The sequence below is a fragment of the Sinohyriopsis cumingii genome, unplaced genomic scaffold (genome assembly GCF_028554795.1).
Source record: "Sinohyriopsis cumingii isolate HCF-2022 unplaced genomic scaffold, ASM2855479v2 utg000309l, whole genome shotgun sequence".
NCBI lineage: Eukaryota > Metazoa > Mollusca > Bivalvia > Unionida > Unionidae > Sinohyriopsis > Sinohyriopsis cumingii.
This window is the reverse complement of record NW_028315887.1, coordinates 287,256-415,511: the sequence shown is the minus strand read 5'-3', so window position 1 is coordinate 415,511 and position 128,256 is coordinate 287,256. Positions and strand designations below refer to the sequence as shown.

Below are 128,256 nucleotides of genomic sequence, written 5' to 3'. Positions count from 1 at the left end.
GTCTTCAATTTAAAAACAAATATTCAGAGTTGCCTTTTGTGTGAAAAAGATTCATTCAGGAATTTTGTTTCCCTCGAAAATGTATGACCATTCAATGGCCAGCAAAGCAATGAAAGTTTATCATCTCAGTGTTATTTCTTTGACTCTTTAAAATAGAAAAAGAAATATTTGATCCTGCATATAAAGAAAGTAGCATGCATTTTGAGTGTACTGGAACATCATTATATTTCGAAACAAACCTCTTCATATTTCTAGCACACATGTGTAATGCACCAGCCCACAAGGGATATACCAATACTAAAATGAACAGTTTATATCAACTAGCACAGCAAAGATTAGGAGCTGTTATTTTACAGACTGTATAGCATTGAGTGTAGTCGCACTGAAACTGCAAAAGTTGTTGCGGAGCTCAGATAATAGTATTACATAGTTTCCTTATCATGAGCAATGTCAAATAGCTTTATCCTAAACAGTCTTCATTTTTGGCTTACGTAGAATACGTTTCAAATAGTTTTGCAATATAGTTTTTCTTGGTGCATCGGTCTTTCTATATATCTCCTGTTTTGCCTTTTTTCATATAGATTCTAATTCTGCATTTTACTTAGCATTCTCATCCTCTTTCCACTTAAGTCGTGTCCGGTCGTGTCCGGTCGTGTCCGTGCAGGTGTTGGCTCTCCACTTTGAATTCTTCCACTTAAGTGGTGACTTGTCGTGTCCGGTCGTGTCCGGTCGTGTCAGTGAAGGTGTTGGCTCTCCACTTTGAATTCTTCCATGTGTATCATACTTCCTGCTTTTTGTGACTGGTTTATTAGTGCGCTTAGGGTTATTTGTGTTGGGATATCTGTTTCTTCAGGTGCTTAGATTAGTTATGTTGTAGAACAGTGGATTAAATTGGATATTTTGGTTACGCAGGCCTATTAGCCACAAAGTCTTTAATTTACATTCAAAATATTTGCAACGATAGAGATATAAATAACCTGTATGTTTCTAACTCCTAAATATAGAATTATGTTCTGTCTTTGCTTACTTTTAGAAAAGAAAAATGGATTATTTTAATTGCTTCTGCATCGAACTCGAAGCTAAAATTCTGAATCCAATTTTGGTTATTTCTAGATAGGCATACATTTCTATAAAAAAAATGTTAATACCTACAAATTTAAGGATGTTCAAAATAATACAATCTTATAGTACAGTATAGAACAAGCGAATTTATAGAGCTGATATTTGATTAATTTGTTCCCATATAAACTTAAAACAGTTATGTATATCACAGTCTCATATCACTTTGTCATATATGTCCAAAATATTAATGGAAATAGCTCTTTCTGTCCTTATCCACCCTCTATACCAATGCCATCAATAATTTGCATTTGCATTGAATCTCAAATGTCTATTGTTAAACCTGATCTACCAATAAAGTTTTGTTATATTTTATTATCTCATAAGTGTTTAGTTGCGTCTGTAGTTTCACTGTTTTGGTTTTGTAATTGACATTATATTAGAAAGAATTCAAAGAGAGAGAAACCATCATTTAGAGTACATAAACGTTATTCGTACGTTCATTCTTCTATTTGTATTTTCACCAAATATATTTATAATATTTTGTTTTATCTGCGGTAAATTGGACTGCATAGTAAAGGTGCTTGTATTATTTTCTCAATACATATCTTTTCTACGAGACACAAGTATCTGAAATTTCAAAATGGTTTTTGTGGTTAAAGTTCACAACCTTGTATACATTAAAGCTATAAGAATAGAATGGTTACATTTGCTGACAGACCAACTGTATTTTTTAAGACCGAAATATTTACACGTGTAAGCATGCAAAGGATCTTACATATGGTGCATGGAGTGTTAACCGTTGCGCATGTCCGAGCATATTTCCGGTTGTATTACCAATATGTCTATGATGCATCTATATATAGCTGTATGAAGCAATGTCACTTTAGCCTCAATGGGAAATTTAACATTACGAAAACACCTGGGTCACTTTAGCCTCAAGAGGAATTTAACATGGGAAAAAGTCTCGGGCCACTCTAGCCTCAAGAAAAGTTTAACATGGGGAAAAAGTCTTGGGCCACTCTAGCCTCAAGGGAAATTTAACATGGGGAATTTTAACATGGATGGAACTGTAGAGCGTCAAGGGGAATTGAACATGGTGGGATTGTTTAGGGACGAATGATGGTAGAGGGTCAAACACAACAGAGACAGAGACATACATACACTAGTACAAGCGTGAGATTTATATATAAAGCATTACCAAGACCTGAAATCTTGCTGGGGTGTTCAAAAATTTGCATAATTTTAATGATGCTATAAATAGCTATAATCAAGAAAATGCTCAACGACAAAATGGGTGTGACTAAAAGTAACGCTAAAATGACGAAATTGTCCCAGAATTTAAAGGAAAATAAACATATCCCCGAAAAGTAAGTTACAATGGTTTAGACTAAAATGTATAAAATTAGTAACTACTTACAATATCAACTTGTGTGACGATCGTGGATAAACACCCAAATATTTATTTATAGCTATAATCATCTGAAATTCCTATGAAATCTCACTATCTATTTATACTACAACTTGTGGGTTATTCCTTTGGAAAATCCCACTATCTTTTTATAGCCTCAGCTTGAGTGACGTTCCTGTTTATGAACTCTAGTACATATGTACAGCTACAACCTGTGGAAATCCGCAAGTCCATATTTATAGTCTCGAAATTTCCAGCGTCAGTGACGTCACTGTACTGAACACTACGGGATAAATGTCAGCAGTGTTGCAAGTGGCTGACCTGAATACACGCTACTGCAGGTAGGTAGGTAGAGTATATCTGATAGGGATAAAGTGAGTTTTATAGGGACAAACAGAGACCAATACACACACACACACACACAACGTACGCGCGCAGACACACACACACACACACACACACACACACACACACACACACACACACACACAGAGGGAAGAGGGAAAAACAAACCCCAAATATACTATCAACACAGAAGGGAGATAATACAAACCCCAAATATACTATCCACACAAACGTACGCGAACGCATACAAACCCCAAAATATACTATCCACACAAACGTACGCAAACGCATACAAACCCCAAATATACTATCCACACAACGTCCCTAACGCGTATAAACCCCAAATATACTATCCACACAACGTCGCTAACGCAGAAAAACCCCAAATATACTATCCACACAACGTCGCTAAAGCAGCAGGGAAGTCGTACAGACCAGGTGGCTCAGATAAATTTAACCCTCCCACCAAACATTTCTCCGTAGAAGCCTCAGATTTCAAAAATAAACCTTCCTACGTAAATTAATCCGCAAAATTTCAACCCAAAGTGCATTTTCAGACATAAAAAAAAACAGCATTTTTTGGGGGGGGGGGGTGTTGTAAAATTTATTTGTGATTGCAAATTCCGACTGCAATTTTATGAGTAAATCTGATCAAGACCGACTCGATATCTACTACGCGGATCATGAAGATTAATCGTGACAAATCCGTGCGGAGTTGCCTGAGCGTGACTAAAGAAATTTTTAAACTTATTTATATCCATATCGCCATTGCACCAAGTTTGATGAATATTCCTCAGCGTGTGAGTATCAACGCCATTAAATACCGATAAAATATTACAATTATCTCTAATTACCTTTGGAATTTGCGTATATCGCTGCGTCACGTAAATCACATCGGTGTTCTTGTGTCGGCCACGCGAGAATATCCTGGCCGGGTTAGTTTGTTTATCCAGCATCACATCATCAAATACGACAAGATTATTAGCATCACCGTTTAAACTTTCCACTGATGGAGCTTCATTGATATCCGTTATAAATTCTATCGTGCCATCCTCAGTATTATCGCTAAATTCTTTTAATACCTGATAACATCGCTGATCATCAACGGACGGCGCAACCAAATACAATTTATCCCATTTTAGCCATCTCATTATCAAATTTAGCAACAATTGCGTTTTTCCAGATCCCGACGGTCCAATGATTATCATTCTAATCGAATTTGGTAATGCCTCGGTGTGCTTTACTTGCTCGCGTTTTTTTGTGGCTGAAAAATCAATTACATTCATGTTATTAGAATATTATGGATTCATATTGTGTTAAGTGTCGCACTCGAACTGCTACGATAAATCCAATCGAAGTCGTTACACGCAACAACAGAAATGCAATCAAGGGAGAATGTGAAGTTTGCAAGACAATTAAGTTTAGATTTGTAAAAAAAAAAGTAGAACCGGAGGAGACATCGCAACCTCCTTAACAAATCTGCCTGGAGCTCCCTGGGCGAAATATCCCGGAGAGAAACATTTACCAGGATATAATTACTGCGGACCTGGTACAAGGCTAGATATAAGACTTAACGATAATAATCAACCAAATCCTGGCGAGGATCCAGTAAACGCTATCGATAACGCATGCTACTATCACGATCTTGCATATCGCAGCGGAGATTTACAACAAAGACATCTCGCTGATATTAAATTAATTCACGCAATAGATGCTATTCCTGATAAAAATTTCAAAGAGAAATTGGCAACTTGGTTGATAAAAGGAGCAATGAAAGGTAAATTAGTACTAGGTGCTGGTAATTTATAATGGAGCAAATATATTATTCTCCGCGAGGATTTTGGCGAGGAAAATCAGCAATAGCCAAACTTGCTAAGGCAGCAAAAGTAAAGCAATCTGTCGCTGAATCGTGGCTATCGAGGCAAGCGGCCTGGCAAATTTATCTTCCTCCGCCTAAGAAAATATCATATGCGAGTTTCTCTGTCAGCGTCCCTAATGAAGTCCATCAGGCTGATCTTATGTTTCTTCCTTACGATACCGTCGACGGAGTCACATATAAATACGTGTTGACGGTTGTTGATATTGCAAGTAGGTACAAGGAAGCGGAACCGTTATCGAATAAAACAGCAACAGATATTGCTAAGGCGTTTAGCGAAATTTATTCACGATCTCCATTAACATGGCCGAAGCTTCTCCAGGTTGATCCAGGTCGAGAATTTCTTGGCGCGGTTACTTCACTGATGAAAAAGAATAATGTTAAAATCCGTCGCGGTATTGTAGGTGTTCATCACAATCAAGCTATCGTTGAGAGATTCAATAAAACTCTTGCAGAACGATTATTCGGATATCAGTACGCGAGAGAATTTATCCAAGATAAACGATCTCACGATTGGGTAACAAGATTACCTCACGTGATTAACGCACTAAATAACGAAGTAACACGAACAATATCAATGAAACCCGCAACTGCAATTACAAAGACAAAAATACCACTAAAGCGAGATTCTACTATTCCACCTGTGCTAGGTAGCGTCACGGTCAGATATTTATATAAGGAGGGAGAAGCCGAGGGTGGCAGAAAAAGAGCAACTGATCCAAACTGGAGTGTTACGACACATAAAATATCAGCTGTAACAAGATCATCAGGAAGGCCAGCGATTTATTTTCTAGATTCACTAGCGCCACAACGCGGATTTACCAAAGAAGAATTACAAATAATACCAAAGGATACTCAATTACCACCATCGTCGTTAATGTGAAATTTAATTCTACCTAACTGAGATAATTTTCTTACTCGAGAAACTGCCAGATAAACTAAATTTGACCAGGAAATTCTATCATCGACAATCCAAACTTGGCCATCTACTGTTAATCCCTGTGACGAATGAATCGTTGTTGCGTACCCGAGTTTCCACGGTGATCTTTCTGCGCTTATCGCATCATTGACAAGATTAATATCAACGAAAATAATATCGTTTAAAACCATTATTTTTTCTTCTCCGCACGGCAAAGTAACATTAATATTTTGTTTTCTAGTATCAGCTGGCCTATAGCATAACGGAACCTGCAACGTTGGAAATTTCTCACAATGAAGTTTAAATAATATTTTCTGAATAGCATCGCGAATAATTTTCCTACTAGCAACAATCAAATGATCAGGACGCCACAAAGTTAGAAAATTATCCATCGAAGTCTCATCAATTATTTTTCTCATCACATCACATTGAATTTTATTAGGTTGCAACCGAATCAGTTTTTTAAACTCAGTCAGTAAATTATCGTTAGATCTATAATCAGCATCAATCTCTTCATAATAATCTACAAAATTTCTAAGCCATCTATGAGGGGATTCACCATCAATAGGATCAGGTTGTCCATGATCGCCGCACATTATTACTGCAGTATTTTTTTCTTCTAGCCAATTTAAGAATGATTTTAACACAACTAAATTTACCGTGCAAATTTCATCAAATATTATAATTTTATTGATATATTTATTTCCCATTCGAGCTGGATCCCACAATCCGCCGCTGTACTTGAAATAGCTGTGATAAGTACAAGAACTAACGCCACGCTGTTTTATTTCTCGTGCTAATCTGTGAGTTGGAGTCAACACGATCATATCAGATTTTGAAAATAAGTTTATTGCTCGTGTTGTTTTACCACTACCACCAGGACCATTTAGGTAAACGAATTTGTTTCGTGAAATTGGATCAAACACTGATACTGCTGTTGATACTTCATCGCATTTATCTTTATGAAACTTATCGCAATCTTCTACATCCGCGTCCTCACAATAATCTAGAATATCCTCGTTTTTTATTCTCCAAGTTCCCCAGGAACCATCGGTGATTAAATTTTCCAATCTACATTGAAATTTCTTATTGATATAAAATGAATCCGTTGCAACCCTTACCGCGATATCAGAAAATTTATTTATCATTGACAGCAAATTAATACTCACATAGGCGAGCATTGATGATCTTAAATGAGTATACTGCGCGGATTCTCCATCGAGATAAGTGATCACTGTACCTAACTTCGTTCCATCAATAATAATATTTTCTCTGTTGCAAAATATTCCACGAGACACTGTATCGGCAATAATAAAATCCATCTCAGCATCATTGATAAATAACCTAGCGTGGCGATGTTTATGATCAACTGATCCTCCTTGAGTAAATTTACCAATTATTTTTCTTCCAATATCTTTCGCGTTCTCACAATCCGTGGGTAACCACACCTCGGTCTGCTTTCTATACGATATAATCGCTTCACTTACCGTCAATGATATCAACATCGACGAATCCAACATATACCTCAATAATACCGTAGGGACCCATCTTCGCTGAGATAAATGCCGACCAAACCAAATATAACAAATTTTATGCAAATTTTCAGCAAGTTCGAATGAAGTAACATGAGCGAATCCTGTCATTACAAAATCGGGTAACGGTCCGTTAATTGCCACTCTCGTCATCTCGTTGGTGGGATGACCGAATTTAACAAAGTAATTTGCACAATCGCCATACCCAAGGAAACTTCCAGGATAGCATGCGCTCATATCAACGGAAATCATATCTTCGAAATAATACTTGGTATTCCATAATCCTCCATGGCCGTATTCGATACAGCTAAGTTGAATATCATTGAGAAATTCATTTCTTGTAGGTTTCCACGAATTTCTTTCTCTAGCAGCGTGAGCAGCAACAGACGGAACAGTAAAGCAATTTGTCAGTAACTGATCTGGATTTGACGAATACTTCTCCGCGATATTTTTCATCGATTCATGTAATATTTCATCTCGGTAAATATCTCCGCGTGGCAAGATAAATTGATCGTATCTTTCTTCGCTAGAAAATAACCAAATCGATATTGGATCGGACTTGGCTAATAGTTTGATATATCTAAACATTGCATCGGAACTATCTTTCCCAGATTCCACGGGATAAAACTTAACAACACGATCTCGCGGAAATATCATTACCGACTGACTCCACGCATGTGAATTATGATCAACAATTTCGATTGGTGTTCCTCGAGAATTATACGGCGATGAATATAATATTTCTCCCGATAGTGTTTTAACCGTAATAGGAAATTTAAGTTTCTTACTTAACGCAGCAACATCATCGATTGATGCGCCATCAACAACTGTCTTTGCCCATGAATTAATTTTATCCAATCTCAATTGAGTCAGACCAGATCCGCGACGGGCATTCCTCATATGTTCGATAACTCGCTCAGCAACGCAATTTATCATCGGCGATTCCCTCATCGTAGGTAGGTTTTTCACATCAGGATTATTATTCAGCCGATAAATTCCATAAACAACAGCACTAGAAGGATACGCCCTAGCATAATAAGGACCATCAATCCCTAATAACAATCCTGGTTTCGAATTTTTATCAAGAACAACATTTTTTTTACCGCCACGTACTGGATCTCGTTTGTCGCGAATAATCCAAATATCATCGGGCATTTGTGCAATAAATTTTATTCCGAAAATAAATCTCTCTTCTTTGTGTGAGTTTTTTATATGTTCGATTATCTTCTTCGCTCGCTCCAAATTCATCGTAGCATCAACAAAGTTAGTTTTCCAAGTTGACCAGGTATGAATCGCTCCATCATCAAAAAATTCCTTCTTCGCACTATCAACTTCAGGAATGATATATTCTGCCTCATCAAGATCAAATAAATCCATTATTATATTTTAGACAAATATCTAAATATAATGAAGCAATGCGCGTGGATAACAGTTGGATCAACAAAATCATGCGATAAATCCTGTAGAGGTGAATATTGCGGTGCTCATATATACGAAGTTCGACGAGGTAACAAAGGACCACAGCGATGTTTAGTTTGCCAAGTTGGTATTCGAGGAAAGACAAGATTATGTTTCTTCTGTGGAGGGAAAAAATATCGTGAGTTACGGAGATATTATGAGAAAAGATCCTCCTCGGTAATAAAATGCGAAGAAGATTATATTAATCGTTTCAAAGCAAATTTCGATTTAAACAAAGAGAATATCATATATGGAAATGAAATCAACGATTCCCATGAGTGAATATAAATCGCATCCCATCATCGAAGGTTACGAAGCATCTGAGGATGGTAATGTCAGAAACATCAAAACAAAGAAACGTGTTGGTAGTATTTGTAATTCGGGATATCTCAAATTTACAGTCCATAAAAGAAATGAAAGAACAGAATGTTATTCGAATCATAGATTTGTGTTCGAATGCTACAAAGGACCAATAGAGATCGGACTTGTTATCGACCACATTGACGGTAATAAACTTAACAATAAACTTTCCAATCTGCGCGCGGTAACCCAGAGTGAAAATTCAAGATTTGGTAATAACCGTGGATTTCCTAATTATTCGAGGACTGTTAAATCAGTGAATCAAGCAACAGGTGAGGAAATCGCGTTTACATCGATGTCTGCAGCAGCAAAATATTTCGTTATTGACTCGCATTCAGTAAAACGAGTGGCAGAAGGAAAATACAACGCAACATTTTCTTATGATGCTGATTCGTGGATCAAATTCTCCTATGTACCAATAATATTTGATTCGGAGAGTGACGAAGAATAATTGAATATCTCCGCAAAACAAAAAAAAAAGATTAATTTTGAAAATTTCCCTGGATTTTATTTATTTTTTTCGCCCATTTTTCCCACGGAGACAGATTTGGAAAATCTCACTTGCGATTTAAAAATCAAGAATCAGAGATTCTCACGATTTCACCAAAAGATTGATACTCACAGTTTCTCCTCGTATATCAAGTAAATTTCCTTTCTGATCCGTTAATTTGAAATTTATTCTTGACAAAAATCGATTATGACATCGCAGGTAAAACGGATTCATTGGTTCCTTGATTATCAAATAACCGGGAGATGCGCTAGGTGAAAATGAATACAATACAAATCCCTGATTCGCTTGATTCGACACTGACGAATCAACATTATAGCTACCCTCGACAACATCCGCGTGAAGATAAATCGCGATAACATCCGTTATATTAACGATACCCGGCGAGATATGTCGTCCAAGTTTGGAAGGATCATTGTTGTGTTTAAGAATCAATTCTGAATATATTTTTTTGGTCCATGAAGCATGTAATTTCGGAAATAAATCATCAATGGTATCAGTGACGGATTTTCTCATCGCATCAAAATCAGAATTGGGAAATTTGAAATTTGGCAGTGTTTCCTCGGTTAATTCAAATACTCTCATGAATTTTTGTTTTTCACCCGAGTTCTTGATCAACTCGAATTTGCTAATAGGAAGAACATAGTCGGCAATTGATATATCGTCGACTATCGCCTGAATAAACATATCATGATAATATTCAATATCATTCGCGAGTTGATTTAAAATTTTCACGTGCTTTATAATTTCGCTACATGAACTAGATTTATTTAGGATGCATTCATGAAATGATCCTCGCAATAAATTTAATTGTAATTCGTGTTCTTGAATAAACTCGTCTAGAGTTCTTCTTACCAAGATACCGTCTATGGGGGCTATTATCCTGTTAATGTGGGTAGCGTCGAAGATTTTCACATCTGGGGGGATTTTAGGAAGAGGCAACCATGAGAGAATTCTTTCGTTAATAAAAGTGAAATCGAACATTACTAGGTTAAATTTGTGATTATTCATGAGATTGATGGCGCTGTGGATCAAAGGTTTGTGTTTGATATCTCCATACCATCCTTCGTCGGTTGTAAAATCTTCCTTTTTTGGTTCCGGTATTTCTGGAAGGGTTTCATCATACCAACCTGGAATAATAACATCCGATTTCTTTGGTTCTGCTAGAGGTGCAACCTCGGGCCAACCTAATACGGTTCTAATCGACGATTGGTAAATATCAACAATATACGGCGATTTTACTTCGATGATCGATGACAATGTTGGATCATGTGAAGATATCTTTATTCCCGGAGTAGCATCGCCGGTTATATTTGATATTCTAGTGGTAAACTCATTATTCAGCTGATCAATTTCGTAACTACCGGTTGGTATACCAACAACGATCCAATCCGGTGTTCCATCGGGTTTATTCTTATTTGCAAAAACTAGTGAATTATTTGACATCAAATTACCGAATGATTTTGATCTAACATTTGGCCAGCTGTTGTAGACACGCAACTGTGTTAATGCAATTTCGCTAACGTTAATTGGTGTTGAGAAATTAATGCTAAACTCTGGTTTCGTTGAACTTAGCGATATTAACGTTGTTGTTGGCGGTGTCGTGTTTGTCACGATCTGGGCTAACTCGGACATTATTAATATTCATTTGTTCAATCTCCGAGTAAATACTAATCATTGAAGAAAATTCTAGATCGGATATAATACCGTCATTAAGACTCTCCGAAAGTAACGATGATAATTTTGAGTACGCGTCACTAACTTTAGTTAGTTTACTTTTGTACGAAGATAACTTTTCACTTGTGCACGATGATATTTTTTTCGCGATGATATTAAGAACACCCGCGATTGCTGTTGTTGACGATATTATTATTGTTGCTGCAATTGGCGCTATCATTGTTACCGCGGATAGAATTATTCCTGCACCAGCGACTACCGCAGATACCGCGTAAACAGCAACGTCAATGATAACTAATTTGCGCTGGTATTTATTTATTTTTATCTGATAATCGTCTAGTTGTTTTCGTAACGAATCCTGCCATGATCGCGCTTGATTGTAACGGTAATCAGATGCGGTCATTATTAGTTATTTATCATTCCAAATCAACAGGGAAAAATAACCTTTCATAATCTGAGGGTATTATTTCGGCTAAATATTCGAAAACTATACTATAACCAATTGGTCCCATATTGGTTCTATCTGGTGGTTCCAACACAAATAAATTATTATAACCTGTGTACATAATATAATTAAAATTTTCACCAAAAATTTTACCACCTGCGGCTATTATTTTAAAATTTGCCATAGATTGAATAAATATTCGATAATATCCACTAATTGGCGGATTAAATTTAAATTTGTTATTCACGGGTGTCCACCATGCCTCTTTTCGTACCTCTACCACAAGTGGCACACTACAGGTAAGATTTTTTGTTTCTACTTCCTCTGGTATCGAAATTCGCGATAATCTTCCAAGGTTCATTGACGATATTTTTGTGTTGATATCGATAATTTCCCTACCTAATTGCTTTACGTCAGTGGCGTGACCAGTTTTATCGTCGGATTGGTCAATCTTTGCTGTTGCAGCAAGAAGTTTCGTGTTTAAATCTCGAATTTCTCCGTCGTACGTTGATGTATCGACCTTTTGACGCGCTAATTCACGTACCACGTTAATTTCATCGTTGATGGATTTTATTTGTCCTTGCATCGCGTTAATCCCTCTGGTAAATTCAGGAACAACAACATTACCGAGTTTAATAATTTCCTCGTTGATTTTTTTGTTGAGATCGTCGATCGATGGTTTCTGACCCATCGAGATATTTACTTCGTTAATTTCGGCAAGAATATTAGTAATTTCCTCGTTGATTTTTTTTATTTTTTTGTTGAGATCGTCGATTGATGTTTTATCGATTTTCTGACTCATCGAGATATTTACTTCGTTAATTTCGGCAAGAATATTAGTAATTTCCTCGTTGATTTTTTTTATTTTCTCGCTGAGATCGTCATGTGATGCTTGATCGGCTTTCTTATTTGCTAGTTCGTTTGCGGCGGAGGAAGTATCACTGGATGTTTTTATATTCTCGTCAAATTTTTTGCTAAATTTATCTAAAGCATCGTCAAGTTTTTTAAGGTCGTTATTTAGCCTATTAAGTCTTTTTGTCATTCTATCCTGAAGATCGTCGTGTAATGCTTTATCGGCCTTCAGGGGTAACTTTGCTATAATATCGGCGATATCAGCAATAGATTTTAATACCATCTCCGATTGGCGAGTAAACTGACTAATGTGATCGCGGTATTCGTCTCGCTTGATTATATCAGTTATTTTGACGTTGCTAGTTTGTAATCGCCCTTCTGCATTTTGAAATACAGCAACTTCGCCAGGATCCACCTCTGACAACGATAAAAGATTGTTAATATCGCTCTTGGTTGCAAACTTTGATGTATCGATGTCGACTGCATCTTTTTTTTCTTTCCTAAAGAGAGACCTACCGTAAATGTCAACCATGATATTTATCTACGGTATATTCAAATAAAATTTTGCGAAAAGGACGAGATGATTTTGAAATTGCATCAAGGACGTTAATTGACTCCGGGCCGCATATTGGTGGATCTGCTAATGTTTGTGTTGGAAGCGTTGAATACCAAACCGGAAGTTTTAGTTTTGACACGTATTTGATAAATTCATTTGGCGGTGCTAATCCATATGAGTCGAAGTAAATAACTTCGCGAGGATTAATCGCATACGCAACCCAGTGAGTGCCAGGGCCGGAATTTTTATCAAGATTTATTATTCCTGTCTCGGTGGGATTTGGTTTATCTGGTAGTTGATCTCGCATAAATACGCCTCTGAAAAATTTTATTTTCTTTTTTTTTGCTTCACTTATTAAATCTAAATTTGAGGCTGGTAGGCTCGACTTAGACCGGATCCGTACGGGGGTCGTCTTAGGTAAAGGCCGGATCCTTGTTGCGGTTGCATCAATTTTGCGAGAAGAGAGAAGGGGGAGATAAATCCTCCCTTTTTTTTGCGATATCCTCTTCCAACAACTTTTCCTGCTATTGCGGAACCTATCCCACCAAGTGCACCTAATCCTACTGCCTTTGCGCCTGCTATTAACGCGGGTATAAGCGCAGCCAATGGAAAAATACCACCTACTTTGATCATATCTCTGATTGCTCCTATTGAGAGATTCAAGCGAATACCAGTATTTGCTGATCTGGCTCTGGTGAAATGTCCGTGTTGATTTTTAGTTAACGATAGTTTGTTAGGTCCACCGTGAAGTTGATTACTTTTTAAGGTTAAACTTAAACCTCGTCGCGCTGTTGTTGCTGCATGAAGTTTTTTCACCTGACCGGGGGTCAGAGTTACGCTGACGTGATCGTATGGCATATTAATAATCACTTAATCTAAATTTAGAATTTATTACATATTCTCTACGGGAGCGTCAATAACTCTCATTCTACCGCTGATGCCTTCCAGGAACATTGTTCTATCACTGAGAATTACTGCGAATACCTTATATAAATTATTTCCTGTTCGAATTCTAGCTTTGAAATGAATATCGACGACGGATTGCTTTATCAAATCGAGATGTTCCAAGGAAAAGTAATAAATAGGATAAAGTTTATTAAAATCTAGTTGTGATATTTGCAATCCAGTATCGATATTTTGATCGCGACCCATGAAACTTAACAATCGATGATATGCGCGAGCTGTCGAATAATTTTCAAAATTGATGGATATTTCCTCGGATGGCTCCTGTTGGCCATTTACTCTCAGTGACACGTTTGTTGCGTGAATATTATCGAATATCATGTGGCTATATAATTGATGATATCTTCGTGTATGCAAAAAAGCGACAAAGATATGACGTGGCGCAGAGGTACCTTGCTGCGATGCAATACGCCAAGTAAAATCACCATCAATATCAGTAGTTGTGGAATCTGTTGTTGTTGTTAGCCATGACATGATAGATTTACCACCTTGATTCATAAATGATAATAATTTTTCTTCCACGATTAATGATGGAGTTATCGCTGGCATCCACAAGGTAAATTTTAGTAATCTTACCCTACCTCCATGATTCGTGGTATCATTTGCACCTACCACGTTCGTTTGGTAATTGATATCACCTTCTCGCCAAATAGCATCATTACTATCTGCTTTTCTAATAAATGTTACGGTATGCTTTGCTCCGTAAATAACTTTTCTAAAATGCCTGCAAAATCCAAATATATGAGATAACGGAATAGCACAAGAGAATTTTCTACGTATATCCCACAACATGGATTTTCTCGTGGCAAATTCAAGATTATAATCAGGATTAGTGCCAACTGGAATATCCTGAATAGCTGCGAGACCTGGATTGGGAGCGACGCGATCGTTGGGTTGTCTAATATCAAGCGGTCTACTATCGGGACGATCAGAATTATCTTTGGCAAACATCATACCCGGACCAGCTGATCTGGTAAAATCATCCGAATATCTCGCTAGACCTATTATCGTTGTTGCTAAATCAACATCATTGGTAATTGACTCAATCTCTTTTCCATCAATCATGTAAGTGGCGCTCTTGAATAATGCCATAATACCGTTATTAACAAATCCGACTCTAAAATCTGCTCCATAGAGAGTAACGCCGTCATCTCTAGTAATTTCACCGGTAACTTCGATATATGCCTCAGATGGAAGAAAATATCTTGTTGTATCGTGAACTTGAATTTCCAGGCGATTATCAGTATTTGGTGTAACTGTGTCGTACGAGAAATACTGGAAATCTCGCACTGATGTATCCCTACCTACTGGTTCATCCATGTCAAATACTTCATTTGACACTTGTGAGAACATTTATTATTAATAATATCGTCTAAAACGAAGACCATCGCCTGAAACAAAACTTGTATTTGCTAGATTTGTCCTAGCAACATCCTGCGCTAGATTTGTCTTAGCAACTTCCTGCGCTAGATTTGTAATAGCAGCTTCCTGTGCTAGATCATTTATTTTTTTATTTGCCGCATCATTTATGGCCTTACTGACTTCGGGTGGCATTTCGCTGGTAATGGGTAATTTGACGGGTTGCTTTTTACGTACTAAACTTAATATTTTATCTTTGATAGCGTTGAAGCCTTTACTGGCCAAATTACCGATACCAGAAACAGCAGTCTCACCTATCTTTCCTATTGCTTTTAATCCTAGTTGTTTTACCATTGGTCCAATTTTAGGTATTACTCGCGTGACAAGACTTCCAATGATATCGCCAAATCCATTACCGTGAATATATTTGTATACTGGCAATCGAGAGTTTACTATGCGGACCTGATTAGGTCTGCGTTGATGTTTATGAATAATCATGTTATTTCAATTGTATTGATTTAATCGATGAGTTCATCGACAAACTCTTTATAAATGTGAGAATCGATGATACCACCACGGAATAATCGCTGACAAATATCTGATGCTTCGTTGACTATCTCACGGGAGTTATTTCCTGCTCGCTTTCCTCCGATTAATACTTCGAGGCGAGATACATCGTTGACAACACTATCGGGACAAACTGAATATCCACTTCCTGTTTTTTTTGTTTCTGGAGATTGTAATGGCGTTACGTAAAATAAATCGTCTGACGGCGTTGAAGATGTCCCTGACGACGATGACTTCGGTGGCAAATCCCTTGTAGGACTATCTTGTTTAGGATATTTTTCCCTTATAGTAAGAAGATTACCCAGTTGAGCCTTTTCAGGAGTACCACTTCTCTCAGGTGGCGAACTTTCCTTACCTGTAGGTAATGAAAGAGGAGTGGGACGAGGAGGAAGAGGTTGTAATAAAGTAGAAACATCTGTAGGTAATGGATCGAGGTAGGAGTATGCTGATGCAGGAATATCCTTTTTAGATGTTGCTAAAAATTCTTTTGCTATTGCTTTTGCTATTGCTTTTCCCTCTGATAACTCTGTTCTGTAATTACCAACATCCGATATAAATTTCCCAAAATCTTCATCGGAATATCTTACTGATTTTCCTAAACTACCAAAATACATTATCGCATACCAATCAACAGTTTTAATTTTATCAGCATCAAATTCTTTTCGCAAAAAGTATCTTTTATTTTCCGTAGAATCATCCGCAGCATTTTGAACTACTGAATCATAGTGGCTAAGTAAATACAACCTGTTTGTTTTCAAATAATGATCCGCTGTTACACTAGGATCAATTTTAAACGAACTAACAGCCGGTGATGATTTATATTCGGGTACAATTATCGGTTCATCACTCTGATCTTTTTTCTTTTTTGGTTTTCTTTCCTTTTTCTGAGGTGGAGTTTTTTCTTTTGGTCTAGCTCCTAATTCCTCTGGTTGAAATATTGGCTCCTGTGGTTGAATATCTTCCTGTGATGTTTCTTTTCTTCCTCGTGTTTTAGTTTTTTCCTTCTTCTCCTGTTGTTTTCTTTCTTTTTCCAGTTGTTTTCTTTCTTCTTTTTCCTGTTGTTTTCTTTCTTTCTCTAGTTGTTTTCTTTCTTCCGCCTCTTGCTTATTAAATCTTTGTGTATCTCTTGCTGTTTCTAAAAATCTTCTGTAACGCGGATCCGCTGTCTTACTTATTGATGTTGTTTGTGTGTAAATTTTATATACCATATCATACCAATTATCGCGAGTTGCATATCTTTTTTTCCCCACTGCAGTCAAAAATTCAGTTCGACTACTAAAATATTCCTCCGCAAATTGGCCAATCTCATCTATATTATACAATGTCGAGAGGGGCTGCGATATTATTTCCCATCCCTCATCGGTGAAATTTTCTCTTAAATTATCGATATTAAACTTCCCTTTTATCATTGAGATTTTTCTTCCTCCCGGTTTTCCACCTCCAGGTTTTCCTCCATCAGCAATTGCAAGTTGTTGCGCCGCTGCTGCTATTGCTAATCGCTCGGGTAATGTTCGTGATTGATCCTCAATACCTTTCAACATAGGAAAGATTCCACGTTTTCTAGCATCTGGATCTTTTTCGTCGCCATATACAACCTGCTCAATTGTTCCGGTCACTGGCTTCAACCATTTTGCCGAAGTTTCTGAAATTCCATGTTGCATATCTTCGTAACCACGAACATTTCTCTTAAATAATCGTTTTGTCGGAATTAGCTTCTTTAATGCCGCTAATTGATCTCGCGCTAATCTAGCAGATTGAGGCTCTCCAACTGTGCTAACTTTTCGACTCATCTTATTTTCAACTATATTGTTTTATTGTGAAATAAAATTAGTATCCGCAACCCAATCTTGCAATCACAAACAAATTTTACAATACCCCCCCCAAAAAATGCTGTTTTTTTTTATGTCTGAAAATGCACTTTGGGTTGAAATTTTGCGGATTAATTTACGTAGGAAGGTTTATTTTTGAAATCTGAGGCTTCTACGGAGAAATGTTTGGTGGGAGGGTTAAATTTATCTGAGCCACCTGGTCTGTACGACTTCCCTGCTGCTTCGCTAACGCATTCAAACACCAAATATACTATCCACACTCGGGAGGAAGAAGAAAAAAAAGCAACCACATATACGGTCTACACAACGTACGCGAACACACACAGACACACAGACACACACACACACACACACACACACACACACACACACACACACACACACACACACACACAAACACACACACACACACACACACAGGGAAGAGGAAAAAAAAAAACCCAAATATACTATCAACATAGAAGGGAGATAATACAAATCCCAAATAAACTATCCACACAAACGTACGCGAACGCATACAAACCCCAAATATACTATCCACACAAACGTACGCAAACGCATTCAAACCCCAAAATATACTATCCATACAAACGTACGCGAACGCATACAAACCCCAAATATACTATCCATACAAACGTACGCGAACGCATACAAACCCCAAATATACTTTCTATACAAAAGTACCCGAACGCATACAATTCCCAAATATACTATCCACACAACGTCGCTAACGCATACAAACACCAAATATACTATCCACACTCGGGAGGAAGAAGAAAAAAAACCAACCAAATATACGTTCTTCACAACGTACGCGAATACACAGATACACACACACACACACACACACACACACACACACACACACACACACACAAACACACACAGGAAAGAGGACAAAGCAAACCACAAATATACTATCAACACATAAGGGAGATAATGCAAACCCCAAATAAACTATCCACACAGACGTACGCGAACGCATACAAACCCCAAATATAATATCCACACAGACGTACGCGAACGCATACAAACCCCAAAATATACTATCCATACAAACGTACGCGAACGCATACAAACCCCAAATATACTTTCCATACAAACGTACCCGAACGCAAACAATTCCCAAATATACTATCCACACAACGTCACTAACGCATACAAACACCAAATATACTATCCACACTCGGGAGGAAGAAGAAAAAAAAACAACCAAATATACGATCTTCACAACGTACGCGAACACACACACACGCACACACACACACACACACAGGGAAGAGAGAAAAAGAAACCCCAAATATACTATCAACACAGAAGGGAGATAATACAAACCCCAAATAAGCTATCCACACAAGCGTACGCGAACGCATACAAACCCCAAATATATTATCCACACTCGGGAGGAAGAAGAAAAAAAGAACCAAATATACGATCTACACACACACACACACACACACACACGCACACCACAGAGGGAAGAAAAAGAAAACATTATACACTATCCACACGGAGTGAAGAAATAACCCTTTATATATGCTATCAACAGAGAGTGAAGAAAATAACCCATTATATTCCATCAACACAGAGTGAAGAAGAAAACGTTTTTTGAAAGCACCTAAGCCCTCACCTGCAATGACCAACTCTGCCAAACACCTACACCACCCCCACCCCAACACTACAAAACCCATTTAACCCGTTATCTTATGGCATCAGTGTGTGATTTAGGAAACATCAAGACACAAAATGATGGATGTATAGACTGACTATTGTTTACCGACTTGCATGCCTAAAGAGCGTGCGTGAAGGAAAACATCCTTCCATTTCAATTCTAACTAAAACATGATCCAGAGGGATAGAGAGAGGTGAAAGAGCACAATTTCATAAAGTGTGAGTAAAAACAAAACACGCCATCCTTATTATACAATGTCAAGACCAAGAGATACTTACGTTTTCTTTCTGGTCTATTCTCTTTTAGAAGGTAGTATGAAATTTCACATCAGGGCCAACGCATCGGCTCACATTGTCAATTTTTCCATTTCCATGTCTTCACTGGCACAAGTTTTTCCTCATCTTCAATTTCTTCTTCTTCTGAATCCCTCTTCTCTTTTTCGTCTTGTTTCTGTTTTTTCTCTTTTCTCTTAGGGCACTCTGAATCCCAGTGTCCTTTCTCCTGACAACGATATTAGGTATCTTGACTTTTGTCTCTCTTTCTTAGACGAAGCAGGTATTCTGGAGACAAATACCCATTTACCTTTGCAGATATAGCAAACTTCATCAGCACTTACACACTTTCGTATGAGTCTCATCAAATCAACGACCAAAAGAGTAAGTTTGTTTGCCACTTTCGCCTGTGAATTATTCTTTCGTATGACTTTTAGCATATATTTGACCAGCAGGTCGATCTGTGCTGACTCTTCCATCTTCTTGATCGTTTGAGAGTGGAATGAATACTCTGACGCTAAGACACTCTCCTTACATACAGGGACCTGCTGCGTATGAAACCTAGTCAAATGTAATTTTGTAATAAGATGAAACGATTTCATTGAGAAAGTAAAAGGCAATGACGTGCCGTGTCGCCTCACACATGACCTGAAGTGTTAGCTCAGATCCGTGTCAGCGATTTCGAAGACGACATAACTGAGCTTTAATCAATGCTCTCCAATCATGCCACAAAACCACGAGTCCTGATTCACGCCAAAAGAAATTTCGTTCGGTCCATAAAAAATAGTATCACATCTGAGAAATGCAAAAACGAACTTCCAGAAAACTGAGAACAACTGCTTACACCTACAACGTGAAATGTATGAGTTCAAGTAGTGCGTAAAACTTTGTCAAATTAAATTTTTATAGTCAAGACGAAACGATCTCTTTTCGAAGAAGAAAGCAGACACCAAGCGACAATGGCGATCAGTGTCACACAACACTTTTCAAAATGTGCATTATTAGAGGTTTGTTCTAGCGATCTGCACGGTTAAATTAAATGTTGATGTATTTTGCAATAAGACGGACACAATTTCCATGGGATCGCCCATGGTACCATTGTTCTTGCATTAGTTTAATTTGTTTAAATATTTTTTTTATATAAATCGCCTATAGGATAGACCCAGTAAAGCATGGCCATTCTCGTCACTGTGTGAATAGCTACTCAAGTCAATTCGAAGTGAAGGCGGTAAGAAAATAAGTATAGCCAATGAAACGGCTTACAACGGGTGATGCATTGTTTTGTTCTAGGACTTTGTGGCATAATAATCCTTACGCTCTTGCGTTGTTACCATTACAGTGCAGACAGACTGGAATGTGAACTTACAAGCCCTCTTTGTGTATTGTACCATTTCTTCTTACCACATCAAAATACTGAGCGTCACAGTATTGGTTCGCGTTTTCAAGCCAACCATTTTTTTATATCTTACTTAAACATTTTAACATAAACACTCACACTCACATCGGTAGAGTCAGAACAGACGTGTTACAGTATTGAGGGGCATGTTATCTTTTTTTTTTCAAACTAATAAATTTGGGGTTTGTATGAAGTAAAGAACCGAAAGTACGATGAACCTCAAGGATGATGACGCAATCTGTCTGTCTATTGATGCGTGTATTTACTTAAGAAGAAATATGACCTCTAAAACACAAAGAGATACGGCAAGCATGATTAGAATGAACACAACGATGTTTTCCTTCACGCCAGTGTAATTTAAAGTTTCAATCCTCTTTCAAGACAAACTTGGTCTCCTTTTGTAGGACTTGAAACAAAAAAAACTGAAAAATCTTAAGCACTTTGCTATAGATAATTTCATCAACAGACTAAACAACATAAATACCGTTACAACACTAGAAAGACTTAAATCTTCTATCAAAAAGAAATGCATCAAAAAATTAAAGATTAACGATAACTAACCAATGAAACCGAATTTAACAAAGGCATTGACATGTGAAGAAATGTCTCTCACTTTGGAAAGGTAGGCGAATGTAATCTGTCATGTACCATCAACTTGAAAAGTTATAAACAGAGAGATATCTAAATTCAAAATTCAGTTGTTTTTTTTTCAAAATTGTTTCGTTTCTTTTTTCTTTTTTGGAACAAATCTAAGCACTAATATAGAGTGGAAAAGGGAAAATACACATAAAAGCTTTGATATTTCTGAAAAAAATGAGGGGATATTCCTAATGTTCATAATCACCTATATATGCTTGGATTTGTCTGTGACTTATCCACAAAACATGATGTACATATTTCTGGTCAAGCTGCAAGTGTCTGCGTGTTTTGGAAAATGGTAAAAACTTGGATATACAATTTTCTCGTGACACTTATAAAGTAAAGAGTCTGTGCAAGTGTCAAAAGCCAAAGTTATATAAGTTTTGCATTTTGTACGGCTTGTAAAGATTTCCACTTTAGAAAATGTGAAGTATCACAAGTTATTATCACAAACAGAAGTGGAACATAGGGGCTTGCAAGAAAGAAAATAACCGGTTCTTTACTTCATACAAACCCCACATTTATTAGTTTGAAAAGAAAAAAAGATAACATGCCCCTCAATACTGTAACACGTCTGTTCTGACTCTACCGATGTGAGTGTTCTAGGTGTAAGCCGTCGTTCTCAGTTTTCTGGAAGTTCGTTTTTGCGTTTCTCAGATGTGATACTATTTTTTATGGACCGAACGAAATTTCTTTTGGCGTGAATCAGGACTCGTGGTTTTGTGGCATGATTGGAGAGCATTGATTAAAGCTCAGTTATGTCGTCTTCGAAATCGCTGACACGGATCTGAGCTAACACTTCAGGTCTTGTGTGAGGCGACACGGCACGTCATTGCCTTTTACTTTCTCAATGAAATCGTTTCATCTTATTGCAAAATTACATTTGACTAGGTTTCATACGCAGCAGGTCCCTGTATATAAGGAGAGTGTCTTAGCGTCAGAGTATTCATTCCACTCTCAAACGATCAAGAAGATGGAAGAGTCAGCACAGATCGACCTGCTGGTCAAATATATGCTAAAAGTCATACGAAAGCATAATTCACAGGCGAAAGTGGCAAACAAACTTACTCTTTTGGTCGTTGATTTGATGAGAGTCATACGAAAGTGTGTAAGTGCTGATGAAGTTTGCTATATCTGCAAAGGTAAATGGGTATTTGTCTCCAGAATACCTGCTTCGTCTAAGAAAGAGAGACAAAAGTCAAGATACCTAATATCGTTGTCAGGAGAAAGGACACTGGGATTCAGAGTGCCCTAAGAGAAAAGAGAAGAAACAGAAACAAGACGAAAAAGAGAAGAGGGATTCAGAAGAAGAAGAAATTGAAGATGAGGAAAAACTTGTGCCAGTGAAGACATGGAAATGGAAAAATTGACAATGTGAGCCGATGCGTTGGCCCTGATGTGAAATTTCATACTACCTTCTAAAAGAGAATAGACCAGAAAGAAAACGTAAGTATCTCTTGGTCTTGACATTGTATAATAAGGATGGCGTGTTTTGTTTTTACTCACACTTTATGAAATTGTGCTCTTTCACCTCTCTCTATCCCTCTGGATCATGTTTTAGTTAGAATTGAAATGGAAGGATGTTTTCCTTCACGCACGCTCTTTAGGCATGCAAGCTGGTAAACAACAGTCATTCTATTCATCCATCATTTTGTGTCTTGATGTTTCCTAAATCACACACTGATGCCATAAGATAACGGGTTAAATGTATTTTGTAGTGTTGGGGTGGGGGGTGGTGTAGGTGTTTGGCAGAGTTGGTCATTGCAAGTGAGGGCTTAGGTGCTTTCAAAAATCTTTTTCTTCTTCACTCTGTGTTGATGGAATATAACGGGTTATTTTCTTCACTCTCTGTTGATAGCATATATAAAGGGTTATTTCTTCACTCCGTGTGGATAGTTTATAATGGTTTTCTTTTTCTTCCCTCTGTGGTGTGCGTGTGTGTGTGTGTGTGTGTGTGTAGATCGTATATTTGGTTGTTTTTTTCTTCTTCCTCCCGAGTGTGGATAGTATATTTGGGGTTTGTATGCGTTAGCGACGTTGTGTGGATATTATATTTGGGGTTTGTATGCGTTCGCGTACGTTTGTGTGGATAGTTTATTTTGGGTTTGTATTATCTCCCCTCTGTGTTGATAGTATATTTGGGGTTTGTTTTTCCCTCTTCCCTGTGTGTGTGTGTGTGTGTGCGTGTGTGTGTGTGTGTTCGCGTACGTTGTGTAGATCGTATAATTGGTTGTTTTTTCCTTCTTCCTCCCGAGTGTGGATAGTATATTTGGTGTTTGTATGCGTTAGCGACGTTGTGTGGATAGTATATTTGGGAATTATATGCGTTCGGGTACGTTTGTATGGAAAGTATATTTGGGGTTTGTATGCGTTCGCGTACGTTTGTATGGATATTATATTTTGGGGTTTGTATGCGTTCGCGTACGTTTGTGTGGATAGTATATGTGGGGATTGTATTATCTCCCTTCTGTGTGGATAGTATATTTGGGGTTTGTTTTATCCTCTTCCCTGTGTGTGTGTGTGTGTGTTCGCGTACGTTGTGTAGATCGTATATTTGGTTGTTTTTTTCTTCCTCCCGAGCGTGGATAGTATATTTGGTGTTTGTATGCGTTAGCGACGTTGTGTGGATAGTATATTTGGGGTTTTTCTGCGTTAGCGACGTTGTATGGATAGTATATTTGGGGTTTATACGCGTTAGACACGTTGTGTGGATAGTATATTTGGGGTTTGTATGCGTTCGGGTACGTTTGTATGGATAGTATATTTGGGGTTTGTATGCGTTCGCGTACGTTTGTGTGGATAGTATATTTGGGGTTTGTTTTATCTCCCTTCTGTGTTGATAGTATATTTTGCGTTTGTATTGCGTTCGCGTACCTTTGTATGGATAGTATATTTGGGGTTTGTATGAGTTCGCGTACGTTTTTGTCGATAGTATATTTGGGGTTTGTATGCGTTCGCGTATGTTTGTGTGGATAGTATATTTGGGGTTTGTATTATCTCCCTTCTGTGTGGATAGTATATTTGGGGTTTGTTTTTTTCCTCTTTCCTGTGTGTGTGTATGTGTGTGTGTGTCTGTGTGTGTGTGTGTATTCGCGTACGTTGCGTAGATCGTATATTTGGTTGTTTTTTTTCTTCTTCCCCAGTGTAGATCGTATATCTGGGGTTTGTCCGCGTTAGCGACGTTGTGTGGATAGTATATTTGGGAATTGTATGCGTTTGGGTACTTTTGTATGGAAAGTATATTTGGGGTTTGTATGCGTTCGCGTACATTTGTATTGATAGTATATTTGGGGTTTGTATGCGTTCGTGTACGTTTGTGTGGATAGTATATTTGTGGTTTGTATGCGTTCGCGTACGTTTGTATGGATAGTATATTTTGGGGTTTGTATGCGTTTGCGTACGTTTGTACGTTTGTGTGGATAGTATATTTGGGGTTTGTATGCGTTCGCGTACGTTTGTGTGGATAGTATATTTGGGGTTTGTATTATCTCCCTTCTGTGTGGATAGTATATTTGGGGTTTGTTTTTTTCCTCTTCCCTGTGTGTGTGTGTGTGTCTGTGTGTGTGTGTGTGTGTGTGTGTGTGTAATCGCGTACGTTGCGTAGATCGTATATTTGGTTTTTTTTTCTTCTTCCTCCCGAGTGTAGATGGTATATTTGGGGTTTGTCCGCGTTAGCGTCGTTGTGTGGATAGTATATTTGGGAATTGTATGCGTTCGTGTACGTTTGTATGGAAAGTATATTTGGGGCTTGTATGCGTTCGGTACGTTTGTATGGATAGTATATTTGGGGTTTGTATGCGTTCGCGTACGTTTGTGCGGATAGTATATTTGGGATTTGTATGCGTTCGCGTACGTTTGTATGGATAATATATTTTGGGGTTTGTATGCGTTCGCGTACATTTGTGTGGATAGTTTATTTGGGGTTTGTATTATCTCCCTTCTGTGTTGATAGTATATTTGGGGTTTGTTTTTTCCTCTTCCCTCTGTGTGTGTGTGTGTGTGTGTGTGTGCGTATGTCTGCGCGCGGACGTTGTGTGTTTGTGTGTGTGTGTGTATTGGTCTCTGTTTGTCCCTATAAAACTCACTCTATCCCTATCAGATACACTCTACCTACCTACCTGCAATAGCGTGTATTCAGGTCAGCCACTTGCAACACTGTTGACATTTATCCCGTAGTGTTCAGTACAGTGACGTCACTGACGCTGGAAATTTCGAGACTATAAATATGGACTTGCGGATTTCCACAGGTTGTAGCTGTACATATGTACTAGAGTTCATAAACAGGAACGTCACTCAAGCTGAGGCTATAAAAAGATAGTGGGAGTTTCCAAAGGAATAACCCACAAGTTGTAGTATAAATAGATAGTGAGATTTCATAGGAATTTCAGCTGATTATAGCTATAAATAGATACATGGGTGTTTATCCACGATCGTCACACAAGTTGATATTGTAAGTAGTTACTAATTTTATCCATTTTAGTCTAAACCATTCTAACTTACTTTCAGGGATATGTTTATTTTCCTTTAAATTCTGGGACAATTTCGTCATTTTAGCGTTACTTTTAGTCACACCCATTTTGTCGTTGAGCATTTTCTTGATTATAGCTATTTATAGCATCATTACAATTACGCAAATTTTTGAACACCCCAGCAAGATTTCAAGGCTTGGTAATGCTTTATATATAAATCTCTCGCTTGTACTAGTGTATGTATGTCTCTGTCTCTGTTGTGTTTGACCCTCTACCATCATTGGTCCCTAAACAATCCGACCATGTTCAATTCCACTTGACGCTCTACAGTTCCATCCATGTTAAAATTCCCCATGTTAAATTTCCCTTGAGGCTAGAGTGGCCCAAGACTTTTTCCCCATGTTAAATTCCCCTTTAGGCTAGAGTTGCCCAAGACTTTTCCCATGTTAAATTCCCCTTGAGGCTAAAGTGACCCAGGTGTTTTCGTAATGTTAAATTTCCCACTGAGGTTAAAGTGTCCTAGGGGTGTTTTTAATGCTAATTCCCATTGAGGCTAAAGTGACCCCATTCACTACTGTCATATAGATTCAACTACGAACTTTCTTTGAAATTGAATCATTTCATAATTTTCCAAAAACATGTTTGTTTCTTTTATGCTCGGTGCTTTAACGAAATTTTCAACACTTTACTCTCTATATCATGTAGCAATGGCCGCAGAATTAACTTGAATTCAGACCGTAAACATATATAATTTGTCAATAAAGTATATGAAAGGAATCATGGACGGTCAGTGTAGCTTTCGTTAAATATTGTAAAGACGGGAATCTAAATCGATAAAGCGTCTTGCCCAATCTCTCTCTGTTCAGTAAACTATTTCGTATTAGTATTACAGTCCATAGTACGTGGTCAGATTATAAATGCAACGTAACTGTTCCCTTATTTAAATAAGCTGATAGGTAAATTCAATGCTCTTTATGATGATATTTGCACATACATTGCAATCGATCATATTTGGTGAACTATGGTGTCACTTTGAAGTGCTTTCACACCTCAGACAAACACATTTCTGAACATACCCTGGCCTCCTTGGAAGTCTGAACACAGGATTAATTATCATCCTGTGGAGGAAAAAGTGCTCATAGAACTCATATCAATCGTAATTATTTTGTAAGTGAAATATCACAGATGGTGTAATTGTCACCTGTCAAATAAACTTACAATCTATATTGACACCTTGAAGGGTGGAAAAATAATATATTAATTTGCTAGTCAAGCCAAGAGTTTAAGCATTGGCATTCTGAGTCTGTTTATGATACACCATTATATAAATAAATTACTGAAGTGAGAATTATGTGCTACTAGACTGCGGTTCATTTATCTCAGGTACATTAATTATCATTTAAGTTTCTCCATCGTACCTAAATATAACTGTATTATAAATCAATACGGTTTGTCTTAATACGTCAACCAAATTTAGCATTTGTGATAAGAAAAAAGAACTTCTACTATTAAGATCTTAACCTACAATGTCATATTATATTGGAAAATAAGAGACATTTTATTGAAGAAAGGAAAGCTGTTTCAACTTTGTGAAAGCTAACTTGAATGTATTATGAGTTTATGTTGAATCACTAATAGAATCATTGTGTTTAACATGGCACGCATGTAAATGAAATATATAATGTATAAACAGAGCTGAGTGGCTAAAACACTGTGCACAACCCATCCCTTTTTCCGTTTGTGTAGTGAATAATCATGGCAGTGCTGTTAATTACCACTTTAAATACGTCCGTGGTAATCATGATTAACTTGTTTCGCTTCTCATGCCTGTTCGTCAAGCAGTTTATTTGTACTTCGCGTACCTGTGTTGGTTGTTTCTTTTACAGTTGGTTCAAATAGATATTTCGGTTGTTTTAGGCCTGCTATTGTATTTATTTACAATGCTGGAGGTCGAAACAGCCTTTATTGTTTCTAAATACTCAAAATTGACCTATTTCGCAAACCTAGATATTTTGTATTGTTACTGTAGATATAGTCAGTTTCATCTGTATATTAATTTCATTATACATAATTAAAATTACTCACTCCTTTCTCAGAAAATTACTTATGAATAATTTACCGACTTTAGGTACGTTTTGTTCTAAAGCTTGAAGCTCAGAATATAAATTCATGATGATTAATCATTAACACATCCAAATCTCCGCTCTGAAAAATCACTATGAAGATTTTCCGTATTAACTGTTACTGGTTCAGTGTATAAAATATAATCATTCTCATCCTTCTGTATTGAATGGATCTTTACATTCTTTCATTTCAAAATCTTTTTTTTGTAATTTAAGCAACAACGATTTTGTTGTACGCGCGCGATACCAATACATATGCAAATAGTCATTTTGTTTTACGATTCTAGGTTGAAGAGACCTTGAGAAATAAAATAAAAATATGTAAAGTTCAGCCAAAGTTATCAAGCGTGAAATAAATATGACTAATCAGACGGACATATGTTTGTGACATGGGTATGGAAATTGCCAATGTGAATCTCCATACCTACCAATGTGAATCTCCATACCAACCAATGTGAATCTCCATACCTACCAATGTGAATCTCCATACCAACCAATGTGAATCTCCATACCAACCAATGTGAATCTCCATACCTACCAATGTGAATTTCCATACCAACCAATGTGAATTTCCATACTAACCAATGTGAATCTCCACACCAACCAATGTGAATCTCCAAACCAACCAATGTGAATCTCCATACCAACCAATGTGAATCTCCATACCAACTTACACGAGTCCAGGTGCATAATCTGAGCAAAACGGAAAACCCAGACTTTGACCCATTAGATCTGGGAATAGTGGCAATAAAGGAATCGAATATATAATTTTCATTTCATTGCAGCCAGAAATATTTATTTGTAAAACAGTACAATATTCAATTCCAAATATACTTTTTTATACCTAAGTTAATAATCAAAAATTTTCACAGCTCTGAGTCCATCTAAAGACACGTTAACACAATGGATTGGTTCGATACTATGGATATGTAAGTCAACTAGCTTCTGCCTGCTTATAGTCGTTCTCAATACACATTAGGATGGACAAGAGTGATATGTAAAATAATTGGTCTACAGTTACGACGACAGGGAACCTTTTTACCTACTTGCTTTGGGATGGTAACAGAGGATGGTTAAGTGGGCATGGATAATTAATTAGCTGTAGAACGCGACCAGTTGGTCCAAGAAGGATTGGTTACCTTTAGTACTTGTAGGACACTGGTATTCCGGGGAATTTGCCTTTTGTGGTTTGTGTGCGTGTATGTGTGTGTGTGTGTGTGTGTGTTTGTATGTTTGCACGTGTGTCTGCTGGTTGAGGTCTACTACGAATTATAAATAGAAACTATTTCGTCCCTGTTCGTAAAACGTTATATCTGTTACAAAATCTTGTTTATGTACGTTCGTTTTATATTCATGGTATTCTAATGATGTTCTATGTTTTTACTTCCATGGCAGTTTGCCTTCGTCTTAACTTTCATGCCATTGTGGCTTTGATTTTACTATCTATTAGAGGATTAACACAATAATAGAACTGTAAACTGCCACGATTTCTTTACTTAAAATGACGATACAAAGATGAGGCAATATGGCACAAATGATTTTTGATTTCCTTTTGTATGAAGGATAAAAACAATTCAACAATATAAATGTATTCGTCAGAACTGTGTAAAATTACCATGATATTACTTTCAGAACAAAAATTAGAAACTCACGAAACAATGAAAAATCTGTGGGCAAACTTAGCTATTTCCAGAATTATGAAAATTTTAGGGCTGATTAAATATGTAATTTTAATGGTGAAATAAACCACACTGAGTGTATGCATATAATTAATGCGTTTTGAGCATGTTTTAATTCTGAGACAGGCCACAAAGCCAAAAGTTCACTAGTCGAATAGGGCAGAGGAATTGATGCCGTTACTATGCTTCTTTTAATTTTACAAATAATTTCACCTCCGAGTTTGTATATATATATCTACATGCAGGTAATTAAAAAAAATATTAGAATTCATGTTTCAAAATCGGTTTAACTGATACTTTTGCAATATTTCTTATAATATTATATTAAAACAATGTAGGAGAAAAGAACGGTCATACTTCCATCCATACAGATCTTGTGTAAATTTAAATCCTGATAAATAATAATCCGATGGGATTTAGAGGTAATACCATCGGATAGTATCAACATTTAGGATGATACTGATCATATTTTCAGCATTTGTCAGATATGATTTTGGAGGCTCTCAATAAACCTGCACATTCCAAAAACACAGAGTGAAATTTAGATACTACGACAAGACGAGATCACTATAAATATGTAAGTAATACAGATGAATGCAGAATTTGAGAAATATAGTATGCGATAATAATAATAATGAAAGGTTTTCAAGGAAAGGTATTTCTTTTTTGTAATTAAGACTCTCTTAATTTTGTAATTTTGTCTCTCTCAAAATAAAGTAATTCTTCTTCTTCTTTTTATTATTATTATTATTATTATTATTATTATTATTATCAAACGCCAGAATTCGTATTGTTATAAATCACCTATTTCGAAATACAAATGTATTCGTTTTCCGTTAATTGATGTTCAAGTTCCAGGTATTGCAATACTTCTTTATTGTATTAAGCAATCGTGATACCAGAACTGCATTTTCAGCGATTAGCACAAAATTATATGCATACAATTGTTATGTATATTTGATTTAATTATATCTGATTTAGTATATATTTATGTCAATTTAATTGTTTGTCAGTTTTAATTTTTTATTTTTTATTACATGCTATTTCAATGTAAAGTTATTCTCTAGAGATGATACTTTTTTCAGAAAATAGTTTGACCCCGACTGTTTGTTTTATAAACACCAGGTGTTCATCTAAATTCTGACCTTGTTTTAAAATTTGTAGCAACCATGTAAACAAGTTCTATTTTATTTTAAAGTGATTGGTTGTTGTCGTGGTCATGATGGGACTTCTTCTTTAAGATGTAAACACTTTTTTTTTATTGTTTATTTCTTAGAGTAAAATGATTGGGTTTCGTCAGGGTCACACAGGGTAGACGTGATCTTTAACAAGTACTAATTTCTATAAACTTCCAGAACATGATCACGTGACCCCCTTGTTTACGTTTAGAAGACATATGACCTATGTTTTAGAAAATTATTCTCAGTAGAAGCTGGGTTGTTAAACTGGAAGTCTGATAACCAGTCTGATGTCTATCGCTAGCCTAAATCCGAAACATTGTATCAAGAAAGATAACGATTTTAATCAACCAAAACGTATAGTGTCTATTACATGAGTGTACATGATTTGTTTACAAAGTAGTTCCTAATACACTACTGGGCACGTGAGTGCAATACGAATGTGTGCAATATCATACAATATTGCACGATTCTGACAATGTAATGTTAACGGAGACAAAAAAGAGCATATATATATATATATATATATATATATATATATATATATATATATATATATATATATTGTAAGATACTATCCTATTTAGTTTTCCTAGAGATTTAGACCCTTGAAGAGATATATTATTCTAAGTTTTTCTTAAACGAATAAAATTTAGAAGAAAATATGCAAGAAAAAATATATTCTTAAATACGTTGTACAGTTTCCATATACTAGATTCACTTTGACTTTGAGGTTTTTTTTTCCAATACCGAACATCATCTCTCTACTGCCTATAGTTTTGTGTGTTTACAATAACCATACATGTAAGACTGTTTATCATAGAACGAAATAAAACCGGTATTTTCATTTAAACAAATTGCAAGATAGTGCAGAGAAATGACTCTAAAGTGCGGTCGGATTCCTCGGATATTATTTATTTGCTCGTATGTAGTTATTTGCAAGGGCATTAGGCCTTACTGGATGATGTAATATTGCAATGTATCACATGCGCCCTATGCTAAACAGTTGTGGCGTGATGAATACTCCTATCTCATTTCTCCTATCACTCTATTTTTCTAACAGAACACGTCAGCCTCAAGAAGTATATCCATGATTCGGAAAGAAAACGAGACCCTCCAAATGTATTATCACAGGAAAGACGAGCATAAATTGTATGCATTTTCAACTGAGCACAGTCTCTCTCTATATATAGTTATGGCGTTTTGTATATCTATTTCTTGCAACTCTTCGTTCATGACTGCATCTATATTATGTGTAAAATTATATTTTAAGATATTACCAACAGAGGCGGCGTTAGGAGTACGCGGAGCCTAGGGCCGACGATGACCGCGCGGGGCCAGCTATCGGTGTCTCGACTGGTATGCTACTGCAAACACTGATTATGTCTAGACTAGATCAACTTTCGCGATTTGTGTGCATTGCGTGCGACTGTATCAGCGTTTCCAATTTTCCGGAGAATATAGCTTGACAAACTCATAAGGACGACCTTAGGCCTGAAGCGCAGGGCCCCCTCAAGAGCGGAGCCTGTGACGGTCGCCCCACATGCCACCCAAAAAACGCCGTTCATGATTACGAGTGTAGATTGCTAGGATCTAAAAATAGATGTCAGATTTCTAATAATAAAACCCGTTGACAACTTTAGGTGCGAGTTATTCTTGGATCTGAAATGTATACGGAAAAAGTTCCTTCTTTTGGACTTTAATATAACTTTTTCAGGATTATTTTGGATCCAATTCATATATCTGTAAGTTGCTCTTAAATTTTCGTTTTATGACATTGATAATTAAATTGTTAAGTTTTATTCAACTTGGTTGATTTCTTCTTTCTGTTACTTAGTTATGACCATAAAGTCGTAACAATCTCTGTGTGTGTGTGTGTATGTGTGTGTGTGTGTGTGTGTGTGTGTGTGTGTGTATATATATATATATATATATATATATATATATATATATATATATATATATATGAAATAAACTGACAAAATATACTCGAAAACTGAAAGTCAAAATAGAAAATCCTAAAATTCTTGTGTAGCACAGGATAAATATTTTTCCACTGATCCACTTATAATGAATGATATTCAACAAAAAAATGCATTCGTAGCAGAGCGTTATAATGTTGCGTTATTTACAGTCAATATATAGTAGGCTTTACAATGGCAGTTTTGAAAAATGATGGGAATTCCCCGGATGAGAGAGAGGTATTAATAACATCAGTTAGTGAAGGCAATACTGGATCTAAGCACTCAAGCAGCAGTGATGTTGGAATTGGATCAAGTTCATATGACTTTGGTGCACTCTTCATCACGATTGTACGTACAAAATCCATAGAGACCGGTTCAAATGCTGCTAATGGTTGCCGCTCAAATTCTGTATTCCAATTGTATGATGACGACCAGTCAATTGAAATTATGGTGTCAAGCTTATCTCTAATGGTTTGTACTTTGTCACGGAAGAAATTTGCAAACATGTCCGGAAGGACGACTGGAGAGAAGGTAGTTGGAAGTGGTGTTGATCTGTGCCTTGACTTAGCTTGTTAGTAATCTCGAAGAGCTCTTTGCAGCTGGAACTTTCCATGATCTTAGTAGTGTAGTGGGCTGATTTCGCTGTGAGTCTGGTGGAAAACCAAAGCCTCTCAGCTTTACGGCGGTCTCTTTTAGCAGTGCGAAGCTGGTGCCTAACACTGCTATACCATGGAGAACACTTTTGAATTGATGCTCTGCACTCGGTAGTTGGAGCATGTTTGTCAAGCAATGAACGCAGACAGTTATCGAGTTGTTCTGTGGTAGGAGGTAAGCAAGTTGTTAGGTTAGCTTGGATGTCGTGCACTAGTTTGGTTCTATTTATCATACGGAGGTTTCTCCTAGTAGCAGATGAAGGTAGACGGTTAGGGACTGATACGTCCAGATGGCATATAATGCAGAACTAATTAGGTCCAGTAATTTCCTGTATAGTAGATCCTGTTTTTGTTGTTTTTATGGTATACAATCTGCTTTCTCTCAGAATTCAGAGATTTATTTCTTGACTCTTGGGATCCATGGATTATTGGTGTTAAGACCTGCAGCTCCTAGATCACTAATGTTATGTTGCTTTTCCTTTTTTAATTAACAAGTACATTGTCATCATTTTCATTTTTAGGAGCTCACAATTATTGTTTAAATATTTAGATAGCTTAATGGCTCTTTTATAGTTCGTAATGATCCCTAAAATATAGTTCGAGTGGTTACAAGCTGGACGTTCTTCCAGCCAGTTGAAATGTTATTTGTATCCTATTTCCCTTGACTCTTTTCTATGTCAATCGAAAAGTGACCAGACTTTTCCTCCCATTATTCTGTGTCAAGCCGTTCTTGCTACAAATTAAATTCACTGGTATTTCGGTGCATGTCTGATTCTCAGATATATCAGTCTTACTAAAGTATCCCAACAAATTAGATTTGTGCTACAGTCACGAGAGTGACACGCCCTAAAAATTTCCACTGCATCGTGGAATATTTAATATTTTAATACCTTTAAATGATTCATTATTTTTAGACACCCATTTAGTAAACTCAAGTACATTTCATCTTTGCCACCTCTGATAATGAAATGACGCTGATAAAAAGTCATGTTGGTTATTTGGCAATAAATACAAGTTTTAATACAAATATGGGTCATCACGTAAGTAAAGCTGACTTTCTGAGCAACATCTATTCTTATTATATGCTCATTTTTTCCCCCGTTAACTTTACATTGTGAGAATCGTTCAGTATTCCCCGATACTGAACGCGCGCGACAATGCACATATAGCATTTACGTGCATACAGAACTACTTTCTATTGTGAACAAACAATGACGCAGACGCCAGCACTTTTGATTTGTACACAAATCATGTACACTCGCGTAAGAGGCTCTTTACATTGTGGTTGTTTAAATTTGTTTCTGAATGAACTAAAACATGTTTCGTGGACTGCTAAAAACTGTTTTGGCACATTCAGCGTTGATACCATGTTACGGATTTAGGCTAGCTACATTATATAAAAGACGGAAAATAAGGTCCTTACAAATAACATGCAAGTGACAAGGCATATATTGTCTTCTTTAGCTGGTGATAAGAATGGCTAAATAAAATATACTTAAAGTTTTACATCCTGAATTTCCTCAAAATGTATTTTCTTAATTCTGCAAATCCGAATTACATGAGCCATGTCATCGGTTTTCAATCTGGATTACACATTTCGAAATTGTGCTGTAATTTCGATGATAAGTGCAATTGCATCCTCCTTACTGCACTCAAAATGAAATAAGCATTAAATTCCATAGCGTATTTTTAATAATTGCAATTGACATACTTCATATTTTTCCCACATTATGATTTCAAACATTCAGTGACAGAAACAGAAACACATTTGCAGACGTAAACACGCTTCTCCCGCGTCACTTCAATCCGATGTATTTCATGTATAATTTGCACAGATGAATCCAGTCCAAGATCACAAACTTTCGTCAAATCGAAACAAAATACCAAAATATATTCATTCCAGATCAAATGGAACAGTTGTTGCAATGCACGTTCATTCACAATATGACTGCAAATTTCAATTTTAACTAGACACCCCATTTTCTTTCGAAAGTTAAGTCGTGCGCGCGCTAAGTTCAAATTTATCTGGCGGAGTTATGTGCGCATTAATAATTATATCATTGTGTAATGACAAATCTGCGCTTGTGTATTTAGTTAGGAATACGGCATTCATTAATTTACGTTGTTTCTTGTAGTGTAATTTGTTTATATAATTAAACCTTGGGTAGAATTAAAAAAATGAGTATATAATAAAAAGGTTACTGCATTTGTATGGGAAAATATGAACTCGTTTTGTCGGAAGGATATACTGCACTCACAAGATCGTGCAGTATTCCATCCCAAAAGTCGTTCATATTTTCCCATACAAATGCAGTAACCTATAAATATAATCTGTGCTTGAATTATATACAGTTTTCAACAGACACATTATCTTTTTGTCAAATAAATAATAAAGAACAAATTTGCATTTACAAACCGGAATACACATTCCGCTAGATTCCGAAGAAAGTTTGCCAAACTTAATTGCAGATGTGAATTTATGTCTTATTCAAGATCACTTGATAATGAATTACCATTTAAACTGAATTATTATTGACTTACAATGTATGAACACTCAAGTTTACAATGAAAATATTGAGAATTAGCGTGACAATTGCGAGCCGGCATTAAGATGGTAGATATATCTGATGTTCCTCTTCTTGTGATTTTTTTCTTTAAATACAACAAATGTAACATTTTATAATCTCCATTTAAGTTAGTAGTAAAATTCCAGATATCTTCAAATTTTGCTGTGTTAGTAATTCACATTGATATTTCTTGTTCGCCCCGCCGTTGGCAACAAGACGTGTCCCTTGCTGCAATCGCAGTACCGTTCAGTAATAAATGTTTGACATGTTTACGATAGTGTTGCCGTATTTCCTACGCGATTGATTTGTTGACCAAGAAAAACAGATCAGACCTTTAGAGCTTTAAAATACCATTGTGCTCAAATTAAAATTTTATTGATTTTGCATCGATTGTACAAAATGTTATTAAGGGCTCTCTCTGGTTTATATGTTGTTGTGTGGAGGAAACCAGAAAATCACACACATTATCTTGAATAGACGATCGCATTATTGTCACACATCTTCGATCCGCGGAAATTTTTTTCCCCATTTAGCCTTCTATCTGTTCTTATGCATCATTGTTGTTTGAAAACAAGAACTGATTGACTATCTGTGATTATTTAATCCCCTCCCAACAATGAATGTTCACTCAATCAATCCACTCACGAAATGTGTTAAGCAAAAAAATATTTTAATGTCGTATTAAATGCAATCATTAATTACAGGTTACTGCATTTGAGTGGGAAAATATAAACGAGGTTTTCTGAACTGTACTTCACGACGATAGGAATAATATATAGCTCAGAAATATTTCTTATTTTCCGACACAAGCGTTTTAACCTTTTTATTAGATACTCACATTGTATTCTGTCTAAGGCTGAAAAACTAAAGAACACATTTTAAGAAAGAATGTAATGAAATGTCTGCTAGATTCCAAAGTAAATGCACAGCCGTAGTTAAACGAGTACACAATAACATTATTAATGCGCACATAACGTATCTCAGCGACCATTGAACTAGGTAAGCACCGCACGCTTTTAGTTATTCTTTAAAATGAGAAGTCGTTTTTTGCTCTAATTAAAATTAAGAGTAATTTTGCTGGAGTGTTTGCGTACTGTACACGTGTTTCTGTTCTACAACTGATATGCCGTCAAAAATATGAAATTATTTTAGTTGAAATTCTCAAGAAGATGCGGGATTAAATGTGTAAATTTGGGAAGAAAAAAATATTTAGTTTTCAAGTGCAGTAAATTCTTCTCTGGAATGTGATTTCTGCTTTCAGTGAACTCTAAATTGCAGCACTATGTTACACTGTGATTACTTTTTGGAACCAATGAATATTCTAATTAGCAGAAATAACGACAAAAATACATTTAGGATAAAATTTAAAATGCAGAAAGGTAAGTACATATATTGTCATTGCTGTTACCACCAATATATTGCATACTTTGATACCGTGTTACTTGCATAATCATTGTCATGGGTAACCCGGATTTTCATTGGAGTTGTCATTACTGAATGTTTAGGGGGCCCCGAGTGGCTGAGTGGTAGAAAGCGCTCACCGTTCCGGATCACTGTCATCTCACCTCTGTCTTCGTGGGTTCGAGTCTCAGGCTTGGCTAATGTGGATTTGTGAGAAAGGTTGCCAGTAGCTTCTCGTGGGTTGGTGGTTCTTCCCGGGGTTTCCCAGGGTTGTTCCTCCACCAGTTATACTGGCCGCCATGTATCTTGTACTGAAAAATGGCGTTAAACCCTACAACAAGAACTGAATTCTTAGTGATTCTTTTTCATCAGGGATCCAAGTTGATTAATCCCCATGGGTCGATATCTGCAAATGATGAATATTTTCCTCCGTAAAAGCTGTTTGTATTTATATTACTTTTTAAGAGTTCACTTTTAATTGTCGGATTTTTTATGCTTAACTCATTTATTTTGCCAATCTCGTTGCTTTAAATTATCTTTGAATGTTCATTGACCCCCTTTGATTCTGGAAACTGCTTGGTATGTACAGGGTACCCATTTGTTTCTAAAGATTTCTTTATTTATTGTTTACTTCCATCTCTATTTTCGTACAATTCAATAATTTATACTTTCAGTACATTGTCTGAAATTTTTGAATTTGTTTCTTTGTTTAGATGAAATAAATTTATTAATTGAATCTGGAACAATTATAATTAACATATTTGGAACGTTTGTTAGCTTGAGTACTGGAATTAGTGTCAAATGAAAGGTGATGTTGTTATCCATCTTTTCTTATGGTCTCCTTTTCAAATTAAGTGCTGTTTCGGTGGAAAAATGCGAGGCATTCTGGACCTGTAGTCACGGTCTCAGTAGTGTCAAAGGTTTGGTATCTCTCGGAGCATGTTGAAGATTTGGGTTCCGGTGGAATATCTAAATAATGAAACGTCCCCAAACTTGTCTCACAGAGAGAGAGAGAGAGAGAGAGAGAGAGAGAGACAGAGAGAGAGAGAGAGCGAGACAAAGAGTAGGAAAGAGAGACAGAGACAGAGAGATAGAGACAGAGAGAGACAGAGACAGATACAGAGACAGATACAGAATCAGAGAGAGAGAGAGACAGAGACAGACAGAGAGAGACAGAGACATACACAGTAAGAGACAGAAACAGAGAGAGAGACAGAGAGAGAGACAGACAGAGAGAGAGACAGAGGGAGACATACAGAGAGAGACAGAGAGAGACAGAGAGAAAGACAGAGAGAGAGACAGGGGCAGACAGAGAGAGAGACATACAGAGAGAGACAGAGAGAGAGAGAGAGACAGAGAGACATACAGGGGCAGACAGAGATAAAGAGACAGACACAGAGAGAGAGAGAGAGCCAGAGACAGACAGGGACAGACAGAGAGATACAGACAGACAGGGACAGAGAGAGAGAGACAGACAGAGACAGACAGACATAGACAGACAGCGAGACAGATAGACAAACATACAGAAAGACAGATATACAGACAGAGAGACAGACATACTGACATACAGGCAGATAGAGAGACAGACATACAGACAGAGAGAGAGTGAGACAGACAGACAGACAAACAGAGAAAGAGAGAGAGAGAGATGATTATATTCTTTTATTCTTCCATTTTCTGAAGATTTTAAGACGAAGTATAGAAATACAATGAATACATAGAATTACAAAAATAGTGGATTCGTTACTTATGAAGTCCTCTGAATTATTTCCAATAGCAAACGAATAAATAAATTACTATCATTACTAAACTAGATAGATATATATACGATAGAACATTTGAAAATGTATCCTCTCAACAAAAATAGTTAGCTTCCTAATAGCTTTGCAATCCAGTACAAGTATTTCTTTCCTTATATTCTGAGTGAGTTCTCTATTGAATCGAATATATAATATCCTTTATCTTAATGAAATACTTGGTAGATAGTCTGATCATATTTATCCATGCCTCAAATTCTAAACGTTCTGATATGTCATTTAAACCACCAAGCAGTATATTCAGTATATTATCGATCTGATCACAGAAATCACGGTAAATCACTGGAGGCATATACGATCAAGTGATTTCTGTCGTCTAAGGTTAAGGCACAATTCGTCTAAATATGCAAAATACGGTCATGACTCATTTTGCCACATAGGGGACACAGTCCAGGTCTTGTTTGCATTCCTCCAATACGAATTAATGTCCCATATTCCATTTTTCTGCTTGAGTCAGTGTAAGCTATCTTCCATAGATGATGCATTTTTTCCTGGATTAATTTTTTAAAAAAATCTACCGAATCCCTCTGATGGATTTTTGATACTCATTTCATGTTTTCTCTCCTCAAATATCTGTATTCTTGTCCCAATTAAGTTTTTCCATGTTATTTTGTCTGGAAATCTTCCAGTGAAAATAAAGTCGTTGAGATAAGTCTTCTAAATCATACTTTTTGAGTACAGTATTTATATCATATATAATAGAGTTGTAGCTATGTTGGGGGTCAAAAATCAAATTTCCAATAGCCCAGAGGAAAACCTTTTTAGCAGTTAAGTTTGCTGATGTTCTGAGAGAGAGAGAGAGAGAGAGAAAGACAGACAGACAGAGACAGACAGACAGAGAGAGAAAGACAGAGACAGAGAGAGCGAGAGAGAGAGAGAGAGAGAGAGAGACAGAGACAGCGAGAGAGAGAAACAGCGAGAGAGAAACAGAGCGAGAGAGACAGAGACAGAGAGAGACAGAGAGACAGAGAGAGAGAGACAGAGATCGAGTGAGAGAGAGACAGACAGAGAGACAGACAGAGAGACAGACAGAGACAGGGACAGAGAGACAGATACAGAGCGGTCAAATAAGTGATAGTGAAGGAGAGATGAATAGCAAGACACATTGATGGCGACTTCGGTGTCAAGGAGATGATGCTCTGTGGCTAACCAACATACATAGTTCTTGAGATTTTCCAGACATGATATAAAAAGTATATTGATATCGTTTGAGAGACAGACACAGAAGATATTACAAGCATAGTTTTGAGAGGAATCGCTGAAAATTGCTTTGCAGTAGCTGAGACCAACATTAGGATGCGCAGAATTCAGTTACTAACTTAAAATGATACGGTTATTGGTTTATGCATTCCTATGTGTATGTTTGTGTGAATTTGTGGTATAGAGAAACATAATGTAATGACATAATTTGATGTGTGTAATGAAGAGAAATAAATACGTTCTTTTTCAAACAACGACACGGATAAGTATATTAATGGGTAGTTCATTATTCAACTACTGAAAAAAGCATTCGATATGAATTTTATGCAATTAAAATACATGCAACTAAATATTGACAAGTGATATTGAAGGGTAATAAGTAATAACGGATGGCAAAGTTAGCTACATGAAGACGGTTCTCAGCCAGACACGAGATGTAAAGAATTTTGACCTCGTTTGGGACAAACAAATAGAAATAAACATGATGTAATTATATTTTGAACGCGATCCTTGAACATAACTATGTATTAACCAAAAGACAAGATAAAGTGGGCATAATCCAGTCAATAACTTACAATTCTATGATTGTTGGTGCTTGCATCTGTGTGTATACGTGCTATTGTATGCTATAATGATAAACCATTTGTGTGTGACGAATAAAAAGGTATGAAAGGTTCCTTCTAAGGGCAGAAAAAGAATCTGCAGTTTAACATTCACGCATTTAGACTGGTAAAAGCATGAAATATTCATGCACTAAAAGCCACTAAACAGAGTTTATTTCGCATTTACTCAAATATATTGAACAATATAAATGTAATTCAGCCACAACTTTTATCTGAACATCTGTGAATAAATTCATCAATGTTTAATATCATTTTGAGCTGACGAATTAAAATTTGTATGCACACATGGAAGTTTGAAATCTTGTTTAGTTCATAATGCAGTGCAAGAGAGAGAGAGAGAGAGAGAGAGAGAGTCGTTCATGTTTAATGGCATTTTGTTAAGATTGTATTCGGATATATCATGACAAGGAAACTAATTGCCCTTCATATGAACACATGGAGGATAACTGATTGATATAATTTATTTCCTCTTAAGGATGCACTTTGGTCGATCGTCTCTTTGCGGGGAGATTACTTATGACAAAAACTCTTCAGCTGTATTTGTGTGGATATCTTCTTCCATGATGCTGTTGGAAAGGTCGGTCAATCATCCTAGAGTGTTTTCATTGTATGATACAGCTAAAAGTGGGAAAGAACACAGTGAAAACATATATGACAAATACGACAAGAAGAAACAGCTCACATTTAACTTTGTTCAGGAAGCGCTATAAATTCAAAACTATATTTTAGGCAAAAGGCTTGAAGAAAATCAGGAATACAAATTTTGTAAGCAGATGCGACAGAATGCTATCGTTTTATTTTATATGTCTCTGCTCAGTGGATAATAACTAATATCCATCCGTGGACGTTCTCAGAGAGATCATTTTCTATAAACTGAGTCTTAGGACATGTATGAAAAAAGTACAATGTCTTTAAGTATCTTTCATTGTAGTCCACATAGATTTAAAGTTATGTAATTATGAATTTATCTTTCCGAGACCGCGTTGGCAGTAGATAAAACATAGCTGTGACTTATAGAGTTCGTTTGCATGTCTGTCTGTCCGTCCACACCCAAACTTAATCTCAGGTTAAAGGCTTTTATATGTAATCATTTTCTCGAGTACAGTTGGCTACTAGGCCAAGTTACTTGGTGTGTGTATACATCTTGTTGTGTATACCACCAATTTATGTAAAGGTTTGGATGGGATCAACATGCAGGAAATGGCTAGCTTCTTGTAATAATAACTACAACCTCACCATAAATCTCATAGAGGTCCCAAAACCTCAAACTTATTAAAATTGCATACTCACAAAAACTATCCGGTCATTATTTTAGAGCGTATGTATCAAAATAATAATAATAATAATAATAACAATACCATTTCTTCTTGTAACATCGACCAACGCGCCGAGGAAGATAGGTTTGACAAGCTTTAGAAGTGGTACGTATTTATTTTATGCATCGGTGTAACCGAACTGAAACAGAGTGGGCTTTGGACTAATTGAATAACACAAACAATGTGTGAGAATGACGAGACTTGTGTATTGTACGATAAGCTGGTACAACAATAATAAACGAAACAATCTATGCAATACGTTTAGTGGTACTGCAAGCTTGATGGACGTGTGTGTTCGTAGTTCTACAGCAACGGGTGGTTTTATAATGCTCTGAAGAAGCTTTTGTAGCGACTAATTCTTTGAAGCAAGTGCTGGTGATCATAAATGAATCCTTTGCCGGCACCTCCGTATACTTTTTCAGTTCGTCTTGGCGGTGGAAACTTTGCTGCGGTCATCGATGACGACTGCGTTGTCTTTGTGATCTTATCGGATTGCTGCTGAATGGCCTGTTTATCGATTCTTGGTATTTTTCTATCGATGTGAGTTTGCCTAGATCGACTCATGATCTTGTGCTGAAGTCGAAGGAGTTTTTAGGGTGTAACAGTTTTTCCAGAGACCGCTTTGTACTTGTCTCGCAGTTGCTTCACGTTCTGCTATGTAGCAATGGCTTCTCGTCCGACAGCGAATTGTACTCACTCACGAGCTTACAACGTGCAGAACTTTGCTCATCTGACTCGTTCGATCAGCTAAATGCGGAGATGCATTTGATGTTGGATATGGAAACTTTGTTTTCCAGAACCCTGCCTCACGCAGCGACCGAACAATCCCCATGAGACGACGAACAATATTTTGTCGCAGGACGAAATCTTCTCCTGGATCTGCCACTACATTGTGTAGAATCGTATGCTCCACTGATTAGAATTTGTTTTATCTGTATGTACACACACACACACACACACACACACACACACACACACACACATATATATATATATAGTTCGTCTATTATTTCTTTAAATGCTTGTTATTTTGTCAGATTTTTTAAAAATATCATATCTATATAGTCTACTGACTGTTTCTTTAATTGCTTGTTATACAGAATTTTTTTAAATATCATATCTATATAGTCTACTGACTGTTTCTTAAATTGCTTGTTATACAATGTCTCTGCGTGGAGTAAACAGGTGTAAGTGGTTACATCAGCGCAGCACTGAAAAGTGTATTTGAGCCTGTATTGGAGATTATTGCGAAAAGCATTAAGCTCTCATTAAAAATGGAAGTCAAGGACTTAAAACATGCCTCTCTTGTCAAGAAGATGTTCGAGGTCAGCTACAGATGTCAAAATTGCGGTGGTCGGAACTACGAGAATATGAGGACCACACACCGAATAAAAACAAATGCAGCTATGTTTTCGACGAGTTTTTGGCTAGGATTAAACATGAAGGAAACGTGCGAGAAAACTCCGCTGCATTCATCACCGGAAACACAGTTTCCTGCGACCACAACATCGTTGTCGTGGAAAGTTCATCCAGTGTTAAGTCGTTACGAAGCTAACGCACATGGAGAAGTTTGTAACGTGCGTAATAAAAAGTAACTCGCGTTAAGGTTTAGCACCACCGGATAATCCTTCTTTCATTTGAACATGAGCGGGATCAGAGCCACGTTTTGTGTTTGAAGCTCACCAAGAAGTTGTTCCCATTGGATACTCCGTCGTTCATCTGAACGGTAATAAATCCAATAATCGATTAGACAATTGACAGATAAGACCCGATTGATAGCAAAAACAAGAGAAGCGATAGAAAAGTGGAGACGATAGAGACAAATGTTTTTTTAATTTTTTTATTTAAATATTAAAATGATACTTTGTTGTCCATGTATCAGTTTTATGAGTTCTTCTCGAGGCATGTAAGAGATGCAGTGTTTGAAAGTGAGATTTTTATCGTAGACGATGCTGAGCATGCCATTGTCGTAGAGCTCTTTCTGCTGGGCCGACGTAAGCAGCACGAGATCGTTTCCTATCCCGACCACCTTAATGAACGCGAATATCACGCTGATGTCTATGTTGAGATGGGACGCGTTCACGATGGCGTCCTGGAGATCTTTCCGATTTTCAATGATGACGTAAGTGAGATATCGGGTGTGATCAACTGGGCCATGGTTAACTCTGTTGACTGAGTCAGCCATTGCTCTATTATAAGACTAAGATAATTTTAAGAGCTTTTTAAGGTATGTTTTACTAATACATCTCATGCAGTGCTGTCTAATCAGATCATATTCATTAAAGATCTTAAAGATGCTGTTTCTGGTTAATATGGCTCGACGTTGGTCTCGCGTGAGTAAAACCTGTTTGAATGTTGCACCCTGTGTTTGCGGCAACGTCAGTTCGAGCTTCGCAGGAAATTTTATTTCGAACTACCGACGCGATGGCTTCATTGAACGCTTTGGATTGTGCAAGATCACGTCGGTGAAAAATACCTCGTCGGTGTCCACAACATAGTTGGTGTAGTCAGATATTTTCTGTGTATCACAAAAAATGATGATAATCCGTGACGTACGTTTTATCGTAATATTTCTCGAATCGGCTCAGCGAGGCCAGCCCGCACTTGTTTCCAACCATGTCCACAATCAGATCGCCGACTGTTGTCATCTTGCCAATGAGCAATTGCATGTGAAATGGAACCCCAGGAAGATACGAGCATATTTTATTGAACATTTTCTGATAAGACAGCATAGCCTGCTTGGTGGTATTTTTTGGGCCTGCAGTCGTGAGTTGATGCGTTTCATCATTGTTTCTAAGGCCAGTCAAGCTCTGGACAAAACCAGCATCATCGGATTGGCCATCGCACCCGCGGACACTACACCGGCGGTGGTCACGAGGATCGGTGTCATCGATATAACTCTCAGTACGCACTTGTATCTCTTGTACGCGTGCTTGTACACGTAGAGTTTTCCATGATAATATCGATAATACGATTCTAGCTAGTGAAGCTCTTCCTTCAACAAATTCAGTCGCTGTGATTGAAGTCGATGATGTGCTTCATCCGATGCTTCTGCATCAACTAAACTTTGCATCAGCAGTTCGAGCTGTGATAAATGCTCTTTCACATGCACGTTCGTTCATTGTATCCTCGCTGACTTTATTTCACCCAATGTCTCTCCAACAACCCAAAGTAAAATCTATTTAAACCTTTTGTGAGTTTCGTCAGCTGATTTAATATTACAAGATCTGGCAGCGTATCAGGAGTTGCTATCAGTTCAAGATGGTCCACATATCGCTGTGCTTCTACTACATTCAACAACCTGAAGTCATCAGAGGAATTTAGGTACTTTTCGATGATACTTGTAAATCTAATAATAAGACAGAACAATTTTGTTCACGTTGAGATGTACTTTTTCAAAGACTTTTATCGCTCTAAACATAAAATCTCTGTCCCTGGAAGCACACTGACTCCAGTATTTTCTTCGATATTTTTCTCGATCATTAATTTTATCAAGCAGTTCCTGAAATATCTTTGGAGCATTAACAAAGTTTCCTTGTAGAAGCACACATTCTCTTTTAAAGATATTGCTAAGTTTTTGTTCAATTTCATCGGGCGTGAAATTTTCCAAATACGTATGTGATGCTGCAGCGATATCTGAATCGATTTTTCCATGCACGTTTACATGATTACGTTAAAAAGTGCTTCCATGGCCCTGTTGTTTTCAAAAACTGGTTGTTCTGCCACTGGTTGTGGAACCGATGGTTCAGGAACAACTTCATCGCCGAGCGCCATTACTTTTACGATCACCTCGACGTCTTCGTACTCTATTCCGGCGTATTGAAAACATTTTCTATTGTCGATGGCATTGCGCAGTTTTCGGTTTCCGCGAAATCTCTTGTTGGATAGTATTTTGTCCATACAGTCGTGATCTTTTTTGTGTGCGTCGTCGTCTTCATTTCGACCAAATCGTCGTCGTTATATGTATCTGGTTTTCAAAATGGTAATAACAATGCTCGGATGCAGTTCCTGCATAATCGTGTGAATAATTCCTTCGATGGATTTTGACAGCCGTGTCGAACCTCTATCGTTACAAAATTTAAAGCTTGGTTTTTCTGATCTGCTGTTGTCGCATATGTCCAACTGAAATATGTGAACATTTTATCTCATTGTGTTTCCACTGTTCATGTGCGTTTTGTACTGATAACATACACAAATTTCTCAACTGATTTATATCTGAGTAAATGCCCGTGGTCTGCTTGAGCAAGTGAATGTCACTTTCATCATACGACGCATCATGCCTGTAAGTATTGTCAAACAATAACTGGTAAAGTTCAATAGATACCCAGACAATTTCCGTCATGGTGAAACCTATATTAGTTGGATAATGCTTAAATAATCGACTTATATCAGGTTGAAATGATTTATAGATCTAAACTAGATCAGATCATCCAGTGTAAATATTTGGAAATAACTTAGCCCAGGACTAGAAGGTTCTGCCATCAGCGCAGTAAACTTGAACGTGTAATACTTCATGCTTGCTGTGGATATGTACAATTCAAGCGTTGTGGAACCAATTGCAGAGGTACCGTCGTAAAGAGCATTAGCAGTGCTATCTGGTTTTATTCCAGAGCTGCACCCATGCACTTGAAATTTCCAGATAGCTACTGTCCCTGAGGCCAGAAACTGGATGTCATTCCAGCCATGGCCCACTCGTTTACAGCATCCGACACTGCCAGGTGATTTGCGAAAACAATAAGCCTGGTAAGAGCCTGAGAATTCTGATGATGCTGATACAGAAACTCCATATCGGTTTCTATTATTTCATGTGAGTATTGGAATGTGCCCAGAGCCGTTTCTGACACGGGGTGTATCCACGTCTATTTTTGTGGTTATCTCGTTGTTTGCCGTTGGTGGATAATCCATCACTAAGATTTTAGCTCTGGCCGACACGGTGAGATTTCCTGTGAGTGTTCCTCCAGTGGTAGATAATTTTGTGCTACTGAACGACTTCAGCTGTGAGTACCATATCACTTGGGTGTTATCGGTGATCTGCCACGTCGTTGAGAGTTCGTCAAGGCCTGGCTGGACATCATCGTGGGTTTGATAACGCCACGGGTAGCAGAAAGTCCTCCGCTGACAACTAATTTTCCAGAAACGACTCCGCCAGTTCGCCAGTTTCATCATATGTGTTAGGCAGTGCCACTTGAAGAACTGATGACGAGAAGGCCTGAGAAGATACAAGAGCCTGTCCTGTTGGAGCGGGTACACCATACAAAACTGTTCTTTCCATGTAAATATTTGCTGCCATTTCTCCTCAGGTCAACGACAATTTAGTCTTTGGCAGTCTATTTATGTGCGACTATCTTACGGGATTGAGTCAGGTGGAAGGTAACTTACGTCGTCGAGATTGGTGATGCTATGATCGTTTATGCTGTGATTACCCTGTATGGAGTCCCCGACGCAACTGACCTTTAAATGCGGCTCATTCTGGCTGGTGGAATCGCTGCTTCTTCCTGTCCCTTTAAGAGTTCCAAAAGAAGTGTAAGACATGGTTTGCAGATACGATCTGCTACGACTCACGTGAATTATGTAGAAAATGAACATAATTAATTTCGACATGCCATTACATGATTGTGGGTCCGACCGGTCGTGGTAAAACGAATCTTCTCCTAAACATGCTCCTGAACAACATGCTGAACTACCAATTAAACATTAAATCCTCACCAGGAAAAATTCAAGACACTGTGTGAGTTTGGCTATTTGTTGCAGAAAACTCTGTTTTCAGAGATTCTGACCCCGATAATGTCCTTACTCCGTGGATCCGGATAAGATACAACCCGTAGAAGAACTTTCTAGATACCGAAAAGCATAAGATATCGTCTTTGACGATATCAAGGTAGACGGCGAGAACATGAACCGCATCTGCGTGTAATTTTCGTTGTCGAGAAACAAGCGCTGCAAAAGCATTTATCGCACTCAGTCGTACTACGATGTGTCTAAAAACATCCTACGTAACACTGGGTGTTTTGTACTGTTTTCAACAGTCAGTAACAGAGACATAGGTCGCGAGAGATTATTGCAGCGGCATCACCGCGAAAGAATTCAAAGACTGCAATGCCGCTGCGACGTCTGGATCCAAGTATGACTTTATGACTTTTCACCGCGATGCGGAAACTACCTGAACGATATCGACATGTGTTTGATGAATTTTACCTACCGGGTTAGTATATCATCATCGGAAAACAACGTTTTCTTTGGATAACAAAGTTGTCAGCATCATGTCGTTTGAAAAGATTACGAGTCATCGTCAGCGTGATGATGTTCTCAACAAGTTTATCTAGCAGCGTGCATCCTTACGTCAGCGCATCATCGTGGACAAGATAGGTCAGCAGTCCTTTCAGGGAGATGTTGCAGGGGAATGGTTCCAACCTATTCTCTCTAAACTTGCCGAAGCGAAAATGACGTACGATGCGAAGCAAGATCAGCTGCTATATATGCCTAATTCGACTCAAGACACGCTGAAACTTACTCAGCAATCGTCGCAGCAGAAGAAAAAAAAAAAAAAAAGAAAACAACAAAAAACAGAAGTCAGTCTTGAATCGCTGAAAAAGAGGAAGAAAGGATTCAGCTGAAAAAGGTAAAGTTTCGGAATGAGCTTTCGGAAGAGGAAAAAAAGAAGGAAACGTGAGTATATTAAGATCAATCTTGCTTCAAACGATTTGACTTTCCATATCGCTTATTGAGATCCTACTGTTTTAAGCAGAGAATTGTTGGATGATTTTGTAAGAGAAAAACTGTCAGAAATGCCAGAGCATATGATGTTAGGATTGGCCGCCGAAGATAATTACTATAAAGTGATAGCTGCACGTTGCTAGTTAAGTAATATCAACCACAAGTACGGCTCGTCGATTCAGAACAAGGACGAGAGCGAGAAAGAACACATGAGCAAGCTGATTGATAAGTTAAAAGATTAGATGCTGAACTGAAAGATAAAGCATCTTTCGATCAGGAGCAAGTTCCTTATTTCCCGTGGGGTCGCAGGATACAGCTTTTACAGTACCAGTATTTAAACAGCCTGAAACACCATCACGATTAGAGTCTGCTCCGCTGAAAGAGCAGATGTCAACTGAGTCTACGGGTTCGGAAAGCTTCGAACGATACCAAAAGCGGCAAATAAGATTCTTGAAGAAGAGACAAGGAGAATAAACCGTCCTTATGAGGAGTTGAGACAGAAGCAGATGGCATCAAAGCCTTCGACATTGTCCCACGTGGAGGATAAGCCACCTTCTAAGACTAGTAAAGGCAACTACAAAATTGCAGCCTAGATCGTCTCGTGGTTAAAATTGCTGATCGCTTCATAACAAGCTGGGAATGTCAGCGTGGAAATCGACAACGACATGGTGGATATCCTCAATCATCTTCTGGACGATGCTGATCAGTATCAGATTCTGTACGAGGATTTGATCTAAACAAGGGTCTTCCTTGACCGATTTTGTCATATGCGCTTAAAAAGAAAACGCTGTCTCATAAAACTTTGTTTTCCCAAAATGGCTCTGTACGATACCACGTTGTTGTTCGATTCATGTTCGTTCACTTCCAGGGTGAGATATAATCTGCTACTGAAATTAGACCAACAGTCGTCGTACGAGATCGCGCTGCTCTCCACCGAAATATGGAACAGTTTCTTGAACGTCACCGCGAGCAACAACCGGTTTTCGTTCTGGGCCTTAGCCCAGCGACAAGCGGATACAAGATCACCGACACCGACATTGCCACCGAAATTTCCAAATTGATCACCGACAACGAACACACTACCGCGACCTCGACACGAGTTGCGAAGACCTTCGCGTGGAAAGAAATCTGTGCGTGGGGACTGTAAATTTTGAAGTGAACGACAAATTCTAGGTGGCGCCTTGGACGTCCACGCGCTGATCGGAAAACTTCGAAGACCAAGTAGGCCGATGGACGTCGCCACGACATAAAAAATACACAGGACAGTGAAACCCCTTAGAACAACAACTGGATGAAAACGATCAACCCAGTCAAGAGCCATACAACGGCGTAGATGCCATTGCAATGCAACAGGACCTCTTTTACAGAGATCATCCCGATGGCAAAGCTGGATGCGATCGAGTCATTCTGAGAGATGTAAAAGAACTGAAGCCTAAACATTTCAGAGTGCGTGTAGACCGAGCTCTTGTGCGGGGCATCATAGGAGCCAAACATAAGTTAGGCATAGGCGTGCCAGATAAAATGAAAAAGTCAGCAGAAGATCTTTCCGAACCGAAAGTTCATGCAGAAAAACTACATAAACCAGAGCGCAAGCATTTCCAACTACGCATCGCGGTCGCGGCAGACGATATATGGTTGGCAGTTCTCGTCGGCTTTAGATATTACAATGCGTACAACGATCATTTTAAATATCTCATGACTGTCATCGATCTGTTAAGCAAATACGTATGTGTAGTTCCACTGACAAACCAAAAATTAGATTCTTTCATTGAAGCGTTTGATAGCATTGTAGATGCACGAAAGCCCAATAAATTATGAGCAGATCATGGTAGTGAATTTTATTAAAAATTCTATTATATTGTACAGCACACACAATCAAATCAAAGCGGCCGTCGTAGAGCGGTTTAACAGAACTCTCAAAAATCGCATGTGGAAGAGATTTACCAGCAATTGTCACAGAATTAGGCAAAGAAATAACTTGGTTTTGCCTTAGAACTATTCGACTATTTCTCGTTGTACATGCGTACAACATTATCTAGGGTGAATACGTATTTTTCCAGGTAAGCGACTGTATTAACATGTACCTAGCCAGAGATTACTTGTGACGTGGTAACATGACTAACATGATATGCACGGGTATTCTACCCTGACTTGTACTCACTCTCCTATGGATTTAAGTAAGATCAATTTCTAAAACCGACACTGGTCGTTTTTGGATCACGTCAAGGAGTGTACGCTCTCCATTGTTCTCCAGCCATAGGGGTAAGTGTTAAATTTACATTTTCATGTGATATGCGAAGCTTATTCGGTTTGTAATGTCTTATCGCGTAATAATGCATTTATTACAACGCAGATTTGAACTTTGAATTACAAGTCACTGTTAGAGGTTAAAGTATTATCATATATCTAGAGATTATACAGAAACTATTATGACCAATTTGGTTTTATTGTAGCTGATTGTGACTGTCGCTGTGATTGTGTCTGTCGCTATGAAGTGTGATTGTCAATGTGACTGTGAATATGACTAGAGCTGTCTGAAGCTGCCTAAAGTTGTTTAGAGCTGTCTGGAGTTTCCAGAATATTTAATGCTGCGTGCTGTCGATACGTATGTATGTATGTATGTATGTACGTATGTCTGTCCCACGGACGTAGACGTAGCAAATTAAAAGGTGCTGTATGCTGTCTGTACGTGTATACGTATGATGTACACGTGGTAGATTCATAAAGGGTGCGAGCGGCCGATAAGAGTGTAGGCTATCCATGAAATCGTGCGACTGTACAAGGGGTCTAGAAGCATACGTTTGGATCAATTGTTGTTCCCATTGCATTTTTATATTCATAAGATTATTTTGAATCTTAGTTGTGTTCATAAGATTATTTTGAATCTTAATAGATATCATATTCGAGATTATCTGAATCTCTCTTATGGTGTAAAATACTGTTTGAAGCGTATCTGCAGCCCATGAGGTTTCTTGGATCTGTACTTCATATTGATATTTTTTTATTTATTTTCGATGTGTGAATGTTGTGTAGAGTGATTTGAGCAAATGGTATGTTGAGAGCTTGAGAGAATCATTGTATTTTTACATCATATATTTTTCTTTATTAATTCATTCATAAGTTTCCATTTTTCTCACACTGTGTTTGTTTTATTCATTTAGTTCTAAAACCCACTCGGTTTCTATTCTGCGACAGCAATAACACCAACCGATACTTAGATTTTTTGCCGAAATCTTTGACCAATACAATCACACGTGGCAACGCAGCATTACAATTACACCCACAGAAGCATCTTCGGCTGACAAAAACAACAGGTCATAGACAACTTATTTTTATATCCAAAATAGGTAACTACAACAGAATTAGAAGACAAAAATCTACATTCAAAAAGGGATGCACCCCTAATTGGAATGAAGAAGCCTTCGTCGTGGATATTTTTCATAAAATCATTCCGGTCATGTGCACGCTCTAAGATTCCTTGCGAGAGCTCATACAGGGTTTTCTTTACAAGCAGGAATTACAAAGCACCAAAAAAACCTGTTCAGAGTCGAAAAAGTCATCTCCACCAAAGGAAACAATCGCTCGTGAAATGGTTTGGTTATCCTGAACAATTCAACTCGTGTATTCCAACAACATCTTTGAAACCATTGTCTCATGTGTCCATCTCTCCTGAGACGAAAACGCCTCCGAAATAATCTTATCATACTCCTCACCAATGCTCTTTCCAAATACAGTCTTACACATAACTGTTTGCTCGTGAAGACCCATCATCTGAAATATGCGCTTGAACAGATACTCAGACTTGATAAAGTTCACACGGTCCACCAACTGAACTCGAGTCACTCTATTCAATAACGGATACTCAGACTTGATAAAGTTCACACGGTCCACCAACTGAACTCGAGTCACTCTATTCAATAACGGATACTCAGACTTGATAAAGTTCACACTGTCCACCAAATGAACTCGAGTCACTCTATTCAATAACGGATACTCAGACTTGATAAAGTTCACACTGTCCACCAACTGAACTCGAGTCACTCTATTCAATAACGGATACTCAGACTTGATAAAGTTCACACTGTCCACCAACTGAACTCGAGTCACTCTATTCAATAACTGATAAAACTGATCTCGCTGTTGCGCTGACAAATTAAAACGTTTCAACGTATTCTTTATGTAATGCTGCTGCTTGTAATGGTGACGCTGATGACTATAACTGCGCTTCTCCCACTCCTCGTTCTCGTACTCGTCATTGCTCTCCTCACAATAAATCATCTCAAGAACATATCTCAAATGCTTATTCGCATACACTTCAATCATTCATTGGACTCATCTTCGCTTAATTTCACTACTAGAATACTACTGCGAACATCATCAGTGTAGCGCAACCTATCGCTCCTCCAAATGGGCGATTCATCTTTACTATGTCATAAGCATATTACAATTAGGCAAACACAGTGAGCCAGAACCCCCATTGATCACAAAAAAGTGAGTCAGAACCCACAACCCCGAGGTAGTATAGACCCATGGGAGATTCACTCACATAGCTCAAGCAAGAAGCTAGGTGAGCCAGAACCCCCATTATTCTATACTACGTATTATTCTCATTGATTTCAACAGGAATAGGATAAAAGTATTACAACATCTTCGCATAAAGTTTTCAAATATGCAATAATGAGCGTTGCTACACTATAACTTAAAATATGTAACAGAAAGGAATGAAACCAACAGTAATAATGAACAAACCAATTAGTTCCCTGATATACAAATTGAAAATTCAAAAGACACGGTATTGTGAATTGAATTCCAAGTATCCTAAATATCTTATCACAAGTTCGAAATTTAGTCGTGAATATAAAATCCTCTTGAATCGCCGTGCTTTTGGACACATATTAACAAAGTGTTGTTCATTTTACATATCCATACAGAACGGACAAAGCCACCGTTATATATGCAAAATTTGACTTATAACAGACACACGTTACACAAAGTATTCAGTGTGTGATTTCTCTCTCTCTCCTCTCTCTCTCTCTCTCTCTCTCTCTCTCTCTCTCTCTCTCTCTCTCTCTGTGATTTGGGTTTTTAACGTTGCTCTAAAAAAATTCCAGTCATATCGCTACAATGTCTGCAATTTATAGTGATGTCATCATGGTGCAAACATGCAACATGATGTCCCATCCAGTCACACTATCGTGACACCAGGTTGACCAGTAATAACACTAACTTCTCAATGCTGAGGCTATACAGGAGGGGTCCGAAGTATTCAAACTACATGAATTTATGTATTATTGATAGCAAAAGCCATTCCATATTCTGCTGGAAAATAGCAACTTTTCCAATGAATTTAGATCTCCGATAAATTGTTCCAAGAAAATGTCTCTACATGTATGTTTAAATACAATAAAAAAATATAATCACCCATAAAGAGTGATCTGAAAGTCTCCGTTACCATATGGAAATATTAAGTGTTTAACTTGATTTGCTCCACATTCACAGTGATTAGACCAAGTTGCCTGTAAATTAAAATTTGTTTTGCAAGTCAAGGTATGTTGGCATATTTAGTCTTTTGAAATATCCTACAATATTATACTATTTGCATTTTTCATTGTTCACGATGTATAAACACGTTTAATGTTTGTTTAGAGATTCCAGTAACATATTTACAGAAAAATATTTTCATTTGGTTTGTGAAGTCGTTTAAACTACTGATCCATAGTATAGAATCGATAACTTTTGGATAAGTAGTTTTGTAGATGATTTATTAAATCGACTTAATTCGTCTTTCAATCAATGCACTGCCTTTGCTGCTATTGATTTCTGACACATATACCACGATTTTGTTTTTTTTCTTTAAGAAAACACATATCAAGGAATTTTTTTAGAAGGAACATATTGCTATTAGACAGTATCAAAACGTCAAGTTTCGTATTCTCGTAAAATATCCTGAATTTGGAAATACAATTGGTTTCCTCTTCTCTTATTTGATTTTTAATTTACAGGTATTGCAATAATTCTTTCTTGTATTAAGGAAGTCCCATAGCTGAGGTGACGTTTCATCGATTATCACAAAATCGTTCGCATACACTAAAACAAATAAATGGGCAGTGTTATTCTCGACAATGTTCATATAGGTTTGGATAATCTGCATTATATAATTCAATGGCAACATATAACACGACTTACTGAGATTTTGGCAATGATGTTAATGGCTCAGATATATGACTCAAGGAAACGAACACACACATACACTATTTGGCACACAAGAAAAACGCACAATAGCGATGCCACTGTTCATGCTGTACATTTCGTGAATACTCAGTTTCAACAAAGCTACAGTGATTCGCAAAGACTGAACAGATAATTCTTGCGACTTTTGCTCTCTAATGAGTATAGGGGATTGACCATTTAATTTATGGGGTGGGGTGGGGGGGGGGCTTGAGTTTCTTTTGAGCCGAGATCTTTGTTTGTTTTGGTTTGTTTTACCTTGTAATCTTTTTAAACTAAGATAATGAATATAATAGGATTTTTACGATCACAATGTGGATAAATCAAAGTTTCCTTCTGTTCTTGTAATAATTATTTATACACGAAGACGTAAGATCAGTTTCATTACTTTATATGTGTCTTGACATGTACAGAAATGTAGAAAACCACTGTATTTACGAGTGTTGTGCTCTTGAGGGTACATTTTGTATCATTATCTCAATAGTCAGCATAGAAAAAAACAATCACGTAGCAATTATCAGACCCATATAAAAACCATTCAAACAACTCGACAGCTATAAAAAAGTTGGATTCATGGAATCGTAGTGGTGCTACAAAACATAGGTGACTGACCTTCAAGCAGATATTGTTCTAAAATGTGCATTTGGTTATGCCGCTTGGTCGTGAGAGGAATGGATTTAAGATGACAACACCCTGGATTCACAGCGGCGTCCGCGCAATCCTGAATCTAAACGACACCACCACCATTAATGATAAAATTGACAAGGTACTGAAAATATTCTAGAGACGATTCCAGTTGTCTAGCAACATCAGCGTTGGTGCCATCAAATTCAGTGATAGATGTAAAGAATTTGATAATCAATGCTTTGAATGGGCAATTCTATCGGCATTATATCCGCTAGTGATCACCAAGATATGCGTGGAAAATATCGGCAGCACCAGGGTAAACTCAATTTTGGTGATATCAGGTGTCCCGTGCAGGTTACCAATGGCACACTGAACAAATTTGAAACACTTAACCCAGGTCTCGCTGTTAACGTGTTCCCTTACGACAAAGATCTTGTTTGCTTTTACTCTCCCCACATTGGTAGCATGGACGAAATCAGATTGATTTGTTGTTATTGAGTGAAATAAAATAATCAGAATCGGTAACGCACTACATATTGATAAAGAATCTTGCTGGGTTACTTAACCAACACAGCAAGCACACACGTAAAATATATACTTGTAGACAATGCATGCATGCCTTTAAAGACCCAGCAAGCAATAATGATAGAATCTGGTTAAAACATTGCAAAATTTACTGCAGTACAATTAAAAATGCTGCATACGCCAATGCGTCCAGCTCTGCTTTCAAAGACACAAATGCTTCCAATATCGATAAAACAGTGCAAGTCGCCGAACAAATTCCATGCGGATTTTGGTATGTAGTGGTTCGATTTGTTGGAGAAACAGAGCAACCAGTCCTTTATCGTGCCCAGAACGCTAGCCCTCTAACCACAATTGAGGTGTTTCTTACATCGATCGAAGTTACGATAAAATGGATTCGACAACAGATCTCTTTACTAGTAGTCGTGATTATTACGGACGATAGCATTCGTGACTAAAGCAAGACGGCTTTACCGTCCAACGATGCCAAAGTTCGTGATCAGTCACATCACTGGTGAGTACAGAGGTGCTGCACACAACGCATGTAATGTGCAGTTGATAATTTACCCAAACAAAACAAAAATCCCTTGGGTGCTACCTAACCTGCATGGGTACAATGGTTACTTAATATTGTAAGCAGTAGCCAGGACATTAGAATCACCAATAAGCGCGATTCTTCAACAACATGGGATAATACATGATATTGAGTCAACTGCAGTTAATTGATTCGTTAGCAATTATGAATTCGTCCTTGGATAAGTTAGAAAACAATCTAGCGGCGGAGAGCTTTGCATTCACTCGTAGGTATTGTTGAAGCAACACATACCTGCTGACGAGAAAAGGTGTGTATCCATACGAGTACATGAGTGACTGGGTCAAATTTGCTGAAACTCAGTTACCACCGATCAAAGCGTTTTATTCAGCGTTGTCTCGTGAAAGTATTTCAGAAAAAGATTAAGAAAATGCAGAGAAAAGTTGGTCTGCATTCGAGTGCAAAAAGAAGCAATTGTCACGGTTTGTATCTGAGCACTGATGTGTTGCTCCTCGCTGATGTGTTGGAGAAAATTCACGACACTGCCAAGCATGTATACTAACTCGTCCTGCACATTACGTCACCGGGCAAGGGTTGGGATACGTTGTTATTCAAAACCAAAATCGAATTGCTCACTCACATCAACCAGCATCTCTTTATCGAGCGATCACTTCGTCGTGGAATATCAATGTCAAGTCGTAGATATGCTCGTTCCAACAATCCAAACGTGGACTGGTATGACCCCACTGCCCCTAACAGTTACACCATGTATCTAGAAGTAAATAGCAATGAAAAGGCAATAATGCATCCGTTGCCGGTTGGTGGATATCAGTAAATTGAACATGCGCTGGTGGACCTACAAATGCACGTGTACGATTACAACAACAACAGCAGTTACGGATATTTCTTTGAAGTTGATTTGAATACCCGGAACATTTACATGATGAGCACAACGATTATCTGCTGACACCATAAGTGTTGTATGTGTCCTTTACGTGGTTGTCCCAGGAACAGTGCTCCATCATCAATGAATCCAGACACAAATACATTGAGTGCACCAAACCAGTTACATATCTTAGGACCAAACAAAAATATATATTTCGCATGCGAAACCTCCAGCTGTATCTACGATTGGATATGCGTGTAACCAAGATCCATCAAGTCCTTGAATTTCGGCAGCACGCTTGGTTGGCGCCGTATATCCGGATGAATACGGATATGAGAACAAAGGAAACCAATGAATCTGAGAAGAACCTTCAAGCTCATGAACAATGCCCTTTGGGGAAAAACCATGGGGAATGTGCGCAAACGAATCTGAGTCGACCTTGTCCGTGATAATGAGCAAGACAAACTTCGACCACTCGACAAAGCCTTTGAATCTCGAAAATTCTTCGAGATGATGGACTTGTTGCTCTTATCAGTAAAACATCAAAACTAACGCTGACAAAACCAATCTTTTTTGGATCGTCCGTATTGGACTTCTCGGAGCTGCTTAAGTATGATTTCTATTATAACAATATCAAACCAAGGTACGGTGATGAGGTAAAACTTTTCTACACTGACATCGACTATCTGCAGATGCATATCACTACCGATGATGTGTACGCGAAAATAGCCCAACCATGTTTCGTCAACGAATTTGATGTCAGCGAATATCCGAAAGAACATCCGTTGTTTAGTAACGCCAATAAAAAGGTTGTTGGCAAGTACAAAGACGAATGCTTGGGTAAACTAATCGAAGAGTATGTGGGAATGCGCCCCAAAATGTACTCGATTGTGACTGGTTCCGGCAAGAACATTAAAAAGACCGTAGGTGTTCTAGTTGTGATTGTGCAAAAAGATCTCAAACAGGGACTGTACGTGGAGTTTGCGCATACGGCAAATAGAATCCGATCAAAGAAATATCATATGAGTGTTAACCGATGTACCAAAGTGAGTTTATCACCTCTTGATACCAGGCGATGGCTACTTCCAGATGGAATAACCACCTACGCTTTTGACCATCGAGCTGTTGAAAACCAACGCTTACTCTGGTTAACGTGTCAATACAAATCCTGGTGGCAGTTCCTTATTTGCTGTAACGACTTGTAATTGTTCTCGCATTGGTACCCGTTGATGGTACCAAATGGTAACGTGTCGGTTCTCTAGGAGTATAAATCCGTTCCAAGATAGTAAACACATCAACGGATCATACAGGGTCAGTAGCACGAATCTGTCCACCTTCTAACTCTCCAGGTGCATTTAAATGCCGAACAAACTTGTCTCTAAGTGGTTGTGATAATGTCGGCTGTGAAATCATTTTCTGAGTAACAGCGACAGTCATTTGTCGAATCGCATTGGCTAGATTTAATCTCGTCGTGTGAGTGACTTCATTATTTAGTACTGATATGACTAATGGAAAACGTGTTACCCATTCCTGAGATCTCGCTGGCCTAATTAACAATTTCTACGCGTACTGATGACCGAATAACCGTTCTGCAAGAGCACGTTTAAAGTGTTCCACAATAGCTTGTTCACAGTGCACATTAATATGTCCAACACGTATTCGCACACGGTACTTGGTTAACAACGCTGCAACAGATCGGAGAAATTCTTTGCTAGGAACAACTTGCATCAATCGTAGCCATGTGGTCCGCGTGGATAAATGCGTTTGAGTGCAGTTACAACAGTTGCAGAATCTTTTGGTGTCAGCGACGCATATTCTTTTACCTGCTGACAAAATCAATAATAGGTAGAGAGTACTTGTAGGTGCGCAATCTACCTTGTTTATAACGGACACGACCGTGTAGAAGAAATAACAAATCAACCTGAAGGAACTGATTGGGTATTCGGACATCAAACCAACCACTTGATATCTTTCTTGGTACTGTTGAGTAAATTTGCCACAGCCCTTTTTGGCCATTTATTGTTGAGCAATCCAATGAGTGACCTTTGCCAAACTTGTTAACTTTTCCATGGCTGCTTCACCTCTGTAATATCCACGCGGACTGTAGTATATTTCGGATAATGTCCCGGCTTTTGTATCCAATGTTTATATTAATATTAGTTTGCTTTTAATGAGAGCATCCAAGTGCAATATTGGCCATCATACGTCCTTTAGCAACCCATCTTGCAATTAATCTTGTAGCACCTGCTTCCACAATCGCTTTCATATCAAGGATGAGGTCCACGTCGGTACGTTAACGTGTACGGATATCTTTTGATGCTTTGTACGCATGTTCATGTTGATAACAAGCAGCATCAACGCGGTTGATCTGTGCTTCACAGGGCTTTAGTTGGTTGTTGGAATCAAGTCGTATATCTATCAGTGTACCGGACCCACAGTAATTGTATCCAAGGATGTGCTTTTTCACCAGGGTATATATTCCACGGTGTCCCTGGTAACTATGTTAATGCAGCCGCAATATCACCGTCAAAAGTTTTATTTTTATTTAGTGTACCGATAGACATGGAAGATCGAATGAACGTGAACTTATTTTGCTCCACATCGAACAAAAAATACGTGTCTGAACTGTAGTTGGGTTTGCAGTACGTGTTTTTACGCGACTTCAAAATCAGTATGAAGACATGTTCGTATTATAATACTATATTATTCAATGGCATCACGAAAAAGAAAACTTGCAGATGCTTTTGGTAAAATGAACGATTTGAGAAAAGTCACAGATTTTTCTGTTATTGACTTTTACGAGTAGGTAACACCTAAACCGTCCAAGCATGGGGATGGAACCGTCTTCCAAACTCCGTTCACGCACTGATTATTGGCTCCGCTGAATCAGGAAAAACTCAACTGTTGTTGAACATGGTTTTCCTATGGTTAACATAGGATCGTTTGTACGTGATTGCGCCTCGGCTAATGACCAATCGTGTAATGATGTTTTGAAAGGGTTTTAAAAAGCTCTTAGTGACAAAAGATCGTCAAGAAGCGGTACAAATGCCACCGTCGATTTTTTTCCACCATGGATGGTGATTCCTACCATCTAAAATTTGGATGCAAACATAAACAATCTTGTCGTGTACATTTAAAAGGCTACAAGAGCAACCGTACAACACGTGGAAGTCCTCGCTAGAACAGGCAATAGAGGAAGTCATGTACTTGGTTAGGACGCAAGAGAGACAATTGCCAGGATACCAGACGTGCCGCCTTACTATAAGTCAGAATTGCCAACAGCGTCTAAATTCTTCAATGAAACATTGCCAGGCAATTTTCAAAAATCCTATTCGTATCGCTCTTAAAATACCTCCCAAATAGAGAGAATATAAAATGAAAATGCCATCAAAGCCATGTGATAAATACATGGATATGGAATGACCTAAAATGGTATGAAGAGAGTTTACTGAAAAGAAACAAGCTTTGGTGTTCGGTGGAATTATCTTGTGCAAACGTTTAATGCATTTACAAACGGAAGAATTGAAGAAGATGAAGCGTTATGGAGAGTTTATTTTTATTACAACCAGTAATGCAACAAAAATCTTAGCAACTTGCAAGAGACTCCGATCCTGAATATATTACAGGGGAACATCTACAACGCATGTTAGAGAAACAACAAAGATGCACTCCACCACACTGAAGCCACAATTTTAACAAAGACGTATAGAGCCATTAAGCGAGGAGTTAACTGCAAAAATTGCACAAAAGACACAACCAAAAATGAAAACTGTCTAACAAATACTACAAAATAGAAAACTCTAGCCCAAACAATAGTATCCTCTGACTAATATGAACCATACCAGGAAACTAACTGAAAACAAGAACGTCATTATAAGAACGAACCACCACCACTAAGACAGATACTAACCCCAGTCGATCAATCTCTTATATCAGTTGCTGAAGAGAGGCCCTTTAAATCCTCACTGACTGGAGAACTAAAGGAGCTGCAATGGCAACAACGACAGCGACGTGAAGGACGTGCACTTCCAGCTACATTCGCACCCACAGAGAAAGAAGAGATATGGTAAAGATCTACACTCACATCGGAATAAAAAGCGCTTTGGTATCGCATGTACAAAAAAAATGCGGGAGTTGAAAAAAGAAAGGAGAAGGCATTGGAAAACTCTGTGGCCCTAACAACATTGTTGATAGATTGGAAACACTCATGGGATCAGTTTGTGCGGGAAACATCGTACTCGAAAGCATCATTGAGGCCGCATCGATTTGTCAGCTGTTGCTTACCAACAACATCATGGACGGAGAAACATATCGCTCGTTAATGCATGAACTTGTTGACGATATCCATGATGTATTAATCTATGATGAGTTCTGAAACAATTTAGACGGTGCTTGTGGAAACACTTAACACTTCGTGTTTTGCGGTAAATCAGTGCTGCAATGCAACAATTTGCTGTAAATATAAACCAAAGTGCTACCTCAGTGATAACAATCTCCTCAACAAAACCAGAATCCAGTGTGACTTTTTCTGCAACTGTTACCGCTGATAAATAACGCACCCTTGAGATCGCACTTGCTTCGCTGCAAGGTTATTACAGTTGGCCTAATATCCGATCAGTACCCTTCGGTGGTCTGCCCACATATAACTCATTTGTGTTTTAAGCCGATCGAGGATCAACTTGGAGTATTGTGGAACCTCCTACAGGCGTGTACGACATTGCCTTAATGAATGAGGAGGTTCGACGAAGAATTTCGGTTTCGACGGGCACTGACTCCAGAATTTCTATACGTGAACATGAGCCCACAACTCCGTTATAGCCATTGAATTTCTGCAATATTTTGGTAATATTGGACAGTCATCGTTGAGAACAGTTCTTGGTTGGCCCAAGATATTCCCAAAATAAACCAATTCTGATTGAAGGACCTAAAGTAAATGAATATCATATTGCGCCTGGCATTCTGAGGATCACCTCAACGACCAAGGTCAATCTTTCTGGTGACGCTGTCAGTGGTAGGTTTGAATGCAGGTCTGAAATGACAGGCGTAGTTGTTCAAGGTTATGTATTGCATGGGTTTTCATCTACCGTGGAACCAGGTGATTTGATATTGATTACACCCGCCTCACCTGGGTGTCTTCTATGTCATAATAATCGGTTGACACATGTTCGTTTTCCCTTGTGGACCAAGACCGACACGTCGTTGATCTGCATTGTGAATCATTTACGTTATACTGTACATTAGAGATCAACCTAACATATAATACTCTTCGTACGCGGACGTAAAAAGTCCGTGCACGTTGTTAACGTGAGGAAACCCGTTCACGTGACATATTACTGACGTTGATCGTGGATTGTTCACAGGCGCACCAAACGTGCCCGAGGCTTTGGGCGCTGCACGAATCGTTAAGCACGTTGCAATGCGAATTGTGGATGGTATCAAAAGTGCTGCTGTGAGGTGTGTGAAACACTGGTATGCAAGCGGCTCAGTCATTTGGAGATCGACTATGACGATTAGTGACTCGCGTACTATCAAATAATGTTAGGCTTCCATCAACAGAAACTATACCACCTGAGGATAGTAGTCATTAATGAAACCGCTCAACAAAGATTGCCAGATTCAGTGATTGCAAATCTAGCAATAGGAAGCGGATTTCGTTGTGGTATTAAACAAAATCAGTAACGTATGAGTGGAAAGTAAAGCCTCAAAATAGCTCACTTCAGAGATATATCTCGTCCAGCATTAGGCATGAGTGCGCCTGTTCTGGTGGATAGAAGTAAACGAGATTTTCAGCATTATTCATACTCGGCCAGAGACCCCAATCAATTAAAAATAGACTTGCATGTGTACGATATGTCTAGCTTTTTCCTTCCATGTGAGTCAATTTAGGAAGTTGAGGAAAAACTTGTACATGGGAACAACGCCAATTATTATGCTGATGTCCAATATGGATTTGTTAACAACGGTATCATGGCGTTGTTTAACAGTGCTATTCCATCGATGGACAGAAAATCGAATCAATCATTGACAACGTAGACATTATGACATTAATCCTTGGGCTTGCCAGATATTGCGATGATTATAAGAGAAGGCTGGTCCAACGATGATGTTTATTAAAGATCCAACTGATCATGCAGATAATAGACCCTGTACATTTCATTAAATTGTACGGGATTCTTTTGTGGACCAATAACCTGCTGGTATGGATCCCAGACCTGGTGCCGCCGCCACTATGATGTCTGGTCCCAAACCAAATTGTAATCTTGGATTTGCAAAACGTCGATCACAACTCATTTGTGATCCATTGAAGATTTCGTGTGCAATTCCCCTCAGTCATATATTTGGGTTTTGCAGAGATGTTCATGGTTATATTAGGAGCGAAACACAGAGTCACCTTGTTTCGAAAGAACAACTCCAACGATGCAATTTGGCGTGATGAAGCTGCTGCTGCTGGAAAATTGTACTGACTTTGTGGATGCCTTTGCTAACCCAATCACTGACTACAGAATTATGCTTTTAATCGTTTATGCAGTCGGGAACCACTTCATCGTTGTTGTCTCTTGCACATACCACAGACGCACACCCACCAGATGCTATTGTGTGACAATGTACCTTGCACATGACATGTTCATACTGCACTAAATTATGTTTTCTTGGCGTTTCAACTCACAGCGCAAGATAAAGACCATGTACAGGGTAAACTGATATTTGACAACTTAGAAGTAACTTAGAAGTGACTGAGGTCTTTTTGAGGTTAAACGGTCATCAGGAACCTACTGAAGAAATCCGGCTTAACTATACAGAAATCACTCCTCATATTGCATATGCATGTTAACATTGAAATCGGTCTGGAAATTTCACAAGACTTTCGTTCGTAGTACCGAATTTATTACTTTGCATTGGAACATATGGAGTTATTTTGGCAATACCGTATCGATATGTATTTTCATGCACGGGTAGGCGAGGCTGGTGCTAATTACAGGTGTTATGCTGTGATACTTTCTGATAAGACTCTGTTGTTAGAGGGTGCTGATGGCCGAATGAGGGTGATTGATGCACCTGTGGAAAATTCGTAATTAAACCTGTCATGTATTTAATAATAATGTTATATCACGAAGTGAAAGTCAGTTTTGCTGGAAATGAACTTGCGAAAATCAAAAACGCAATAAAAATCTATCGGGGGGTCACACCGAAACATTCCCCTGCAAAATCAACTGGAAATCACCCCATGTGGTTAACCCAAATTCAACTCGCTCAACTTAAAGCGGCCAACACAATAACATCTCAGTGATATTAAAATTATCCAAGTCAGACGTGGGACAAATGCAAAAGAAATGAGGAATATATCCATTCTTTGCAGCGATTCCAGCATTGTCGGCAGCAGTGGCTCCAGCGGTTGTAAATGTTGCAGTGTTAACAGTTGTCGGAACTTATCAAGAATGGCTTTGAAAAAGGCAGTCGGTGGACGCATAGCGGATCATGGCCGTATAGAAAGGAAAAGATCTTTGATTACTAGGAACGAGCCCTCCAATACCCCCGGGCAGAGGTCTTGTATTACCCGGTCGCAGAAGACCACACAGGTGATCAATCTTGATTTACTCGTGATAGCACAATCAATCAAACACACTCGGGGTGTCCTTATGCGAAATGAACTTGTATCGATGATGGCACGCACACGTGAAACCGGTATTGTCAACCTGGATTTATCAACAGGACCGGCACTCACTGCGTCGCACACCTCAACTTTGTATTTCGACATGTATAGACTTGCACTACCAGTTGAAGTTGTTAATTATTTAACAAAGAACGGTAAACAACTACTGTTTTGTTCGACTATGCCAGCAAAAACACCGTTGGATGGACACATATACGGTCATCTTGTCGTTGAAGCGTTTCATGCGTTCACTTGGGCGTTCACCAACTCCGCAAACACTTATTGATTTTACATTAAAGTACATTTAATGTCATATACAATGTCTATTAACATTTACTGACGTTATTCAGCTCGACGACAAGGTGCTGATGTGGATATCAGCCGATTTGCTACCAAAGCGGATTAGTCTGAATTTATTAGTCGTGTTGTTATTGATGTTGATCCAGGTGAGCTTGTTATTTTTGAAGATCAAACTGGTAAACTGAAAATGTCTAATGTCTACATTCAATATATTATTGTCAGGATCAATGACGATTTTGTGGTAAAGAATCTGGACGAGTTCACTGACAACGAGTGACCAGAGACAGCGGCGTCTCGGTCACTTTTATCAAGGACTATGTCGATACAGCTATTATTGCAAAAACGTAATACACAATTAATCAAATTGCAGACGTGCCCGCACCACGTGTAATAACTTTTGGGAGCGCAATAAGAAATAAACTGACTAAATCTTAGCAAATGGTCGACTTGTTTTAGGTTCTGTTATTGAAACTGGTTTTGATAGACCTAAACGTCACATCTGAAAGATTCTCGATTCCGGATCATCCTTATTTATCATAACTGGAAGTAAAGATACATGGGGTCGAATGGGACTGACGAAAACTGATAAGCGATATGTTGATCTTAATTTTGTACTAATAATAATCACGTATTCAGAGGCCAGACAGTGATAATTTAAATTTTTACACAGTTGCATTATCAACATTATTAGTTGCCGCAGATTAAATTCAGTTCGAAACACTCAACTTTGATCTGGTCGGGTACCTAACCGTCTTCGGTGTTTGTGTTGAGATTAGATTTTATCATTATATAAAAGTATGGAATTTTACATCGCAGATGATGTTGCCGAATTTACTGACAGGTGTTGGATCAGCTGGCAGCGGATACTAATATTTATAACAATTTTGTTCCACTTTTCGAGGAATATCTGCTGAATATAGGTGGCGTTACCAAACCCTCTTATAAACTATCAAATAATTTTGTAATGGGTGAAGTACAAATTGCTATTTGGAATCACCCTGATGTACTACAACCAACTCCAGCTTGGAATCATCGCAAATGCACGTGAAAACGCTCAAGCGTTGGCCGCAGCACTAGCTTCAAAAAGACTCTGGATCGTTTCTACATTGCCAAAGTGGCTTTCACCGATGTATCCACCCCAGTTACGTTCACCGTTAATTATGTTAAACCAGCATTGACTTGGCTAGCAAAAAGACAAATCCGGTCAACTAATTTTTACCAAGGACGGACTTGTTCGGGTAACGATTATTGGGCAAAGACGATCATTTGATATAAAAGGTGCTGGCTTAATCATTTGTTCTTAAAAGAAAATAGTGCTGGATCATCAGACACGCGCACAATCGCCGGAGATGTAATTAATTCCTAGACAGATTTTCTACAATGTTATGACAATTGTGCCAGTAAAAATGGGTAAATGGTTATAAATGCATGTGCGTATTGCGCCTGCGCGTGATGATGAGACCGCGCAGTGTCTGCCGGTCGTATATTTAAACTACTTGATTGTATTATTAATAGAAGAACAATGATGGATCCTCAATCTTACCGATGTGATAAAATAATAGAAGTGGAACAACGTTTGCGAGGTGAAATTGGCAAGAGAACTGCGCTAATCATAAAATGAACTTGCACGTGTTTGGTCGTAGATGGTATTCGTGGTGTTGCTGCAGCAAGAACTGGAATCACGTCAACAATAGCTATCGTTGGTGCACCAGTCAGAATTATTGTCGGGGCTATATCTTTTGCAACCGGTGTCTCTGGTGGTGATAACAAATTAATTTCTATACGATTGCATTCACGGATTCGTGTCTAATCATAATTGTTTGCAGTGGCACAGAGCAGTCTCAATACGATCAGTAAACTGTATTCATTTGCAAACAATGAGAAAATAATCAGTGCGGCTGAGTTTGAAACAGTGCTGGCAGAAATGGAAAATCACAGACAGTTACGAGCACAAATAAGAAACAGCGCGGATTTACAAAAAGTAAAAGTCGGATAAAAACAAAATAACCTTAATGCAGAAGCCTGATTTATTAATATAAACTGCTGGCTGATTCGACACTAACTTATTGTGTTGGCCTGGCAGTATTATTGATCGGTACCGTATGCATACACATCCAAAAACAGCAGTAATAAATTGCTGTTTTGTCTCTTTCGAGTTATTTGGTCACTGACATCCATCGTAGACTCTACCTCTCCCCGCCACCACCACATACACATGAGTGGTCACATGCGTGATTGATTAAATTGCTAAACATGCATGGGTCGCATATGGGCTAAGAAACTTTGAGACGGGAGGGGAATAGCCTACGACTGGTATCGAAATGGGGCCAGAGGGGCAAAACAGACACTTTGCTACTTAATATAATCTCTTTGACTCTTTTTGTATATCTGCTTGCTGGTCTGTATGTGTCTGTATGTCATTTATGAACTTTGCTCGCTTAGTTCATATTTCACGTATACTTAAATGACTTGCTTAAATATGTGTTAAAATTTTGTAAATATTTACATGTGTCCGTTGGTAAGCTTGTCTTGTTGAGATGTTTTACAGTTTCCACAATTGATCACTGAAAATATAAAAAAAGATCTAATTACGACTATTTAAAAAAATAACAAGAATCAGTTTAGTACGAATACTTGCATCAAATTTAAATAAAGGCGTAATGAAAAATTAATACTGATGTATGTATGAGAATCTGATGTATTCAAAAGTGGTAAGTCTATTTGCTACGGTTAAAGCTGAGAGGACCTTATTTGTTAATCGTATCGCTTTATTCAATCTTGCCGACCACTTAGCGCGAAATTCCGCTTTAAAGAGATTTTAATTTGTTTAACTTCCTTTTGGATTTTGTACCATACACACGCTTGAATATATACATGCATTTTGAGCGAAACGGGGAAAATAATGGATACACTAGAATAGTTCTATAATACGTAAGCTTCAAGATCGATCATTTTCCTTGTTAAAATGTTGCAGGTAGTATTCAAAATGGCTTTCAAATATTCTTTGTATCAGATAATATCTTATTTTAATTCTTAGTCTCGTACGATGTATGTGTTATGAATTAACAATCTTTTAAATTGCTGATGTTTATCCCTTCTACATGTTTTTTTCTCTCTTTCTTTTATAGGTCAGCAAGTACTGACTGCTGCTGAAAACAACTAGAGACTACCTAAAGGTACTGAAAACCTATTTGTAATTTAAGTTGTATTCAAATTATGCGAAATCTGCATTTTGCTACATACAAATTGTTTAGGAAGAAGCAGACGGTATGCAAATTGCATGTTTCAACAATTTATAAATATCAGGGTCCACGTCTTACGTTGTAGGACTACTACATGTACCGTATATGTAGCCACTACCAAAATCATAAATGTAAAATATAACTGGGCAATTAGGGCGTACAGAGTACTATGTGTCTGGCACTTTTATAATGGGGACATCTAAAGATAAAGATTACATACATACGGAGCACAATCTCCATTCATCCCCTTCCCAGAGAGGGAACGGTTTTGTCTCGGTTTGTTGATACATTTTTACAATTACGATAAATGGAAAATGGTCAGTTGATACAATGAAGAGTACATTATTACACAAGTCTGTAAATAAAAAGGTCACGCTTCTTTAATAAAAGGGAAGTAATATACGTAATAACTTGTCATAATTATAAAAAATAAATTGTGAATCGGAATCGAGACCACGCCATCTTTGCTCTACCTCAACTGTATTTGACCCGTTAGGGGGAGCTAAAAGGGATATACGTGCGATATTGGGACATTTGGAAAGCGTTTATCTTAAAAATGCTTTAAGAATAAATATAAATGAATTTTTATGAGCAAAATTAAACAAAGATACAAACATATTTTCACCTAAGCTAACGCAAAAATTGAGCTTTCAACATAATGTAATATTTTACACTAGTCAGATATAGTCCCCTCAACATTGAAAGGAACATTTTAGAATATTTGAGGCTCGCCTATTAGAAAGAGAGTTGATTATTATTTTTCAGGCCAGTGGGATTGTTTCTAAACAAACTATGTCCGACAGAAAATGTTGTTGTTGTAGGGTTTAACGCCATTTTTCAGCACACGATAGGCTATACATGGCGGCCAGTATTAATGTTGGAGGAAGAACTCGGGAAAACCCCGGAAAGAACCATAGACCCAAGAGAAGCTACAGGCACGATTTCTCACATATCCACATTGGCTGAATCTGAGACTCGAACCCACGCAGACGGAGGTGAGATGGCAGTCATCTGTAACGGAGAGCGCTTTAGACCACCCGGCCACTCGGTGCCCATCCGACAGAAAAAGGAGAAAAGAAGAGAAAACGATAGTGAAACATTAAGTTCAATTATTGTTTTTCGACACAATGCATGCTTCGACACAATGCACGCTTCGACACAATGCACGCTTCGACACAATGCACGCTTCGACACAATATCCATTTCTTACACTAAAACTTTGACCAACTGTTGGTGGGTCGGTTATATATATATATATAAAGTCGGTTATTATAGATACATACACACACAAATGTCTCATATTTAACATTTTATACTAGATTCGCTCAAGCGAGCTATCATTTACAATGTCATGCTCATTAAACGTCAAATGCAATATTCATTCTTTTGACAAACATGGGAGAATATATGAATATATTTCAATGATGCACATGGGTGATATATAAACGTTTTATTTTCCGGTATGTAATATTTTCAGAGAACTGGTGAAAAATTAGACCATACTTTTACACCATCCAAACTTGAAAATACAGGTACATTACATTCAGAGAGAAAATCTTTTTCCTTACTATGAAATTCAGAACAAAAATGTTTTTGAATCTCTTAGGCTTGATTATAGTGTAGGATACCTTGTGGTCTAAACTAAGCCTAAAGGAGGGTGCACAAATATGTTTACAATGACCAGAATTGGCATTGGTTGGAACTTAGCATGAGGAGCTACTATATAGTCATGTCGGTGATACAATATAAATACATATGAGTAAAGTAAGAATGCATTCCTTGGGCCACATAAAATATATCGTCGGACCTTGCGTTGTGTACCCCTGTTCTTAAGTTTGGATTAACTTAATTGGTAATCTAACAAAATTAAAACAAAAATGAACAGTGGAAAAAGTAGTCTTAAAATAGATATTATGTACCGTTCAAGCAAATATTACCTCCCTAAAAATAAATGGAGCATATAAAAATGGTATTTAAAAAATTCAAAGAATCACGTTAGAATAAAAATCAAGCATGTTAATCTGACGAATAGATATTGTCATCTTAAATTGTTTAAACGAGTTTAGCGTCAAATTCTAATATAAATAAATTAGCCAGGATTTATTTATAATTTTTGGCTTGGTTGTATTTTTTTATTTTTGAAGATATTGAACCATTTTTTTCTAAAATAGAAAGCAATAATTAGAGAAATGGAAGATATGGTTACATATAAGTCCTGCTTGATTTATCAATTAGACACAGGTTGAAAAGAATATAACAAATTAGGTTTTATAGACTGGTATCTTATCAAAATTGCATGTAAACATCATTTTCAAATGTAGAAACAATAAATGAAAGATATATATATAAAATAACAAAATAATTTTCAATAATTCACACTTAAGCTTATAATAAAGGACGTTGTTTATGAAATAATTAATCATGTTTGTCTTAAAGATTTTTTCTCCCACTGAAGGTGAATCGTACTTGCTTGAACTAATTATAATCATTTGAGAAACAAAATCATGGCTGTTATTCAACAAAATGATGTTATACGATGCCTTTATACGTACTTAAATAAGTTTCTCATATATCCTGCTGTATAGTTGAAACTTAACACGAATAAAAAAAGCGTGTAGAGATAGCCATTATTGAATTATGTTTCTAGACTATGTCCAGTAAGCGCTTTAAAAGTATATTGGAAACATTTTACTGAATGTGGTGATTGATATTGTTACCTACGAAGAATTTAAAATTCGGACTGGTGACTATATTTTGAACTTGCAGATATGCTTCCAGTATGTTAATCTGACAGCAACACAAAATAAATACACGTGGTTTACTAAAGACCCTTATTAAATAATTTCTTCTTTCTTTTCTCTAATTTAATGCATGTCAGGTCAACATTCAAAGTAAAACACAGTAATATCTTCAGCAATGCCACCATGAATGACCAACTAGCAAAGACAATCATTAATCATGTGGATCCTGGTGAACAAAGTTATTTTCTCAGAATAAAATTTATTGTTGCGGCTATCGACTTTAACGTCGATAATGACGATGGTGGCAGCGACAATAACGTACCCTGCATTATCCGTGATAAACGTGATCCTGTTCGTGAATCACGAAACCACACTGGTGTTGCCGTGTTAGATAAAATTTTTAGACCAGGAATGTTAACTGGCATTGACAAACTATACTACAATAGAGCATATCCGGTGTATGCGGTTGTTTATGGGTTTTATCTGTTAAATAAGCCAGATATTAATGCGCTATCGCCGATGAGTACTTTTTTTATCCTTGCCCGAGGAGAAGGCGACAATGGAACTGAACTGTGTTGCTCAAAGAGTTATGCAACGCTTTACAAATGCGTTACTAGGGAAGGGATTTACAGATCTGCGGCGTCTGAAGATAAACCAGTGGGGGGTTGGAGTACGATCAGGTGGAACCTCGATCATGGACACCGCAGAATCGGAGAAACGATTGAAATTTCCAATCGAGGTCAGAACAATAACTGACGAGATCTTGTATGCCGCTCAATAGCAATCAAGAGGTGCTCAGATAGATAGTGACCGTCGATCATAATGCTCATGCATGGACATCGAGCATAACGATATTTCCCCGGGAGAAGAGAGTGCTCGCATCCGATTTTATCGGAGGTTGAGACTAATTTGATTATGTTCATAAGATCAGTAATACCGATCCAGTGTTGGTGTGGCTATTTCAGAGTGACGTGGGAAGTGTATTGAACCCAATTCGTTCTGCCGTGCGGTGATCTTTATCATGTGGTATCTCTTCATACGCAGATGACCAAGACTGCACTGAAATACACTGATGATAACGACGAGATAGAACGATTACTGAGTGAAAAGCAAACGCCAAAGACGGTTAATAATGCACTATCCACAATAATTAATCCATGCTTCTTTCTTATTTTGTCCTTACTAATATTAAACGAGCTCGAAACAGAAAAATGTTTAAAGTGACTTATCATTGGGAACTGACACGAATAAGTATTCCTTAGATTATAATATTGGAATTTCTAGACCAGATTGGTCCAACTACAGGTCCGCAGGCAAAATGTTGCCCGTGGGTCATTTGTTTGTGTCATGCGCTCCTATAAAAGTAAGTTCTATAGCTAAAGTATAATTAATATAATATATATCATGTATGGCCTAAGAAGTTTACATTTTTTAACCATATGGCCCATGGATTGTGCTATGCACTTGTGTCTAAATTGACAATGAAGTTAATTAATGTTTCTTCGGAGTGTTTTGGATGACTTTTCAACGCAAAGGAAACTCAGACACTCATCGTTTTTCAAATATCATGGCACTATTATTTTCTTTATATCTCTATATATTTTGAAACGCTATAGACATGTTTTGGTGCGCTAAGAACATACTTATTTGCTATTTAAACTTTCCTGGAATAGCTCGTCTTGGGTGCTCCATACGCGGTTCCAGACTCCATGAACGATAACAAACGTGATCCTGTGGCTAGTGAGCTGATTAGCACAGCAATCCACCTTGTTAATATTGTCGACTCAACTTGCCAACAGCAATTCCGTGAGTATGTCAGATTGCATTCTTCACGGTAGTCTTACGGTGTAACATGGCTGTGTGTTTAGCCGCGAAAATCCGTGACGAATCATATCCTCCTGTAACTGTGGAATTGTAACAAAAAACACAATGAGTTTCGCTCACGCTCTAATTAACGATGTAAAAATCCAAGGGTTAAATTACTGTTAAGTCTTGTGACGACGACTTCTAAATCTGCAATTTTTTGTCGCTTTGACATGTACTTGATGTCGCCTAATACGGGAGGTAATCTGCATTATCGGATGAGCTCTTCTGGAACATCATTGATGCACCAGCAGATCTCGCATAATCATCCATGTATTCGTATAGTCCGATAATCGTCCTGCAATATCAGCATTGTCAAGAATGAATTCGGTTCCCTTTCCATCAATGGAATAACTTGTCTTGCTAAACAACGCCATGATGCCATTATTAACAAATACAACATTGACATTGGTACATAATCATTATTGCAGATCTGTTTAAGTTTTCGGCCAATTTACAAGAAGGCTTCACATGAAAGAAAACATCTAGATGTTTCATGCACTTGTATTTCTATTTTTAATTGATTTGTGACCCTAGCCGAGTACGAATAATACTGAAATAAATATTTCGTGCTGCGATCTACGAACTCCATGCATCCATGTTAAGTCCTGAATGGGGTATAACTTTAGTTTCCACGTACACAGTACTGGTTTCGTCTGATACTTGTTGTCGTCCCGTCCACAACCGTAGTTTACTTACCATTGTTAAATTTTGTAATTGCCGAATCTGCCATATGTTGCTGAGCAGCTACATCGATGATTTTACTTAACAGAAGTTGTCTTTGTCATTGTAATCACCATGGCTCTACCCGCGGTGCTCAAGTTATGAATCAATTTACTCAGTCTTGAATCGATCGAACAGCTCGCAATCCCAGAGTTCTTAAACGATCCTTAGCAACGTGTCTTATGCGATCAACGAATCGCATTTCAACCTGTTTAGCGAACGGTGCAGCGCGCAAAGACAAGACCACGAGAATGTTTGGTGCGTCTGTAAACAATCCACGAACTTTGCCAAGGCTAATTCCGTAATATGCTATGTAAATCGGTTTTCTCGCGCGAACCTCACGCACTGGCGTGGTACGTCCACTTACGACTGTCATTATATAACTGTGAGGTTGATATCTCATAGTTGTTTTGTCATGGTCTCATCGCGCAGGACAATCCTGAACCGTCGCAGTAAAGATATTGATTTTACTGTTGCAGCAGCATGCAGTTTGGTGCTGAACTAACTTTTACTGCTGCAGTTGCACACAGTGTAGCGAGAACAAACATGACACTTACTGCCAAAGTAGCCCATAGGTTAGTTGATAATGTCACTTTTACCATTGCAGTCGTATCAGTGTATACTAGCAGAATTGTATCACAAATTAGAACCAAATCTTGCACATGCCAAACATTCTGAGTAGAATCGACAATGAAGCACAATAACACTGGGCTTCCAAAATAAGAATATGTTTGACTTGATAGTAGGCTTTAAGTACAAATTGCTGATAGTAACACGTACAGACGTACAGACAGTTTTAGTGATTACATTCTGTCCCTCTCCCCCATACATATTCACCTTTTAGACTACACTACAGACGGTCAGTGATAAGGTTTGCAAAATTATAACATCTGTACGAAACTGGTAAATGAAAAATCTGTACGAAACTGGTAAATGAAAAATCTGTACGAAACTGGTAAAATAAAAATCTGTACGAAACTGGTAAATGAAAATTTCTTCGACTTGATACTCATTATGTTTGAAATACATCTTTCTGCCAATACCACGGTCAGAGTGTTGTAATGAGCAAATTTGCGACAATCAAAATTCTAAAATTCGCCACTCTAGAACCTAAATACAGGATTAATATATATATATATATGTGTGTGTGTGTGTGTGTGTGTGTGTGTGTGTGTGTGTGTGCAATAAACTGACAACGAACAGTGCAAACTAGTCTCTAACTAGCCTGATGGGCACTTTCGACTCTTTAATGAGTCTTTTTCATGAACAAAGCAAAACATAGACAAGACAAGCAAATAAAACAGAAAAACGGTTTTGCTCGCAAAACTTTACTTAGCTGTTTCTACAGGAATTAAACCTTTTAACTTTATTGTGTTTCAACTAGTTTTTTCAGCTGGCTGCTGATACTGGAAAATATTTGTATTGACCTAGAAGTTGATGAGCCATAACAACATTTGTTATTTTATGTAAATTTATGTTAGCGCAAATTATATCCCGGATATTTCATTGTTATTGTAGTCATAAGCTATTAACCAAAGTTGGAGAAATATTTAAAAGAAAATGTGTCGGCTGCAAAATATAATTTTATTTGTACATGTTTGTCGTTTTCTAGTCTTCTTGATTTAAACCGCTTGGTTTCAAGATTCCTTTTCTTTTCTGGTTTGGGAACTGCAGTTGGGGTTCTTCGACAATGTTTCTGAATAGTTTCTTTCTCATCCAATCGGATCTATGAAGGTTGATCCTTTGGTGTAGCTTTTCAGTTGCTCCGACATACTAAAGGCTACAGATCATTCATGTGATGAGATATATGCTTGTGTTTTGGAATGCAAAAAAAATCAGTCAATTCTCTGTCTTAAAGCGTATGTCTACGTTTCTTCTGGTCTCTAGTCTTTATTTTCTCTCTTGTTTCAGTTGAACGTAAAATTATAAATATTATGAGGATCGTAAGGGAATGATGGTTTTGATTGAAAAGGAGGGTATGAACTTGGTGGAGTGGTTATATGATTTACTTTAAGGGGATTATAGGCCAGTAGGGGGATAGAGAGGGGTATATTCTATCTATAAGTGATTAAAATTCTAATAATTTGTATACTCCTTTTGGATCCTAACATATGTGTCCAGGAACTGATCGAATGTTGGTCATTCTGTAAGTCATGTTAAATATTAGGTGTAGTTTTGACGTAACATTTATTTTTTATAGACCAGAGAACACCATGTCGAAGCTATTTTTGTTCAGTTATAGGCCAGAACGACCCACATATCACATTTCCGGCCAGCCAGAACCATACTGTTTGTATGTTACATTTTCTTCCAAATAAACCTAGCATGTTACAATGCTACATTTCATTTCAGCCAGACTCATCATTTGAAACCTATGAACGATTGTTTAAACATAACATCTTTTCTCCATATAAATTTCAATATGGCGGCGTGATGTTATATTCCCTTTTAGACCCAATAATCCACAAACCCCGTTTAAAATATGATTTCCACCTTGTCCCTAAAGTGCCACACCATACTACTATAGGTCGGTAAAAAGAAATTAAAATGTTTTAGTCAACATATATAGTGCAGAAATAAAGACAGCTCAGTTCAATGAATTCATGATTTCGTTTTCTTCGTTTGTTGTTTAAAACTAAGTCTGAGAAAGGTATATTATATAGTACTGTGAATTAAATCCCAACTAATCCTAAATGTTATATATCAAGTCTGTGAGCACAGAATCTTCGGAATGAACACCAACAGTCTCGAATGTCCAGATGTAAAACAATGACATAATCCAGAATGTCTTTGATGAGTTCTTAATAATTAAAAGGTAATGTTTTAGTACAAAATGTCAATGAGCACTTTGTAATTTCAATGAAACATTTAAATAAATAGTTTATCTCAAATTATATCTGAACACATATATAATCTATGATCATTGAATTCCAAAGACTTATATTAAATATCAATGGATATTCGCTTACCAACTCTCTCTATATACAAACTTACTTGACCTGCATCGTAATAGATTTCCTAAGGAAAAGAAAAAGATTAACTCGTAAAGTCAAATTCAAATAAACATCTTGTTTACTTAATGAAATCATATCAAAACTCTGGTAGGCAAAAACTTCATTTTCATAACCGTAAATTACAATCATGGTAAAAGTCAGATACACAAAATAAATTAAATATACAGAGCAGTACTGTGAAGAAAAAACAATCCTCGGGTTCTTTGGCTTCGTTTTGCTTTTGTTAATGTGTTCATTTTCATGTTGACAATATTTAGTGAATTCATACCTTCGTCCTGTTTTCTAAAATCATTTTAAAACGTCCTGAGATTTTAAACTTGAAAGAACTATTTATTGAATCCAAATGATAAAACTGATCGTGTCTCTTTTCTTAAGGTGTGTTTGCTAACACTAAAATAGGAACTTCAGTAGTTAATGCATTGTAGCTTATGACACCATTTTGCATCATCACCCCTTCGTTTTAGGACATCTGCCGTTCGTGTTCACTTTTTCCTTTTGTCCACTGACCATAATAATAATAAATACATGCCAAATCGGAAACAACGTACCTTTACTGCACATGGTAAGATGTGAGCGTGTGATTTGGATTTGAACGTAGGTAACAATTTTCCAGTCATGTAGCTACGTTGTCTGCATTGTGGCAGTTTGTAGTGATGTCTAGCACTGAGGAATCATACCACAAGCAAATGGAATCATGACCCACCCAGTCACATTATCCTGAAATCAGGCCAACCAGACCTAACACTAACCTCTTGTTGCTGATTCATCTACTAGTACCATTTTTAAAAGTCTTTGGTATGACACGGCCGGGGTTCGAACCCGCATCCGAGGCAGACGTTCTAACAACTTAGGCCTTTAGAGGTCTACTGGGTAAGGAAAGGTGGGGCATACATATGAATCATGGATATAATGAATCAACCACACATTATATTGGTGTATGCAGGCACTGTTGCTACTACTGATTGATATGATGTCAGCTACTCATCGGTTCTTGCAATTTGGTGCATAAGCATATGTGCTCATACAACGGTACATTTTAGTACCCTACATAACATTTCTGCATCAAATCCTATATTTGATAAATTGCTAATCACCGAAGAAAGTACAACCCTACATTCTGTGGCCATTTAAAAGTTCGTGGCTCCATATTGCTATTCCATAAGATACAACAACGTATCCGATGAGACTTCCGTTTATTCGTTATTTATGCCTCGCAGGGAAAACCTTAACTTTTGTTTAGTTTGGCTTGTCTTTCCTGGAGGCAATATTGGACAATATGTATTCACAGCATTTAGACCATTATAGCAGACCTTTTTAATGTCATCAGCATGGGTTAATTTCGTTTGGTCTCCAGATGTCTCTTTTTCTTGTGTGTAATAGTTTGTAGTTGTAATAACTTTCTCGGATAAGTGTGCTATGTTCAATTCTTTATTTTCGCTTGTCACAGGTTGTGGACTTTAGCGTATACCTGTCCGTTAGTTATTTTAAAATCTTACTGGTGAAGCGGTTTCAGGGCGTGTAACAGCTCCTAGTTACAATAACGGGAGTCATGGGTTAATTACTATGAGCACTAGCTTTTTCGCTATATGGTAAATGTGTATCTGCCATCACTATCAATATTTTGTGGGCTATCATGTTAATATTTTACAGTTTCTTTAAAGGCATATAAAGTAAGTTGTTTTAATGCTGATTCTTAAAACTAAGCTGATATAAGAAACTGTGACCTCAGATGGTTGTAGTAAAACACATTCAAATATGTACACAATAGTTGTCGTAAGAGCTACTGATCCATCATTACTTCTTTCTTCCAGGTTGCCAAGTTTACTTTTCAATATGCTATATTTAATATAGGCATACTCCAATTTGTAACGATTATTAATGGACAATATCAGCAAGATTTACGCTTTAAATAAAAAGTGCATTATGCTATTGCAGCAATCCATACTGAGCAGCAACAAATAACAAAAAACAAAACAAAAACTAAAATAAAATAATAAAGTATAAGTACAATAGAACGTTAACGAAGTTCTGCAAGATTTTGTAAACATTTACTCATTAAATCCATTAATTTACCATCTCCACGATGTTATTCCTAAGAATTCAAATTTCATTTTTTTGCATTGTTTAGAAATAATAACAGATAGGTGTCACGCACATTCCAAATGTTGCAAGACACATGGTATAAATTAGGGATCATTTAAATGAAATATCACAACAATGTATTCACTGCTCAATCTTTGCCATCTTTTTAATAAGTAGCACTGAATTATAAAAAAGGTGAACATTCGGTTTGAACTATTAATGTTATATAACTATTTATGTTCACTATGAAACTTTGGAAAACAAACCAGTTAATGCAAACCATTCATAAGAAACAACTAAATATATATCTGAACAGAACTACAGGCTTTTGGTCTAACAGCACAAAACCAATGAACATATCATCAAGTAAGTTAAAGTAATGGCAAAATAGTCTTTTACATTTTTGCCTTGTCTTAAACAAGAAGTACTTTTAGATAGAGCAGGCTAGGTTATGTACAAAGCATAGGAGAAAGCCTGCCAAGCCATTTTATGATTTCGGCTATTTTAAATGCATTACACAAGTCATATAATGCTTGAATCCTGTAGTCATATAAAAAAGGAATGTTGGCCTTGAAGCATTACGTTATGTCTATTAATACAAATATCGCTAAGAGGGTGTTTGTATATTGGTCTTGTTATAGGTTTTATATCAGTCGTCTTGGCCTACGTCTGGTTGCATAAATCCCCGGCATTGCCTCGGGCACATGCAACATGCCTTGGAGCAACCAACTGACCTTCGACAGTTACGTGGACAAATCGGAAACACAACTGTATTAATATAATGAAGAAAGGAAGCAATATCGCATGAATATGACATGATCTGCCCTCTGTACCTATCGTACGATAAATAATACAACAATTGAATTATGCAACAAAATGAACTGGATAACAATATGAAAAATGTTTTATTTTTTTTAGGAATAAACTATAACGGGTAAGCAATGGATTCCGACGAAGATGCAGTTTTATGCCCTGTGTGTTACTTGGTATATAATGATCCACGAAGCTTACCATGTGGGCATTCTTTTTGTTTGAACTGTATTTCACGAATAGCAGACACCAGGCAGAGTGTTTCCTGTCCATCCTGTCGGAAAAATGTTAAATTGGATGAAAAAGGAGTGAATGGATTACCCAAGAATTTTGGCCTTGCTAACATCATAGAAGGTCACAAAAAGATGTTGTCTACCTTATGCAGCAACCACAAAATGTCTCTCGACATGTTTTGCGAAGAATGCGATGTGATGATTTGTTCAGATTGTTTCCTCAGTTTACATTCTGGACATGCAGTTAAGACAACGAAGGATGTATTTACCGCAAGGAAAGTAAGCAGAATTCACACTAATTCATCATAAACATTTGCCATTTACATTACCATAAGCATCACCACAACCATCATCAGGATCATCATATTGCAATCGTCATTGTCATCATCATCATTATCATTTGCTGCTTCTTCTTGTTATTCTTCTTGTTCTACGTGTTCGTGTTGTTGTTGTTGTTATTTTTCTTATTAATAATATATTTATCTTCGTGGTATTTGTGGCTAATTTGTTATTACCATGGATCGGGACACTTCTGTGTCCTAAGCTCCAAAGGACCGCTGGGCCAAAGTGTTTATTCCTACTTGTTGTTGGCTGTCTTCAAATTCGTGCGGGATAACGTTTGACGCTCCAAACCACAATGACATCGATTTGTAGCCAAGTAACATTATTTGATATTTATTTTCTTTTTTCTTACTTACGACTTGCCTATTCAGGGTATTCTTCTCGTCTACCAGTTCTATATCTGCATGTTGAAAACTTGCCTGATTATTTTGGCTAATGTTTCTCGACCATTTTTGTCTGATTTGTAATTGCACCACTTGGTCTCACACTCAAGCCCAGATTTCTTTGACAGCTGCCAGTTTTCTGATAAAGCTGGTCTGTTATACCGATTTTTGTTCTAAGACTTGGAGAGCTTGCTACACGCAGGTGATAGTATGCCTCAACATTACTCTTTGACATTGTGCACAAAAGAGACACGTTTTGTTTTTGTCCCTTATAATATTCGAATGTAAATCATTTTCTGTATATTTAGGTGTTCTGTAAATCGTGCCCTCTTTGTTGATAATCCTGTTTAAGTTCATTCTCCTTGAGTAAACCATGGTTCTAGATATTCTTCATCACTGTCCTTCATATACTCAACTAGGCTAATTTTTCTGCCTCCACAGACTGCCACGCTTACCAAGCCGCTTTCTACTATATACATTCTTTGGTAGATGCAGACTATTGATATTGGCTATTCTACGAATTGATAGTAGCTTTCTGGCTTTCCTATCGATATCTTCTAGTCCATTTTTCTCCCAGTCAAGCTGGAGACTCCATGTTTATTTTTCCATGCGAGGGTGTTGAAACAATTTTTCTTTGACCATAATACTGTCTCTATTTTTGAAGGTGCTCTTTTCTGATTTTACTCTGTTTAATTTGTAATAATTTATACCGTCTGCATCAAATAATCTTTAGTATTTGTAATTTAGATCTTCACCTTGTTATTTTGATATGTGGTTGTCTGTTAGCATGATGCCTTCTATTTTCTATATTTGGCCACGCTAGATGCTTTGAGCCGTGCAATATTCCATTTGGATATGAGAGATTATATTTGCAACAGTTTTGACTGCATGCACGTTTCGGATTTATTTTTCTTTTCGCCCCATATATTCACGTTTTGAAAGTTTTTCTTAGGATACTTTTTTGCTTATGATGTGTTATCACTCTTGAATGTGGAACCATTGAGATCACGAAACAGTAAATCGGCTTGGAGCATAATTCCATTTCATTACGACATCATCGAACGAATTGCCCTTAATTCATTCCCATTATTCTGGTAGAAACGGCTATGTTTGTGTTTCTGATTCTCCCAGCCAGCTATAGAACCCGCAAGATCCATGAGTGGGGAACTAAATCAGAGTTTTTCTTATCTAGCATAATCTCTTTGTTTTTTTTCCCTGCAGTTTGGAGGTACAATCTTATCGTTGGCAGTTAGTACTTTGTCCAATTGACTTTAGTTTATATACTTTCTTCTCTTTTTGTGGGTGGTCTTTTCTCCTCGTGAGGGGATATACCATTTCTACATTCATTATTGGGAGCAGATTTAATACCATTCAGATGCAGATTATTGATCTATAGTTGACGACTTAATGGAAATTTTTCCTAGTCCTTTGATTATGAAGACTGCAAAGTTTCGTCATCTGTGCAATAATATTGCCTTATGTCATGCAATCTTGTAAATGAACTGTTCAACTATCATGACTATTTAAAAATTTATTGACCCAGAATCTATAAACGTCGTCTGGGACGGTGGATACAACTTGGTTCAATGTTCGCAGCAGTTATTATTATTATTATTATTCCTCTCATTCACATGCCTCATTCTCATTCCTCGGAGGACATTTTTGGTTGTACTTCCTTCCAGGAATCTGAGCACGTAGCCTATAGCTACAATTTTGGATTCTTTGCAACGATCACTTTATTTTGTTGCAGACAACAGAAAATCATACCAATATTCTATGGTATAATGTTCATAATTATACTTGGAATGTTTCCTGTATGGACTCGGGCGTAACGTTGCTGTCTTAACTTATGTGATTGTACTATATAAAACAATTCACAAAGGAAAACATTATTCCCAGGATAACTTGTTTGTTGCTTCAAAACATTCGTTTCTATAAACGAATTTGTATCGAGTGTTTTCGACTGCATGGTTGACAAACAAAATTTATTTTTCTAGAATACAAAGTGAAAATTCAAAAGACTTTTACATTATTGTGAATTAGATTCCAAATAATCCAAAATGTTCTAGCACAATTGCAAAAGTATAGAATCTTCCTAATGAAGTCCAATAATGTTGAATGCAATGATGCACCAGTAGTCTTGATGTAGTACAATAATATAATACAGAATGTCTTTGAATGAGTCCTCAATAATCCCAAGTAGTATTTTCGTCCAAAAGGTCAGTGAGCACTTTGTAATTCCAATGATAAATTTTAAATAAATATTAATTCCTTTCAAATTATAACTGAACACAGTTATAAACTCTGATCAACCGTTCTCAAAGACTAATATTCAAATAGAAATTAATAATTGTTTACCAGGTCCTTTTATGTACTGACTGTCACCTGACCTATAACACAACGACATGCATTGGTTATGGGTAATTTCTAACAGAAAACTCCATCAAATATTTCAACAAGTTTTCTTCCGGAACATTTTAAGGCCATACTCATGTATGGTCGTGAACTGAAATTCAAGTAAACATCTGAATAGAACATGATACTATTCAGGTAGACCAGACTGGACCTTCAGTCACGGACAAAGGTCAGGCACACAATATAAATTAAATATATATGGCATGAGTCAATGTCATCATACTTATTTAGGGTGTACTTACATCTCTATTTCATAGCGGATGTATCTTACGTTTAAGGTTTTTAATATACGATGACATTTTTCAAACTTCAGTTCTTTCTTTATCACCAAACATTGATATAGTTTTCGATTTTGCTACATCTTGCGTTATTTCATTCCGTCTGTCTTACAAAATCCTAAGCCGTTTTCATCCTGCACAATTTGAGTTCTCTCTGTTTTTTTATTCACACACTTAATGTTAAGAGTTGTGCACTTCCCAATTGTCCATTTTGATGTCACGTATATGAGACTCATTCTGCGCATATAGCTTCAGATTGCCCATGAGCGGGTCATTTATTTTTGTGAAACAAATTTCTGGATTGGTATCCTGCCGTATGCTGCCTCAACTCTCGTGTTAGTGGAACCGGTGATAGTGAGTGTCTCCATGGTTTATTCTTTCTGTTGTACCAGTACTGCGCATCTGTTCCATTTGAACTGCAATACCACAAATAGTTTTTGAGATATAAAAACTTAAAGTTAAGATATATTGTCATTAGTTTATCCTGACATATGAGACCTTGTAATCTTTGTCTCCCACAAACGTATGCATTCACTGACACCAGCCATCAGCTGGTGGCCAGCCTGTTGGTCATAGGTAAAGAGAAGAGTCCCTAGACCAGATTGATTGGCATGACAGTGCTATTAAGTGTCAAGCGCATGATATGCAGTGGTCGTTTGTATAACTTCTATGCTAGGTGATATACAAGTCAGTTTTGACGGATTGCAGTTAATTGTAACATGAATTGGCTAATTAGATTTAATTTTGTAAGCTCTTAAACAGGTACCTTTGGTAAACTTATAAACTGATAGTGGCTGTGTCTTATGTTTCTTACGTCCAATGTACGATGTCATCTGTATATGGTATGGACGGCTATAACTCTGTTACCTCCTTTTAGCTTAAAGCCCAGTACTTACTTTTCATGCTCCATGCCATCTGCCTCAAGAAATCATCAGCATTTGCAGTTTACATCGTGTCCAATTTATTTTAATATCTGATTCTTTTTGGACGATCTCAATGTTAAGAGTTGTTCACTTCTCGATTACAAATTCCATTTGGACGTCGACTGTAACAGTTCTTTCGGTCAAGACCATATGAATCTATATCAGTCTCATTCTGGGCGTAGAGATTCAGATCGAACATACACAGCAGGTAATTCATATGTGTGAGCTTGTTCTGGGTTGGTATCGTGTCTTATTCTGTCTCGGTGCTTTGATCAGGTGAATTAATAGAGTCACGAATAGCAGTTGTGACAGTGATTGTCCATGCTTTGTACCGTCTGTTGTTCATCTGCTTCATTATATCTGGTCGGACTGTTGCTGATTTTGTAGTTCAACGTTTCGATCTTCTGACTGTTTAAAGCACAGTACGAAAAGAGCGTGCACTCGTTGTCAGTAGTAGATAGTATTTCGCAACATTACGAATAATTACGAATAATTACGAATTTTAGCATAATCAGTACTAAAGTGTTCTGAGTTTTGCACCAAGATTCTTTGCTTTAGTCTGCATGAGATCAAATTCAAGTTCGAACGTTTATTAGTTAATAATTCCACTGTTTCCCTCTAAGCCTAAACGTCCCTAATATCAAAAGACCATTTTTTGTTTAATTGAGCAAACATTCTAAAAGCTAGCAGACTCTTTGCTTAAAATATTATTAACCTAACTTAAAAATTTGAACTAAATACAACACATACCCTTTGTGACATCAAACCTTAAGGTTACAATATATTCTCAGTCTTTTATCCTACCATGCTGGACGCTATACTCTTTGTCTCCCACATGGTCATATGTAATATTCGTTCAGAGAGTGTCCATCGCACGTATCTTCAGTTAGGCCGACACGTTGACCGCTTTATTGTAGAGCATCACACTTTTGATGTTTGAAACGTATAATGTTTGCGTTAAATTAATAAAAGATAATAGTGTTATAACATGTTTAACTTTTGTCCACAATTACAGATCGTAACGGACATTTGTAAACAATGACTTGCATAGCTAACCTTTGTCCATGATTGAAGATTATACTTAAAGAGAATGATCATTTGTAAACAACATGTGTACTTGGATTTGAGTTCAGTACCTTTGTTTTTCCCCTGGAAATTATATTGTGTACTTGACTTTCGTCTTGTTTGTAAGTTATAACTAAGTTGTTTACTGATAGTTGAGTTTAGCCTCATTTACAAAATTTAGAATCATGTATAAGCAAAATGTGACCTACATCCTGGTCATTTTATTGTGGCTTCGGGTTTTTTGATAGGTTCTGATCAACAAAATTATTCATTCCTATTTTATTACTAGTCCATCTGGAATCACTTTTAGTTGTGTTCAGTTATAACGTAAGAGGAATTATTGATTTAAATTATCCATTGGAATTACAAAGTTCTCTTTGACTTTAAGACTATAACGTTGCTTTGGGAATGCTGAGGACTCATTCAAAGACACCTGGATTATGTCATTGTGATAAATCATGACTATTGGTACATAAGCACATTAAGATTCTTATAATTCGTTTGGAACATTCTATTACATTTGGACTTGTAAAAGAACATTGAGGATTATTTGCGATTTAATTGACACTACTGTAATTTCCTTTTAAAGTTTCACTTTGTAACTTATAGACTTAAATTATTTGCTCATTTTACTATACTGGTTGGTTTCGCGTCTTTACGTTACTTAGTTTAGACCATAGAGTTGTAACAGTATAATTGATGGAGATGTGCATTTTCTACCTTTACCAATCATTTGTTTTTTGTCCACATTCACTATATTTGAAATTCTACTAAATTTTCCTTTTTTGTCAAAAGGTGTTGTAATTAATTTTGTTAACAATACCACAAATGATTTGTTAATAGTCCACCTGCATACACTTGCATTCAATTTTGTAATAATTTATTTCGCACTTCTTTATAAATAAGTTAAAACAGCTTGGGTGTTATCATTAAATTGACTCTGAAAACCTCACTTGCACCCAACATTAATTATACATGGAAAACTAATCCATCTGGTTTATAATCTTTAACATACTGCAATACAATCACAGAACCAGAAAACGCTGCGCACACTGAAAAGGGCCGATGCAGTTACTAACCAAAGTTATTTAATATATACCATAGCAAGTTGACCAACAACATTAGAGGGCTAGCAAAGGATTGGGACTGTATTCTACATGCGGACATCTTATTCGAACCAATAACTCAAAGTCGTGCGTTTGTCCAGGAAAGTAAATAGGCCCTTTTGTGACCAAATTGTGGATTTTGAAAAACAAAATGATGCATCCAAAATATGAAAATGCGCCAGAAACCCAAGTCTGTCGGTGTCTACTTCTGCCACGTCTACTTCTATTTCATTTTTCACGATGCTGCTTGCCAAACTTATTTTAAAACCCTTTTTACCCAATTTGATGAAAAATGGAAACACATTTCTAGCGGAACGTCTCTTTCTCATGCATCGATGACGTCTTTTTCTTTAATGACTGTTTTGCAGCTAAAAAGTAGGCCACACCTAAAGAAAAATTGCAGAACATAACAGGGGTGTTAAAAAGTTGACTGGATTTGTTCAAACAAAAATTCATGTTTTAGTCCGTTGGATACACATTATCGTCTGGTCTGCTCACAATGAAATTAATACGACGTGCCTACAATCAACTGAATTGAATTTCACTATAAAAAAGAAGTGAGTGATACGATTCAATTCACTGCTTTGATCAGAAACAAAAGATATCACCACAGAATGTTCACCACCATCCTCGTGGTCCCAGGATACAAGTTCCCCCAGACAAGGTAAAAGAAATGGACTCCCGCCTTGTTTAGCTAAACACTGAGATGTTTTCTCAGTGCTAATTAAATTCAATCTTCCTATCTGAAAACAAAGTATTCAAAACACACCCAACCAAATTGTCGATACCGTGTGTGAATGTTTGAATGTTTAGAACGGTACCTTTGTCCAAGATACAGAACAAAAACGTTTAGAAAATATTGGAACGTTCTTCGCCAAAAATATGAAAATCCCCATCAGTCAAAAGAACAAAATAATGGCTCAACGAGGAGGATTTCTACCAATGCTGATAAGAAATTTGTTAAAAGTAGTTGATCTTCTGTTACAGACGATTGCTTTACCACTTTGGGGATGAGTCATGAGATAAGTAGAAAAAAGATGACAAAGAGATCCATTTCTGGGAAGACAGCACAATTATACCTTTGGATGTTATGGAAGGACGAAAGCTTACTTTAATTCCATACAAATACGATGGATAGTACTAACAACGAATAGAACATTGAGGATTTACAAGATGATATAGCCTTCTACTTCACCAATGTTCTATACTAAGACTAAAATAAAAATGTTTATTGTATTCATGATCTGAATACGTAATCCACAATCATTGGGAAATATTACCTATGTATTATTTTGTATGTATTATAGTTACACAAGAATTACAGTCGTTGGTGGATTGAACCGATTTGTAAGAAACGGAAACCCGCAACGGTACCGTCAAATATTCCAACGTCTTCTTCTGTTCGCAAGAAAACGTTATAGAGACAGCGAAATCTACTCTGATAGATTTCAAGACGATCAGGAAAAACAAAACCAAGGTCATTAAGACAGACACAGACACAAGGATGAAATAATGATAATAATAAGACACCAGAGTAGTGTTTTAAACTGCGTCTTCTCTAATACAAAGTCAGAGTGCAGCCTCCTTGTTGACAACCTCTCTTACTTCCAGACGAGAAAAATGAAGGTGAAAAAGATGATGTCGACACATTCTTCAGCAAAAGAAATAGAAAGCATAGAAGACAGAAGTAAAATCAAACATAAAAAATACGCACTACCCTATAACCAACTGCTATTCCTTTTGCTCACTGGACAGGTAATTCCTCGTAAAGAGCAATACCACACAATTCTAAGAGCAATATCAAACTGTGGGTAATTTTTTGAGTTGCAGCCTAATCATGGAAACACGTGCAGCTAGCATTTATCAAAATCCTACACATGCTGCTGGTTACTAAGGAGTTCAGATATTTATCGAGCTGCTAAAACAAAACCTTAACATGTACGTTTAACTGATGTGCAACAATGGTTACCAGAAGAATCAACGTACACATTGGACACACCCATTTGAGGAAACGTTTCCAGAAGTCAAAGAGTAGTGGCTGGCATCAATCATCAATGGCAAGCAGGTTTAGCAGATGTCTAACATTTGTCAGCGTGCACTCGTAGGTACAAATATTTGTTTCGTGTCATCTACGTGTTTTCAAAGTCAGCTTAGGTAGTCCTTTGACTTCTAAAACAAGTTTGGAGTTAATAAGAGCTTTGAAACTGAATTGAAACAAAGTGGTCGTCACCCTTTACAATGGCAAATAGACAAAAACACCGAATTTCTGAACTACGCTTTTCAGAAAGAATTGGAAAAAGACAGATTCATTTTTTCACCACTTCCAATCCTAAAGCGAATCCAGAGTTGTGGACTGATTTCAAAAACCTTTTGAACTTTTTACACACCAACACACTTTTAACTACATCGAAGTCTTATCACATCTCGTCAAAGTTTACAATCAATCGTACCATCGTAACATCGGATGTGCACCCGAAGAAGTGACCATTGAAACGAAGTGGTGTTGTTTGATTGATTCTTTTGAATGTCACTCACCACCCAAGGAAACAAACATTGAAGACTGGAGATTGGGTTCGCATCAGATGAACCAATCGCACAATTAATAAAACTTATTACCTAACTGGACAACCAAATTGCTTCGTATCACATGACAAATAGGTGGATGTGATTATAAATCAGAAGGCATGAATTTTGTAGTGCTAAAATGTATTTTTTGTGTTACAACTAGTGACCACAAACAAAAATGTCGTGTACGGTATCGAAAACATACTCTATCGAAGAACACGTAGAGTGGCCAAACGCCTACTTTAAGAAGTGAAAGTGTGTTTGAACGTATATCCAACTAGTTTTGATCCTACCTCTCCTTCTCGGGGTTCTATTGTTTAAGAACAAGAAAAGCAACCTGATTTGGGACATTTTGAAAATCACTCTCCTTGGACACCTTAGAGACCTGAACCATCGAACCATGAATAACCAATTTTGTTTAACTTTACCGAGGGACAGTTCTATGGATGTCTTTCCCAACAGTACCTTATGTTGTTTCAAGGCCAAATTACCTCCATCCCTACAAATGGATCACGAGGTTAGCTGGGAAGTTGCTTTGGTATAATTCGTTCATCATATGCAAGCCCTCAATAACAACGAAGGTGAAAACACTTTCTTCGTTGGTCGAAACAATTATCGCTATTTTTAACGATCAGTCCTAGGTAAACCTCGCAAGAGTGTACTGATCGAGTACCGTACAATTGCGGAACAAAACAAATGTACGATGATGCGTCAAGAAGAAGGTTAGAAGAGTATCTTAAAGAAGCACGGACTATCATCTCAGAAGAGATTTTGAGAAGTGGTATATAAAACTTGCATGATCATTCCCTACCTTCATTGACATCTCTGGAGACAATACGCATGGAGCTCTCTTGAAATAGCTTTTAGAGACTACCCGTGGTTCACCGATTTACCTGGCAGAAGTTTTCAAGGAAAACGTTAAATGTGAATTGATGACCTATTATTACTTGTGAACAAAAGAAAAAAGAAAGAATGGATACCTGGAAATTCATCAACTTATGACTCACAGTTCGTACACAGCGTGTTGGAATCCTGTTGTGGGTGCTAAAGATCACCTCGCTTATCGCAAACTTGAAGGCGCTCAAGTCTCTCTCAACAATCGAGACGATAATCATCGAGCAGGAACCCATTGGGTAGTCATCTGCTTTACCAACAATGAAAGTGTGTAATATTTTGATTCCTATTGATTACCTCCTCAGGAAGACGACATCACTGACTTTATGAAAAGAAAGGCTGAATCGACTAGATTCAATAATATGGGATTACAAGAATCAAATTACACTTTGCGTGGAAAAGTATTGCAGCACCTACTAGATTGGGTGGAAGAATTAGAGGTCTATCCCCACAAGCTTCAACTGAAGAGAGAGATGACCTCTTTAAAAACAGCTTATGAGAGAAGAGATAGAGAAGGAAGTTATCAATATAAAGGCGGCTTGGGCAGAACGAAAAAAAATGGGACTTCAGAGGAGTGAGATGGAATTTGAACGCCTCAGCCAAAAATTTAATGAGTATCCTAGATAGGATGCGACGATTGCGCCATCCAGATCTGATGCTGGAGGAGAAGGAAGACTGTGCGAAGGACGCCAATAAGCATAGTTTAATGTTTCTGGTATCAACAAAGACATTGTGGTTGAAAGGATCTGCAGTTTTTGGTGCCCGACCTGTTACGTGCTGTGGTCACTAAGGAAGCTTGGTGACAACAAATCCCAATGGCCCTTGTCAGGGCCAGTCCGATCTCTTTTTTTATCAGTCAATTCAGTATTTTATGTGTTTGCGTTTACGTGTGTTTGCTTATGTCGATGTTGTTGACACCTGCATTTTATAATCAACTTTAACCCTTCTCTGGTGATAGAATGTGTTTGTTTTGTAAGGGTGTTGTAGTGTGTCTATTAATACTTCCTTACCCTTACTGGTATGTGATAGAATGTTTGTGTGAAAGTGTGTGTGTGTTTCATCCCCCTTCTTTTACATCTTTCCTCCTCTTGTGTGATAGTATGTTTGTATAAACACTTCCTACCCTTTTGTTGGATGGTAGGTGGGTGTAAAAACTGGTGCTAGATTCTATGTGTGGTGCATACGGATAATGTATACAAAACTGGGTGGTCGATTGTAAAAGTGTGTTTCTTTTACACTGTTGATGACATAATTTTAACATTACCACTCCCGTTTAACCCTATAAACACTTTTGACCATATAACCACTGTTGATACTATATACATGTTTGACGTCATGACCACTTTTGGTCGTATAATACCATTTCCATGTTAAACCTAGGGACCTTCTTGTTTATACGTGTTCTTGATTATATACGCTTTGTATATCGAAAGACCACAATATGCAAACACGAGAGAGAAGAGAGAGAGAGAGAGAGAGAGAGAGAGAGAGAGAGAGAGAGAAAGACATACAGACAGACAGAGAGCGATGTAAAATGCCGGGTAGATTTACCACTTTATGCATTGAGAAGAGTTTCACTTTCTCAGCTGTAATCATGACCAAATGTGTAATTTGATCTGGTCAGTTTAAAACAATGACGTTGCAACAAAATAAAAAAATCATGAATAAGAATAACGTGGAACTACTAGCCAACAGAGTAGAGTGGTTTATTCATAATTCTTTTCTTGTAGAAGAGCATTCATTTCTTTAAAAAAAAAACCACTACATAAAAGTAACAGCAAAACAATGCTCAGCAAGAAGAAAACGTATATTTATGGCGGTAATCTATCTACATACAAATATGCAAACGCTTGTGACTAGATGTGACCCATATCGAGTCTGTTACTTGTGCAATGCGCAGACGCAACACTTCTTCTCTAGATGTCGGTCCTTTTCCTGTGACCTTAGATCTCAAGAAATTTGCGTGGTATTTTTCATTTCTCAAAAAGTGCCGCTTCCAGGGGTAGGTGTGTTTTTTGGTGCTATTTCTATCTTGCTCAGGATGTCTCTGAATTTGTTGGCTATTGCTCCAACTACTTCATGGGTAACGATGTCTTTGATCCCATACCCCTTCAATTCTTTGGTACGAGAATTGCAATTTGTTTCTTTGTCTCGTACCTTGCATTCGAGACGGGAGTTCAGTTGTACAGCTATTTTCACAATATTAGCCAGTTTTCTGTATTTGTCGACCAGTACTATGCCATATGGTATGGTCGGTCTGAATGTTGAAGTTCCAGGGATTTTAATCTTGTTATTGTCAAACTCGTACTTATCTTTGCAAGTCGTCCCATATATCGGAGACAGTTGCTTTTGTACCGACAAGGTTTTGTTTTGTCTTGCAGACATTTTATTCACGATGGGAGAGCTTACTACAAGCACTGACCAAGGTGACCGACAGTATTGTCCTTTTCATGTACACTGTGCACTATGGGGAGATCTTGATTTAAATCATTGATCTTGATATGAAATGCCATTAATAATCCTTTCTTTCACTCTTTCTCTCCTGAAGACGAAGCTATTATTATTATTATTGATAAGAATGTATGTGTTAGTACTTGTTGAATTCCACGATAGGATATCAGTTACTCGAAGTATGTCGTCTTCAGTGTAGCAACTAAAAAAATACATGTCTTAAATTCTTGACAAATGGTTTGCTCTACAAGTAATCACACAGGCAGACTGGCACACAGATGAAACTTGAGATAAAAACTGAAGAGAGGCATACACCGTAAATAGTTCGCACACGTCTTGAACACAGTATGACTTAGTTTGTCCAAAACCTTGGGAAAACACAAGAAATGTTCAGATAAATGCTTAACAAAGACGAATGATTTCATTTGGAAGAAAATTTGACTTCATATTTAGGTTTTAGATGTTGCTATACGATGAATACGCTTTTGCATGACTGGATTGCAGATTCACCGAACTATTTTAATGCTCAACAGGGAAGGCTAACAGAACTTCTTGAATCTTCAAAACAGTTGAAAAATCAAATTAAAGAAGAAATAGATAAAATTGGATCATCCCGACAGTCATTTGAGGTAATCATTTAATTCTACATCTTCTGATATTCCATTTTGAAGAGAGAGAGAGAGAGAGAGAGAGAGAGAGAGAGGTATGTCTTCTTAAATTTCGATGCACACTATTCATGGATTAAATTTTCATGTTCAGTATGAACGTCTGGTTTCACGGAATATTAGGACACTATACAAATTTGATTTAAATATCTAGGATGCCTCTTGCATACCACGATCATCTACACAATATTAGCACACGTGTTCCTTACGTTGTGCTAAACCTTATTAGGTGTAAAAGTGAAAAGCATATAATGTATAATGAAATCTCTACAATATATACCTTATTATATGACATTTGGATGAAGCTGGGACAAAGTCAAGTGTGTGACTACAGTGGGTATCCATTAGTATAGTAAGTTCACCATGACATCACATTTACAAGGTTCACGTAAATTGCATATTGTATTTCTTTCATCTGACTGTCAGCGAGTTAGTTTATATAGTATGAAGTTTAGAAAACAAAATCATTGCAGATTTTTCATCAACACAATGATGGATGTCGATAATTCACAAAATGTGCACGTTAAAATTCTCAAGCGGGTGTTAAAAACACTGTGTTTGTTTCCACATCCAAGGAAGCCAGACCCCGCGCTTGCGCGTTAGAATATTAATCCAATGTTAAAATAATTAAGCCTGCTTTGTTCCTGTAGACTTTTAATCGTTTTGTTAAATGATAATTTCTGTTTATTTCTAACTTTATATTCTATCAAAATGTTCGATGATAATGGAAGAAACAACCATAATGATTACAATTGTCTTCTGTTCCGCTGTTTGTGAAAATACTATGGGGAACATTTTGACAAAAACAATTGTTATGTTATCTCAAAGAAGAGGATAAGTGAAATTGTACACGAGTTTCATGATATTTGTGCGATCTATACTATGATTGATTTATTATGTTATAATTATTTGTAGAGGAAACATTTTGTATACAAGTATGTAAAGGGACTATGTGAGACAAGATTTCGGAAAAAATGGACAATCCAGAGGTCACGGTTCCCACTGAAACCTTTCCGTGTGATATTATACAACGTTAACGACAAGGGAAATATAATCCGCTTTCTTATTAGTCGGTAAACATGTTAAGATTCAAAAAGGCACTTCCATTCAATCACAATGCCTCTTCTGGATTTTCTGATTTCATGTCACACAATTATAAAATATCTTAAACTTGAGTAGACACCTGTACGTGTACACATTCTAATTGGAGTCTATGATTTCTTATCACCGTGAATTGAAGTAGAACAAAGTTGTTTATGACGTTTGGACGCGATGAGCATAGTTATTGTACAGTCCATATTTTTCCAGTTATGTGTTTGCCAGTGACTATAATTGAACACATAAAACTTAAGGAATTGCGAGCATGTTTGCAGAGATATGTTGTTGACTATATTACACATTTTTCAGAACGCTGCTATTTTGATTAAGGGAAAAATTGATGATCGATTTAGGAGGTGGTCTGATGATCTGGAAAAGCAGAGGAAAACTCTTCAACTGTATGTTGATGAAAAAACGAAACAGAATCTAAAACATTTTAATGAGAGCCTCGAAAGTCTTGAGTATGCAGATTTATATATTCGTCAATTCCAAGCTGAAATGAAGACAGCCATGGCCGAAGATACAACGTCTGTCGTGAAGGTATCCATGCTTTCTAACTAGTCTCTGATAAACGTGTTGTGAATGTAGATACATGTCAACATAGGTAACATTGATATTTTGCTAAATTAGAAAGCTGTTAACTAGTACAAATTCCACCAAGAGATTTTGAAATAAATCCGTGAAGAAAAAATATATCACTTTTATTGCCGCAATGTTGATACCACATTTGAAACTATTTCATCCAATACCAAGGAAATTAATCTTTAAAAATTATCTCCCTTTTCACAGGTTTGTGATTAGTATGTATATTTTCTCTTTATAGGTGATATGTGAATTTTCGGAAGATGAGAATAAAATAAATAAGAGTTTTGATTCAGCAAAAATGTCAGAGTCAATACGAAAATAGAGGGTGATATTAAGCCTTTCGAAAAAGTACCTGGAATCCCTGCGTGAGGTTAGGTTCTCAGATTCCTACCACCAGGGGAACTCTGCAATCTGATTGCTGTTTTTCTTTTGAGCGTTCGGAAGAAAGATATTCTAGAATAAGAAGCAGAATTGGATATAGAGAAGATCTTAGTCTTCAAACTACCTCTTCTCTCTCCCCTTCTCTCTCCCCCTCCTTCTCTGTCTCTGTCTGTCTGTCTGTCTGTCTCTTTCTATATATATATATATATATATATATATATATATATATATATATATATATATATATATATATATCGATGGAGTGTGCATGCTCTTCGCTTTGGAATCGAACTTGTCGAGGAATGCACTTACGAGTGATATGTCCCAGGACCAAGCTGACAATGGCGATAAATAAATAATGTGCTAACAAGAGAGGCAAGCCAAGCAAGATCTGTTTCTGATGTAGGATGAATAAGATCAGCAAAAGTAAAGGCCTGTGTTGTGCTTGAAATGTCTGTCCGAAATGTCTGGGGAATTTTCAGGAGAAAGGACATGGATAAATATTAGCAACTGACAGTTCCTTCTTTCTAGCAATAAATCATATTAGTATCGACTTTCGAAAACCATGGTATAGAAGAGATGCTCTTGAAATAAATATACTGTGTGCCATCATGGCTGAAGTGAATGAGGAGTCTGGAGAGACTACAGCAAGCGATTAACCGCTTATATTGATATAGTGTTTTGATATAATATATAGTTTGGTTTCATGCATATTAACATTTAAATGAGAATACATTGACAAATTAAGATGTGAGAAAAAGTTAAAGTTCAAATGGATCAAAAATGTATTTAAAAGTGAAACATTGCAAAAAAAGAATCAATTCATTTAAATATCGATATACTAATTTGCCCACTATGTCGCATTTTATTTGTCTATCTCGAGTTCTTTGGCCTAACTGGGCTGAGGTTTATAAGTTATAAAGTGTGTCAAAGATTGAAAATATTATGTAATGGCCTGAAAATCGAATAAGGGCATCTACTTTTGACCATATACAAGTGCATACATTTTCATGGCATTTGGTTTTATAATTGTTTTGCTATTGTCTAAACAATCGGATTAGGAACAAACATGTGGGTATGCATTGACAATAGTGAAATAATATGTCACCTTCTGCTATTGGACACACCACGTGTGATATACCACGTGTGATATACCACGTATGATATACCACGTTGAGATCCACTAGAATAGTATCCGTTTCATTCAATTGTAAGTTTTAACTACAGAACATATAAGTTGCCAGTTACATACATTTCTATAAAAAAATAGTCCAATGTGCTGATTGTGAGGAAACACGTTGAATAGGAGCTAACCGATGAAAACGTTTGTAAGCTCAACGCCCTGCAGGACGTAAATATGTCGCACATTCTTTGCTATGCACAAGGAAATGTTTCTATTGCTAATATACTGAAGTTCACAGCAACCAACATTTTTAGGTCTACCGTATCCTGAATCCCCTACCACATCTGGAGAAGACCAAGCTATTCTCTAGCCAAAGTTACATGTTCTGCAATAACACAATACATGGAGGAGTCCTCGTTAATTTCCATCATCAAGAAGCATGTAGTCTAAAAACGTTGTGCAAAATATTTCAGCAGACAGTAAATATATCACCCACAAGACTGGTTAGTAGCCAGACAACGTCATCATCTACATGTATACTTGATACCTCATTTAGATCAATGGAACCATGCCAATTTAAATGAATCCGATTTATCTATGATGGCAGTGACTGGCAAGAAAGTAAAATCTACCATAGACTGAAACAATGTAAAAGAATTTAGAATTTAAATAATAACTGAATTTACCATATACTCCCATTTTGTGTTTTGTCTTTGGGTCTACTTACTTGCTTCAGAGACGTTTCCTTACAAATCGATTGTTGTATTCAAACTTATGTTTTTATGTCATGTATATCATGTTATAAGTTTATGATATTTAGTGGATTCAACTTGTGGAGTTATATATAAAAATTTTAGTTTTCTTTATACATGTACAATCTTTTCAATTATTGCGTTTCATTTTTAATGTCGTGTTCCATACAAAATTATGTTTAATCTTAAGGTTTGTTTCGTGACAGTTATTCAGCTGATTGATCAATGGGCTTAAGACAGTACTCTTTTGTCTTTCGTTCTCCTGTTATTCACGGAGCCGCAGTGGCTCAGTGGTTAGCGTGCAGCATTCACGACTGCCGGTTGCCTGTTCGAATTCTACCATTCCACCAGCCTGGTCAGCTAGCGCGGTGTGCCCTTGGGCAAATCACTTTACTCCATTTGCCTCGGCGCTAAAGAACCTAATTGTGTTGCTGTGTAGTAAAATATCAAACCTAAAATATTCATCACAAAATGCAGTTATAAAAGTTCTATGTTATGCTTGGATTTTTAAAAAATATTTTATCATTGTTTTGGTAAGCTTTTACTGTTTTCACTCATGGCTGAAGCCATTCTTGAAAATACCATGTTTCATCTTATTTCGTGAAATATTGTTTCATATACACAAAAAGCGTAGATATCCTCTATAAATTCAGTTTTATTAGAGGAGGTTTATAAAGGCAGAATTGGACATTGTCTGTCGAACGGAATAGTCTGTATTATTATCATGTGTACAACAGCTGCTCTATTTCCTTTCTTCATACTTTATTATCATATGTGAGACAGCTGCTCTATTTCCTATTTGATACTTTATTATTATTTGTACAACAGCTGCTCTGTTTCCTATTTCATACTTTTTTATCTTGTGTACAACAGCTGCTCTGTTTCATTTATTCATGCTTTATTATCATGTGTGAAACAGCTGCTGTTTCCTATTTCATACTTTATTATCATGTGCACAACACCTGCTCTATTTCCTATTTCATACTTTATTATCATGCGTGAAACAGCTGATCTATTTCCTATTTGATACTTTATTATTATGTGTACAACAGCTGCTCTGTTTCCTATTTCATACTTTTTTTATCATGTGTACAACAGCTGCTCTGTTTCCGTTATTCATGCTTTATTATCATGTGTACAACAGCTGCTCTGTTTCCTTTATTCATACTTTATTATCATGTGTACAACAGCAGCTCTATTTCCTATTTCATACTTTATCTTAAGGATTATATCAAAATGATAACCTGTTCATAACTATGCATAGCTAATACAGAACTATTAGAGTTCCATAGGTATCGCCGCATTTTGTCTAATAATATTGTCATATTGAAAAGAAATTACATGTGGCAATCAAAAGAATCACTATATGGTTTCCAATACTAATGATTCATATATGTTTCTAGAAAACGTTACAAATCATATCTAACAAGTCGGTTTTTTTCCTTTTAGCTGTACGGATCGATGGAAGATAGGTATTTATTTTGAATCTACTTTGAAGATAAACAAGTTAGTAATCACCGAACACACGTTTAGCTATAATGTAATTTACTTTCTTCATACAATTGTCTGAAAATAACGGTTATATACATGAAAACTGCAGAAAAAGAAGGAGTGTGTTTTTGATTTGGAGTAGAATCCATTACTTTCAAATGAATGGTATATAACAGGTTAATATCAAACCACGAAAACACCCCCAGTGATGCAAAACAGAGGATAGATGGCATCAAAAGTTCATTTTTATCCACATTAATCGTAAAATAAAAAACGTATTGATTGAACAATTGAATTATAACTGTACCTGTACATTTTGAAATAATGAAATAAAGGTTACTTTTTTAAAACTCTCTTCAGTCACTCGACAGTTACAATGATATCAGAAGAAGCTATGAGCATTTCTTTCACCCCTCCACCAGATCTGAAGATTGATTTAAATGCTCCCTGGATGGAAGAAGCAATCCAAAATATCAGACTGGTTGAGCATGGCCAGGAGAAGGTAATATTGCATGCATTCTCACTTAATGTTTGAAAATGTGACCTTGTGTAGCAATTCTTTTGAAGGTTAAATGTTCTTCAGATAACAAACACACATATAACAAAGAAGACAAAACCACATAATGTGCGCTTTATTTACTTTTCAGAACATACATGCTTAAATCTGTGTTAAATAATTCTACAAAGTTATATTTTACTATTTAAGTATTTATACAATACGTTATTAAATCTCTATTGCTACTTTTGTATATGTTTCATCAGTAAAGATAGCATGATCAAAACAACTTTAGGCCTGTAAATCCTATTTAACTCCGAAGTTGAGTTTTCCCTTTACTGAACATTTAAAGGTGGCGCCCTCGTCGTCATCTCTCTATTCTCTGTTTTTCGTTTTATATTTGGTTTGAAATGACCAAATATGTATTATCATATTTATTATATGATGAAAAATAATATTTTTGTTTCAGAAAACTGCAAAACAGTGTAGTGGAACGATCCTACAGTGCGGTCGGATTCCTCAGATATTATTTATTTTGCCTATGTGACAATACGAATACATTTGTGGCATCATGAGACGTTATTATATGATGTAATATTATAATTATTATATGCGTCTTACGTAACATAGTTGTCGTGTGATAAATACACATAAATTTTGTTTCTCAACTTTTTCAACAGACCACCTCAGTCTCACCTGGTATATGCTTCATCCTGGAGGAAAACGAGAGCCTTAGAAGGTATTGTCAGAGAAAAGAAAAAGAAAAGAAAAGCACTAATTCAGCTTTTCGTCCGAAACTGTGCTGACAATGTATTAGTTTTCATATTGTTTTGACTACTTTTGCATCTTTTGTCCTTACTGTATTTTTATGTGAAACTGAATATGTGGTTTAAGGATGTCTTCAGTTTTGTTCTAACCAGGATATCTCTTTGTTGCATTTTCTGTGTAATATTACGCTTTTAGAATAGTTTAATTTGACAATTTCAATTTTCATGCTTTATAATGTATAATTTTGCAGTCGGAACCATTTATGATAATTGTTGAATGTAATAGTCAAGGCATTATCGAGGAAAACATGAAAACATGTCCTTACTAAATGATTGTTTTCATCATTATAGAGTGGCTGAGGAACTACAGCGTGAAATAGACAAGAAACAGACAGCAACTAATATTGCAGATGGTTGGTATGTACATTAAACCCACTGTAGCTCTAATTCAAATATTATAAAAGCTGTTCATTAAATTTTAAATTTGTAAAAAATGAATCTGTAAACACAAATAATATTCGTGTTTGCACACAACACACAACATTCTCGTTCTCCATTATATATATATATATATATATATATATATATATATATATATATATATATATATATATATATAATGTACGAAGTACGAAGGGTTGTTCAAATGCAATTCGTCACCCTCTACGAATTTGTGCCATTGTGTGTTGTGTTGTCACATTATTAATTAGGAAAGCTGATGTCGTACATGTGCTGAAACATGTAATGAGGACCGATATTGTGGCACCTAGGATGAAGAACGCGCTTTGACAAGAACTTGTGTGAGTGTCTGATGGCTTCATGTACTACATACCGCTTATTAAAGGGTTACGAAATTTGGCACGTTTGTACCTCAGAGCAATAACACAAATCAATAAGGAAATTTGCGGCTACATCAACGAATTCCTGAAATTGAAACAATAGGGTAGCGGCTATCCATCTTTGTTTAAGGCTTCACAAGACAAAGAGACATACAAAGCACGACACAGATGCTTAGAAGGGATCAGTCTGGAGCATGTGGGAAAGGATGAAGGAAGCTGATTGTTTGCCAATATCATATTCAGTTGTTTGTGGGGAAAAGTGGCGCAACGTCCAATATTACCCAAAATGAAATACTTAGCAGATCCAGATCTAAACTTTAAAGTGGATGATGACGAAGGAAAACTCTTAAACATGTGGGAATCATCTGTCACAAATTGACAAACATCTTGGTAAGTTATTACTAAGAAGTAACAGAATTTGAATTTGCACCACACACCACCTCTCACCCCCTCCGACGAGTTTGGAAATGTCATCATTACTGCGAACGCGACAGTTAATGCCCATTACAAATTATCTGATGCCTTGGAACGTTTGGTAGATGGAGTCTTTTATTTCGACACCGACAGTTGCGTGTACATATATCTCCTTCATGAACATCACCCAGACATCAAAGAGGTATCTTTCATGCGCATGGACTGAAGAACATCCAAAAGACACTACTGTCATTTCTTATTAGTGTAGATCCAGATATTGCGGATTCCAATACAGAAACCGGCATGGACAAGTGCACACAAAATGCAAAGTCGAGAGACTGATATTAAACTATCGTTCTAGTAAAATAGTTGACTTGAAAGAAGCTTTAGAGTCCAAACGAGATCAAGACTTTAGCTTGAAAGCATTTGATCCACATTGTATCGTATATTTGTCAGTGGACCTTAAGAAAATGTCCGTCAGACTGTGTACCGAAAAGTATATCGACTTCCAGACCACAATACTATACCTTACCAAAAACATGAGCTCCAGCATAAAAGAGAGAAAAGTTTCAAGACAAACACTTCATTGCAAATACAAACGCCAACATAGATAAATAAGTCAACACATCAAACGAGTAAGAGACCCACTACAGACTTCAGGTTCAATAAATATGTTGAGTGAGATGCTGTTCCTTGCGACTAGAGTGATGCCGTACCCTGCGACAGCAGCAATGCAGAACGACCCTACCACTCCTCTACTACTATTGAAGCCATGCCGTTCGCGTGCTTTACCAGAGGATGCGATAAAACACGTAAAAATGGTGACGTGCGTGTATCTATCAAAGAATCTCATCAATGTACTCGAAAACTACTATGGATACCACTAATTCATCGAGATGTGCAAATCAAAGAAGTATACACGTTTCCTGCTGCTTTGCTGGCTATTGTGACATTGAAATTCGACTCAGGACGTTCAAGCAATTGCCAAAATATCTGGACGGAATACCCATTAACAAAACGTTAGTCAGAGCCGGATTGCTCTACTCGGGGGAGGAAACCAAGTACAATGTTTTTATTGTAGGTGTGAAGAGATCAACGAATGGGAGTATAAAGGATAAAGACCCAGCTTTCCTGGAAAATGCGAGACGATCTCCGTACAATCACTACCCTCCTTTGGTGGGCGTGATTATTACCCACATGAAGACTTTAGAAAAGAGAATTCGTAGTTTTGCCTCTGGAGCTAAGAAAACACATTTATACGGAGCGCATAATTAAATGAAATGCAAAGAACAAAAACTTTATCAAAGCTAATACTATTGTTTTAGTTTAAATATTCCTCAATGGAATTGCCACTGGGAATCTTGTTGACGTACACAAAAAATATAGGTTACCTGACTGGGTCTTAGGTAAGGGACCAACACAATCTACCATTATTCTGCTAAATAGTTCGTCAAAGGCAAGAATAAGTTGCAGATGAGCCTTATGTATCTAATGATTGGATTTCCTACCATTTGACAATTATGACAAGATCTGCAGTATTTCCCAACATCACTTTTAATTTTTGGCCAATAGAAGTGATTAAAGATCTTGTGATAAGTCTTATTAATCCGTAGATGACCAGCAAAATAATTTTCATGAGCTAGACTAAGAATTTCCTGTCTGTACGATTTTGGAACTACAATTTGAAAGTTCATTGACTACTCTTCACCAGCAGGTACCTCGGAAGGTCTCCATTTTTTCATAAGAATCCCATTTTTAATGAAATAACAGACATGTACTTCAGTGGCTTCAGTGTCACTAATGGCCCTTTGAAACAAACAAGAGATCTCAAGATCTTTTTCCTGTTCAACGACAAGTGATTGAAGATTGTCACCCTGATTAGAAAAAAGAGAATGAGTAGCTAAAAGAGGATCACTGTGATCAATACATGTTGATTGATCCAAACAAAAAGTGAAATTGACCTCATTAAAATTAAGCCCAATACATGTGTCAGTGAAAGCGATACATTCCTGATCAACATTATTATCAAGAGGTTTCTTTGCCATAACTCTAGTAACTGCACAAACTGGGTATAAATCAGGGAATTAGTTTTCAATAGGATCGACTTTCTGATCCAAACAAGGATTTTCAGTTATAAGTGGATTAACCACAACCTTATCTCCAGCTAGGTCGTTGCCTATTAATAACTGAATGCTCTCAACGAGTAAAGAATACACTGTTCCGACTGTCACAGGTCCTGAGACTAAGTCTGATGTCAAATGTACACAATGAAACGGAACATTAACAAAGATGCATTCTTCTCCCTGAATATGAGAACTCTCATTATAAGAAGACTTCTCAGAAATAGGCAATGTACCTGATAATAAATTACTCTGAGAAGCTCCTGTGTCCCTTAAAATTGTAATAGGGATGGGATTGGCTGAACCAACTAAGAGTGATATGGAACAGTTCGACGTGAATGGTTCATAAGTCTCCATAATAAAATCAGACTGGGGTTTATTAGACTCAACAAATGTATTGCTTTCAATATATGATCGTCACTTTGACCTCTTAGAAATAAGACCATTTTGAATAGGGCTTTATTGATTCTGTTGCATATTTCTCAATTTGTAGCAATCAGAAATAACGTGTCCTTTCTTCTTGCAATAGGTACACGTAGAAAGTTATAAGGATTGCTGATCATTCTTATCAGAAACTTGATTTCTAACAGTTGTGCCTGATTGTATTAGGCTGAAATACCTTTCTACCAGAAGCCTGCTGAATTGAAGTCTTATTTACAAAAGAAACTATATGAGGTAAAGAATACTAGTCATCAGTACGAGCAGCATTTTCCAAGGTTTCGGTCTTATGCTCATCCAGATGAGTCTTAGTGTCAATTTGGACACAGCTCTTGAGCTCTTCAAGTAATCCAAGTTGTCTGAGACTTTCTTTGCTAAACACCACCTATCAAATAACTGCTCTTTTTCTCTTGCAAATTCGACATGAGTGTTCCAGCTTCATTTTATGGTTCCTGAATTTTTTCCGATAAGCATCAGAGACTAACTAATAACCGTTCAGATGCATTCCTTAACCAGATCATAGTCAGCACTTTGCTGTACTGACAGGGATGCATAGATATCTCGGGCTTTGCAAAAAAAGTGCACACTGTGATCATAAAGTCCAATGCTCCCGTGTCTATTTAAAATTTTCAGCAACGGTTTCAAACTGAGGAAAATATTTATCCACTTCTTTTTCTCTAAAAGGGGGCACTAACATAACAGTCTAAGTTACATCAAAATTTGAATTTGTATGTAAAGTGGGAATGTGCTATTAATTTGCAAGCTCTAATTCGCTTATTCTAAATTGATATTCCTTTTCTTTCTCCTATCTTTGCATTTGTATCTGTCTCTCTCTCCTCTTTCTCCGATTGTAACTGCATTTCTCTCTCTCCTCTTTTTCCAGCTGCATTTGTTACTTTTCTTTCTGTCTTTCTCTCTCCTCTTTCTCCAGTTACAACTGCATACGTTCTTTCTGTAGTTGTCTTTGTTCTTTCTGTAACTGCATTTACTTTCTGAAGTTCAAGCTTTCTTAACTCTAATTCCATCTTGTATTTTAATTTTAATTCTTTACTTTTATGTCAGTCTGATTCAAACTTACTGATCGAAACTTGTCCAGAACATTCTTTTTCACCAAATAAAATGTTCTTTATTTCTTGCTTCGTTAAAAAAGCTGAATCAATTCATCTTTGTTTTAAAACAGTCTAACTTTTCCTGGGTAGGATTTGAAAGAAAAATCTCCACTTTTGATGACATTGTAAAAGCTTTGTTGATTTCACTAAAAATTTCTAAAACGTGAAATAATACTTGGGATTTTAAAACATTCTGAAACATTTTAGCAATATTCGTATCCCAGGGACGATCACCCTAATTCTCTGTTTCGAGCTGTTAAAAAAATAAACAGAACAGAGTGAAGACAACAAGCTTTGTAAAATTTAACAAATATATTATTTCCTTAGTATAAAAAATGAAAAAATGAGAAGAAAGAACTTGCGGTATTGAGAATTAAATCCAAAAAGAATCCAAAAATTGAAACACAAGTCGTATAAATCAAACTTTCTAAGTGAATCACAGTTTAAATCCAAGAAGGAAGGCGATGACGTCTGTTAAAGTTAGCGTTGTTCTGATTTGTCAACAACATTCTCTTGTTGAATCACATAAAAAGTTATTCATGGTTTTGAATTCCGTATAAACTCCATTAAACGTCTTTGTCCACAAATTATCAGAGCACTTTTGTATTTCCAATGAAAATAATCACTTGAAATTCAATAATTGGAAGAAAATAAAACATTAGCCCAACTGGACACAACATGAAACAACTTGACGTCTCAAGTGTTAAGACACGACTGATAGTATTCTTATCATAAAAACAGTTATAAGACTAACCAAAACTTAAAACAGATTCTCGGATGGAGGTCAAGAGTTCATCCTTCCAGAAGGAATAAATGTTTGTTAGATAATAATTATCATGTATCCAGGTATGAGCTTGGCTCAACTTAACGATTCTTACTCTGAGACAGATAAAAAAAATGTTGTTTACTAAAACTGTCACTGCTATTGAAACAAGGTCAACAACAAGGTCAACAACAGATACAATGTTTCTGTTATTATTTTGTACGTCGACAAGAAATAAATAAAATTTATAAAACTCAGGACAAACAGAGCTGAATTCTATTTTTGACAATATCAAATCCAGTAAGCAATATAATATTACAACAGCATGTAATGGAATAAAAAAAATTAAACAAACAAACACACAATTAAATTAAATATAGATAAACAGTGGAATGAATGGATTTTGGTTTCTTTTTGTGGATTCTACTCAGTTTCGCTGGATTTATTAGTTGTTTCAATTCCTCACAAAATACATGTGTCTGTGATTTGTACTGGGAGCCTGGGACACCTTTTGACTGAGCTGCATGTCTGTTTCCGTTCTGTAATTGAGTGGTTGAGCAGCAGGGAGGTTCTACAGACCAGACCGTTCCAGCAAAATAAACCTTCCTACGAGAACTTTCTCCGTAGAAGCCTCAGATTACAAAAATAAAGCCTTCTACGAAAAACAATTTGCGTAAATTCAACCCTGAGTGCAATTTTTGTGTGCAAATTATATGATTCTGGACAAGGAAAAAATATAATTTTTTTGGGGGGGGGGTGGGAAAATGATTGGGTGTCGATGAAGTTTGGTAAAGAAAAAGCTGCAAATGCTAATTTTACTTCACAATAAAACAATATCATTGAAAATAAGATGAGTCGAAAAACTAGCACAGTTGGAGAGCCTCATTCTGCAAGATTAACACGAGAAGAATTAGCGGCAGTAAGGAAACTCATTCCGACAAAAAAATTATTTAAGAAAAAAGTTCGTGAGTATGATGATTCACAATATCATATTGGTGAGGTATCGTCAAAATGGTTGAGTCCAGTCACTGGAGTTATCGAACAAGTCGCATATGGCAAACAACAAAAGGATAAGGAACTTAAAGATCTTGGGCTTATTCCCATGACGAGAGATATTGAGCAACATACCCAAGTGGTTCCGGGTCAACTTGAGCAAATTCGACACGAACAAGAACAAACACGAATACAAGCGCAAGCGCAAGCACAAGCACAAGCACAAGCACAAGAACAACAAGAACAATTGCCGCAAGAACAACCTCAAAGTGAAAAAATAAAAATTTCGGGTTTCGATAAATTTACCGATGAAACTATCGCAAGAATAAAATCAATGAATCCGGATGAGGTTGTAAAATTTACTGTGGAAAATTTTGAGAAAAACAGACGAAAAAAACTGATGAAACCGGGTCAATCCGAGAGAGTAACATACACAAATTGGATAAGGTGGGTATATTATGCATACAAGAATGTCAAAGTAGTTAAATTTAATGATCCAGAATATACTAAATTTATTCTTTTGGTAGGTACTTATGATAATATATACAAATCTAAACCATCATCGTTATCTTTGCCTTCATTTCACAAAGTTGAACCCGAACCAGAGAAAGTTGAATCCGAATTTACAAAAATTAGACAAAAAAGAATCATGCCATCAAGATATTTTACCCGTGATGCTCTTGAAAAATTTAGTGACGAAGATAAATTAATTCAAATTGTTAGATTTGGTTTTATGGAACCAGAAAATTATTTGAAAACAAAACATCGTGATTTAAAAATGTCAAGGGACCAATGGATACCCACTGTGTATTTTGCTTCTGTGGGAAAACCTATTGATATCGAAGATCCCGATTACAAAAAATTTACAAAAAAAATAAGACAATTAGATCAGGAAGAAATATCAAAACCGCCCGAAGAACTTGAAGATGAACCTGAAGATGCACCTGAAGATGAACCTGAAGATGAACCCAAAACAGGAAGTGGATATACCATCTGTCCTGACAGTGTTGTCAACGACGTATCTCGCCTCGAAGTATTAATCGGAGGAAAACGAGCTGGAAATAACTCTCGTGAAATAATCAACGAAGCCTCAGATATTTGTCAGCGATTATTTCGTGGTGGTATTATTGATTCTCACATTTACAAGAAACTCGTCGATGAGCTTATCGATTAAAATAACACAATTGAAATAACATGATTGTTCACAAATATCAGCGCAGACCAAGACAGGTCCGCGTAGTTAACTCTCGATTGCCCGTGTACAAATATATTCACGGTAATGGATTCGGTGATATCATTGGAAGTCTTGTCACGCGAGTAATACCTAAAATTGGACCAGTGATTAAGCAATTTGGGTTGAAAGCAATAGGAAAGATCGGCGAGACTGCCATTTCTGGTATCGGTAATTTAGCTAGTAAAGGCTTCAACGCCATCAAAAATAAAATATTAAATTTAGTACGTAAAAAACAACCCGTCAAATTACCCATTACCAGCGAAATGCCACCCGAAGTCAGTAAGGCCATAAATGATGCGGCAAATAAAAAAATAAATGATCTAGCACAGGAAGCTGCTATAACAAATCTAGCGCAGGAAGTTGCTAATATAAATCCAGCACAGAATGTTGCTAATACAAATTTAGCAAATACAAGTTTTGTTTCAGGTAGTGGTCTTCGTTTTAGACGATATTATTAATAATAAATGTTCGCACAAGTGTCAAATGAAGTATTTGATATGGACGAGCCAGTAGGTAGGGACACATCAGTGCGAGATTTTCAGTATTTCTCGTACGATGTAGTTGAGCCAGATTCAAGAAATCGGAAGGAAATTCAAGTCCACGATACAACAAGATATTTTCTTCCATCTGAGGCTTATATCGAATTTGTTGGTAAAATTGTAAAGGCAGCTGATGGTACCAACTACGATGCGGATTTTGGTGTTGGTTTTGTCAATAATGGTATCATGGCATTATTCAAGAATGCCACTTACATGATTGATGGAAGAGAGATTGAATCAATTACGAACAACGTTGATATAGCAACGACTATCATAGGTCTAGCAAGATACTCGGATGATTTTACCAGATCAGCCGGTCCTAGTATGATGTTTGCCAAGGATAATTCCAACTACCCTGAACATTTACCATTTGATATTGGTAGACCGGTAGACCCCGCTGGCGCCCCCGCTCTTGTTCGTTCAGCGATGATTGCCCCCAATGGCAATTACAATCTTGGATTTGCCATAAGAAAAAATATGTTGAAGGGAGATGAACGAAAATTCTCCTGTGCAATTCCATTATCTCATATTTTTGGATTTTGCAGACATTTCAGAAAAGTTATTTACGGAGCGAAGCATACGATATCTTTCGTTCGAGATGCCAATGATGACAGAGCCATTTGGAGAGATCCTGGTGATCCTGGTAAAGTTGTCCTTGAAAAAATTACCTTGTGGATGCCAGCAATAGTTCCATCAATGATCATAGAAGAAAAATTACTGTCGTTTATGAATCAAGGAGGAAAATCCATCATGTCTTGGTTGACAACAATGACTGACTCCAACGAAAATGTTAATTTGGACGGAATATTTACTTGGCGAATTGCGTCACAGCAGGGCTCTTCCGCACCTAGACATATCTTTGTTGCCCTGCAAAGCATGATTAGAGACGATCAATTACATAGTAACATGATATTCGATAGATTAGAGGCAACAAACGTATCGTTGAGAATAAATGGCCAACAGGAGCCATCTGAGGAAATAGCCATCGATTTTGAAAATTATTCCACGGCGCGCGCGTATCATCGCTTGCTAAGTTTTATGGGTCGTGATCAAAATATTGATACCGGATTGCAAATATCACAGTTAGATTTTAATACTCTCTATCCCATCTATTACTTTTCCCTGAAACATCTCGATTTGGTAAAGCAGTCGGTTGTTGATATTCATTTCAAAGCCAGAATTAACACGGGAGGACCAGCAAGAGCAATCGCAGTTATTCTTAGTGATAGAACAATGATCCTGGAGGGTATCAGTGGTAGAATGAGAGTTATCGACGCACCCGTAGAAAACATGTAATAAATTCTAAATTTAGATTAAGTGATTATTAATATGCCATACGATCACGTCAGCGTAACTCTGACTCCCGGTCAGGTGAAAAAACTTCATGCAGCAACAACAGCACGACGAGGTTTAAGTTTAACCTTAAAAAGTAATCAACTTCACGGTGGACCTAACAAACTATCGTTAACTAAAAATCAACACGGACATTTCACCAGAGCCAGATCAGCAAATACTGGTATTCGCTTGAATCTCTCGATAGGTGCAATCAGAGATATGATCAAAGTAGGTGGTATTTTTCCATTGGCTGCGCTTATACCCGCGTTAATAGCAGGCGCAAAGGCAGTAGGATTAGGTGCACTTGGTGGGATAGGTTCCGCAATAGCAGGAAAAGTTGTTGGAAGAGGATATCGCAAAAAAAAGGGAGGATTTCTCTTCCCCTCTCTTCTCGCAAAATTGTTGCAGCCGCAACAAGGATCCGGCCTTTACCTAAGACGACCCCCGTACGGATCCGGTCTAAGTCGAGCCTACCAGCCTCAAATTTAGATTTAATAAGTGAAGCAAAAAAAAAGAAAATAAAATTTTTCAGAGGCGTATTTATGCGAGATCAACTACCAGATAAACCAAATCTCACCGAGACAGGAATAATAAATCTCGATAAAAATTCCGGCCCTGGCACTCACTGGGTTGCGTATGCGATTAATCCTCGCGAAATCATTTACTTCGACTCATACGGATTAGCACCGCCAAATGAATTTATCAAATACGTGTCAAAACTAAAACTTCCGGTTTGGTATTCAACACTTCCAACACAAACATTAGCGGATCCACCAATATGTGGTCCAGAGTCAATTAATGTCCTTGATGCAATTTCAAAATCATCTCGTCCTTATCGCAAAATTTTATTTGAATATACCGTAGATAAATATCATGGTTGACATTTACGGTAGATCTCTCTTCAGAAAAGAAAAAAAAGACGTAGTCGACATCGATACATCAAAATTCGCAACCAAGAGCGATATTAACAATCTTTTATCGCTGTCAGAGGTGGATCCTGGCGAAGTTGCTGTATTTCAAAATGCAGAAGGGCGATTACAAACTAGCAACGTCAAAATAACTGATATAATCAAGCGAGACGAATACCGCGATCACATTAGTCAATTTACTCGCCAATCGGAGATGGTATTAAAATCTATTGCTGATATCGCCGATATTATAGCAAAGTTACCCCTGAAGGCCGATAAAGCATTACACGACGATCTTCAGGACAGAATGACAAAAAGATTTAATAGGCTAAATAACGACCTTAAAAAACTTGACGATGCTTTAGATAAATTTAGCAAAAAATTTGACGAGAATATAAAAACATCCAGTGATACTTCCTCCGCCGCAAACGAACTAGCAAATAAGAAAGCCGATCAAGCATCACATGACGATCTTAGCGAGAAAATAAAAAAAATCAACGAGGAAATTACTAATATTCTTGCCGAAATTAACGAAGTAAATATCTCGATGAGTCAGAAAATCGATAAAACATCAATCGACGATCTCAACAAAAAAATAAAAAAAATCAACGAGGAAATTACTAATATTCTTGCCAAAATTAACGAAGTAAATATCTCGATGGGTCAGAAACCATCGATCGACGATCTCAACAAAAAAATCAACGAGGAAATTATTAAACTCGGTAATGTTGTTGTTCCTGAATTTACCAAGGGGATTAACGTGATGCAAGGACAAATAAAATCCATCAACGATGAAATTAACGTGGTACGTGAATTAGCGCGTCAAAAGGTCGATACATCAACGTACGACGGAGAAATTCGAGATTTAAACACGAAACTTCTTGCTGCAACAGCAAAAATTGATCAATCCGCCGATAAAACTGGTCACGCCACTGACGTAAAGCAATTAGGTAGGGAAATTATCGAAACAACCACAAAAATTAACAATATCAACACAAAAATATCGTCAATGAACCTTGGAAGATTATCGCGAATTTCGATACCAGAGGAAGTAGAAACAAAAAATCTTACCTGCAGTGTGCCACTTGTGGTAGAGATACGAAAAGAGGCATGGTGGACACCCAGGGATAATATATTTACATTTAACCCGCCAATTACGGGTATGTATCGAATATTCATTCAATCTTCGATAAATTTTAAGGTAATATCTAGCCGTAGCATCCACGAAAAAAATTTTAATTATATTATGCACAAAGGTCATGATAATATATTTATATTAGAACCACCAGATAGAACCAGCATGGAAATTATGAATTATTCTGTAATTTTCGAATATTTAGCCGAAATATAGGCAGTAATCCCGTAATTGTTATCGTAGATTAATAAATGACCGCATCGGATTACCGATATAATCAGGCGCGATCATGGCAGGATTCGTTGCGAAAACAACTTGACGATTATCAAACAAAAATAAATAAATACCAGCGCAAATTAGTTATCATTGATGTTGCAGTGTACGCGGTATCTGCTGTGGTCGCTGGTGCAGGAATAATTCTATCCGCGGTAACAATGATAGCGCCAATTGTAGCAACAATAATAATCTCGTCAACAACAACAATTGCCGGTGTTCTTAATATCATCGCAAAAAAGATATCCTCGTGCACAAGTGAAAAGTTATCTTCGTACAAAAATAAACTAACTAAAGTTAGTGACGCGTACTCGAAGTTATCATTGTTACTTTCTGAAAGTCTTAATGACGGTATTATATCCGATCTAGAATTTTCTTCAATGATCAGTATTTACTCGGAGATTGAACAAATGAATATTAATAATGTCCGAGTTAGCCCAGATCGTGACAAACACAACACCGCCGACAACAACGTTAATATCGCTAAGTTCAACGAAACCCGAGTTTAGTATTAATTTCTCAACACCAATTAACGTTAACGAAATTGCGTTAACACAATTGCGCGTCTACAACAGCTGGCCTAATGTTAGATCAAAATCATTCGGTAATTTGATGCCAAATAATTCACTTGTTTTTGCAAATAAAAATAAACCCGATGGAACACCCGATTGGATCGTCGTTGGTATACCAACCGGTAGTTACGAAATTGATCAGCTGAATAATGAGTTTACCACTAGAATATCAAATTTAACCGGCGATGCTACTCCGGGAATAAAAATATCTTCACATGATCCAACACTATCGTCAATGATAGAAGTGAAATCACCGTACGTGGTAGATATTTACCAATCATCGATCAGGAATATATTAGGTTGGCCCGAGGTCGCACCTCTGATAAAACCAAAGAAATCGGATGTTATTATTCCAGGTTGGTATGATGAAACCCTTCCAGAACTACCGGAACCAAAAAAGGAAGATTTTACAACCAACGAAGGATGGTATGGAGATATCAAACACAAACCTCTGATCCACAGCGCCATCAATCTCATGAATAACCACAAATTTAACCTAGTAATGTTCGCTTTCACTTTTATTAACGAAAGAATTCTCTCATGGCTGCTTCTTCCTAAAATCCCCCCAGATGTGAAAATCTTCGACGCTACCCACATTAACAGGATAATAGCCCCCATAGACGGTATCTTGGTAAGAAGAACCCTCGACGAGTTTATTCAAGAACACGAATTACAATTAAATTTATTGCGCGGATCATTTCATGAATGCATCCTAAATAAATCTGGTTCATGTAGCGAAATTATAAAGCACGTGAAAATTTTAAATCAACTTGCGAATGATATTGAATATTATCATGATATGTTTATTCGGGCGATAGTCGACGATATATCAATTGCCGAATATGTTCTTCCTATCAGCAAATTCGAGTTGATCAAGAACTCGGGTGAGAAACAAAAATTCATGAGAGTATTTGAATTAACCGAGGAAACACTGCCAAATTTCAAATTTCCCAATTCTGATTTTGATGCGATGAGAAAATCCGTCACTGATACCATTGATGATTTATTTCCGAAATTACATGCCGCATGGACCAAAAAAATACATTCAGAATTGATTCTTAAACACAATAACGATCCTGACAAAGGTGGACGACATATATCGCCGGATATCGTTAATATAACGGAAGTTATCGCGATTTATCTTCACGCGGATGTTGTCGAGGGTAGTTATAATGTTGATTCGTCAGTGTCGAATCAAGCGAATCAGGGATTTGTATTGTATTCGTTTTCACCTAGCGCATCTCCTGGTTATTTGATAATCAAGGAACCAATGAATCCGTTTTACCTGCGATGTCATAATCGATTATTGACAAGAATAAATTTCAAACTAACGGATCAGAAAGGAAATTTACTTGATATACGAGGAGAAACTGTAAGTATCAATTTGCTAGTGAAATCGTGAGAATCTTTGATTCTTGAATCTGTATCCGTGGGAAAAATAAGCGAAAAAAATAAATAAAATCCAGGGAAATTTTCAAAATTAATATATTTTTTTAATTTTTGTTTTTTTTTGTTTTGTGGAATTAGGAATCGGAAGATTCTCTAATTTTGTTTTCATCGACAAGTTTTTTCAACTGTCTGACACGCGAACTTGTAATTTTTCGTGATTCATACGCGTCTGATAAAATCAATCTAGCGTTTTCTACCAACATCGATAATTTAACAAAATCCTCGATGCGATCATCGCTGACTGTAGCAAGTGATTGATACATCGCAATTTGGATTTTCTTTATTAATTTATATTCTGACGGCAGCGTGTATTTATATTCGAGTTTTCCTTGAACAATCGTCTCGAATTCTGATCTGATTTTATTCGTGTCAAGATCCGATGGAAGATTTATTTTTTTCTTCAGATCATCGATGGCTCCAATGATATCGTTTATAGTTTCCTCATTCATTATATTAATTTTGTAAATCTTCAATTATTCCTCATCGATTTCCGAATCCGGTATTATTCGGATATAAGAAAATTTGAGCCAAACACCGAGATTGTAGGAAAACGTTGCGTTGGTTTTTCCTTCTGCCACAAATTGTACCGAGTGTGAACTAATATTATAATATTTAGCAGCGGCGCTTGTCGACTCAAATGCAAGTTCTTCATCTGTTGCTTGATTTATCGATTTGACAGCCCTGGCATACTTCGGATATTTACCAGAATTACCGAAAATGCAATTTTCGCTCTGAGTGATTGCGCGCAGATTGGAAGATTCATTATTAAGTTTATTACCGTCAATGTGGTCGATGACAAGTCCGATTTCTATTGGTCCATGAAAGCATTCGAATACGAACCGATGAATTGTGTAATTTATTGTTTTTTTATTTTTGGTGATGGTAAATCTGAGATAACCGTATTTATTGACTTTACCAACACACCTCTTTGTTTTGATGTGTCTGACAGTACCATCCGATGATGCCTCGTATCCACTGATTGTTGGATGAGATCTATACTCGCTCGTGATTTTCATTGCAGGAATCGTTGATTTTGTTTCCATATACAATATTCCATTTGTTTAAATCGAAATTTGCCTTGAATCGATTAATATAATCTTCTTCACATTTTATCACCGAGGAAGATTTCTTTTTGTAATATCGACATAATTCACGATATTTTTTCCCTCCACAGGAGAAACATAATCGTGTTTTTCCTCGAATGCCAACTTGGCAAACTAAACATCGCTGTGGTCCTTTGTTACCTCGTCGAATTTCGTATATATGAGCGCCACAGTATTCACCTCTGCAGGATTTGTCACATGTTTTTGTTGATCCGACTATTATCCACGCGCATTGCTTCATTATAATTTAAACATTTGTCTAAAATATAATAATGGATATATTTGATCTTGATGAGGCAGAATTTATCATTCCTGAAGTTGATCGTGCTAAGAAAGAATTTTTCGATGATGGAGCGATTCATACCTGGTCGACGTGGAAAACTAACTTCGTTAATGCTACGATGAATCTAGAGCGAGCGAAAAAGATAATTGAGCATATAAAATCTGAACACAAGGAAGAGCGATTTATCTTTGGAATAAAATTTATTACACAAATGCCCGATGACACTTGGATTATTCGTGATAAACGAGATCCAGTACGTGGCGGTAAGAAAAATGTCGTTTTTGATAAAAATTCGAAGCCGGGATTATTATTGGGAATTGATGGTCCTTATTATGCTAGAGCTTATCCTTCTAGTGCTGTTGTTTATGGAATTTATCGGCTGAATAATAATCCTGATGTAAAAAATCTACCTGCGATGAAAGAATCACCGATGATAAACTGCGTGGCTGAGCGAGTTATCGAGCATATGAGGAATGCTCGTCGCGGATCTGGTCTAACTCAATTGAGATTGGATAAAATTAACACGTGGGCAAAGACGGTTGTTGATGGCGCATCGATTGACGATGTTGCTGCGTTAAGCAAGAAACTTAAATTTCCTATCACGGTAAAAACATTATCGGGAGAAATATTATATTCATCGCCGTATAGTTCTCGAGGAACACCAATCGAAATTGTTGATCATAATTCACATGCGTGGACTCAGTCAGTAATGATATTTCCTCGAGATCGTAATGTTAAATTTTATCCCGTGGAATCTGGGAAAGACAATTCCGATGCAATGTTTAGGTATATCAAAATATTAGCCAAGTCCGATCCAATATCGGTCTGGTTATTTTCTAGCGAAGAAAGATACGATCAGTTTATTTTACCACGCGGAGATATTTACCGTGATGAACTATTACATGAATCGATGAAAAATATCGCGGAGAAATATTCGTCAAATCCAGATCAGTTGCTGACAAATTGTTTTACTGTTCCGTCTGTTGCCGCTCACGCTGCCAGAGAGAGAAATTCGTGGAAACCTACAAGGAATGAATTTCTCAATGATATTCAACTTAGTTGTATCGAATACGGCCATGGAGGATTATGGAATACCAAGTATTATTTCGAAGATATGATTTCTGTTGATATGAGCGCATGCTATCCTGGAAGTTTTCTCGGATATGGCGATTGTGCGGATTACTTTGCTAAATTCGGTCATCCTACCAACGAAATGACAAGAGTAGCAATTAACGGACCGTTACCTGATTTTGTCATGACAGGATTCGCTTGTGTCACGTCGTTCGAATTTGCTGAAAATCTACATAAAATCTGCTATATTTGGTTTGGCAGGCATTTCTCTCAACGCAGATGGGTCCCTATAGTGCTGTTGAGGTATATGCTGGATTCGTCGATGTTGATATCGCTGACGGTGAGTGAAGCGATTATATCCTATAGGAAACAAACTGAAGTGTGGTTACCCACGGACTGCGAGAACGCGAAAGATATTGGAAGAAAAATCATTGGTAAATTCACTCAAGGAGGATCAGTTGATCATAAGCATAGACACGCTAGATTATTCATCAATGATGCTGAGATGGATTTTATTATTGCCGATACAGTATCGCGTGGAATATTTTGCAACAGAGAAAATATTATTATTGATGGAACGAAGTTAGGTACCGTGATTACTTATCTCGATGGAGAATCGGCGCAGTATACTCATTTGCGGTCGTCAATGCTCGCTTATGTGAGTATCAATTTGCTATCAATGATAAATAAATTTGCCGATATCGCGGTAAGGGTTGCAACGGATTCGTTTTATATCGATAAAAAATATCAATGTAGGCTAGAAAATTTAATCACCGATGGTTCCTGGGGAACTTGGAGAATAAAAAACGAGGATATTCTAGATTATTGCGAAGACGCCGATGTCGAAGATTGCGATAAGTTTCATCGAGATAAATACGATGAAGTATCAACGGCCGCATCTGCGTTTGATCCGATTTCACGAAGTAAATTTGTCTACATGAACGGTCCTGGCGGTAGCGGTAAAACAACAAGAGCGATAAATTTATTTTCAAAATCTGATATGATCGTGTTGACTCCAACTCACAGATTAGCGCGAGAAATAAGACAACGCGGCGTTGATTCTTGTACGTATCATAGTTATTTCAAATACAGCGGTGGATTGTGGGATTCGGCTCGCATGGGAAACAAATATATCAACAAGATTATAATATTTGATGAAATTTGCACGGTAAATTTAATTGTGTTAAAATCATTCCTGGGTTGGCTGGAAGGAAAAAATACCGCTGTGATAATGTGCGGAGATCATGGTCAGCCAGATCCTATTGATGGCGAATCTCCACATGAATGGCTCAGAAACTTCGTTGATTATTATGAAGAAATCGATGCTGATTATAGATCCGATGATATTTTACTGACCGAGTTTAAAAAAATAATTCGATTACAACCGAATAAGTTTCAATGTGATGTGATGAGAAAAATAATCGACGAAACTCCGATGGATATTTTTCTAAATTCGTGGCGTCCAGATCATCTGATTGTTGCTAGCAGAAAAATTGTTCGCGATGCTATTCAGGAAATGTTATTCAAACTTCATTGTGAGAAATTTTCAACATTGCAGGTACCGTTGTGTTACAGGCCAGCTGATACCAGGAAACAAAATATCAGTGTTACTTTACCATGCGGAGAAGAAAAAATATTAGTTTTGAATGATATTATTTTCGTTGATATTAATCTTGTCAATGATGCGATAAACGCGGAAAGATCGCCATGGAAACTAGGATACGCAACAACGATACACTCATCGCAGGGATTAACAGTAGATGGCCAAGTTTGGATCGTCGATGATAGAATTTCTTGGTCAAATTTAGTTTATCTAGCCGTGTCTCGAGTAAGAAAATTATCTCAGTTAGGTAGAATTAAATTTCACATTAACGACGATGGCGGCAGTTGAGTATCCTTTGGTATTATTTGTAATTCCTCTTTGGTAAATCCTCGTTGTGGTGCTAGTGAATCTAAGAAATAAATTGCTGGTCTTCCTGACGATCTTGTTACAGCTGATATTTTATGTGTTGTAACGCTCCAGGTTGGATCGGTTGCTCTTTTTCTGCCTCCCTCGGCCTCGCCTTCTTTATATAAATATCTGACTGTGACGCTACCTAGCACAGGCGGAATTGTGGAATCTCGCTTTAGGGGTATATTTGGTTTTGTAATTGCAGTTGCGGGCTTCATTGATATTGTTCGTGTTACCTCGTTATTTAGTGCGTTAATCACGTGAGGTAATCTTGTTACCCAATCGTGAGATCGTTTATCTTGGATAAATTCTCTCGCGTACTGATATCCGAATAATCTTTCTGCTAGTGTTTTGTTGAATCTCTCAACGATAGCTTGATTGTGATGAACACCTACAATACCGCGACGGATTTTAACATTATTCTTTTTCATTAACGCAGTAACCGCGCCAAGAAATTCTCGACCTGGATCAACCTGGAGAAGCTTCGGCCATGTTAATGGAGATCGTGAATAAATTTCGCTAAACGCCTTAGCAATCTCTGTTGCTGTTTTATTCGATAACGGTTCCGCTTCCTTGTATCTGCTAGCGATATCAACAACCGTCAACACGTATTTATATGTGACTCCGTCGACGGTATCGTAAGGAAGAAACATTAAATCAGCCTGATGGACTTCATTAGGGACGCTGACAGAGAAACTCGCATATGATATTTTCTTAGGCGGAGGAAGATAAATTTGCCAGACTGCTTGTTTTGATAACCATGATGCAGCGGTGGATTGCTTTACTTTTGCTGCCTTGGCAAGTTTGGCAATTGCTGATTTTCCTCGCCAAAAACCTCGCGGAGAATAATATATCTGCTCCATTATAATTTACCAGCACCGAGAACTAATTTACCTTTCATCGCACCCTTTACCAGCCAAGTTGCCAATTTCTCTTTAAAATTTTTGTTAGGAATTGCGTCTATTGCGTGAATTAATCTAATATCAGCGAGATGTCGTTGTTCTAAATCTCCGCTACGATATGCAAGATCGTGATAGTAGCATGCGTTATCGATGGCGTTTACTGGATCCTCGCCAGGATTTGGTTGATTATTATTATTATTGAGTCTTATATCGAGCCTCGTACCAGGTCCACAGTAATTGTATCCTGGCAGATGTTTCTCTCCGGGATATTTCGCCCAAGGAGCTCCAGGTAGATTTGTTAAGGAGGCGGCGATGTCTCCTCCGGTTCTACTTTTTTTTTTACAAATCTAAACTTGATTGTCTTGCAAACTTCACATTCACCTTTGATTGCATTTCTGTTGTTGCGTGTAACGACTTCGATTGGATTTATCGTAGCAGTTCGAGTGCGACACTTAACACAATATAGATCCATGTATTCTAGTAACATGAATGTAATTGATTTTTCGGCCACGAAGAAACGCGAGCAAATAAAACACACCGCGGCGTTACCAAATTCGATAAGAATGATAATCATTGGACCATCGGGATCTGGAAAAACGCAGTTGTTGTTGAATTTGATTATGCGATGGTTAAAATGGAACAAATTGTATTTGGTTGCGCCATCCGTTGATGATCAGAGATGTTATCAAGTACTAAAGGAATTTAGTGATAATACTGAAGATGGTACGATAGAATTCATCACGGACATTAATGAAACTCCATCAGTGGAAAATCTAAACGGTGATGTTAATAATCTTGTTGTTTTCGATGATGTGATGCTGGATAAACAAACTAACCCAGCTAGGATATTCTCGCGTGGCCGACACAAGAATACCGATGTGATTTACGTGACACAGCGATATACGCAAATTCCAAAAGTTATTAGAGACAATTGTAATATTTTATCAGTTTTCAATGGTGTTGATACTCACACGCTGAGGAATATTCATCAAACTTGGTGCAACGGCGACATGGACATAAATAAATTCAAAAATTTCTTCAGTCACGCTCAGGCAATACCACACGGTTTTGTCACGATTAATCTTCATGATCCGCGTAGTAGGTATCGAGTCGGTCTTGATCAGATTTACTCATAAATTTGCAGCTTTTTCTTTACCAAACTTCATCGACACCCAATCATTTTCCCACCCACCCCAAAAAAATTATATTTTTTCCTTGTCCAGAATCATATAATTTGCACACAAAAATTGCACTCAGGGTTGAATTTACGCAAATTGTTTTTCGTAGAAGGCTTTATTTTTGTAATCTGAGGCTTCTACGGAGAAAGTTCTCGTAGGAAGGTTTATTTTGCTGGAACGGTCTGGTCTGTAGAACCTCCCTGCTGCTGTGGTTGGAATTATAAGGTGGGAAAATATGAACTCTTTCAATTGTAATTCTCAAAAAGCGCTCTGGAATTTCACGTTCATTTAATTTTTAGTGCAGTAATTTGAATGCACTTGGAACGTAATCGAAATAACAGTACAATTTCGATAAACGTGTAAGCAAGCTGTAGAACCTATGACATAGTTCATGTAATTCGGATTTGCAGAACAAAGAAAGTACATTTTGAGGAAATTCAAGATGCACAAAGATAAGTATATGTTTGCCATTCTTATTAACAGCTAAAGAAGATATGCTTTTGCGTGGTCACTTGCATGCTTCTCCAAGACATTCACCCAGCGGAAATAAGAATTATTCGTCGTCTTGGCTTTTTGGCTCTGAGGCTCTTTCTTTTCTAACAAGACCTTCATTTCCCCACAATTTTAGTACTTTCACGTAGCAAATGGTACGTATCTGACAGATGTGCGATAGCCCATGCCCTTAGTATGTTTTACCATGCTATTTGTATACCCCATAGCTTACTGGTCAAAGCCTGAACAATTTCATTAACGAAATTTTACGAACATATCTCCTAAATAATTGTTTAACTGATCAGAATGGTATTTTCAATATTCCGTATCTCACGTTTCTTTTGGGCATTGTGAGTTCATTCGTTTGCTTCTTTTAAAATTTCATTTGTGACTCAGTAAATTCGTCCACAGCAATTTATCACCTTTACTTTCAAATACAAGAAACAGTTATTTTAGTTCATCCACAAACAAATCTAATAAACTGAAACCTAAGGTCTCCTACATGATACTACATGAGTGTACACTGTTTGTTTACAAAGTAGTTCCTCTAGGCACACGCGTCATGCCCCTGCGTGCAATATGAGTGTTCAGTATCGTAAAATACTGCACAATTCTGACAACGTAGAATTAACGGAGCAAAAAGGAGGATATAATAAGGAAACTTCCAGTTCACCGACTTACTTGACGGAGCGTTTCAGGGAAAAAGTACGGTGTGAACTCATCGAGTGTCATTACCTGCAAAGAAAACACGGAATAAATGGTTGCCTTGGAACCACCTTACTTGGTGACTCACCGATCATATACAACCTCTTGGAATCTTTTGATGTGTGCTGAAGTTGAACTTCCATTTCGAAACAATAATGATGTGGAAACCTATATCATCAACACAAATGACAGGAACCCACTGGGTAGCTGCCTACTTTCCCAACGATCACAGTGTGGAATATTTTGATTCTTATGAACTACCTCCTCTGGAAAACGACATCATTGATATTATAGGAAAAAATGCTGTAATCACTGCCAGATTACACGGATCAGATTCTTGTGTGTATTGTATATTCTTGATCATCGCAGTCTAGAATTTTCTTTAGAACACATAGTGACCTGTTTAGATCGTGAGTACCCTTGAAACAATGATAAATTAAACAGAAGGTTTTTTAACATATGGCTATCTCTTTCCTTTCGCTCAAACGACAGTTTCCTTAGACCATTGGATGTTTTGTCAACCTTGTAAATATTTTCATGTTTAACATTTTGTCAGTTTGAATTCTTGTTTTTAGTTAGTTAATTTTATGTCGATTTTGGAATAAAATGGCGTTGTCTTGGCTTTTATTTGTTGGCATCCTCGTTCACATTCTCTGTATAGATATTGATCATGTTTTTGTTCACGTACGTACCGAATCGGGGGATGTTTTCATCCATACGCGTACCTTTCCCGTATAAAATGGTGTGTTCACCAGTCTCGTCAACCATTGTAAACTCGACCAAGAATACAAGAATGAGCGTTAATCCAATGGGAAGACTTAATCATGCCTTTGGACTACTTGTATATTATAAATGTCTCATTCTCAATGATAATAGAGATTTGTTTTGGGAAAATGAAACGAATAACTTTTTTAAGTCGGCTTAATTTGTTACATTTGTATTCCGTTTGAGGGTTGTATTCTGTGTGAGCGATGTTTTCTTCCACATACTCAATTATACCATATCAAGTGTTGAGTTCACCAGTAAAAAAGAAAAAAGAATCATACACGTCCAACATTGCAAAGCAGGGAAATTGTGGGAAGCCAGCGTTTGATGGAGTTACTGGAATACCTCCAGCGTGATGTAAATGAAATGGGTTGTTACCCGATCAAATGTCTTTTCCATATGTTGTATGTAGTTCTATGTATTTCGCAAAATAAGGCAGAACGTAAAATCTCTTAAACATTCTCTCGCGCTATCATGTGTATAAGGTAGAGTAGTGTCTCGATAAGCACTTGTGTGTGATAGTATATTTGTATGTATGTAAGAATAGAGTGTTTTCTCATCACTCTGTGTTTGGATAGTGCTCAAAAAGTGGTTGCTGGATAAAATATATAGTATGTGTTGGATTGGAGACAAAATGGCTGTCAATACTCGACCCTTTGCGTTAATAATTTCTTTCCCATATGAAACTTATGGACAATATTTCCCGTTAGAAATTCTAGTGTCGTACAATATAAATGACTAATGTTACCGTTAATGGGCCATCTGCCCCAAACAACTATCGAAAATTAAAAAATGTTTTCCAGTCCTAGATAGAATAATTTCAACACTAAAACAAAAATATCCAAAATATATGTTACTATTGAGAATAAATAAAATTGTACTACTACAGTAAATTTAGATAATACTTTGCTAGAACTATATTGTTGAAAGATCAGGAAAACGAAATGGAACTAAGTTAGTGTCAAACGGCTCCAAATACTTTACCGGCAATTCAACACATACACTCACACACACACATACACACAGACAGATTGTGCTTAATGCCAAAGATTGTACATTTTTGGGAGCTCATTAAGGAGATACGATCAGAAATAGCTGTAAAAAAACTACTCCAAATAACTACCAGTATGTTTAAATTATGAGCTTATTTAACTTATTAACAATAGTTTTCCACATGAATCGTGTAAATTGACAGTGAATCGATATAATATTTGTTCCATTTGATATTCAATGTCACCCAGATATCGTCATTCGATGCCGTTATCCTCAAGGTTTGCAAGATTAATCAGGAATTCACATTTATTAACAGTATCATCGGTCTTGCGAGACATAGTATTAGAAATTATGTTTCAGTGTCCAAATGAACTTTAATCACATTCGATTAATGATCAATAAATCAAATAAATACAGATAAATGAAATTACCTACATGATTTGTATACAATGTAAAGATATTACGCAACTAATAAAATTTCAGAGGAAAATAAATATCAAATCAGCTTGAAGATGAAAAAAAAGGACTTGCCATCTGACAGACATACTTTACAAGGAGAAAAGGTGTGTCACCTTCAGTATCTTTATGATGATGACCATCATCTTGGCTATTATTATTGTCATCCTCATTATTATTGTCGTCATCTGCAGTAGCAATAGTATAATTAATACATGCATTTTGAAAGTAACTATCAATGTGGATTTTACTGGTGACTTTACCACTACTAACTGTTAGAAAATCATTTCTAAAAACTATTGCATTTGCTGTCTATATTGAATATTTCAGTTCTATAAATTATCTGAAAACCCTTAAACTATGATAAATATAACGTTTTGCTACTTTTTCTGACACTATGTGCAATACTTTGTGAACACAGCAGTGATTTCGACATTATGTTCGCGATCTATATGTTGCTAAGGGAATATTAATTCGAGAGAGACCAAATCGTTATACAAACGGAAAATACAAATATTAAAGAGTGACACAGATTTGGAAAACGACGCTGGAAAATAACGCGGTTTCCTACACATATGTTAACTTCAGCTTCCCTACGTTTTGACATAGGTCAATGTTTTTCTCAGGGCTAGTAAATAACGTACACAAGAATACATACACGCAAAGATTCACACGGATAATTCCGTAAGTATTAATATTTTTGAACAGAGAAACAAAACTATCCGAGATAATGAAGAGATCAAGACATAACCAAATAATAGTTTAAGAAGCAAACTATTCTGGATGAAAGCTGCCAGTACTGAAACTTTATATTGTGCTTGGTTTTCTAGCGCAGACCAGTTTTGTAGTTTAGTGCTGTTAGCGTGTGCGTGTGCGTGTGTGTGTCAATACATACAATGTATCATCTCAAACAAATATGTGATGCCAGTGCAGCATATGTTTTCACCGTCACTGGAAGCGCGCGTGTAAAAACGACGGGATAAACAAAAAATGTTGTTTATTTGTTGACGTTCTTGTTCTTCTGCTAGCATTTTTAGGTTTGTTTACCATCGTAATCATCATCATCATCATCATTATTTTTATGATGATGATGATGATTATTATTATTGTTATTTTATTATTAGTAGTAGTTTTAAAACATATTTACTACTGTTATTATTATTACTGTTATTATTATTACTGCTACCACTACCACTAGTACTACTTCGCTTTCAGGTCTCAAGAACGCAGGAATGCAGAATTGAGCAAATACGTCGAGGAGATGAAGCAGAGCTCTCTTGATCAGTTTGAACATTTAAAAAAACTTTTGGAAGACAAAAATGAGCAAAAATGAGCAATCTTTATTTTGGTAGTACATGCATGTCTATTGTAATGTATAGTTCCTTTTTATTGTAGATTAGTTAGACATTTTTGCTTTCTATTTTATTTCAATTTATTCTATTGATACTGCAACATTGTGTTTTTGACTTGACCTTGTCCAATATCAACTTCATTTTCTACTTCACCTGAATCGTTGATTTTAAAAAAAAATTCTTTTAACAACTAACACATGGCTAAAATATTCTCTGTGTGTTTCGTTTTAATATTAGGATCATTTTTATTAATTAGAAGTAAATATTTCAATTTGGGTCTCGGTCTAGGTTATCGGATTTATATTGTAAATATACATGGCCTCCCTGATAAATTCCACATTCTTTAAGATAATTTTCGTAATAGACTTCTAAACATAACGAAGATTTTATTTTGTAAACATTAAAAACTTTCTACAAGTTTTTTCCATTGGTAATAGTTTGTTTTGTGTAGAAAATGCTAATTGTGACCCGAGGTCAAGTAGAGGCCTATATAATCTTGTTTTTCTAGAAAAAAATATTTCGTGTCACAAGATCTTGAGTGAGAATCAATGGAACTACTAATGTGTCCAGTACTTCATTTGGGCTGGAACCTATTTATTCGAATTATTTAATTCAAGTGATTCTTCTCTGTAAATACAAATTGCTCTTCAAATATAACATTCGTGGAAATAGAGACTTGAATTTATAGTAAAATTTCCAAAAAAGGATATATTCTTGGATTGTATTATTGTAATACAGCCAAAGACTGTTGGCGCATCACAACTACCCGGGCCACCACAGGCACATCTACATTTTCAGCGTTGGATTTATTTTGGATTTCCACTAAAGTTTATTTAGAAATTTAATCATTAATTACTTGTGTCTGTAATTCTATGACTATTTTGGATTTAATTCGTTCATTTGTTAAATGTTCACTTTGTTTTCTTTGGAAATACATTATTCGTTGAATTTTACAACGCTTGTTACTCCTCAGTGTTTTCTGTTACTTAGTTGAAGACCAAAGAGTCGTAGTAGAAAATTGGAGGCTCGTCCTTGGAATATGAATTTCTCTAAAACATTTCAGAAAATTTTGTTTCTGAAATTTAAATTCACATTGTTTCAGAATTTGTTTAGTCACAGGTATTATTTCAAATTTTAGAAACCTTTAATAAAACCAAGAAGCTTTTACAATGTGATCGAACGTGGAGAACGTTATTTTTAAGTCTGCCCAGGAAAGGTTAGAGTCCCTGAAAAGGATGAATTACTCTAGGTTGCAGGACAATATGATTTTTCTCCGACAAATGCTTCGTTAATGAAGTAATAAATACAAAACATGTTTTGGTTCAGTATTTGGCAGTAAAGAATATCTAAAGTAAGAGTTCTTTGGGTTTGATTAGTAAGTCTCCATCTCAGTCTAACGTGTAAGTTGTTGAATTGAAATTATAATACATGACTAAGATCGAGTTAAGTAAGCTTGAGCTTCAAAAAGAGAAAAAAACAATTGCATTTGGAGCAAGAGGAAACAGAGAGACATATGCAGTTGCAGCAAGAGAACGAGGAGAAACAAATGCAATTGGAGAAAGAGGAGAGGGAGATAAATATAACTGCAGTTGCTGAAAGAGGAGAGAGAATGAGATAACATTTTCATGCATGTTGTGAGTTTGAACCTGAGGCATATCGGCAAATATTTAGGAACTAAACAACAAAACGAAACTGGACAAATAAATGTCGAATTTGCAAGAGAAAAAGAGCAATTATTTGATAGGTTGTGCTCATCCAAGAAATTTAATCAAGATTTCGAAAATCTCAGACAACTCACATTAGTTTAAGAGTTCAAGAATTTCATCCATAGTGACGTTGAGACTTACCTTGATAAGCATAAAGTCGAAACTTTAGCAAATGCTGCTCCTACAGCTTGACGAGTATTCCTTGGCTAATAAAGTTTCTTGTGTCACTAAATCATCTACTCAGCAACCTTCTGGCAAAAAGCTATTTCAGTCTAATACGAGCACTTCCATATTTTAATCTGACAGAACGTTCAGAAATCAAGTTTCTAATAAGATTCGTCAGTAACCCTTATCTCTTCCTACGTGCATCTATTACAAGACGAAAGGATGCGTTATTTCTGACTGCTACGAATTGAAAAATAAGCAACAGAATCAAGACAGACCTATTCTAACGCTCTAATTTCTACGTGGTCTGTATCACAGTCATGTATTGAAAGCAATACTTTTGTTTGGTCAAAGAAACCAACGTCCGATTTTATTATGGA

The 128,256-nt window shown here is 37.0% G+C and overlaps 1 protein-coding gene across 1 annotated transcript; it reads left to right on the top strand.

The window, feature by feature from the left end:
* Nucleotides 1-80,835: 80,835 nt before the first annotated feature.
* On the top strand, nucleotides 80,836-126,909 carry LOC149774359 (uncharacterized). Its single transcript, XM_089945380.1, has 8 exons — nucleotides 80,836-81,132; nucleotides 93,809-93,904; nucleotides 95,348-95,578; nucleotides 99,329-99,351; nucleotides 99,731-99,872; nucleotides 100,547-100,605; nucleotides 100,985-101,050; nucleotides 125,869-126,909. The coding sequence occupies exons 1-8, from the start codon at nucleotides 80,986-80,988 to the stop codon at nucleotides 125,984-125,986; spliced, it is 882 nt and encodes a 293-aa protein (XP_089801506.1). The 5' UTR covers nucleotides 80,836-80,985; the 3' UTR covers nucleotides 125,987-126,909.
* Nucleotides 126,910-128,256: the final 1,347 nt, after the last annotated feature.

Excerpts from the sequence above, each read along its gene's own strand:
- LOC149774359 (XM_089945380.1), top strand. The coding sequence starts at position 80,986 with ATGTTGTCTACCTTATGCAGCAACCACAAAATGTCTCTCGACATGTTT. Across the intron at positions 81,133-93,808 it reads ATGTATTTACCGCAAGGAAA|GGAAGGCTAACAGAACTTCT; the intron begins GTAAGCAGAATT and ends AATGCTCAACAG. Across the intron at positions 93,905-95,347 it reads CATCCCGACAGTCATTTGAG|AACGCTGCTATTTTGATTAA; the intron begins GTAATCATTTAA and ends CACATTTTTCAG.